The sequence below is a fragment of the Rhinolophus sinicus genome, linkage group LG03 (genome assembly GCF_036562045.2).
Source record: "Rhinolophus sinicus isolate RSC01 linkage group LG03, ASM3656204v1, whole genome shotgun sequence".
Lineage (NCBI taxonomy): Eukaryota > Metazoa > Chordata > Mammalia > Chiroptera > Rhinolophidae > Rhinolophus > Rhinolophus sinicus.
Window position 1 is genome coordinate 195,458,524 of NC_133753.1, and position 123,196 is coordinate 195,581,719.

The 123,196-nt window shown below is 47.4% G+C and overlaps 2 protein-coding genes across 2 annotated transcripts; one reads left to right on the forward strand and one right to left on the reverse strand.

Moving 5' to 3' along the window:
- Positions 1–41,027: 41,027 nt before the first annotated feature.
- On the reverse strand, positions 41,028–62,077 carry SRD5A1 (steroid 5 alpha-reductase 1). Its single transcript, XM_019743374.2, has 5 exons — positions 61,657–62,077; positions 49,744–49,910; positions 46,604–46,705; positions 44,593–44,743; positions 41,028–42,838 (listed from the first exon to the last, which is right to left on the reverse strand). The coding sequence occupies exons 1-5, from the start codon at positions 61,935–61,937 to the stop codon at positions 42,772–42,774; spliced, it is 768 nt and encodes a 255-aa protein (XP_019598933.2). The 5' UTR covers positions 61,938–62,077; the 3' UTR covers positions 41,028–42,771.
- Positions 62,078–62,413: 336 nt separating this feature from the next.
- Positions 62,414–87,828, forward strand: NSUN2 (NOP2/Sun RNA methyltransferase 2). Its single transcript, XM_019743365.2, has 19 exons — positions 62,414–62,652; positions 62,767–62,924; positions 63,495–63,599; positions 66,396–66,501; positions 68,960–69,031; positions 69,860–69,944; positions 71,151–71,343; positions 73,098–73,172; positions 74,316–74,446; positions 77,037–77,110; positions 77,680–77,810; positions 78,196–78,292; positions 80,845–81,005; positions 81,316–81,408; positions 82,181–82,316; positions 83,044–83,124; positions 83,451–83,589; positions 84,800–84,839; positions 86,866–87,828. Exons 1-19 carry the CDS (start codon positions 62,548–62,550, stop codon positions 87,152–87,154), a joined length of 2,271 nt encoding a protein of 756 aa, XP_019598924.2. The 5' UTR covers positions 62,414–62,547; the 3' UTR covers positions 87,155–87,828.
- The last annotated feature ends 35,368 nt before the right edge of the window (positions 87,829–123,196 follow it).

Consider the following 123,196-nt stretch of genomic DNA (forward strand, 5'->3'; position numbering starts at 1 on the left):
CCCTCGGTGCGGGTGGGGAGGGCGCGGTGTCGGGAAGATACGCGACTGGGAGGGGCTGGCGGGGTGGCGGCGACGTGGGCCTTTCTAGGCTAGACTCGGTCGCAGTGAGGGAGTGAGAAAGGCGCGGGGTGTTCCGCCCTCCTCCCGGCTGCGTCCGCGGGCACCACCTTCACCGCCTCGCGCCGGCCGAGGCGTGACTCGCGCGCTGGGGTCCGGGACCCTGTCGGCCACCGGGCATCGCGGCGCGTGCGCGGGAGCGAGAGGCCGCCGCCGCCGCCGCGTTGGAAGTTTCCGCGCAGCCGGGTGGGGGCCTCCGACGCCGTCCGCGACAGAGCCGGCCGGCTGGCCGCCCGCCCGCCTTACGTAAGGGCCGGGCCCGCCGACAGCTCTCCGCCCGCTGCGCTGGGGAAAGACGAGAAGGCCCCAAGCCCCCTGCCGTCCGTCATTACGGGCCCCTGTGCGGCGGTCACGCTGCAGTCGCTCGTGTCCCTCGCGCCCACGTGCTGGCCGGCGTCCTCCCGCAGGGTGCGGTCTCGCGGCCGGCGGTCTGGGCGGCGCTGCCCCGGGCGGGACCTGGAGGTGGCCCGGCAGGACCCTTCTGTGTGCGTCTCCTTACGGAAACCCTTCTGTTTTCTTTTTGAAATGGTTTGCATGCAGAAAGTGAAGTTCAGACTTCCGAGTCCGCTCACGAGTGCGGTTTTCCCGAGAGGCAAACGTGGCGGTGCTGCGTGTGGGAGAAACCGCCGCGCACTTGGTGCCGGGCCTCCTGGCCCTGCTTATTCCAGCGGGCACCGCGTTGGCAGGACCCCACAGAGAACTGCCAGCTGCCTGCTGTTCGAGGTGCTGGTGTCCGGAGGGTGCTGAGCCTGGGTGCAGCCATGGTGTTGCTTGGAATGCAAGGCTGACCACAGCTTGTGGCGTCCAAAGGGAATGCCAGAATGTCCTCATGTAAATCGTGTGCCATGCCAGTCTAGACAGCCTGAAGGGACACCGCAGCCGTCCCTATGCCTGGCCCTCAGAGGGACCTGGTCCTTCCTGGTCTGAGCCTGGAGAATGCACTCCCAGCGCAGGCGACTGCCGGGACCCAGCCAGGCCCCAAGCTGTTCCTTACTCCCCCAGCGCAGGGTGCATTCCTTAGACAGTCTGAGCAAGGCCTCCCGGTGGTGGTGTATTTTAAATGCTCTCTTCTTGTCTGTACCATAGACATGAGGGCACATTGCTAAGCGCTTGACACTTCAAGCATCTGTACCAACATGCAAGTGTGTTTCACATACTAAGGCTTTTTGGCAAATGGTGTTACTTAATAAAAATGAATATTTCAGTTCACACTTTTTTAGTATTTGTACATGCAGAAATTATGACAATGATTAGAACACGTGGATTAAATAAACTACAGGAAATCACAAATAAGTCAAACAGTCGATATTCTGGAAACTTTTGCTTCCAGTCACTTGGGCCAAAATCCTGACAGTCATCTCAGTCTCCCCTCTCTCTCACCAACTTGTTCTTCGCTCCACCTGCAAGAAACAGTCAAAACCTAACAGCTTTCCTTCCCTCTATCCCCCTCCAGCCACCACTAGTTCTAGCCTATTTTAAAACACTGCCTCCTAGCTAATTTCCCACATTCCCGACATTTCATTCTTGACACCACTGGCGTTTTCTCAACACAGCAGCTTGAGTGATCCTTTTAAAAAAAGAAGCAGTACTCATGAAAACTTCAGATCATGTCACTGGTGCTCGAAACCCTCCAGTGCTTTCTGTCTCACTCAGCCCTTCTATGGCCTGCAAATCCCTACACTGTCCAGTCCTCCCTCTTCTGCCACCTCCGGGCCCAGCTCCTCCCCTAACCCAGACTGCACCAACCACAGCACAGCAGGCAAGCTTCCTCCTGGGGCCTTTGTAGGTAGTGCTCCATCACCCGGGCTGCTTCTCCCCCAGGTATCCGCATGGCTCCCCCTCCACACTCCCTGGTCTTAGTGAAGGCTTTCAGGTGGCTCTATTCTAAACTACAAACCCAACCACCAACACTCTCTACTTCCCTTCCCTGCTTTAGTTTCCTCTTAGTGTTTATCTCCATTCGTTTCCTAGAGCCACATAACAAAATAGCATAAACTGAGTGGCTTAAAACAACAGAAATGTAATCTCTCACAGTTCTAGAGCTTAAAAGTCCAAAATGAAGCTGTTGGCATGGCCACGCTGTCTCTAGGGGAGAATCTACTTCCTCTGAGCACCTACTTCCTCTGAGCTTCTGGTGTTGGGGCGATTCTTGCTGTTCTTGACTCCAATCTCTGCCTCCGTCATTGCATGGAGTTCTCCCACGTCTGTGTCTCTTCTCCTTATAAAGACACCAGTCATATTGGATGAGGGCCCACCCTGATGACCTCATCTTAACTTGATTACTTCTGCAAATGCCCTATTTCTAAAAAAGGTTACATTCCACTGGTACCCAGGGTTAGAACTTAATCATATCTTTCGGGGGACACAACCCCTCTCCACCATCTAATATAAATTGTATTTATCTTGTGCATTAGCTGTGTCTCCTCACCCCAATAGAACGTGAGTTCCACAAGGAGAATTTTTATCTGTTCTTTTCCATGGGGTGGGCCAGCTCAAGGACTGTCTGCCACATCGTAGTCCCCAGTGAACACTGCTGGGATGACCAAGGGTTGACTGACTGGTGACCCAAGTGGCCTTGCCAGCTTCCGGGACCTAGTACACAGGTTGTCATAGTTTACTTCTTTTCGACATTTTAAGGTTTTCCCCCCTATGGCTTCATGCTCCATCTTCTCTGTTAGCCTCTAGCTATTCCACTTAGTTCGATTCATCAGCCACCATTCAACTTCTTATAATTAGATCTGGGGTTTTGTTATTTAGTATTTGGTCATCCATCTTTTTATGTAAGTTAGAAGGAATATATTTCTTAACGTAAATCAAGAAGCAATACTGAGAGTGAACTGCAGTCCCTGAGACTCTGGGCGGGGAGGTCTTTCTCATCTATTTTCACAGATGAGCATTGTCCCTCTTTGGCTAAAACCTATCTCTCCCCCTCTCTCCCTCTCTCTCTCTCTATTTCTCTCCTGATAGTAGAGGAGGGGTAATATTAGAGTTTACATTGTGATTTGAGTGGTTTGTTCTCATGAACAAATGGTTTCCAGAGCGCTCTTCCTTGGCCTGTGTGCACCAGAACCAGGTGCTGGCTAGTTAAAGTGCAGATATTTGGGGCTCACCCAATCTACTGAAACTTTCTAGGCACGAGGCCCAGGAGTCTGTATTTAAAGTAAATTCCCTGAGCAATTATTCAACACAGTAAAGTTTGAACACCTCTGCCTAATCCAGGGTTCCCAAACTCAACTGCTCACAGGAACTGAACAGGTAATATAAGAAACTGAAAAGTCAGGGGATATGTGTATTATTCAGCTACTACTGGGTAAGAAACCACCCCAAAGTGAGTGGCTTCAAGTAAGTGTTTACTGTTGCTCACAAGTCTACGAATCAACTGCATGGTTTTGCTGATCTGGTCAGACACAGCCAATCTTGGCTTACAGATCACTTGTATGCTGCCGTCAGCGGGCAGGTGAACTGAAGGTAGATGGTCTAAAATGGCCACACTCTCACGGCTGGCTGGCTGGCTGGCAGCTGGGACATGTATCTCTCATGGTCCAGCCGGCTAGCCCCAGCTTGTTCTCAGGTGCCTGAACAGGGTTTCAAGAAAGCAAGCAGACATGCACGAGGTCAGAATCGGCATGCCTTCACTTTCTCACCATTCTGTGAGCCAAAGCAAGTGACGAGACCTACACAAGATTCAAGGGATGGGGAAACAGCCTTCACCTCTTGATGGAAGGAGCTTCACTCGTATTGCAAGAAGAATGGGATGCTGGGAGTGGAATAATTGGGACACTGGACACACTTATATCTGTGGAGTATATGTAGCCCTTGAAGCCAGAAGAGAAACATGACCAACACTCTGGGGGCTGCGTCCCATGATGGAAAGAAGATGCCCCCAATTGCCTCGCCAAGTAGCAGAACTGGCCACACCAGAACCACCCTCTCCAGACGTCTTGGAATCTGAGGTGATAAACTCCCTTACTAACAGAGGTGTATTCTGGATGGGTTCACTGTCATTTGCTTCAGAAAGCACCATGATAAGGCAACGAATTCAGAAAATGCTAACATACCAGGAAAACCAGACTAGAGGAGTCAGTGGGTTATGTCTAGCTTGTGGATAATCTCTGGTCATTAGGAAACAAAATAACATGATGGAAGAAAAAGGGGGCAGTAGAAGGAGAGAGAGAGAGAGAGAGAGAGAGAGAGAGAGATCCATCCATGCTGTGTCCTAATGGTTCTGTTTCCAGGAAGGGAGGTTTCCTGCAAAGGTAGATGCTGAACTTTCTTGGCAGTGAGTTATTCTGTAAAATAAATGCTCTTGCTTCTGTCTTTAATGATGGAAACTTTCAAATTTATACAACAGTAGAGAAAATGTATATAATGAGCCCCTGCCCACCCGTTCCCCAGCTTCCATAACTCTCAACTCACGCCCACACGCATTCACCAGTATCCTCACCCGTTTCCTCCGTCTCCAGTGATTTTGAAGCTAATCCCAGATAATATGTCATTCATCCATGATTACTTCAGTATGGGTTTCTGAGTGATAAGCACTCTTGTTCTAAAACATAACTATGATATTATCATCAAATTATTAATAATAATGTCAATAAAATCAGATATCTGATCCATTTGAATATCTTATAAATTTTTAATTTGTTTTTTTCAAAAAAAAAGTCTATATTGCTATTGATTGATTTGTATCTTCTAAGGCTTGTAATCTATGGATTCTTCCTAAAAAAAAATTTTTTTTGCTATCTGTTATTGAAGAACATGGTTCCCTAATCCAACAGCCTGGATTTTGCAACCCTCTCCGTGTGGTGTCATTCAACATATTCCCTGTTCTCTCTGTTGTCTGTGCTTTGGTCATTGGACCTAGAGCCTTGATGGAATTCGGGTTGGTCTTTTAAAGGTAGGATGACTGCAGAGGTGGTACCGTGTTCCACCTGGAGGTTCCTGGCACCTGGTGGTCTCTTGGGGTGACATTAGCACCTTGGATGAGTGTTGCCTAAAAGCCTAGGTCCACTGTTTCCGCGGGGCTGAGTCATCACCTCCAAACAGCACAAGATCCCAGGAGTCCCCTCTCATCTCATCTGAGAAGCAGAGGCGCCCTGCACATCGTCAGGTCTGATTTTCCCAATGAGGGTTCTGAGGCTTGCCTGAAACCACAGCCCAGTCAGAATGACTAGACTGGGGGCTGAGCAAAGCACGTCCTGTGAGTTAGATGCCGTACAATAGGAACCCCGTTACGTCACACGGAGCATGGGAGGAATATTCCTGTGGCAGGAATATGTAACAGAACCGGGGAGATGGTCTGCAGGGAACCTGTAAACAGGCAGTCTCCAAATTATGCTTTGACTCTCTTTGTCCAAGGACGCCCCTGTGACCCTGGTGGGCACATGCGGACCTTCACCAGAAGGTGAGCTCTGTGGGAAGGGGGAGGTGTTCAATGGGCTCCACCTTAAAAAAGACAGAAAACAAAAAACTAGGAGAGGAGATGGATACTGTGCTAGTCATTTCACTAGGTCTAGGTATATCAGATTACCGTGTCGTACACCTTAAATATATACCATTCTTATTTTAAGAAAATAAACAAAATTGAATTAAAAAAAAATTCATACATGTTAAAAAAAATCTTTGCTTTTGAGAAAGCAGAAAATATATATTTCAAAATGCTTCAAAATGAGTATTCAAACAATATAGATTAGAGAGTATTAGAAGTTTGTGAACATAAAAAATGGTAACATGAATGTGTGTGAAAAGTCTTATTTTCTGACAATGTAAGATAAATCAAGTGTTATGTATGCATGTTCTCCATTTTAAATGTCTCGGTGATGCATAATAAAAAAATAAATTAGTGGTAAATGTTTGGAAACATATTTTTTATAAAGGGCTCCACCTAGACTTAGAAGAAATGAGGTCATGTCTCCCCAGAGCTTCCTTCCAACTGGCTCCTCACCTTTCCTCATCCTCAAAGGAGGGCTCTGAACACACCTGCAGTGTGGCTTCTAAGGGCCCTCGATTTATGCCTTCATGTATCAATTAATCGTTTCATCGAGAGTAACAGAAAACTTTACTAACAGTAGCTGTGTGTGTTTCCAGGACTGCCTGTAACCAGTTACTACAAACTGAGTGTCTGAAAACAACAAAAATCCACTCGTAATTAAGGAAGCCAGAAGTCCAAGATCACGGCGTCAGCAGGGCCATTCTCCCTCTGAGGGCTTTAGGGGAGGATCCTTCTTGCCTCCTCCGGCTCTGGGTGGCTCCTGGCGTCCCTTGGCTTGTGGCTGCACCACTCCCATCTCTACCTCTGTGTCCACATGGTCTTCTCTCCATGAGTCTCCTTGCGGCCTCTCCTCTTCTTATAATGACACCAGTCATTAGATTTAGGGACCACCCTAAATCTAGGATGATCTCATCTCAAGATCCTTGACCAATGACATCTGCAAAGACCCTATTTCCCAATATTCTGAGGTTCTGTGTAGACATGGATTTGGGGGGGGGGGGACACTATTCAACCCACTGCAGGGGTTATACAAAGCAAAGAGTTACTTTTCTCCCCAAATAAGAAATCAGGAGGTAGAGGGTCCTTACTGTTGTGGTACAGCACCCCAGGATGTCCAAGCTGTCCCATGTGACTCCCCTGGCCTTTGCACTCTGGCAGCCCAGCCCTGGCCACACGTCCACAGTCAAGGGCAGAAGGATGTGGGTGGAGGAGTGTCTACCGCTTGTGATCCTTTTGATCAGGAAAGAAAAGTTTCCAAGAAACCCTCACACCGCACTTCCCCTTCTATCACGCTGACTACGAAGGGTTCTAAAACCACCCCTAACTGCAAGGGAGGCTGAACTACTGAGACCCGGAAAGATCGCAAATGGCGTGGACTAATCACGAGACGTGCTTGTGCTGGGCTTAGGGCCATGCTAAAAACACTGGCGTCTGTTAGCCCAAAGGAGGTGGTGGGAATTACATGGGCCCAGTGTCTACCACCCCCAATCTCTTCTGAATTTGGTCCTATAAGTCGGATTTTGACAAAATCTAGTTTCAGGTCAACATTGACTAAGGTGATCCCACAAAGATGACGTGCCCTGTGCTTTCTCCTCAGGGTGAGCAGCTGGTCCCTTCTCCCATGTGACTCCCGAGCAGGGCACATTGGCAATGTCTAAAGTCATTTTTGATCGCCACCTCTGGGGTAGTTTTTGAGCCCCTGCTGTGGTCAGGCACACAGACGACCAGAATTGTCTCTGCCCCAAGTGCTCTAAGTGTGGAAAACACAGTGACGGGTTTGGTGTGCAGCTTATTGAGGGGTCCAGAGCAAGGGAGCCTAAAGGAGGTGTTGCCCAGAAGAGTTAAACCAACAGAGGGAGGTAGAGAGCAGGCAAAGGAAGGATGTTGTCGGAAGAGGCAAGGTGAAACAACCCTGAGGACAGAAATCTCCTGAGCCGCCTGTGTCCAGGCCCCGTGGGTGGCAACAGAAATCTAAAGTGAAGCGGGCACTGCAGACCACAGCCAGGTGTGGAGAGACCATCTGCCACATGACAGCACTTGGAGGTGCCATTAAAAGATTTACACCCAGGTGTGCTATGGTCTGACCTGTGTTTGAAGAGGCTTTCTCTGCCTTAGCGGATGAAATTGTGTTGGGCATGGTTGAAGGCAGGGATAGAGGTTGGGAGGACATGGCCTGTTTAGAGAAATTGAAAATCAGTCTTGGGCAGAGTATTAGGTTTGGAAAGGCGTATTTAGGAGGAGGTCAGTTAGTTAGGTAGGTAGCTGTAAGACACAGCCTCAAATCTCAGTGGCGTGGCATAGCCATAAGAACAGAATAAGGGTTTATTTCTTATTCACATCCCAGTCCAATGTGGGTTTGCAATGGGGCCTGGGTGTGGGGAGGGAGGGCTCTGGTCCACGCAGTCACACACAGATGCAGGCTCTTTCATTTAGAAGTTCTGCCATTCTCTAGGGCCTTGCAGTCTGCTGCTGGTTCTCTGCAGAGGGGCAACAGGAGACGGAAAACTAGAACAGAGCGTCTTGCAGGAGGCTCAGGGGCCTTGCCAAGGGGTCGCCAACACATACGTTGCACCCACAGCCCAGTGGTCAGAACTCAGGCTCATGGCTCCACACAACATGAGGGAGTCTGGGAAGTGTGGTTGAGCTGAGAGCCCAGAACAAGAAGGAAATGGGTCTGGTTAACACAGCATGACTCCACCACAAAATGCTTGGGAGGTAAAATCCCAGGGGCCCCATAATGGATTCCACGTGGAGGTAGGGGAGGGGGAGGATCTTCCAAGGAGCTTGGGTGGGACGCGGAGCCACCGCCTTAGCGAGGAAGATGGTGGGTCTATTTTCAAAGCAGCACAGAACACTTAGCATTTGCTGCCTATTTTACTGTGTGACCTGCGTTCCATTTATAGGAGAAACATGTATATTTGAGAGGCTTACTCTGCCTTAGCAGATGGAATTGTGATGGACGTGGTTGAAGGTAGGGATGTTATATAAAGGGTTATAATGGGATCTTATATAAATGGATGTAAATCTAAGATGTAAAAAGACAACCTGAACGTGAAACAGGAAAATTCTCGTTTTTCAGTATTTCGTGCTTATCTAGTGAAGGCCCCTTTGCTTCGTTATTTCTTCTTGCTCCCTGGCATTCGCCTTTACAACAAGAAGTGCTTACTGAGTGTTTACTTCACGCCCCAGATCCTCCGCTGGCACTGCCATCCCAGTCACCACCCGCTGCTGGGGTCCGTCCAGCCGCCCAGTCCAGACCCTACTGCCATCACCGGAGGGGTCAGTAAACTATGGCTCTGCACAGGGAAGCACTTCTCGGTGAGTAAACCCAGACTGTCTCATGGAGTTTGCTAAAACGTCCTTGTTTTAGGACTAGAATCAGGGCACACAGCCCATTCTCCAACTCAGATCTGTTTCTTTGGTTAAGAACAGGGACTATGGAGCCAGTTTACTTTGCAATCGCTCTGCCATTCCTGATTGTAAAGCCTGGGACAAGCTGATTAACTTTGATGGCCTCAGTTTCCTTATCTGCAGAATGGGGACAATAGGTGTAACATGAAGATGGAAAGAACTAATACACATAAGTGCTTACCACAGTGACCAGCATAGCACCTATCCTACCTGTGTGTCCATGATATTGTGTCTCTGAGGCTCATAAAGAATGGGGACTTCTCCTTGCATCTGTACCCTCCTGCTTATCTCCTCCGCTAATTAAGGGGAGGACACAGTGGAGGGCACTGCTTCCTGCTTTTCGCTCTTGGTCAGGCTCCAATGCCGGCACTGATGGAATTGATTATCTTACTGCTCCCCAGGTCTCGTGAACTGATGAATTTTTCTATTTCTCTAACAATTCTCTACTCCCAGCCGAATCCTCTGGGTGTCTGTTTTGTTCTGTTGTGCAAACTGGGACATGGAGAGAAGGCTGGAGGCATCTCTATTCCCAATCGCTGCTAAAGCATCCCTCGGGTCGTGAGCTTCTGTTACCTGACATTTAACAACCAGAGCAGACTTGAGAACAGACTCAAGACCCACAGACACGTGTGTCTCTTATCACAGACCAGGGTGAGAGGTAAAGAACTGGAGGATTCTGACCCAATCAGTCAGGATGGAATTTACATTCCCGAGCAGATAACCCTGCTTGCTGCGTGACAAGGTAACTGGGCAGGGGGAAGAATGGAACCAGTCAGGAGCTATGGCAGTTCCACAGGAAGAGATATGGGTGCAGTTCCAGGGTGGTAGGGGGTTAGGGGGACCACTAGGCAGAACCGGCATAGACTTAGCAAGTGGAGTCCTCTGGATGGAGTGGGGAGTGAGGCAAAGGGAAGAGCAAAGGGTCCACCCAGGTTGGTGGCCTGAGTGACTGAGGGAAGTCTCCTTTCCCCAGATGGAACACACTGAGGGGAGCAGGAAGCATCCCTTTTGGAAACATTAGGTTCGAGATGTCCATGGACATCCTGGAGAGATATCCAGGAGGCCGAGGGAGGCACAAGTCCTGTATCTAGAAGAGAAGTTGGTCTGGAAAGGCACGTCTGCCAGTGAACGCTTCCCTGATGGCAGGAAACCTGTGGCACCGGTGAGCCCACCCCGGGGTGGGGTGTGACGAGAGCAGCAGAGCAGGATGAGAACGCTGGTCATTTGTCTTTGTGAATTAGCTGCACGGCAGTTTAAACCTGTTTAAATTTTGCAGTAGATTTCAGACGTGTGTTGTCATTTTTCAAGGCCCTGTTCAATAAAATATTTGGGTAATTACTGCACTCGGGAAACTGGCTCAAGTCCACTGAGGCCTAAAAATAGTGAATTTACAGACCTGTGGATTCTTTTCTCATGACAGCGAGGCCTCGAAGGCCCAGCCAGGCCTCTGGGAGGCACAGGCCCCCCCTAGAGGCTCCAACAGAGGCTGGACACAGACTCGCTGGCAGAGACCTTTCCAGTGGATTCTGTGCAGCCAGAGAAACAGATGTAGGTGGTGACTGGGCTCTCACTTGTCCACTAATCAACTGTTTGTTGAGAAAAAGCACTCCTCATCATGTCGCCTTCCTTCTGAATTTGAGCCATGAAAGGGCAATAGCTGGAGGCCCCCATCACGGAGGAGAGCCACAGCCGAAACAAGACGCCACGGCAGGTGAGAGAAGCTGATGACAATGTGTGTGTGTGACCGAGGGAGTCCCTTTCTGAGTTCTGAGTCAGTAAATGATGTCACAGTGCTTCCTTAACAGATCATGAGTTGTGGAAAAGGCGTGACTTTCTCCAGCAGCAAAGAAATGATGACAAGGAAAAAACACAGGAGAAGGTGTTCTTTACCGCTTTTGTCCCTTCATTTATTTCCTTGAAGGGGAGAAGTGTTCATTTTAGCCATGAAGTGTCTTAGTGCAGCTCAGAAAATGTGGTCCTTCCATGGGAGTTTGAGGGCCTCCACTCCTGACGTGCTGATCTGGCCTCTGGTTTATAATTGCGTTTCCAGAGTTTGGCCTTCCAGGGGGTGGGCTGGGTAAACAAATCCCCCTGCACAGAGGGGCTGAAGAAGGTCTGCTCCTGCCTGCGGGCTGTCCAGGCTGCATTCATCTGTCCTCACACAGATGCTTCAAAGGAGAATGATCCCTCAACGTGGTGCTGGAAGGGGTCTCGGGGTCACCCCCTGGGAGTTGGACACCTACCTGGGTCCTCGGGGAAGGTCCTCACCCCCACAAGCAAAAGGCAAATCCTTCGGAGCAGGTGTTGATGTTCTGGGTAAAAAAAGCTCAGTGGGACCAACAATGTGACGGAACATGGGCCGTCTCGCAGGGTGAGTGAGCTGGCTCTTCTCCACCGACTGTTGTGAAGTCAGTTTGTAAAGGAGGGAAGTGCACTGTGGGAACTTGCTGTTATTTTCATCGCGCCAATACAGCGTTTTTCATTTTGAGTGTCAGGTCATTGTAAGTTTACACACTCAGGTTCCATAATAAGCTCCCTCTGGCTGGGAACAGGGAGAATGCCAACCCTACCCACTCTTGTGTGGCAGAGCTCAGCAAAGACCTGGCTGACAGTTGAGTCCTAGACCAATGTCAGTTGAATAAAAAAACTGACATTCAAAATCCTCCCAACTGGATCTGAACTCCAGACCAGCCCCACTTCCAACCACTCACGGCCTTGCAGAAGCCCAAGGCATCAGAACTTTTTGCTCATGGCCCCTGAGTGAGCCACAGGCTTTCCTGCCTCTGACATGTGTTTCCGTGTGCACCAATTTTCTGGAAGGTTTTTCTCAATGTTGTCTTTGCCTCTCCCAGTGCAACCCAAACCTTCCAGACCCAAATCCAACAAAAACCTTCATCAAGCTATTCTGGCCACATCATCCGAAAGTGATACAATTAGGAGGCAGTGTTCGTACACGTGGATACTAAAAATCTACCTCCGTACGTGGTGAGCAGGGAAAGACAGAAGAAAGAGGCCGGGCGCTCCGGTCTGGTAAATAATGGAGTTTACTAAGGGAAATTTACCTACGAGGCATGTCTGGAGAGACTGCAAGATGAGTTAGATCCCCACACCACTTGGCAGGTGCCAGAGGATGCTATAGGGTAAAGGAGGGGACCAGACGTGGATGCTGCTATGGGAAAGTACATGCTTGACCGGCCAGCACAACAACAGGGAGGGGTGCTGGTTTCTGTCAGAAGGAACATCAGTTACAAGCCGTCTCTAAGGGGGGGTTGTGGAAAGCAACCTCCGTACTCACCCTGGTCTAGTTCGAGGGACAGACAGCGTCATGTCAGGGAACAGTCCTTCCTCCACAGGCAGAGGTTCACTGTCACTGTGAAAATTACCAGAGTGATTTTGAAAATGAATAATGGGCTTCTCTCATTGCCTGGAATTAGGTACTTCTTGCTCTACTTAAATTTTCACTCATTTACTCAGTATCCCAACCAGACTGCCAGTTGTGTCACAGCAGGAGTCTCACCTCCTGGGAATCTGAGCGCTTCCCTGGCCCCAACCCTTGGCCTGCAGGCAGGAGGCGCTCAGTACACATGGGTGCGGCTTGTATTTGACAGCAGGTTTCACTGCTCCTTTGTAATCAGGCAACCCCAGGGGTGGGGTGAGGGGGGGATGTGCCTAATAGCAGTTGGGTATAGATCTTTTAAAAGAACCACAGAAGCCCCAACGTAACCCAAGACAGACACTATTTACTTCCAAGTGCTCTAGACAGCCAAAGGAGGAGTCTGAGGACAGACACGCATTCGAATCTAAATATTTAAGGAGTAACCACTCCACGTCAAGGGTGCCAGGCTCTGAGCCAGCCACCTTCCAGATGACCTCAACTTAGGGAGAGAGAGAGGTTTTGTTCACACTGGTTTGAAAATGTAAGCACTTACTGACTAACAATTAAAAGACTAAAATGGGTCACTTAATTAGGTAATATTCATGAATTCAGCTCAGTTGCTGACATGTTGGATTATCTGGGCAGTAAAACTTTCTAAGAAAATGTCACTGAGAGTGAAAGAAGATACTCAGTTTATTTTGTCTTCATCTTTGGATGAATCAAATAATATTTCTAAAATGTATTTCCATTCCTTTTGAAATGGAATATGTGTTTTTCAATTAGAACACTACGTTTTATCATAAAGTTAGAGTGATCTTGGCTAAGTTTTGTTTTGTTTGTTTGTTTGTTTGTTTGTTTGTTTTCTTTCTTCCCCAGAGAAGCCGGCTCTTTTTAGGACAATGTACTGAGTGTGTTTTAGAAACACAAGTCATAGTACATGTTTTGCACAAGACACACAGCTGTTGGAAGAAGGTGGGAGAAACTTTCACTGTGTTCTTTTACCATGAATTTCTAAGAATCAGTTTGTGAAACGTGACGTGTCTTAGGAAATGCATGCACAAGTGTAATTGTGTTATCAGTTAGTAAAGGCCTGATTACTGATAGACATGTCATGTCTAAATAATGAAATGACAAAGACAAACCATGGGGGTGGTTCTCACATTATTTCAGGACAAGGTAGAAAATTGTTCCAAAAGCATCTTATTTGCAGAATGTCTGATGTAAACAAAACGTGCTCCAGAATTCAAAATATTAAAATAGCTGTGAACAATTATTGCCAACACTGGCACATTATTTATAATCTGCTTGTTAAAGTTTTTAAAAGCTAGACAAGTTTAAATTGAAAATGTGACTGCTTAGGGCCCAGTCTCCTCATCTCTAAAATGTGACGTATAATTTCATGGGAGAAAAAACGTTTATTGTAAATATAAGTCCAACACTAGAAAAGTATCTTCTACATTTGTGATATTTTTATGAGAGAATAATTTTAGGGAAAAACATATATACTGTTTTCATGAACCATAAAACAATAGTTCAATGGGTTAGCACAATTTTTTAAGAAAAATGAACCAAAGTGAACTATTCATAGAATACGTTTTCTGACTTTGTCATGTTTAGAAAGTTTTTACCCAATCAAATATGTATATTTATTTCTACCATCTGCATTAATATTTTGCATTTAAAACTTTAATGCACATTGAATTGATTTTTGTATAAAATGTGAGATAGGAAATCTAATTTATTTTTTCCAAATAATTAGGCATTCAGTCCAATAGATTGTTTCTCTGATTATCAAGACTATGACATACTAAATTCTTATAAACATTTGAGTGTATTTCTAAAGTTTTTTTCTGTTTTGATAATTAGCCTGTCCATTCCACTGTCAAAACAATACTCTTAATTATTAATTTGTAAATTGGCATGTTTGATGCCTGTATTAAATCTACGGAAGAATTAATGTGAGTCTTCCTACCCAAAGAAATGTTATCTCTTCACTTATTCAAGAATTTTATGTCTCGATGTAAAGTTTTACTACTGGCTTCACAGTCACTCTGCACTTTCTTTGAAAGTTTATCGCTAGTATCTTTATGGTTTATTGAAAATAGATAGATGATTTTTTTTAACTTTACTGGTTCTTGCTGCTATGTCAGAAAGATATTGATTTCTGTGTATTGGATTGCTAACCAACCACTCAATTTGAGTTTGTTATTAATTAAAGTAGTTTTAATAAGTTGACTCCCTTGAGTTTTCAAGTAGACAATCAAATTGCCTGTAAAGACAGACAGTGTTGTCTCGTACTTTGCAGTCTGCAGCTTCATGTTTGCTCATCTTATTTCAATGTCTAAAATTTTCATATCAATGATACCCTGCCTCAGGGACTGTAGTCCTTTTCTTGTTCTTGATTTTAATGAGAGTGCCCACAATTTTCAATGCTAGACATACTTTAATGCTGGTTTCCAATAGGTTATTAGATGATTAAGAAAATGACATTCATTTCCTTGTTCTAGAAGCTTTTTAAATTTTAGAAATGAATATTATCAAACGCCTTTTTATATTTATCAAAAAATCATAGAGCCTTTCTCTCTTGACCCATCTATTCATTCAAAAACGATAGAACAGCTTCATTTATGTTAAATCATCCTTACATTCCAGTAATAAAATATACTTTGACGTGGTAGGTTATCACTGGAATAGACTGCCAGACCATGAACATTAATATTTTATTAAAGTGTTTCCATCTGTGAGACTCTTATGTAGTTTAAACAGTGGCATTTGTTCCTTAAAGACTTCATGGTACTGATTTATAAAATCATCTGGCTGCAGCAACATTATTGAAGACAGAATTTTGAAAACTTTTAAAATTTCCAGAGCTCTTTCTTGGTTTATTATTTCTTATCAAATCCATTTCAGTTATGTGCATCTTCCTAGGAAAACATCAGTGTTTTCCGGTGTAAACGTATAGCATAAAGTTGGGTTTCTATCAATTTCTTTTCTCATACTTCTAAGTTGTGTTTGTTTACTGTTGCTTGGTAACTGAGGATTCCTTAAAGTTATATATTAATTCTGAACTGAATACCTGAACAATATAGAATGACCTCTTGGGTTCCATCCTCTTTGTCTCAGATGTGAGTCAGCATTCTTTCAGAAAAACAGAGCTACTATTCGTCTGATGAGAATAAGAGACTTCTCTTGGGAATGAGGGCTTACAGGTGTGAGAGGAGCTAAGGGAATGAAGGTGGGTAAAGGGAGCTGGAGCACCAAAGCCGAGCCACTCACCAGCTCACGGAAACATCAGAGCTCGTGGACAAACAGGAGCTTCCAGGTCTAGCCTCTGAAGTGGCACTACCAGGGGGAAGCCATGGCGAGTCTAGTAAACGTCTGCCCAAGGGAGATGCTGTCCCTGAGTAACAGCCACGTGACCACAACCGAGTGCCTGGTGTGTAACCCACTTAGTGTGGTATTTTGTTACGGCAGCCCAGCCGGCTAAGACCGCATCTAAGGTACTTGTTACTTCCTAATCATCAGATGCCATCTGAATAAGTCCAGGAATATAAGGGGTCAGTGTGATATTTTGTAGGGTATCAGAATAATCAAATGCTCCACAGACTGGATTATGGCAGAGAAGGAAAGTGAACATAATTCTGAGGCAAGATTGTGAAGACATGTTGTTGGCCATGCCAGATGAGAGAAAACTCCTTTGAGCACTAGCAAATTAGAAAAAAAATTAAATTAAAAAACATATATATATATATGAGGTCGGACAGTTAGGTTAGTGAACTCATCCTAGAAAAAGTGCTACATACCTCTTTGCTGAATATCACTATGGTCACCTTAGAAGGACTCCCCTTGGGAAGCTATGCACCGACACCAGCGCCTAGTCCACCCTTCAAAGCAATTTTGGAACTCTTTTTCTGGAATGGCCATCAGAGCTGTCATCATAGTACACTTGATGTCCTGAATGTCATCAAAATGTCTTCCTTTAATATTTCCTTTATCTTCAGAAAGAAAGAAGTCATTGGGGGCCAGATCAGGTGAGTAGGGAGGGTGTTCCAATAGTTATTTGTTTGTAACTGACTCAAAACTCCCTCACAGACAGTGCTGTGTGAGCTGGTGCATTGTCGTGATGCAAGAGCCATGAATTGTTGGCGAAAAGTTCAGGTCGTCTAACTGTTTCATGCAGCTTTTTCAGCACTTCCGTATAGTAAACTTGGGTAACTATTTGTCCAGTTGGTACAAATTCATAATGAATAATCCCTCTGATATCAAAGATTAGCAACATCTTTGCAACAAGTTCGCAAACTTAATTGTCAGATCTTGTGTGTGTGTATCTATCTGTGTATCTATATATCTATATAGCTATATGTCTATATATCTGTACATCTATATATCTACATCTAATATATGATAGTGCTGGTCAAATCAATAGCTACACAGCAAATGCTAGGAGCTGTGTGGATACTTTCCAGTAAAGTTACCATGTCTGGAAGAGCAGCTGCTTTTGGAGTCACCAAGTAATTAAATTTATGGTGTCCATAGTCCCGTTACCTCCCAAGAAGCCCCAGAAGTGAAGTAGGAATGTAATACTCTTGTAGTTTACTCAAAAAGAGTAACCTGCTGGAAGCTTACTGCAGAAATACTAAATGAGCACCACCTCTGTAGCTTTCCAATCTTTGATGATCACACTGATGTCTGCAATCCACCCAGAGGCACGGCATTTTGTCGTTGCTCTTGTTTCTTGTCCTAGGAACAGTTCCAGGACCTTCCACTTGTCACTTCCTTTCACATAAGCACCAGGGACCCAATATGCAGCTCTTCCAGGTGCAGCTGTGTGCGTTCCAATTACCGTCAGGCGCTGGGAAAATATCGGCAAAGTGGCTCCTGGACCTCACTGTGGGACTTGGGCTGAACCCCATTTATTATTTGACCAACGTGGGTCTTCACTTGGTGAAACACAGGGGTGTTATTTCCACAAATTAGCATCAATTCAGAGCCAGTGTCTAGCGAGCCACAAAATCTAAGAATTTGCGTTTCTCCACTGCACTTCCATTCTACTAAATGGATCCTGGAACTTTGGGGGAAGGCTGGGTGGGAGATTTCCAGAATATACTTGTAGCAGAGGCACAGAACCCTCAGTTTTGCAATCATTTGTTTAATAGCTATGTTCCCTTGGACTCTAGCTCCATAAACACAAGGACATGTCTGCTTGGCTCACCCAGAGCCAAGGACAGTGCTGGCACAGAGAGGGCACATGAGTACTTTCTGAATGGATGAACCGGGCTGTGGGAAAGGAACATACACAGCACTGAGCCCAACTCACACACAGGTTTGGAACCAAAGGCCATCAGACTGGTCATAAAGCGTGCCCAGTAGCCAAAGGTGCATCTGTCTTCTGGGGTCCCTCTTGGTGACAGCCTGACAGCACCAGATCTTAGGTGTCCAGCATACTAACTAAATCTTGGCTATCTCTCAAGGTTGTTTGGTCGAAAACAGCTTCTTTCCCCACTATTTACCTCACTGGTTGCCACCTCCGAGTTCACCCATCTCAGCTCCAAGGATGAATCTTGGCTGAACACAGAAAGGATTAGAGAAGCACCGACCCCTCTCTGAGACAGAGTATCAAGTCACGCTTCACACTCATTTGACTCTGGACTCATCCCTCCTACACGTTCATGGGCATCTGATGCCCTAGAGTCTGAGGCTTTGACATAACCTGGGTGGCAGTTTGCTGGCTGGCACCCCTCTTGCCTCCTTCATCTGCCCCACTGGTCCTACCAGCCCTTCCCCACCTCTTGCGAGAGGCCCTTATAACAGAATTCCCTGATACATGCTCTGTAACATATTTTTTAGTTCTTTTACTTTTATTTTGTAAAAGGGTTAGATGATCACAGAAAAGTAACAAAATAGCAGAGAGTTCCCATTTACCTTTCCTGCAATTATCAAGCCAGGAAACTAACTTCACTCAACTTGAGTTCTTGTTGAAATTTCACCGTTTTCCCCCCATGATTGTCCTTTTACTGTCCCAGGATCCCTCATTCCGTTTAGTTGCATTGTCTCCTTAGTCTCCTTCAGTCTATGACAGGTCCTCAGTCTTTCCTTGACTTTCATGACCTTGATATATTTGAAGAATACTAATTAGGTATTTTAGAAAGTCTCTCAACTGTGTCCTGTGAAGTATTTTAACAGGTAATATTGCATCGCCTCATTTCTGGCTTAAAAGTCCTGTTTCCATATCACTTACAGAATAATATCTCAAACTTTCTACCTGGGCATATGGACTCTCAATCGTTTGATCTTGCTGTCATATCATTCTCTTTCTGTCCATGAGAATATCCCAGTTCTGCAGCCGTCCTGGCCATCCATTTATTAATCATCCTGCAGCCATCCATTTATTAGCCCCCTCTAATAAATGTGCTCCAACATCTTTATGCTCACAGCACCTAAAATCCCCTGTGCCCTCCCCCTTTATCTACCATGTGAGCTTCTAATCATTATTCAAGACAGTATTATTCAGGCAAGTAATGCCAGAAGCTACCTCCCCCACGTTTAGCAGCTGAACCTAATAGCAGTTCATTTCGTATTCACTCAAGGTCTCATGCAGATGTCCTTGGTTGGGTGGCTGTCCTAGGAAACTCTCCTCCAAGAGGTAGAAATGTCTTGGGGTACCGCCATCCTTAACAAATGGCCTCTGAGGTCACCGTGGAAGAGAAGAAAAAGGAGAAGTGCACGTGGACGTGTGCTTGTTGGTTTGCTTCTTTGTTGGTTAGTTGGTTTTAACATAGCACAAGGCAACACAGTGTCACATCATTTCCGCCCACATTACGTGGTCAAAACTAATCATGTGGTCACAGCCATATGCAAGAGATTAGGGAAATGTAGTTTCCTGGATCCCAGGAGAAAAATAAAGCAGTTTAATAAAGTTATGGCTTTTCTCTCAGCTGGCCACCATTCTGGTCACCACAAATTGCTTTGTTTTCCTTCCCACATAATACATCTTATTCACCTTCTTTCTATGAGAGAACTCAGACACATCCAGTCGCAGCACCCAGCTCAGACCCCAGGGTCTCTGAGTGGTGCAGGCCTCTCTATGAAGAGTTCCTTTTGGTCTGGTCTTCTATGGTCGGAGATAAGTTATCTGCCATCACACTTTCCTGATTTCCAATGTACAGAGGTGTATCCGGACAGGAGACCTGCGTGAACCCCTTCCATCTGGAGAAAGGGAGAATGCAAGAAGTCTCGCACCCATCACTGGTCAGTAGATCTACTTTATTTCTGCAGGACAGGCCTGGTAATGTTTGCTTGCTCTGGGCAGCGGGGAAATTGATTACACCCTGCATTTGTTCTCTGGGACTCAGTGTTCACGGCCGCATTGGTCATTATTATGCACAGCCATATAACGAGGGAATTTGTGTTGTGTGTTGTCCTCACAACAGTACGGCTTTGGAAGCTCACTTCCTGTTTTGGAAAGCTTGGGGAGTCAAAGATTATTTTGCACGTCTCTAGCAGTCAAAGGATATTTTGATCCAGACTCATGGTATTCTCGGCAACGCAATCATCTCAAAACTGCAGTGACGTCTGATCTATTTGTCTCCAGTCAATTCCGGGTACCCATAACCATACCCCAGGGTGTTTCCTGGACATCATCCTAGAATCGCCTGTGTTTCCTTGCCCCTCACTTCTGTGACTCTTTCTCAACAAAACGGCAGCCTCTTTGAGGCCATTGAACTTGAGTGGGACATCTTACATGCTTACTCATACCTTTACCCTGAGTCATTTTATTTTGCTCAGAAAGTTCGCCAGAACTTTGTCAGCTCAAATTACTTTTTATTCCCATATTTTATTGTTTGGGACTAGAAGCCATTACCTTCTACAACCATACAAGAACCTGGATTTCTGGACTCTCTATTACCTTTTATTTTCTGCTTAGAAAATGGCCAGTTACTTCTCTTCTTGTATCACCTTTCCAGACAGAGATATCTCCGATAACAACACATTTCTAACATTCCATTTTGCAATGACTTCCCTTGTGAGCGCATAGTCATGGGGTCTGCCTTCCAAGTCTCTGTAGGTGACCATTTTGCCAAATGTTCTGTCACAAGAACACAGATGTCCAGCCACCCAGCATGCTATGTTTCTTCCCAACCTCTTGCCCAGTTGCTAAGAAAATGGCCACATGTTTTTATTACAGCAGCAACCCATTACAAGGTACCAGTTTCCATGGTATTAAATGAATCATGCTAGCTGTTGCAAACAACTGCCAAATTTCAGCAGCTCAACAAAATAAGTTTGTTATTTCTCACCCACCCAATGGCCAGTGAGGATTTTCCAGCTCGCGCCCTCTCCTTCAGGCAGTGAGTCAGAGATTTGGGCAGTGATTCCTCCCGTCCTGGGATGCTGCTGTCTCCATGTGGCTCCAAATTTGTCACAGGAGAAAAGACAGAGGATCAGGTGTGCACGACATTTTATGGGCTACCCTGGAAGTGCCATACATCACTTCTGCCCACATTTCATCGGTCAGAACTAGTTTCATGGTCCCACTTGGGTACCAGCGGGCTGGTAAATATCATCATCCTGGCTGCCTGGGAAGGTAAGTAAATGGTTGACAATAGAATTGTCTCTGCCTCAAAGACCAATCTGAAACTTCACCTGATGTCTTTGAATCAGGCATTTCCCCCTCCACTTACACGTGTCTTGTACGTAATGTATATCATAGTATATACCACATTGTATTAAACATTATGTTATTGCCTTGTCAGGTAATGAGTGTCTCAAGATTAAAAACTGTCCTGTATTCATCTCTTCAGCACCTGAGCCTGGCAGTCTGCCTGGCACGGGGCAGGTGCTGAATGAGTTCTTCTCAAGAGAATGTTGAGATGGGAGGGAGGCCAGGCTCAGCACGGACCCGGACAGTCTGTCCCTTCTACAGAGTAGGATGGGGTTTCTCTAGTAGGAAGAGAAAATTTGGGATTTTGGCATTCCCTTGGTAATTTTGCCTTTCCCAATGGATTATTCTTAACACACACACACACACAAAGTTCTCAATAAAGGCTATCATTTATATTTCTTTGAATAATATCTCTTGTCCTGAAGTAAATTGTTACATAGAATAGAAGAAAAAAGCTGGTAAAATATGGGCATCTGACATTCTCAGGACTCACATTGCCATTCAGTACTGGAGGGTGATGTGCCTGGAGTCTGTCCCCTGTCGACTTAGCACTGTGCCACAAGGCGTCTCTATGCAAGGAGCCCGAGATAGAAACCCTTCCTATTCAGGCAGAACCACATCCAATTAACTGGTGGCAATACATAGAAATGTGCAACAATAGCCCATTTGTTTGCTATCAATCTAAGGAACAAACGGCTCTTGATGAGGTTGCAAGAAGAGATTCTGAGCAGCCCTGAGATGTCTCTTGGCTCCTGAGGATGACATGTAAGGGTGGAGAAGAGAGCTTCTCAGGGTCCTGTTCTGTCCTAGAAGATAGAGGAAGCGAAGCTGGCCACCGGGAAGATTGGGCCAAGAGCCGAGAGGAGAGTCGCTGGTGGTGAAGGCAACAATTGTCTCACAGGTAGACATGAAGTGTCTTGAAAAAGACCTTCTAACTTGCCCCAGAGTGCCACCTGAGCAGCCGTAGCCTCATCCCACCAGCCCTTACCTCTCCCTCCCCAGGGCCCTGTTTGCAGAGGGGATTTAGCTGTCCTAGCATGTGACTCTGGGGGACGTGAGTCTGCCTTTGAGAAATCTGTCCAGCAGCTCACAGTGTTCCTGGCCACCCTTAGCAGGAGGACAGCGCCACACCGCCTGTGGAAATCAGAGCTTCAGCAGCTGGAGGCTTGACAGCCTCCGGGATGGGAGCAGGGCCTTGCCACTTCCACAGATGCTGCCACCAGGCTGATCCAATCGCAGGGATGGACAGTCTGTCCAGTGGATAAAACGCCCTCTCTTTTCACTTCTGTTATTTTTTCTTTCATTAATAGACCACTCTTTGGAATAGTTTTAGGTTTAGCAAAAAATTGAGTGGAAAATACAGAGTTCCCTTCCTCTCCCTACACAGCTTCTGTATTTATAACGTCTCCCATTAGAGTGGAACACTTGTGACAGTTGGTGATACAGTTAATAATATAATAAGTAAAATTAAAGTACTATCTAAACAGCTTCTAAATTTAATAATTAAGTTAAAATTGTAAATAATAAATTCAAATAAATAAATAGAGTAAAATAACAAATAATATTATAATAATACATTATTATTAACTAAAGTCCACGGTTTACATTAGGGGTGACTCTTGGTTCTATGCATTCCATGGGTTTGGACAAATGTGTAATGCCATGTAGTCACCATTATAGTGTCATGCATAGTGGTTTCGTTGTCCTAAAAGTCCTCTGTGCTCTGCCTGTTCACTCCCCACCCTGACCCCTGCCAACCACTGATCTATTACTGTCACCATAGTTTGCCCTTTCCAGAATGTCATAGAATTTGGAATTGATAGTGTGCAGGCTCTTCAGATTAGCTTCTTTCACTTCATAACATGCATTTAAGATTCTTCCTTGTCTTTTCTTGGCTTGATTTCTCATTATTTTTTATCTTTGAATAATATTCCATTGTATGAATATACTACAATTTCTTTATCCATTTAGCTATCAGACGACATTTCGGTTGCCTCCAAGTTTTAGCCATTATAAGTAAAGCCACTATAAGCATTCCTGTGCAGGTTTTTGTGTGGACATAAACTTTCAACTCATTTCAACTAGGCAAATAAACACCTAGGTGAACATTGGCTGGATTGTATGGTGAGTATGTTTAGTTTGGAAGAAACTGCCAAACTGTCTTCTAAAATGGCCATACCGTCTTGCGTTCCCACTAACAATAAATGAGAGTGTCTTTGGTTCCACAAAACTCACCAGCATTTAATATTATCACTGTTTTGGAATTTGGCTGTTCTAATACGGTAGTTGTGTCATGGTATCTCATTGTTATTTTAATTTGCAAGTCCCTGCTGACACATGATGGTGAGCATTTTTTCATATCCTTATCATCCAGTTGTTTTATTTTCCCCCATGGGCCTAAGAGAGATATTTCCTAGTCAAAGCGGAAAGAATTGGCTTATCATTGTGGGAGAAAAATGTTTCTAGACCGATTGGGTTAAACATTCCCTTAACACATCTTTCAAAAGTGATGGGGAACAATACTAATGCCAACTAACATTTCCTTTTTAAGATGCTTTCAAATTAGAGCGCACAATGGGAGCTAATAACAATAGGGGATAATTAATGCCTCCACCCCCCTACCCCCCCTCCATCCTAGTTGGGAATGGAGTTTCCTCAGCCTTGTGGAGTTTCTGAGGCCAGATTTTGCTTCTTTGCAAGGGGGGGGGGGGGAAGCAACCAATCCAGATTGTTGAATTCTTTGCAAAGAGTTAGACACTAATTAATTTGAGATATTTCTACAGTCCTTCCTCCCACGTATATTTTAGACCAGACCAGCTAGATTTTAAGAGAGAATGGAAATCATTACTTCATTGAGAAAATCAGCTTGTTTTTAATTTACTGCAACTGAAGAAGTGAAATTCAGTGTCTGCACTCGCTCCAGCCAATTCTCCATAAGCCAATATTTATAAGGATATTAACGTGTATCTATTAAGGACCAGCATATGTGATGCAAAGAGCAGAGAGTGCTGGCTCTCTCCTCACCGTGACGGAAAGACAGGATTAATACACAGACAACAGCAGGGAGAGCAAACATCTGCAGGTAAGAATGCAGCAGCCAGGAGTTTCAATGTCCAGCATGACCAGGATACTGCAGCTGCTGCCATCCCCAGTTTAACATTGACAGTTGGAACTGTGTGCTCGAGGTGCACCTCTGAAGGAGGAACTGATCCTAGGGGTCCTGCGTGACAGTCCGGTGGCTTCACCCCTTGATCCCCAGTGGGAGGCTGCCATGGTCAGGCCCCCAATTCACAGCTTCGATTCTCTTTCTCCGTAAGCATCAGGAAACGGTGAACCTTCAGCTCTCTGAAATGGCTCTTTAAGTCAGTATTTCCAGAAATCCAGGCCAGATGCTTCCTAAATGCACCCAGACGTGGAGAGCTCGGCCATGAGCTCTGCTACGCCTCAGCCTCACCCCGGCCAAGCTCTGAAGAGCATGACTCTATGAAGCGAAATGGGAGGTACAGTGTGTTTTAACATCGTCTCGGGTTTATCTCTGGCCCCAGGACCCTCTGTTTACTATGGTTTTCACTTAGCTCTGAGAATTCCATAAAAATTCTCCAAATATTTCCTCCAAAATACAGAGTTTCAACAATCGCAGTCATTCTTCCTTAGCCAGCTAATTTGTAGACATTAAAGAACCCATTCTTCCAGTGTAATCTGTACAGCAATCTGGTTTCCAGCAGCTTCCTAGAGGACTATAGTTAAGGAGGTACTCCGGCCAAGGCCTGTGGCAGGTTTCTTCTTTTCTCAGGAGGGCTACATGCATAGTCTTCAAGAGCTCTAGAATACCACTTCCCCCCTCACGTGGGGCAGAAACAATGCCTCGTCATGCGTGGATGATGTAAATGCCCAATTCTCAGCTTAATGCTGAGATTTTCCTTCAATGCTCCATGCTCTGGTCTAGTAGGACCTGCCTTGTTTCCCCATGTTAAGATGCCCTTCCCTTTCATTTCCTGGGGGGATAGAGCCGACCATCCTTTGAGAATTCATGTTCTCCCCCAGGGACAGACAGATGTTTAGAAAGACCACTAAGCGGCTGGCCCAGTGGCTCAGGCGGTTGGAGGTCCATGCTCCTAACTCCGAAGGCTGCCGGTTCGATTCCCACATGGACCAGTGGGCTCTCAACCACAAGGTTGCCGGTTCAACTCTCCTTGATCCCTGCAAGGGATGGTGGGCTGCGCCCCCCGCAACTAGCAATGGCAACTGGACCTGGAGCTGAGCTGAGCCCTCCACAACTAAGATTAAAAGGACATCAACTTGACTTGGAAAAAGAGCTGGAAGTACACATTGTTCCCCAATAAAGTCCTGTTCCCCTTAAAACAAAAAAGTCCTGTTCCCCTTCCCTAATAAAATCTTTAAAAAAAAAAGAAAGAAAGAAAGAAAGAAAGAAAGAAAGAAAGAAAGAAAGAAAGAAAGAAAAAAAAAGAAAGAAAAGAAAGAAAGAAAGAAAGACCACTAAATGCTGGAGAATGTTTATATTGCTCCCTTAGATATATACTCATTTTAGGTAAAAATGGACTGCTTTAGGAGAACCAAGGATTGAAGAAGTAACAATGTAATATTTCTATTTGTATTGTATTTGACAGAGATGAGGTTTTTACAAATGAAAGATGAACATTCTGAAATATTACGTTTGAATTCCATTAGTCAGTGGTGATATAAATATGACTTTTCAGTCCTATTTTCATGAAGAAAAAGTAGAGAATGTCATTTAAAAAATAAAACCTGGGAAAGCGGTCTACTTGCAACACTTTGTAAACTGATTCACAGTTGATTGATTAGATTCCATCCCTCTGTGGAAAAGGTCCTAGGAGGTCAGCAACACTGTTCTGCTGACTTAGCAGTTCTATTTATTTTCTTCTGACAAGTCAGCTTTTGAAATGACCTAAAGCTAGTAGGACAATATGACCTGAGTGTCCCACTGCCACTGAGGTTAGAACAAACGGACAGAAGACCGTCGGCTAATGAACGTGGTCTGGTTCACTGTGAGGTAAAGATGACGTCCTGACACCTGGATATTTGTCCTAGCTGTTTTGCAAAGTTTTCTGTCCCTGGTCAGTTGTGGTTTTTCAAAAAAGCAAATCAACATGGTCTTTATAATTGTATTAGTTATCTCTTGCTGCATAACAATAGAATACAAACTTAGAGGTACAAGTAAAACGATGCATATGTGTGTGACCTCAGAGTTTCTGAGGGTGGGGAGTCTGGTCTCGGCTTCACGGGCTCCTCTCTGCATGGTGTCACCAGGCTGCAATCAAGGTCAGCTGGGCTGGCGTCTCATCAGAGGCTGTGCCAGGAAAGGACCTGCTTCCAAGCACGTGAGGGTATTGGCCTCGTGCTGTTCTGGAGGTTGTAGGGCTGAGGGCTTCAGATTCTTGCTGGGTGTCCGCAGACGGCCACTCAGCTCCTTGCTCCATAGGGCAGCTTCCCACGTGGCAACCGGCTTCTTCCAGGCCAGCTGGGGAGCATGTCCTCACAAGATGGATGGTGCCATCTGTGCATAATATTTGCATACCTTCTGGCTCCTTTGCCATAAAGAGAGTCAATTATTAGCCGTATGTGGTAGCTTGACTGGGACACGGGGTACCCAGGTAATTTGATTAAACGAGGTAATTTGGCCTCGTCCAATGTGTTGGAGGTTTAAACAGGACAAAAGCTGGGTGAGAATTCTTGTGCTGTCTGTTTTCCAGCTGGGACATTGGTTTCTCCTGCCCTCAGATTAGAACATATGCTCTTGGCTGTCCTGGTTCTCAGGCCTTTGGACTCGGACTGGGAGTATGCCACCAACTTTCCTGAGTCTCAGCTTCTCAGTGGCAGACGGTGAGGCTTCTCAGCCTCCAGGACTGTGTAAGCCAGTTCCATATATGTATATATCCTAATACAATAGATTGGATAATCCAATCCCAATATCCTATTGGCTATATGCATCCCCTGGATTGGGTCTGTTCCCTGGAGAACCCTGACTGCTCCAGGAGGGCTCACACAAGACTGAATGCAAGCGGTGGGGATCACAGGACCACTGTAGATTCAGTCTGCCACAGTAACCCATCTTACACAGTTAGTAAGTGTTACACTTACATGTAGAAAAATGTCACTTTAAGAGAATAAGACATGTCGGCCTGGTGGCTCTGGTGGGTGGAGCACCGTGCTCCTTACTCTGAGGTCGCGAGTTCGATTCCCACATGGGCCAGTGAGCTGCGCCCTCTACAGCTAAGACTGTGAACAACGGCTCTCCCTGGGCCGCTGTGCTGCCGTGGGCTACCATGTGCTGCCAGGAGCGGCTGGTGGCCAGCGTGAGTGGCCGGCAGTCGGCGAGAGCTGCCATGAGCTGCTGTGAGCTGGCGACCGACTGCCTCAGCCCCAGGGACCGCAAGTCTCCTAATCCCAGCATGGGCCAGGGAGCTGTGTCCTACACAACTAGACTGAGAAACAACGGTGTCGTGCGGGAGACCCTGCTCGCTGCGCCATTTGTCGTGCGGAGCAGCCTGCGGGGTCTCTGGTCCCGCTCCCCACACAAGAACGCAGGATATGGTGAGGCCAAAAAGGAACACCCACGGAGCCATAGGTAGGGGAGTGTCGTGCGGGGAGGCCTGTGGGGTCTCTGCTCCCGCTCCCCATACAAGAACACAGGATATGGTGAGGCCAAAAAGGAACACCCACGGAGCCATAGGTAGGGGAGTCATACCACTACGGTCTCACTGGAGGCTGGGTTCACTGGACGTGCGACCTGCTGTTCGTTTTGTCTGCAACCCACCGACGACTCTCTTTCACTCTCCTCTACTCTCCTCCACTCTCCTCTTCTCCCTTCTCTCTCTCTCTCTAGCGTAGCCACAGCAGTTATATTAGTGGCCAAAGGCTCACTGGTTACAGCTGACGGCCAACTAGCCACAGCTGATGGCCATGCAATCACAGTTGGCCATCTACTACCCGAGCCAGCACCTGTCTATGTGAGGCCGAGAGCCTGGAAACTACTCTCTGGGGCTCCGCCCCCACAGGGAGTCATACCACTATGGTCTCACTGGAGGCTGGGTTCACCAGACTTGCGACCTGCTGTCCGTTTTTCTGCCAACCGACCGACGACTCTCCTCGGCTCTGTTCCTCGACTCTCCTCAGCTCTCCTCGGCTCTCCTCCGTAGCCGCAGCAGTTATATTAGCGGCTAACTGGCTAACTGGCTACAGCTGACGGCCAATCAGCCACAGCTGACGGCCATCTACTACCCGAGCCAGCACCTTTCCCCGTGAGGCCGAGAGCCTGGAAACTACTTTCTGGGGCTCTGTCCCCACAAACGGCTTGAACCGGAGTTGGCAGGGAGGGGGAAGAAGGGGAAAAAATAAAAGAGCACAAGACAAGAAGGTGAAGGTGCCCGTGGACTTAAAAAGGAAACAGTGAGCTAAGACCTTGAGACAGCAGAGTAGCTTTCTCATAACTGAGTGATTTCCATAGTATCTGGGTGAGAGTTGAGAAGACACCATACTGATACCTCCCAGTCATGCAAATGTTATCCCCTAACATGTGTTAAGCATATTCACGAGCCCGTGTCTCCGAACTTTCCAAATATTATTCCACTGACGCTGACGACGGTGCCAGGTGGCAGGGCTATTACGACCTATTCCAGTCACGCACCACTTCGTGATGGGGACATGTGCTGAGAAGTGTGCTGGGCAGTTTCGTCGTGTGCAGACGTCAGCATGCACGTACGCACACCCGGATGGTGCAGCCTAGTCTCCTGGGCTATAAGCCTGCACAGCCTGTTACTGTTCAAAACTAGACGAGATTAAATCAAGCACAAGTGAAGACCGTGTGATTGAGACTCAGCAGACACAAGATGAGTGAGAGTACGCACAGTGTAACAGGGCACACTGTGCTACAGCAAACTTTTATAAGTAGAAAGAACACTCTACAATAATGATAAACAGGATAGGACAGTAAGCACATAAACCAGTAACATAGTCGTTTATTATTGTTGCCAAGTGTCGTGTACTGTACATGGCTGCGTGTGCTGGGCTTCCATACGACTGGCAGCGCATTTGGTCTGTTTACACCAACGTCACCACAAACGCGTGAGTAACACACTGTGCTACAACGTTAGGGCGGCTGTGATGTCACTAGGCGATAGGAATTTTTCAGCTCCATTATAACCTTATGAGGCCACCATCATACACAGGGTCCTTCCTTGATGGAAACCTCACTCTGTGGTACATGACGATATTATCCTTGTTTTGCAAATGAGGAAACAGGCACAGAATTTCGGTGACTTTTTCAAGGTCATGTGAGTAGGAAATGGTGGAGCCAGTGCTTTTGACTGCTCTGTATGTCCATGTCCTCCCACTCTATGCTCAGCTGGGCTTGGAGCCACGAGTGGGTTCCTGTAACAGAGAAGTCTAGAGACGTTCTCTAATGAATGTTAATTCGTGCCCCTGAAACGCAGAATCCCTGCCCAGGTTGGCACATGATGGCAATCAGGACCAGGGATCTGGTGGAAGGAACGGGGTTACATCAGCGCCGGGAGAGAGGCAGTTGGGCCCCAGCAAGGAACAGAGGAAGGTGGTGCGACCCGTGCTACAAGCCGGGATGGCGGCCCAGGTGCCATAGGACACCTGGACATGAAGTGGCTCAGTTAGAAGGAGAGATCACTGTTGTCCGTGTGACAAAAGAACTAGTCAGCGACTTGCAGAACGAAAGCTCCAGCCGATGGCTGAGGCACGACCGCATGGCGTCTTCTCCTGTGACGAATTTGGCTAAAGCCATTGACAGGTGTGGTCTCAGATGACCAGCACACCCGGGTTCTCAAAAAGAAAAAAAAAGAATGGGTTTATCTCTTACGAGTTTATCTCTTGTGAGTTCTCCTTCTCATTGGCATCAGTTTCATTGTCTTCCCCCTTCCCGTCCCCCCACCATGTTCCAAAATACAATTGAATTTCTAAACTACAGATTTAAATGTCTCAATTTTGTGAAAACTTGATTCAGATGAGTTTTTTAGAGCTGAAAGTCCTTTGTCCGATTCCCAACAGTGACTGCAAATCTCAGAGCACGGTTGCAAGCGAGCGTCAGAGGTGGGCTTGATGTGCAGGAGCCGTTCCTGCCGCCAGGCAAGGGGAAGGACACTGCTGCCGGACAGGCCTTCCCCACACGAGCTGACCCATCAGCTGTCCAGCTGTGATGCCAAGAGGACCCTACCAACAGGTCAGGGAGTTGTAGAGATGGGATCAATGGGGCACCGTGGTCCAAACCGCAGTGCCTTGGCACCCGGAGCAGAATCCCCCAGATGCAGCAGCAATGGACGTTGCTGGAGGAGTCTGATAAGGGACTCACCGTGATGAAACCTGTGCACGCTGCCAACACAGAAGGCGACAGGGAAGTGGAGGCCACGCCTGTGTCCCCAAGAGGCTGGCGGTGGGGGAGGGCCTGGAGTAGACACTGGTCAGCATCTGGACAAAGCGGGGCAGGGCTTGGCACCACAATGGCCTGGGTGGAGGTTCAGACACCACTGAGGGTCGGAATCCCCTTACGCGGCCGTGTGCTTTTTCCTGTCACATTTTCCTACCAGCCATGACTTTAGCTACTTATCTGATTCTTGCCTGTCACTATACCTGAGTAGGAGTGTCTCGTGTGCCCTCTGCCCCAGCACCTCTGCCTGTGCTTGGCACACACCCAGTGCTTAGAAAACAGTGCTGAGTGCACCCCAGCCCAGATAAGTGTCCACTGACGAGAACAAGGGCACAATACATTCTCTGTCTCGCTGGGTTTCAGCTTTGGCCAAGACAGTTGGCAGTGTGGTCTTCCCATAGAAAACTGAGCAGGTAGCAGACAGCAGGTGACTGAGGCTGTGCCCAGTAGGTCTCTGAGGGCAGAGTCTGGCTCTCAGGTGGTTTGGGTGAGAAGCAGGTAAAACATGAAGCGAGACAGGGCCAAATGCTACCAGGTCAGGTGGGGTTAAGCCTGAGGGTTCTGAGTAATGATGGAAACAGACCGTCTGGGCTGATGGAAAATCACTTGGGGTTCAAACAAATAAGGCAGCTGGCGATTGTGAGATGACCACTTGTGGAACACTGCCCGACCTCACCCCCTTCATGCTAAGCCGGTCCTTCCATCTGCCCTGCACGTCGTGTAACATTAGGGTATAACCACGAGGCTGAGGTCAGAAAAAGGCCCAACAGGTGACAGAGGACAAGCACCAGAAGCCTGCCCCTTCAAGCCCTGGGGATGGTGAGAGGAGGAAGGAGATACTCTCTGGACCCTGGCGAAGGCGGGGATGGGGCAAGGGTCAGGTGAACCAGGAGAGCAGAGTGTAAAGGGCTATTGGCCACCGCAGAGTACATGGGGCAGAGAAGGCTGGGTGTGGGAAAGCAGAAAGGTTCACAGGACTCCGCAGACACCGAGGGGCCACTCAGAAGGAGCAGAGCTGTGCAGGGTGGCCAGGGCTCCCTGTGCTGGGTGACGAGCTGCGGGCTGGGTGTCTGGATGCATCTGGTTCCCTGAGGACCTCACACCGTGAGGGTGGGCTGTGAATGGGCAGAGTGTGCCACGCGTCACTGGGCTTGACCAGATAGAGAGGCTGGACCCAGGGTCGCCGAGGAGAGGCTGCTGGCCCCAGGAGCAGCAGGGCTCTTTCCGTGTGGGGCAGCCTCATGCCTGGGCGTGGGTGTCAGCACCAGGGTCCCACGCTGAGTCCTAGCTGACAGCTGGTGGCAGTGCTGGTGGGCATCACATGTTCAGGAGGGAGAAACAGTGGGCCCTTCCCAGGGACGCACAAAAAGGCTAGAGGGACTGGAACCAGCGTATGCTACTCGTTCTAAAGTCATGACTTATCTGGCACTCTGGGACTTCATCGTCGCCCAATGATACCCCTGGAGCTCAGCCTTGGTGAAGCGTGTCAGGCTGTGTCCACACTTTGAGAATGGGGTCAAATAACAAAAAAAAGAGGCAGATGTGGGTGGGGTGGGTGGCAAACTGGCCCAGGCAGGTGCTTTAGCTTCTGCCAGTTGTTTCTGCCCAAGATGGCCCTTGACAGGACACCCCCAGGCCACCGTGCACACCCACTAATTAGCTTCCGGGGAAACAGGGTTCCAAGAGTCTTAGGGGTCTGAAAACACAAGCCAGTTGTGTTTGGCCACATACGAAACTTGAATGACCTCTAGGCAGAGGCAACAACAGGCACGCACTTGTCCATCCAGGCTGTCCTCCCAAAAGCCCCAAAATTCGCGAGACCGCTAGGCTATGTTGCCCACCGAGGCTGACACTAAACCGTGGCGCTTTCCTGCTGTGGTTTTGTCATGTCAGTGAGCAGCAAGGCAGGAGCCATTTTTTTCCTTTATAAAGTATGTTGTGAGCCCTGACTACGCCCCAGCTTCCCCACTAGGTCTCCGGTGGACTGCAGTGGGCAGCCCACTGTGGCTGCTGCTCTCCGGCAACCCAGGGCGTGGGGCGAGGCTGTGGAGTGGGGGTAACGTGAGCCATGAAGGCCAGGCCGTCCTCACAGGGGCTCCTTGGCACCCTGCCTCCCGGGCCTGGTCAGCTTGTGTGCAGGGAACACTCAGCAGGTGAAGTCTACTGCTCATGACGGTGCTAGTGTGCTGCTTAGGCAACAACTCAGGAAAATGCAAGAGTTGAACGGCCACGAGATTTCTGTCTGGACGGGGATTTACCCACAGAAAGTGGGAAGAACAGTTGACCCTCTGAACATTGAATGAACTCATCTCCCGGCTGCTCTTATTTTACAATCTTTTCCTCTTAGAAAATCAATGTTCTATGTAAATAATTAGGATATAACCATTTACTGTGTGAACAATGTAACATATTAACAACCAGCCTCCTGCTTTTGCTGAATTCGTATCTGACAGCCTCATGTGCTGTCACTACCATGAGGCACTCTGCACGTGCTGCTCTGGTGGCTCAGGATGATTTGGGGGGAATTCTAAGGCATATGGGAGAAAATAAAATAGGAAATCCTCAGGTCTCTTTCCCTGCGATTTGGAAACGATACATGTTTATAGGATGAGGCCACTTAGCTGTTTTTGTTGTTTGTTTGTTTTTTATGAAAAAAATAGAGCTAAAATTTTGTTAATAAAGATTGCATTATTAGTTAATAATGTTTGCTTTTTCTGGTCAAACCAGTTTTTACTGTGCCTTAGAGAACCTCCACTGTGAGCAAACCTGTAGTTTTTAAAGTGTTTGAAGTAAATGTAACAATATTTGATTAAGGAAAGTAAATAAGTTATGACTTAGGAGAGTTACTGGGAAACTTTTCATAGTTTGGGGACTGCCAAATTAAGGATGGATTTTTATAGATTTCAACGTGTAACATCAGAGAGCTATGAGAAAAAGCTGACTGATACAGAAACCTGGGATCTCCTGGGTTATAAATCATTAAATGTCTGAATCATTACTTGACCAGCAAGTCTCTAGAAAGAACAAAGTAGGACAATTGTGCAGTAATAATTCTTATGTGTGTAATCCATTCTTTGTAGTGCCAAGTGCTGAAAATGGAACTATTTTTATTTATCCAAATCAAAAATTTATTTTCTTTTTAAATACAGCACTTTAAGTCTAAGTTATGTTTCGCCTGCCAACTTGAACTGGAATCTCTTATGGCATTATGGTCTATGGTCAGGGTTGTGATAAACTGTTTTCAAGTCCTGTAGTATCGCATTTGTAATTCAGGATGCCATGCAATAAATACTTTTGAGCTTTGACAATGAAGCAATGCTTTCAGTAAGTTTATATCCAGGGAACATGAATGTTGAGAATTAATTTATAAAATTTGCAATGATGTACTTATTAAATTCGCACTGTGAATGCTCTTCAAAGAACAAGCCAAAAAATTAAGAAATTCAGTCTTTGTTTGTAGTTAAGATTTCCTGTTTTAATAGAAATTCAGCTAAATTCAAACTCAGAGTGAAGAGGTTAGCAAAATGTGAGGATGTTCCTGTGGACGCCAACAGTGTTAGTTTGCTGTTCATGATGAAATGGTGGGAAAAATGTAAGACCATGAATTATTGCCCTTTAATTAGCATTAAATATTTGACAATTCAAAACAAAGGGAAGAGCGAGAGAATGAAAGAATAAAAGAAGGAAAGGAAGGAAGGTGGAAAGGGAGAGAGAGAGAGAGAGAAAGAGAGAGAGAAGAGGCGGAGGGGAGGAAATTGCTAGTTTTCCCAAGTGGCCTGACGTTTTCCATGGCCCCCGTGATGTCTGTGCGAACGTTTCGGTGGCTTTGTATCCTCACCAACACTTAGTATGTCCATGCTTTTAAGTTGGAGCCATTCTATATATGTGTAGTGATATGTTTATGGTTTTCATTGGCATTTTCCTATTTGGCACAGGTACATCCACTTCAGTGAGGTGTCCGTTCCAATCTTTTGCTCATTTAAAAATATAGACTTCAACTTCCACTCCTAAATATTTATCATGTCCACCCCTCCTCCCCAACGCTTTTCTGGTTCAGATCCTCCTTTTCTCTGGGTTCCCTGCCTGTCTCCCTGCCCCTTAACCTGCCTTCTCCCCTCATCTTCTAGTACCACCGGCGACATCATTCACTGTCTCTGTCTCACGTGGTCATTCTCCTGCCCAGACTTCTCCAGGGAGCCCTGAATGACAGGCTCCTTCCATCCTCCTTCAGCTGCCACATGGGAACCTTCTCTACGTGCTTCTCCCATGTCTATCCCAGTCTCTTCCATTCCCTTCTTTCTCCCCCCCCCCCACCAACATGGGACTAAATGCAGTCCCAGGAAGCCGCCTTGATCTTTCACTCCGCTGGCCTCTGCAGGTATGAATGGCCACCACCCAGGTTATTCCCCAAATCTTATAACCTCTGAGCAGACTTGAGGGCCGTCTGTCATTTTCATTCCCCATCACGCAAACAGCATATTGTATTTTCCGCGTACATCTATCTCCACACTAGGCCACAGCTCTACTGAGGACAAGACTGTATTTGGCCTTTTACCCCGCTTGTCTATTTCAGTGCCTGGCCGCAGAGGACGCTCCGTAGATGTACTTTCCTACGTTGGGAGAAGGTGACGCGGGATACAGAACCTATCCTGTTAAACTGCCTCATTCAGTTGGGGGACCTGCCATGGAACCTCAGCAGGGTTCCTGAACTCCTGCCTGAACTCCTGTGCTGCCTTTGATCCGCCCCCCGCCCCGCAAACAACAGCGTTCACAACAATGAGATGCGGAAGACCCTAGGCCCTAAGAACACGGGGCGCTTCAGGTGTCTGCGTGGAGCTCTCCATGGTGCTGGGAGCGGCCCTGTGCTCAGCTCTCTGCTTCCAGACACACCTTCCTCACTGCTCATTCTCTCCTTTCCCCATTTACAAGGCCCTGGCTGCACTTTCTCACAATCTAGACTCCATGGCCCATTTCAGCACCCTTTCTTTAAAATTAAAATTTAAACAATACATAAAACTACAAAGTATAACATAACCACTCAGCACACGTAAATATTAATATTTGAAAAAAAAATTTGCTTCAGATCTTAAAATAAACAAGAGAGAAAGGAGATACCCATCACAGGATGCTGTGGTCGTCTAGAACCCCCCCCCTCCCCACTTCCAGTCTCCTCTCATCGCAAAGACAACCACACTCATGGACTTACGGTACCCGGGCCGTGCTTTTATCCTTTCACTACACATCTCCGTAGATAGCATTGTTCTGTGTCTCCTCTCAAACCACAAACACTGTACTATCCTCCAGGGAACAGTTCTGCTGCTGCTTGCTTCCTTCCTACACCAGAAAGACAAATGGGCCTTCCTATTCTGGTCTGAGCCTCATTTCCACGGTCACCTTCCAGTGAAACTCTGATCCGCTTTTGTGGAGAGAACTGTCTGAAATCATCCAGGTGACAAAAGGATTGGAAAGAGCTTTTCTGGAACGCCCATGAGGGAAATGTGTTTCACGCCCAGGGTGATCCTGTGTTTCTTGGTTCTTGGTCTTTTAAAAATTTTTTTCTAGGATAGTCTTGATTTCACCTTCTATCTCTTCTACCAAATCACCAAATTCTTGTTTTCTAACTTCCTAGATTCATTATTCTTAGATTAATTTTGTACTGACAGCATCCCATTGTTTTACAGGTGTAATAGCATGTTTTTAAAATTAGCTTTATTGAAATATAATGGACAATGAACTGCATATATTTAAAGTATACAACTTGATGCATACAGCCATGAAACCATCACACAACCAAGACAATGAACATCAACCCCAAATGTTTCCTCATGCCTTTTTGTAAACACCCGGGCCCCAGGCAAACACTTCTCTGTACACCATTTGCATACACTTTTGTATCTGGCTGCTTGCAGTCAGCAGAATGATTTTGAGATCGTCATGTTGGTGCTGGTATTTACAGTTTACTCCTCTTCTGGTGCAGACTAGTAAGTATTCTTTGTGTGGATATAATGCGATCTGTTCAGTCATTTGCCTGTTGATGGATGATTGGATTGTTTCTAGTTCATGGCCACTACAAATAAATCTGCTATAAACATTCACGTAAAAGTGTTTGTTTAGACATATGCTCTCACATCTATGAGTAAAGTGTTTGGATCACATAGGAAGTGTGTGTTTAACTTGTTAAGAACGTGTCACAGTGATTTCCAAAATGGTGGTGCCATCGCACATCTCCACCAGCAGTGCGTGAGAGGCCCACGTCCTAGCCACACCTCGGTCATTCTTTTACTTTTTCTTTTTTTAATTTTTACTGGGAAACAACTAAATTTCATCTGTGGAAGTCTTTTTTTTTTTTTTTCTGGAGCACTTTTTCCGGAAAAGATTTTGCTGATTTCCTGTTCGTGTGTGTGTGTGTGTGTTCGTTATCCTGGCTGCTGGCATTTGGGGGAGTGGACTGGGTGAAGGAGGCTACATATCCACCATTCAGTGTGCAGATTGTCACGTAATCAGCCTATTTTTAGACCCAAGACACTCCTCCAGGTCAGGGTAATGGGAGTCCTTTGTCACTCTGCCAGGCTCCCGGTCTCTGTCCCTGCAGTGAGTGCTGTGTGTTGAGGGGAGTGTCCCCTGACTTCTGCCTCTTTGCCAGCTGAGATTCTACTTCTTCAGCTTCTTCTCCAATCCTCCATGCACTTCCCATTGAAATGACCGTGTTTCATGGGGGCCCTACATAAAGAATGAATCATGAAAGAGAAATGCAATCCAAAGTGTTGGTCATTCCTTTTGTCCTTCTGAGAGACGGGCAGTGGTTCTCACGGTGTGACCGCAGTTCCCTGATGACTACAGATGGTAAGCGTCTATGCACGTGCTCCTTGCCCTTCATATGTGTTCTTTGGTGATGCGTCTGTTCAAATCTTTTGCCCATGAAAAATTGTTTTAAAAGATTTGATTATTGAAATTGTGTTCTTTATACATATTTGGATACAAAACCTTTATATGTGATTTGTAAATCTATGTCACTAGTCCATCCCTTCATTGCTGACTCCAGTGCACGATGGCCCAGTTTGTTCACTCACCTGTTGATGCCAACTCCCCCTGACATTATAATTTTAAGCAACATTTCCCTTTAGCTCCTGGAATGGTGTTTTCGCCACAGGCACTCATTTGTATTTCAACAGGTAGATTTTCTTAAGTATCCAGTGATTCTTGGTCACCGTTTCACATTTTTTAAAAAAGCACCAGGATAGCTTGAGTAGGAGCCTGAAGTAGGGGGGGCGGGGGGGGTGTGTGTCCATGGCTCCTGGGCTCCCGTGCAGCAGGACACAGGGAGCTAACCATTGTGTTGGAGGGTCCTTAAAGATCGAAGTGTGGAGAAATGCTTTTTTTTCCCTTTCTAGAATGCCAACATCTAGTTGCTCTAGTTCTCCCCAAGTTCCTCATTTTTATTTATGAGAGCCCTCCCCCACCTCTTCTGCTCCCCCCACCTTTCCTTTCCCTGGGAATGGGTATATAGCTGACTTCTGAGCTTTATGTGTTGTTTGCAGGAGCAGGAATGGAGGGGACCCTGTTATCTGTGCTATGCAGACTTCCAGTTGCCATAGTTTGAGGTGCATATTTCACTTCCCCCTTCTGTCAGCCCTGGCATTTAGGAACTGCCGTCTCAGCAGGGGCTCTCCATCATCACAAGTCCTCTTGTCCCCATTCCTACGTACGCTGTGGTTTGCTGTGATGGTGACTCGCTCTCATTCTCTTTACAGGCCATTCCCTCCTGCACCTCCCAATTCCTCTGCAGTGATTGTAGCAGGGCTCAGGATAGGGAGAAGTAAACACATACGAGGTCAGACAATTAAGTTCGTGAACTCATCTTAGTAAAAGTGCTACACACCTCATTGCTAAATATCACTATGGGCACCTTAGAAGTTCTCCCCTTGGGAAGCTATGCACCAACGTCAGCACCTAGTCCATCCTTCAAAGCAATTTTGGAACTCTTTTTCTGGAATGGCCATCAGAGCTGTCGTCATAGTACACTTGATGTCCTGAATGTCATCAAAATGTCTTCCTTACAATATTTCCTTTATCTTTGGATAAAGAAATAAGTCATTGGGGGCAAGATCAGGTAAGTTGGGAGAGTGTTCCAATACAGTTACTTGTTTACTGGCTCAAAACTCCATCACAGACAGTGTCCTGTGAGCTGGTGCATTGTCGCGATGCAAGAGCCATGAATTGTTGGTGAAAAGTTCAGGTCGTCTAACTTTTTCACGCAGCCTTTTCAGCACTTCGAAATAGTAAACTTGGTTAACTGTTTGTCCAGTTGGTACAAATTCATAATGAATGATCCCTCTGATATAAAAAAGGGTTAGCAACATCACTGCAACAAGTTCACGAACGTAATTATCAGACCTCATATGTCCAGGTAACCCTAAAGAACTGGGAACTTTCAAGTGTACTCCTGAAAAACATGAAAACTATTTTTAGTGTTGCTTTAAAAAACAACAACAGCAACAACAACAAAAAGGAAATCTTTCCAAATCACTACAGGAAGTAAACAAAGGAAGTTGCAAACAAACAAATAATAATAATAGAAAACATGAGACAGAATATTTCAGTATCACAATTAGTATAACTTAAGCTAACTTATTAAATGGCAAAGTCTATTTATGTTGTTGATAAAGACAAAACAGATGACATTTAAAAACTTGGAATGACAGGATAGGCAAAGAAATACCAGATGAATTTACCAACAAAAAACGCAGTATGGCAATATTTTTATCAAAGTAGAATTCAAAGAAAGAAAGAATTCAACAGGAAGATTGTCTTATAATGATAACAGGTACAGACTACATGGTGGAAAGTTTTGCAAAACAGCATTAAAACATAAAGCAAGGTGGTGGCCCGGTGGCTCAGGCGGTTGGAGCTCCGTGCTCCTAACGCTGAAGGCTGCTGGTTCGATTCCCAGATGGGCCAGTGGGCTCTCAACCACAGGGTTACCAGTTCGATTCCTCGAGTCCCTCAAGGGATGGTGGGCAGCGCCCCCTGCAACCAACAACGGCAACTGGACCTGGAGCTGAGCTGCGCCCTCCACAACTAAGATTGAAAGGACAACAGCTTGACTTGGAAAAAATCCTGGAAGTACACACTGTTCCCCAATAAAGTCCTGTACCCCTTCCCCAATAAAAGCTTTAAAAAACAAACAACAACAAAAAATAAAGCAAAAACTATTAGAAATATCAGAAAAATTAGACAGAAGAAAAATAAGCTTGTAGAGAATTTTAACAATGTAATTAATGTTTGAATTAGACTATTGAATAAAGAGCATAAACTTTTTTTTAAAAAAATGGTCTTGTTATTATTGTAAAAGGCTAGAGGCTACAAAGGGAAACTCAAAATCCACAAAAGAGAAATTTCATATAAATGATCTCTATACACACATGTGAAAAAGAAAAAAACCTTTCAATAAAATCCCCAAGTGGTTGAAAAGTTAAAAGCATCATTCCAAACAGAAGTTAGTTTCCCAAAAATATTTAGATCAAAGCAAACCTAAGAAGTACAGCTGGAGACTGTTTAGAATCACAATGATAGGGACATTATTAAACGAAGGAAACGTAGACAGTCTTATTTAGCAGAAACACGCAGCCTTAAAAGCTAAAAATATGTTTCTACGAAGTGCATAAAGCACTCCTTTTAAGCAGTTATGAACACAGGGTCTCCCCCAAATCAGAATAGTGAAAATAAGGTAAAAGGAAATATCATTAAACTAGGAAGGACGAGGAAATCACCATAAAAATGTTAGTTTACAGTAAAATAAAATAAATAAACTTTGAAAATATCTAATGAAAAAATAACCCACTAGATTAGAATGTCAGCATGGACGTTGGCAAACCCTTTCCCATTTCTCATCTGTATGGAGCACATTTGAAAACCTCAAAAGAAGTAGATGATTTTTTTTTTTAAGAAATAATCCCAATGGCTAAAGTAGAAGACAGACCAATAACCATGTAAGAAAATAAAAGAATGCTCAAAATAGTAAACTCACAAAAGGTATTCCTGTTAAAAATCACACAGGAATCCTGATGACCACCTCTATTATCCAATATAGCTCTCAAATTTCTTGCTAATATAAAGAGAAAACAACAACAAAAGGAACAGCTCAAATGTTGTAAAATAAGAACTCAAGATATTTGCAAATGGTATGACTGCAAAGCTAGAGAACCTAAGAATAATAAACGAAAAAAGTTGGAATTTATAACTTCAGGAGCATGGCTGGATATGACAAATGCAGAAACCTCAATAGCTTTGATTGATCCTAGTTATAACCATATTTGGGTACACAGCCTGGTTCACAATAAACGAAATATCAAGTATCTGAAAATAACCTGAACAGAAATGCACGAGATTTACATGAAGAACATTACAGGGCTCTGCTGCAGTAAGAATATTGGATGTTCTGAAACATTAATGCAGGTTTCAGGGCTAACAACGTGACTGTCTGAACTTCCAGAGGAAACAAGTGTCAAAAGAATAACAAATGAAGACTAACAGAAAGGACTGGACTTTTAACAGTAACTTTATTAATCTCCTTAATTAGTATAATTAGTACAACGGCTGATGACAGTTTACTCAGCTAGAAGGAAAGCGAGGGCAGTGACAAGACAGACTGGATCTCTCCCCATGTCAATCACCCACGCAGTGCATGCTGGGAAAGCAGGAGCGGAGCATCAGACTTGGGGCACCGGGCCCACCGGACAGGCCACCGCGCTTCTCCGCCCGCAACATCCCTCTGTGCAGGCGCGCCTTCCGGAACGCGGGGCCCTAATCAGTCAAGGCTGGCCCAGGCTTCCTGAGTTTTCCTGAGATCCAAAATATGTATTGCTCTTTATTGCTCTATTGTTTTAAGCGATCATTTGGCCAGAAAAAGGGCCACAGTGCATTTAAGAACCACATTTCCCTGCAAAAACATTTTGTGAACGTGACGCACAGCTGCACCAAGAAGTCTTCTGCGTAACTGTGACCCCTGAGGGGCTCTAACTGTCCACCGAGAACACAAGGTCTGCGTGGGAACTCGAGGGAGGAGCCCTGCGTGGGAGGCCCGCCCAGAAGGGGCCGACGCCAGGGCGCCTGGGCCTGGGCCGTCGGGGGGGAGCAGTGGGCGACCCCACAGGCCCCACTTCAGGCAGCTCTGGAGGACTCCTGCCCTGAGCCCGTCAGCGGGCGGAAGTGAACGCGGTCTCCCATTTGCACCTCTGCAAACGTGGCACCGCGGAAGCAGCGGGTCCCCGGCCAGGAGAGCCACCAGATCCCCATGCACGGCCTAGACATTCAGCAGCGTTCTACCTGGAGAAGGCTTTCAAGTACCTGGCAGTGAGTGGTGGGTTTACCACTGCCGGTTGTCTCACGGACCTTTCCAGTGCATCTAAAGAAAGAAATTCTGTTTCAAGACATCGTTTTGCAATATTGCGAAGTACTTAAAAAAATGCCTTAAAAAATTCTAGTTCTACTTGGAAAAAAAGGAAGAAAAAGCATCTCAGACCAGAGAATACTGGAGACTGATGGCAAGTGACTGGAGAGTAAGGGTGGGGTGGGGGTGGGGTTGCTGCTGAACTGGGGGTCCCGTTCCTTTTGTGGGGACAAAGGAGTTTGCGCCTTATGAATGCCCAGCGCTCTGCCCTGCCAGTGCAGTCACCTGAGGAGCCAGGCTGGAGCAGCCGCCAGCTGTCTTTCATCCAGGCCTCATCTGGGCCGCCCGTGTCTCCTTTCTCTACCCCGTGTTCTCCGCCTACACAGGATCCAACAGGGACCCATGATTTTCCCTGAGTCCACGGCCACACTGTGGGTACCCCAGGCCTCTCCGACACAGCAGGATGAGAGGGACTTCGGAGATAGATCACACGTCCACGGGGGCAGGGGACATCACCCTTGACCTTGAACCAATTGTTGTAGGGGGTTGTACAAGGGGTAGTGGAAGGTTTTGGACCATGGAGGCCATCAAAGACGGCGCCTGCATTCCGGTCTTGTGCACACTTCACTGTATAGAACCCGAGGTAAGTCCAAAATCCGAGAGATGGAGTGCAGTAATTACCCAGAGTTCCAGAGTCCTGCCCTGCTAGCCATGTGCCACTTCAACCTGCATTGATTAGTTTGTTACTAGATTGCTTGCAAATGTGCTAGAAAAACAATTCCTAGAGCAAACCTTGGAAAAGGTAAAAATTACTGAGAAATAATGCATTTCTATAATCCCTAGAGAAACATCATCTAAAAACTTGAAGTCGAACATAATTCCATTGACAATGGACCTAAAACAAAAATGGAATTATAGTTTTTCTGGACTTTGGATAATCTTCAAACTTCTCAAGGTACCACCTAAAATAAGAAAAAAAGGACATTAAAAAAAGGAAATAATTTTGTCACTTAAACATTTAACAGATGCTAACAAAATGGACAATAGTTTTTTATTACAAAGGAATACAGAGTTTTTAAAAGTAGTAATACAAACTTTGGCATTTCATATACACAGTTTGATTTGGGCTACATCATGAAGAATTAAATATATTTGATTATAAAGCATGATTCACCAGAAGTGACCCATATTATTCATCTTTCTACTGGCAAGGGGAATCACTGACGTGTGATGAAGATGTGACCAGCCTGGGGGAAGCTCTGTCCAGACCCCAGAAGCATGCAGACTGGGGCGTGGGGGTGGTGGCAGGAGAGCTCCTGGTGGCTCTGACAGTTCTCTCCAGTCCCCAGGAGAGAACTACCGTGGAAAGGGCACCAAGTCAGACAGACTTGGGAAAATGCAACACGGGGCCGACCATAATTTGGCCCTGCACTCGAGATAAACAGGTATTTTCCATTTTGATATAAATTATAGCAACAAAGGCACACTTGCTTGTTTTGGGGAACAGGTAGTTGGGAAGGGTGGAAACTAAGTGGATGGAGTAAAACTTTTAAATAATTTGACGAGATGAAGAAACAGGCAGAAAAAAAGGAGTTCCCATAAGCACAAAAGAATGCCAAACAGATTAAAAATCACAACTATAATAGCTATTTGTTAATAGGGCGGAAATATATGACAACAGCACACTGAAAGCAAGTCAGCCAAGTCCTGTTGATTTTAGATTTTGGAGGAGTTTAGCGCTGTCACCCACAGACACAGACACCTAACCGACTGCCCCGTCTATTTTCAGACGCTGTTCTGTATACACGCAGGACATGTAAGGAGAAAAGTGCAGAGAAGCTGGCCAGTGGGCTTAGTGCTTTTCCAGAGCAGCGACGGGCTGCAGACAATATTGTCCAGGGCAGACCGTGTGCACGGATGGCGGCAGTGCAAAGCCTGCTGACGTGCAAATACAGAGTCAGGTGCGGGTGGTTTTCACAGGCCTGCGCGGCCAATCGTCTGAATGTGTCTCCCCAGGTTCACGTTAAAAACCTAAGGCCCAAGCGGGTGGTGTAAGTAGGCAGGGCCTTTGGGAAGTGATGAGATCATGAGGGTGGAGCCCCAGGAGGGGACGGGTGCCCGGATAAAAGGGGCCCAGCGAGCTCCTTGTTCCTTCTACCATGTGAGGACACTGCGAGCAGGGACTTCTGCCACCGAGAAGAGCCTTCACCAGAACTCGAGGATGTTTATGAGCTGCACCCTGATCTCGGGACTCGCAGCCTCTAAACTGTCAGGAACATTTGCTGTTCAGAAGGCCCCCAGGTCATGGTGTTTTTGTTCAAGCAGCCTGAGTGGCCGAAGGCAGCCCGCTGGCGTGCAGGCCACGGACCGCCAGCAAGTTTCTGAGAGCTTCCCCTAGACACTGCCCACTTGGGAGGACGTGCTGGCCTTGCACGCCCCGAATCTCCTGCGGACATTCAACGTGACCTTCGCATCCGGAGTCCAGCAGCGTCAATTCAAAGAGGCTCAGAACAGGTGCTGCCGTGGGCCTGGGGATGCCTGACAGCTGGGTTGTTCCTCAGGTACCCATGTGGTTTCATGCTTGTTTAGCCAGAGTACATGTGAACTGGGATGCAGCCATTCAAGTTAACATTAGCACTTCAAAAATCTAACCTAAAAGTCGGTACAGTCAGGTGAGAGCACAAGCTGAAAGTGCTAAAGGTGTTTTAAAACTTACTGGTGATGCTGCAGTGCTCTGGAGAGCAAAACACAAAAGGTGAAGAGAGCGAAAGCGCCGCCTTGGACAGACCAGGTGGCCAGGCCGTAGCCACACCACTCCACGACTTCTCCGAAGTAGTTGGCCGCACTTACGTATTCAAACAAGCCTCCTAGAGGAAAGCACAGAGTGGCAGTGCCCGGATGACCAAGGGGCCGGATGCTGCCCCAAGAAGCCAGCGACGACCTCCCCGGAGCACAGACCTTCAACTGGGGGAAAACCCCACTTCTACAGAATTGTCATCAATGAAACACATGCAACATTACTCGGTTTGCTATCTTAGATCACAGTTTCTGGTACTAACTACATACCTGAATCAATACCTATCCATTTATCTTAATATAAAGAGCTACAGTTTTCATACACTTTAATATATTGCTTCACTAGTTAATGGGCCAAACTGAGAACCCCTGAGCAAGGACAGAGACCATGGAATAACAATTACTGCACTAGCTTAGGTAAGATGGACCTGCACAGAGCTCTAGACCAAAAATTTAAAAAAAATATTCATTTTCAAGGACAGATTCATTCATTCATTCATTCATTCATTCATTCACTCATTCATTCACTAATCAAACCTTCACAAAAGGTAGATTCATCAGGTCTACATAATGGGCCAGACTGTGGTCCAAGCACTTGGGATGCACCATGGATAAGACACCCTCCGCTCGCCGCCCCCCCCGCCCCCCGCCGCCCATATCTGGAACAGTAAACCAAAGAGTAAAAGTATCCCAGGAAAACCCAGGGTACAGCAGAGGGTGTGGGGTGCTGTGAGGAGCAGGGCAACAGGCCTGGAAGGCCATCAGGGGTGGGGGGAGGTCCTGATCACAGACAGCGGCTGGGCAGGTGAGGTGTGATCCAGGCATGTGGGAGAGCTGGGCGCCCTCCAGGCAGGAGAAGCAAAGGCCCTGAGGCCAGAGAGCAGATCTGCACACTCTGTGAGCCAGCCCCAGGGCGGCGGTTTAAGCAATTTGAGATTCGGAGGATTTTGGTCCTTTGTTCATTGTGTTGCTGTTCGCCTGGTATGGTTTCCCAGCAGCTGCGTGGAAGGGTTCAAACTGATCACAGCTGTGCGTGTTCCAGCTCCACTGAAAGTGTAGTTTCATGTACTGAATTTTTTTATTTTAGAAGCTCTATTGGTTTCTACCTCATATTTGCTTAGTCCTTTTTATAGTCTATCAGTCTTTGACTCATAATTTCAATCCCTTTAAATTTTTTTAAACATTTAAGTATTCACTTTATAATCTGTTTCTATTAACTCTAAGATCTCAGGTCTCTCTCGTTTAGTTGTGCTGTTACTCTTGGTGCCGGATTTCCTCACTGGCTCTGCAACTTTCACTGTGGCTCTTATTCCTTGGCACGTGGTCCGTAGGGCTGAGGCCTGAGCTGAAGGCAGGTCCTTTGGGGACCGGGATGTGTGCTGGCCGAGGCGTGTAGGTACCACCCTCCTGGGACTACACGGTCCTAGTTCACGGCTTGTTCATGAGGTTTGTCAGACCATCTGAGTGGTATGAATTTGGGCTACAAACCAGCTGGCACGCACTCAGATTTTGCCCTCTGACTAATGGCTTCCTTTCCTGACATCGCATGGATACACTTAAAAAGATTTTTTTAAAAATTCACCCAACATTGTTCATTTTCAGAGGGAGGGTCAGTCAAGGTATCTGTTCTACAATGTTGCTGGAAATGAAGTACTGGACACGCCTGCAAACCATGAATTCTTCCTCACATGCTCGTTCCGAACACAAAGTTAACTAGAGTTTCCTTTTTGCTTAATAACCATTCAGTTGGCCCGAACTGGTTCTTTCATCATTCTAATAAAAAAATAATCACAGTGACTGCTTGCAACAGCAGTGACTCACATTGCACACTACAGCTCACCCCCTACACTTTACTTATTAGATCTGGCAAACCTAAAACAAAGGATCGCACGATGCACTTGTAGAATACAGTCTCCATTTTCAGTACATACCCCTCGGTATTTTGTACCCAGTCTCCCCTGGCTTCCTGAGATTCCTTAGGATGTAATCTGAGTGGATGTTTATCAGCATGCCTACCAACCACAGGACAAAACCTGAAGGAAAAAATACACAAGACCATTATGTTCATAAACTACAAAATTTATGAGCCTGCGCCTGAGTGAGCGTCACCACTGTGACCCTGCATATCACCAGGATTAGTGCAACATATTAGCCACAATTGATAGTAAAGATCATTATGATACATACTGTCCTTTATTTAGACAGATAATTCATAAGCCCTGTTCTCAGGTATGCTCAAGACGGCTTGGTTTTTATTAATAAATAAACTGATCCACTCAAAATACTTAGACCTGACGGCCACAACCTATGCTTTTAGCGTGACTGGTATGATTAGAAATATGACTTATGACTTTGGCACACGGCTCCTCAGCCCACAAGACTGACTTATCGTCACAACAACTTCAGGGTGTGAAGCACAATGCCCTCCCCCCGGGAGGAGGGAGAGGGGACAGCTCAGGGTGTGTTCCATTATGACCAGCTGCACGCAGGCCGCTGCAGGGGTGCTGGTCCCCCCCCCCCCTTCTCTGTAGCCTCGGTTGAACATTTCATGCACTTCCGTGGCTTCTCCACCACTGATTCTAGGCTCACTCATTACTCTGCATTCCCAGGTCTGTCCGTTCGCCTCACCTCCCAACAAAACCTCCCACCGCCATTACCCGGTTCTCCCGAGACACCCCATAGCTTCCCAAATGTTTTCCCTCTCATTTGTAGAAGTCTTCAGAGAGTTTTCATCACTTGAAGGAGACTTATTAGTATCCCATCAATTAATTCCAACAAGAAAAGCCAAAACGCCAAAATAGTATTTTATGAAAGAAATAAGTTGATTTGATAAAAAGAGCTGAGACACTTAACAAATGTGAAAAGCAGACAGTGTTTAATGGCGGTGCCCCATTCAACGTCAAAGAGACGTATACTTGGAACAACATTGTTATTAAATACTCTCCAGTTTTCCCAGTGGCATTCTGTATGTTTTCAGTCAGAACAGGGACACGTAAAGCTGGTGTCTGGTGAGGGTTCTGAGATCTGTTCCTTCTGTTTTTACCACTGGAGGCATCTTTCTAAACAGTTCATATCAAGTTTTACAATGTGTTTTATAAGTCACTTATTGGACCCATAACTGTATAGTTAATTTGCTACCTTTTTTGTATTTCACTATGTCCCCTGTAGGTGATGTGGCCTCCAATGTGAGATTCCAGAAAGAACCATGTTTTCAAAATCCATGCTTTATTTTTCTTCTAAGAGACAAGCTCCCTTCACTGCCTAGATTGGCAAGAAAACTATTTGTGCTCATCTAAGCTAAACATTGAATTCCATTTTGGGGATCTTAAAATCTTTGTATAAAATCTTTTAGGTGAATGACTTTACTTCTCTGGAAAACTTTTTGTTAGGATATTATCATCACTATTTGCTTAGCTCTTCATGGTAACTATTGTAAATATAACTAATTATTCATGTAATTTCATGTTTGCTTCCTTAAAAAAACTATAAACTCTATGACACAAATACAACCCAAAGAAAGTAACCTAGTTTGTTTCCTAATTGGCCAGTGTTTTCATTTTTGATTCCTTCTGTTCCATTGCAGAGAAGCCAAGAGGTTCGTATACAATTTATTGGCATCTGAAATTTTATGCCAGCTTCCAAGGCACGTGGCAAAAGTACCCCAACAATTCATCACAGAAACACCTCCTATGAGAATCACAAACACTAAAACCTTTCCTTGTTTTTTAGATGAAAAAGTCCCCTTCCTCGCCCATTTGTGGGGACCAGCGTGGCCAGCCGGTTTAAACCCCTGCTCTGCTACTTACTCAGTTTAGATTCTGCGCCAGCTGCTTAACCCTCTGACCTTGCCTTTCTCCTGCGAAAGGGTCCTTTCTGCCCTTGTCAGGACCTTGGGGAAGCATAAGGCACGTGCACAGCTCCTGGCTGCCGCCAAACCTGTTCTTTCTCCTTCCAATGGTTGGGGCAGAAGAGAATCGGGTAAAGAAGCAGAGAAATCAAGGATTTGGGGGCAGTGTGAAAACTAAATCATTTCATCTAGTGTTTCGGGGAGGCATGGATGTCTGGAGCTGGGGAAAAATCCTGAACAACTTTCTCACCCATCCTTCTGTGAGAGATGAGGAAGCAGATCCCACGCAACGATTCTCAGGTGTGATCAGGGCAACGCCCTGGGAATAAAGTTTTAATTCACAGAAAAAAAATACGACTGAGAAAATGTAAAAGTGTTTTGTTGGCAACCGAGTATCACACAAATGTTCGTTTTCTCTACTATACACGTCGATACAGAGAAAAACCCAAACGAAACGTAAGGCTACTTTACGGAGCCGAGGGCAGAGGGCTGTGGGGCAGCTGGGAAATGTGTGGGACAATTCGATGCCTCTTAGTGCATGGCCATGGGGCAAGTCCCATCTGCATGTGCTTGAATTTCTGAAGATCAGGAGGATCAACTACATAAATACACAGAAGAATTTTCCTTGTAGACAATGGCCCCAAGATCAAGTATTTTTAATGTTCTTGCAAATATTTTTCATGGCTGATGTTTGATTTTCATTTTTGTTCAGAACCTGGTTATAACCAGAACTTGAAAATATAACTTTACGTTGATAAAAATTTCAAATACTTCACAAATGTAAATGTTTACTCAATTTAGTAAGATCATAAACGTCTAATGGCCTTGTGGGAAGATGACCCAATGCAATCCTTTCTCACCTTCCAGAAGAAACTGTAGGAGGTGTGGGACTCTCTTAGACTACATGGCCAGTCGGTGCCCAAGTCTCCTGAATCTTGAGTGGCTGCTCATTCTGTGGGGACCGTGGCTATTTGGGGGCGTGTGTTAAGAACCGGTATTTGTACTTTCAGTGTCTGGGCGGGTGAAGGCGCTGGGCTCCTGTGTCCTCTCCTGCTGCTGGACCGCCCTGGGGCAGCCTGACTCCCGCCAGGCCCCCCGCAGCTAGGGTACAGACCCTCAGAAAGTGTTCTCTCTAGAAGTGTGGGCTTTTTCAAACTGGAAAGGACTGGAACGTGAAAATTGAAGTGACTAGAATGGTGGAGCGTGTCACCAGGACCTCCTCACCTGTTAGGAATCGGGGGTCAGTGACCCAGTCGTCACCATACACCGCATATTGGCTTAAGTATCTGCTTTGCAAGTAGCCATTATAGGTACAGAATGCGAATGCCAGTACACACGCGTATAGTGGCGTCGGCTTTCCTCCTCGGATCAGAAAGGGGAAAATCAAGGACCTTAGGAAACAAGAAGCAGAAACAAATTAAAAACAACAACAATAAAGAATATCATTCCTGGCGGCGGCCGGATGGCTCAGTTGGTTTGAGCGCGCACTCTCAACAACAAGGTTGCCGGTTCAATTCCCACCTGGGATGGTGGGCTGTGCCCCGGGCAACTAAGATTGAAGGACAACGACGTGGAGCTGATGGGTCCTGGGGAAACACACTGTTCCCCAATATTCCTCAATACAATTAAAAAAAAAAGAATACCATTCCTACAATCCTATTTTAAGTGTCTTGGGGTTTTAATCTTGCTTTTGTGTACATAAGTCATCCTCAGTAACACTCACACTTACGTATTTACTATATCCCTTAAAAGCAGAATTTCTAGACAAAGAATTAACCATGTTTCAACAACGTATACCACAGTGCAAAAACCCAGGATTCTCATTACGCAGAACGTGAAACAGACACAGTGAGTTAGAGAAAACTGAAGCTTCGAGAGGCTCGCAGAATCTTCACTACACTAAAACTCATACTCGTTCTAGTCTGACCAGCACAATTTGGGTGACACCATTTTATCGTCCATTAACAAGGCCCCCAGCTACCAGCACAGCAGACACTGCACACACCCCACCGAGGATGGGATTACGACTCAGAACAGTCAGGCCACCTGCTCGAGGCCACAGGGCTGGTGAGTGGCTGAGTGTCCGTGCAAATCGGGGAAGTGGGAGACCATGTTCTTCTGTTACATCACACTGGCTTAGGTCCACGCTACTGAAGGTTTACAGAAAGAAAATTAAGAATGAGAAACTAGAAACTTATGAAGAAAAGATGCAAAATTTTATTTCGTATTAGAGTTTTCTCTTTCAAGTCAGTGCACACCCAGTAATTTACAGAGGTGACATCACTACCTAGCCTACAGACTTTAAGGCGATAATAAGAAACTATTATCAACAACTTTATGCCAATAAATTTGACAAGCTGGATGAAGAAATAGACAAAATGTTTAAAAGACACAGGTGACCAAAACTGACCCAAAAACAAATCAACAGTTTGAACAGCTGTCAATGAAAGAAATTATGCAATTCTAGAAAAAGCAAAGCTAGAGTCAGGGGAGGGGATTAACTGTAAAGAGGCACAGGGATGTCTAAGGGGATACGACTGTTCTGTATCTCGATTGTGATGACGACCCATGTGCAATCATCAAAACTGATCAAACCATAGACTTCAAATGAGTGAATTTTATTTTATGTAAATGACACCTTAAAACAAGGGAGAAACATAAAAGCTTATTATTTGTTTCCATTCTGCCCCTCAACTCCAGGGAGAAAATATAATGAATTACTAGCAGGAATAGTGACAGCATGACAGCACTCACATAACATTGGCTGTACATCAAGGCATTCTCTCCCCACAGCCTCACTCGGCTCCTTGGGAGAACATTCACGTGAGTCAGAAGCAGTCTGCAGGGTTCTCATCCTGTTTAGGCCAGTTCCCCCAAAGAGGACCTCATCCAGGTCTAGGGTGAAGCCCCAGTGGGGTATTAGGCATCCACTTAACCACGACACATGCCATCAGTGAGGCACTTACTCGCCTGGAAGCTGTAGTGTTGGCAAGCCACTGAAAAACAACAGGGGATCTCAGCCACTTCTCTCTGCATCTCACAAACATGGTGCAGGGCGGGGCAGATGGTTGGTACAGTGCGCTGGCATCTGGGATGCAGGCTCACTGCAGAAGCTTGAGCCGAATGCAGAATTCAGTCTCTGTTAGGGGAAGCGCGTGTGGCCTGGACCAAGGTGGGCTGCCTTAAAAACAGGCTGAGATTGTGACTTGTGATGAGGTGCTGTCGTCAAGGTGTTTCTCCCAATCCCTGCTTCTCAGTCAGGGCCCAGGGCTCGAGTTACGCCCAGAGGACATAGTCATCAGCAGAGACAATGGGGTGTCACTCCATTCCTGAGTGTAGACTCTGTAGACTCGAGCAGGCAGCCTCATTTCTGAAGTCAGCCTAGGGGATTCTCCAGCCATGGGGAAGTAGGAAAGGGACCACAGGACGAGAACTTTTAGAGAAAACTTCCCTGGCAGTGAAGGTCTCGAGAAATTTTCCAGGAGGCAAATTGCAGGATAGAGCTGGAGAAGTGTTAGAATTCCGAGTTTGAAGAAATACAGAAAAAAGAACAGGAAATAAGAATTGTGGGAGAGGCGAGGGCTGGACTTGGTTTAGAAAGAGGCCTGATAAACTGTAGAGTACGCAGTTCATAAGCTATTCGGACTGCTGGCCTGAACAAGATCATGCTAAGTCCCACAAAGGGTAATAGGAATGCAGAGTCACAAAGGGGAGGGTTAAATCTAGGGAGCCTGAAATACACGGAGCAGGTACTAAAAGAAAACGGTTTCAGGGAATCTTCTGGGCTCGATGGCACACGTGCCTGAGTTATAGATGAATGAGGTGCTAAAGCAGCAGCTCTGAGGAAGCTCTGCAAACGTGCATCTCCTGGCAGGTACTTCCCTGCAGGACATGAGAGTCATGCACTATGGCAAAATCTTGACAGACATCTCCCAATTCGGTTTCACGTTCAGGGCTGAATTCTGAACGACCAGCAAACACTGGCTGGCACCTTGCAAAGGTGAAACCCAAACCTCTCATGTTTCCCTCACACCCCTTTCCTCCTCTGTCGCTGATGTTCCGTGCCTGTTCTAGCAACAGGAGTCTGGTCAGGTGTCAGCAAACCCAGCCCACCACCTGTTTTTGTAGAGCCTGGGCGCTAACAATGGTTTTTACATTTTTAAATGGTGGGTTGCAGACGGGAAAACATCCAGCCTAAGAAAAAACTTATGAGAGTTTATTTGAGCCAAACGGATGACAATTGCCTGGAAGCAAAGTCTCAACGGATTGAGAAAATGCTCAGCAAAATGGCGGTTTGCAGCTTATTTCAGACGTAGAATCAAAGGAGGAAGGTTACATCAAATCCACTGGTGGTAGATTAAGGGGGTGGGAAAAAGCAAAGTGAGGAAGTCTCTGGGATTGGGTAAAAGTAAATTGGAGAGACAGGCACTTCTTTCACAGAGGTGGGTGCAGGATAGTTACTAGTTCGCTTTTTACAGCACATGGAGGTGGTAATCAGGGGACGAGAATTACAATGAGGAATTTTGTAGTTTCCTGCTCTGGTCTGGAAAAAAGGGGTTATTGACATACCCAGGGTATGTTACCTTATATGCAAAAAGATAACAGACAGGTTCACTTAAAGTAAAGACTGACCCTTGTCAAGGAAGCTACAGGCTAAGGATATGACTTCCCGCCATGGCCCACCTTAATTAGGAACTTTTATGTTCACACCATCCCATGTGGTTATTTTCAGGCTCCTGAGCTTGTCAGGTTTCACATGTGGCCCCTTGTCCCTCCACAAGGTAAAAAGAAATCAAAAGACTATTTCACGACACATGAAAACCATATGAAATTCAAGTTTCAGTGTCCATAAATGGAGTCGTATTGGAACATGGCCTGGTCATCCGTTTACATATTGTCTGGGGGGCACTGAAGGCCCTGTAGACTTACGTGGCTGTGACAGGGCCTGTCCGTGGCAAGCTAAGCCCTCTGCATGGCTGCCGGTGTGGCAAACCGCCGTGCTGCAGTGTTCTGCGTGCCATGCATGGCCTTGCATAACGCATTCCAAATTATCTTCATCTCAGCGATACTGGTTGTGTCAAGACAAGAGCCCTGAACTTGTCATGCTTTGAAGGCACAGTGGAGTTCGGGGAATTTCGTTATTGCATTAGAGGGTGAAGTAATGACACAATAGCTGTGCCAAGGTCAGCATTGCCATCTACGCGCTCATCACAATACCCCCAACTCACAGGACAGCAACGGTCAGAAAAATAAAGAGAACTGAAAACAGAATCTTATCAGGGAATTTCTTTCCAAAAGAAATGCAAATGAGGCCACAACCACAGGCAGTTACCAAGTGGATCATGTATTAGGCAAGCAAGGAAAGCCACACACCATTGGGAAGGAAGTTCATTAGCAGCAGCAGCTAAAGGAGCATGTCCAAGGGACAGAAACTTGTTGAATACGATGAGCCTTTCCTGTGAGAGCGGCTCTTAAAGAAACTGGGACACCAGGGGTTACGCCCAGTCAATTAACGAGGCAGAAGATGGAGTCAGCAGTCTTCCCCGGCTCTTGCTGGGCCCAAGATGTCACCGACACTGCTTACTTGTTTATATGGAGTCAGTGCCAAGGTAGACGTGACTGAGGAATGAGGGTCTCTGAATCGTCTTTGTGGAACCAGAAATAAGAGGATTCCCAAAGAAGTTGCGGAAAGTTGAGTTCAGTACAACCTACAGTAGAATCTGCTAAGTTGTTATAATGGATGGTGGTAAAATGTGTGGGACACAAAAATGGACACATCACAAAATGACAGCTCGTGGAGCTGTAAGGTGTTTGGAGCTACTCCCTGCACCATCAGGCACTTTGCAAAACAATTTCCTGCTGTGCCTGAACCGATCCTGGCAACAGTGAACTTGACATTCCCTCTACAGACTTAACCCTATTTTGAACTCAGAGCTGAGACTAACATTTTTCTTAATGAGAAAAATTGCCCTCAACCACTATTATTGAGTTTTGTAAGGCTCTGGGAATTAGCTTTTGCTGCAGACTTCATGTTTCTTAGTGAATTCAAGCCAAAACTATAAGGGAAAATACCACTTCATGTCTAAAACTCATACTGTGCACAAGTCATTTCAACAACAACTGACATTGTTTGAATCTCCAGAGACGTGAAACAGCTTTCTATGCTGTTAGAGTGGGTGAGGGTTCCATCTTCTCAGAAATTTGCAGTGGAGATAATTTCTAAGCTCAAACTTAGAAATTCAGTTTTTCTGAACCTTGATTTCTACATTTCAAAAACCATTTCACAATAATTGTGGAGTTGCCACCTAATCCTCAATTGGAAGATAGTACTTTACAAAGTAATGAAACTCTAACAGGCAAATATCGAGAAGAATCTAACAGAATTCCACAGATGCCTTTCAAGCAATGGATATGCTAAACTGAAATCATAAACTGGGGCCTGGTAGCAATATTTGGCAGTGCCTACCCGTGTGAAGGCATTCTCCAAGATAAAAGCTCACTGCAGAGCAGCACAAAGAGGTGAACATTCAACGATGGATTTTGGTCAAGGGAATACGAACTGTGAAGCCCAAGTAGGTGAAATGTTACCCCCCACCAAAAGAAGTCCATCCTTCTCACCACACCTGTGCTACAAAAACTGCACTGAAGTATTACATTTTGAAGTTTGTCAATAAAACTTTTGTGCAAATTTGTTTTCTCTTTTGTGGTAAATAGCTATGCAGTATCCCCTATTTTTTCTGTTGGCCCCCAAAGCTTACAGTGGAAACTATCTGGACCTTTCCAAAAAGAGTTTGCCAACCCATGGTCTAGATTAACACAGTACTATTCTGGAAACATCGCTTTGCCTTCTGTAGAAAGTGTTCCTGCTCGAGCCACCAGACGTGGGTTGCAGGCAGCCACTGCGCTCCGGGGACTTTGTGCTCCTGGTGGGATGGATGCTGCATCCATGTCCCCAGCTACGGCATGGAAGGAGCTGTAGTCACTTCCGCTCCAGCGTATGCCCTGGAGGAACCTGGAAAAGGCATTCAGGAAGGACCTCAGGAGAAGACTGACTTCTCTTGGGTCTCGTGGGAATGTCAGAAGTGGTCGTGATCTGCCATTGCCTCAGAAAGGATGACGCAGACCTCTTCTGTTGCTCTCTGATCTCTGCCCTGGAAGTGGACAGCACTGAGTGACCCTGAGGTCCACGGGCCTGGCCACAGACCCAAAAAGGTCAGGGGAGCAGGCCGGCTTGGGCAACGCTGAGCTCCAGGAGGAGGTCTCCTCCCCCACCCTGCTCTGCCCCAAGGCTGAGCATCGCCAGGTGGGCTCTGAGGACACAGGAGCCCAGGTCTTCAGTAGCCAGACGTCCAGATGCAGCGCACCTTCTGGAGGGGAGCGCCCTACTCCCGCCAGGCATCTTTGGGTGCTTTCTCCTCTCGGGTTAGTCCCATTAGCTTTATTTATTTTCCTTGGAAATCCATGCAGCTGTTTTCAGAAAGGTTTCCCTTTGACTTGGGCCAATTAGGAACCAGAATGGGGGAGGAGAGACTGGCTTCTGGGCATGGCTGTTATCTGAGCTTTCATTTAGACCAGAGGAACAGAAGCAGATCAATGATCGCAGTGGAAGCCAGGTAGTTTCTCATGGTGAAGGCTCACCTGGGGACACGGGGCCAGGCTCAGACGTAAGGAACGTGGCATGTCTGCTGGACAGATGTCCACAGCACCTGTCATGACCCAGGGCCGGGGGCCCAGGCTGTCCCAGTTACAGCAGGTCCGAGTATTCAAAAGCCTTTTCTCACAGGTAGTCTCACCCAAACTCACAATCACCCTTCCATCTAGGAACTGTGGGAAATGAGCATTAGCCATCTTTGAGAAAGGGAATTAAGTCAGAAGTTGAAAACCCCTTAAAATGAAAATCACTTGGAGAGTAACTATGAGACACTTGGACTTAAAAATACTTTACTTAGGCAATGTGCTATAAATCCACTTCCTGTGGCCAGTGAGCTGAAGGATACAAACGAGTCAGGTCCCAGGAAGCTCCGAAGCCATTCCATTTTCTGGCTCATCAGAGTGGGGGTGGGACTGAAAACCCACCATTTCCCCACTTTATTTTCTTTCTGTTCCACATAAGGAACCAGATTTGCTTTTCACCAAGTGGTTTCATTCCCTGTGGAAACTTGCACGTCTTCGTGTCTGCACGGCAACGATAAACATGGGACAGGTTTGACGACGGGGTGAGCCGCGGGCGGTCAGCAGCCGGAGTCTCTGTGGACCTTCCCTGGCCAAGGGCAGTCTGCTGCCTGTTTGCTTTGGCTGCGTTCACGAGCTGAGGCTTGGCGTGGAAGTGCTTGGCGTGGAAGTGCTTCTCGCAGTTCCTTATCATACGTTTCCAGTAATTGCTAACCCTGAACAACATGGATGGGTGTGACACGTCAACAAGCCTACGAAACAGATTATTCTATGGAACAGATAAGGGCCTGGAGGCTCAGAGGAACACGGTAGCTTGGGTGATGGAGACCGACACTTGGAAACGATGGGCTCAAAGGCAAGGTCACCTTCCCAGGTGTACCACCCACCACATCTTGAGGACTGGGCGAGAAGTAGGACCGGGGCCAGGCTGGCACTGCCTATCACTCCATGGCATATTAAATACTCATCAGAAGTCCTTTTCATTACATGTAGAAACTAACCCAGAAAAATATTATATTAAGTGACAAAAGTGGGATACAAGATTTTGCATGTGTTTATGTGTGTGTATCCTTACTGCTTAGGAATAAAATGATCAAAAAGTTATTAAGAACAGTGAAAGAGATGGGAATGATAACCCAAAATATTTTCAGTGTTATCTCTAAGTGATGGAATTACATGTGATTTTTATTTTCTTCCCCGAATTTCTGTGCATTTTCTAAGTTTTCTACAACGAGCCTGTAGCTCAACTGCAAGTTTGTTCGCATGTACTGTTGACAAGTATTTTAAATGCTGGTACCTATGACATTCAAAACAGACCAGGTGAACAAGAGGGAGAAATGGGATTTCTGGGGCTGAAGGCCTGACGTTGCTTATTGGAAGGGCTCAGAAAGAATCAGGCAAAATTAATAAACAAGCAAACACACAGTATCTATGGGGAATTTTCTGAATTTTAAGGGGGTAAAATATTGTATAGGCATCCAGGAAGAAAAATGAGTCACCAGAAAAAATAAAAGTCACCAATCTGGCCCACGTGTCCATTCGCAGAGCAGTGGTACGAGGGCTCTGAGCTGTCACCCCACTCTCGTAGCAGTGGATTTCTGCCTGCTTGAAACCATCTCGCTGGTGGACAACCACCGTGCCCACCTACCACAGGTGATCTGCTCAAAGGGGAAAGACTCAGGGAAGGCATGACCTTCAGAGGTCAAAATGCAGCCAACCGCTTGTAATAACTATTCTTGAAACATTTAAAGTCAGATTTCATGTTCCACATCTGCTTAAATCCCACAGTAGACTATAAGAATTATCTCTTGACATGTTTTCCTAACAAACTGGAATAGGTATTAACACCCCAGACTCCTTGCAGTGACAAACAGGGCATTCACCAAGCACAGGATTTCACTCTCAAAATAAAAGCAACCAGACATCATCTCCCAGGACAACCTACAACGTCGCACCCCCACGTTTGGGGACAATACAATATCTAATTTGATGATTTGGGAGTAATTTTGCTAAGAGCAGATTTAATCATTTTTAAATGATTATAACCAAGAATGGTTGTAATTTTAATAACTGACTTTATGACTTTTTCCTCAACAATTTGAGGTCACTGAAATCTACAGCACTTCCTAGATCTGGGGCAGTTCCTTTCACTTGTCCTTCCTTCTGTACAAGACTCTTTTGCAGTGATGACCAAACTGTGCAGACCCCAACAAAGCCACGTACTTAAATACGCACCTTGTGCTTTCAAGGTGAGGTTAGGGTCTCAATGAATATTTCACTGTCAATCTATACTTTTGCATAAAAGTTTTTCTTTCTCAGATTATTTGAATCCACAAAGCAAGGGCCAAGGATTCTGTGTGCCCTTCACCCCCTCCAGGTCTCTGCTGTTTTTTAGGGTTACACATGCCGCCTTTCAAAGTGAGGCTGGGTCAGGATCTGAGGGGCCATTAATAGAACTGCGCATGCGAAACAATGCACATGAAGCCGCTGAGGTTCTCTGGCACCATAACCAGGGGTAATGGCAGAACCAAGAGCCTGCCGGGTCACGCATGTGGCTGAGCACAGACCTTCTGACGGGTGTCAGGAAGAGGAGACCACTTAGGTTTTTAAAAGTCTGTAATCTGGGGGCCATTCCCCCTCCCTCTGCGGCCCCCAACTAAGTCATGGTGAAGACGGTGACACTGAGTGCTCCACTGGGACTTAGTTGTTTGTCAAGGATTAAAAACAGTCCCACAAATGTCCTTCGCCATCCACCAGGAACTGCTCTGAGCCCTGGAGTGTCTTTCCCACAGCGGTCCCGTCTTGCCCTTCATCAGGCCTCCCTGCCCTCCCTGGTCATCTGCCAAAAAGCTCCTGCAGACTCGCCACAATCTGTCTCACTCTCCTTGACTCCTTGGAGCATCCCTTGTCTCCGTACCCCCAGTAGTGAGTACAGTGCAGGTACATGAATCAATCCTTAGTAAACGTCTGCAGGATGAATACAGACACATGTCCAGTTTTCCCCTCTACTGTAAGTAAATACCCCTTCCCACTGACCCTGGGAAGCCCCTGCATCTGGCTTTGGTCCTCTCCTGTCCCTCAAGAGGCTACACCTCACCCAGAGCAGGGCCTGGCCTCCCTCCTCAGAGCTCAGCACAGGGCCTGCAGACACCCGCCAAACACTGGGAGCTGCCAGCCACACGGCCTGCTCAGCATCCCTGGAGCGTGTCCCCTGGCACGTGCTTCTCCTGCGGCCAGCCCCGTTCGGGCTCCTGTCACCTGCAGTGCCCTGACACATGAGGGACTCTATAAATGTCTCCCAGCTCAGCTGCATGGCTTCTAACAAGTGCTAATGCTGCTGGCACTTCTGTTCTCTTCCAAGTGCTCGCTCACTTAGGTCAGATGACCGTTTAATAAATTAGTTGCTTGGGTAGAATGGAAAATGTGTATCTTTTCTATTTGGACAATGTCAGTGTCCCCAAACCACACAGGCTATGTGTACGGTAAGATGTGCGACTTAAAAAACAAACACAATAGCCCAGCAGTTTAAAAAACTACACCTGACCCAGTAAAGCCTCTGGAGCAGTTTCTAAAGCCACTGGTCTAGGCACCGGGGGCTGTCATCCCAGCAATCCCTACTCCGAGGGCCTTGCGTAAAACACCCGAAAGCTGGGTGTACGGGCCTCATCTGTATATGGTGATCTATTCGAGTTCTATCACTCTAGCCGGGACTTCGCCCTTTGGGAGGCTGTATTCATTCTGATTCTTCCATTACAGCGAGCCTAGAAACAAACACGATGCCTTTAGTTCAAAAGCTTCTGCTCCAGGCTTTCAAACAACACGCTGTAAAGTACTCCCTTCCTTTCCAATGCCACATCTTCAAAATTCTTTATCACCACACAAGGCTGCAGCAGCGTGTATGAATGACACACAGAGTATGTATATGGACATACAAAATGGTATCATTTAACGTATATTGAGCATTCAGACTTGCCAATACCTTGCAAGCATTTCACGGAGTGGTCTTTGTTTAATGCCAATCCCACAGGCTGGCACCATCACTGTGCCTGTTTCATAGCTGTGCCTGCAGAGCAGCTTGGTAACTTATCTCAGGTCCCCAGTGATGGGGCTGAGATAACACCTGGCAATCCGACTCCAGAGCTTGCTTTTCGCCACTAGAGAAACAGACAGACACAGGTTCTGGTATATGTATGGAGAAAGGTATATAGAAACGAGGGTTCTACTGATCCTCAAATTGCAGTCATGCTCAAATCCATTGAAAAAGAAAGGGACAACAACTGTGCTTAATGGAACAGTCTCGGCGCGTCGGGAGCACGGGGCTCGGAAGCTTTGTTGAACACTGACTGCCTGTTTGAAGTCCCTGCATAGAAGCAGATGAGGACACACGGCACCCAGGACTTCCGCGTCCCGATAACCGTGCTGAGGAGAGGCTTAGAGACAGGCAGGCAGACACACACAAACCCACTCACGCTTACTTCGTCCTACCTCTCCATGCAGTGGACGTTGTCAGGTGGGCCTCACAATCAGAGCGGTCCAGCAACCTGCCCACACTCGCAGGACAGGTGAACCCAGCTCTCCAGGTTGCAGAGACCATCCTTTGGAACTGTGCAGCCTTGCAACATTTTAATTTCCAGCTTTCGTTCAGCCATTTGGTTTAGCTGTGCAGAAGCCGAAGCCTTATGAGCTGGAGAGACCCCCAACTTACAGGAAGAACTTGACGGTATCAGACACAACCTTTTAATATTCGTCACAAAACCCCAAAAACTTGGAAGCCATCTTTAAGACGTCAGATATGTGCCAAGTCATTGCTTGGAAAGCCAGTCTTGGGCTCCCTGCCGAATGTGGAGGCGAAAGGCCCAGAAGGGACCAATTCCTACCCATGAGGATTGTAAAGGGGGAATCGCCAAGTTCTTTCAGGAAGGCCGCTTTCCAGGCGATCGCCTGGCCAGGAGAAAACAGCCCCACCCACAATAAAGATGCCCAACTGGAAACGGTAGAAAAGGAGCCAGATATGATCGCATAGGTCGTTTACCTTTGGCCAGAGACACCGGCGTTGAACAAAGCCCAGGATTATTATATGGCGAACACTTTCTAGGTCCAAGTTTTACAAACAACACAAAACAAAACAGAACAAAACCCCCCAAACCTTTTCTATTACCCCCTTGTAAATCCTCTAAAGTCTTCCTCACTTTTCCAGACTCATTTCTGTTTATAAGTTAACTCCGTGCGCCAGGGGACAGAGGGAAGCGCCCAGGGTGCAGTGAGAGGCCGCCAGGGACTGGGGGGTGGGGTCCCGCAGGGAGAGGTCCCCGGGGGTGGGAGCACAGAGTGACAGCACCGGGGACAGCAGGGGGAGAGGCGGCGCTGGGGAGGAGGAAGCGGCAAGAAAGAAGGGGCTCCGAGGGAGGGCAGCGGGTGGGGGAGACGCAGGCACAGGGCGCCGCGCCGGGGGGCGCCGGCCGTTACCGTTGCGTGTAGTGGACGATAAACATGGCCAGGAGGATGCGGTTGGGCCAGCAGCGGAGGCGCTCGGCGGCCGTGGCGACGCACACGAGGAGCGGCACGGCCAGCGACGGCAGCTCCTGCACGGCCCAGGCGGTGGGCGCCGTCAGGCTCCAGGCGGAGCGCGGCGACGCGTAGCGCCCGTAGGGCGAGCCGAGCAGCGTGAGCAGCGCGAAGCACAGGAAGCCCAGGGCGCACTGCAGGTAGGCGAGCGCATCCAGCAGGAGCCGCTCGGCCAGCTCCATCGCGGAGGACGGCAGGCGCGCTCCATGGCCCCGCGGCCGCGGCGGGCCACATATAGGGTGGCGGCGAGGGGGCGGGAAGCACGGTTACCTGAGGCAGCGCCGACAGCCGACGCCCCAGCTGCGAGCCGCACACCTGCAGCGGTGCGGAGGCGGCGGGTGCGCCGTTTCCGCGGGTTGGACCAGTCACCGGCGTGCGCGCCGGCGCTCGGGGCGGAGCCGGAGGCGGGTCTGCAGGCGTCCCCGCCCCACCCCCGCCGCCGGAGCCCCGCCTCCGGGCCCGCCGCGCCCTCGGCGCTGTGCGCACGCGCGACTTCGAGCTGTCCGCACTGCTGCCTGAGGTCGCGCGGGAAACGCTGAGACTCGGCGCGGAGACGCTTTTGGGGCTGCTCTGTGGAGCCACTTTCCCACTCAGGCTGTCAGCGGATCCCCTCGCTCGTTGTTTTCGGGCAGGACGGGTGGCGGCGCTTTGGGCTTCCTCCTTGAAGGCGCCGGCAGGCCCGGGCGCCGCGCAGGCGCAGACCCGCCGGGGCCTCGCGCTGCAGCCCGGAAGTGCGCGCGGCCAGCTGTGGCGGCTCGGTGTGTGCGGCCGCTGTGCACGGCCACGTGGGCCATGGGGCGGCGGGCGCGGGGCCGGCGGCTCCAGCAGCAGCAGCAGCGGCAGCGGCCGGAGGGGGCGGCGGACGGCGCCGCGGGCGGCGGGAAGCGCAACGGGGCGGTAAGAGCCTGGACGAAGGCGGGCGGGGGCCCCTCGTGGCGTCTCCTACCCCGAGGCCTGGGGTGGTGAGGGGGCACCTCGGACCCTGGGTAGGTGCCCCTTTTCGTTCCTCAGGGCTGGGAAGGCGGGTACCCCGAGATCGTGAAGGAGAACAAGCTCTTCGAGCGCTACTACCAGGAGCTGAAGATCGTGCCCGAGGGCGAGTGGGACCGGTTCATGGAAGCGCTCAGGGAGCCCCTCCCGGCCACGTTACGAATTACTGGCTACAAAAGGTAGGGAGGGGGCCGTGCCTTCATCTCCTGGGGAGTTGGGGTTCGGATGCCCCAGCTACAGTGTTAAACACGCGGCCTGCTCCCGGAGAAGTGGTGCCTCCGTGCTGGGCGAGACGCGCTGCGTGTCAGCCTGTGGGTCCCGGAGTCGGGAAGCGTCGCGGGAGCGCGGGGCCCAATGGAACAGGTCGGGGGGCCTGGGGAGCGGAGCTAGGAGAAGACATGAAAATGCGAGCGGAGAAAAGGCCGACCCCTGGGTGTTCGTGAGCTGAGGAGGCCTACCCTTTGGAACACATGAGAATTGAAGGCATTCTCGAGTTTTTGTAAAGCTTCTAGTCCTTTCTCTCTTTTTAAATGTTTGTAGTTACATCTTTCCAAGATGAATTGCAAGTAAAAATGGAACTGTAGGACTATTTAGGAGGGAAGGGATGCAGTCGTATTGCATTTAGTTTATCAGCTTTTAGCGATGAAACAACGAGGATTGTTTAAGTTTTGAAGGAGTAAAAAGGCAGCAGTTAAAGAATGTCTTCTCTCCGTGCAAAGATGGTTTGAAACTTGCTTATTTTTTAATAGCCACGCCAAAGAGATTCTCCACTGCTTAAAGAACAAGTATTTCAAGGAATTGGAGGACCTAGAGGTGGATGGTCAGAAAGTTGAAGTCCCACAACCCCTGAGTTGGTAGGTACAACAAGGCTTCGTGCTGTTGGATGTTTCTTTGGGATTTTAACAGCATACTGTATGATTTGGGTTCCTGATACTCAGCTTTTTCCATTATCAGTGACAGCTGCATAATAGTCTTATTGTATAAACATTTATTCAATCAGATTCACTTACCAGGTATGGGATACCCATGAATTTCTCAGCAAGCAAGTAAAGTGGAAACTTACCAAGGTGTCTGATGGTTTTCTGTATTCCTCAAAATGCAGAAATAGATCATATTTTATTCTTAAGCTTTTGATACATAGTGAAATAAAATTCAGGAAAGTGTTTGTGGGGACCCTGTTTTGTAGGAGTATTAAGTATAGGACTTTACAACTTGGGCAGATTTCACTTTTTCCTTTTCATAGACTCAGAACTCTAAGATTAAATTATCCTAAAGTGTTCTTATAAAAGTGTTATTTTGACAGTTGTTTGTAGAGAACACCTAATTGTCATTCTGTTTGTTCTTTTTAATGTCTGGATTGAGGATTTCTCATAGATGTTGTATGTATTTACAGAGGTTGATTTTTCCTTAATGTTTGAGGTGTAAAGGTGTCAGTGGTGGTTTTAATTGATTCTCAAAGACACAATAATTTTCCAAATAGGAGTTTAAAGACTCAGGAACTAAATTTGAATTACATGACTAAAAATGTAGTTCTTTGAGATTATTTTGTTTCATGTTAAAAATCTACAAAGATTTTAAACATTTGTTGGTTTAAAAAAGTTGTTCTTTAAGCTATATAAGAAACATTTTTTTATTCATTTTAACAGTCAGTCAGTTTTATCTGAAAGTTCTTAAGTATATTTTTTCCTAAGATTGATAGCTTACAAAATGTTAATTACTTAGAGTAGAATTTTAGTCTTGTTAGGATAAGTTTACATATTTAGCTGTTAGAAATTCGCTCTAAGGCACATAGGGAAATATTCACTCAAGTTATATCTAGACGGCTTGTGTGGATTTGAAAAATGAAAATTAACCTATTTATAATAAATAATGACGTGCAGAATTCAAATTATTGATGTTGGTGATTTGGCAGGGTGATAACTCACGTGATTGTCTGTCATTACAGACAATTCAGGGTTGCTAGAATTATATAAAATTAGGTGTTTAGCTATTCAACCTGGTAAAGGTTGCAAAGGGAGAGCAGATTTTGTGGAATATTATTGGTGCAAAAGTAATTGTAGTTTTTGCAATTTTTGACCTTTTAAACTGCAGTTACTTTTGCATCAACCTAATAATAACAAATAAAGCCAAATTTGAGGTTACCCTTACCATTTCACCTCTAATGAGTCCAAAGGGAGTATTTAAAACTAAAATCTTTCTTAATTGCCTGGTAAGTGTGATTGTATTTTGTTTTTATACCGGGGGTGCCCCAAAAAATGTATACAAGTGGACACTTTGGTCAGCCTTGCTCAAGCGGTAGTTCACCATAATCAGAAGTGTCTGGACTCTGATGGTAACCACTCTGAGCACCTCTTGTCATTGCAGAAGTCAAGCGTGACTTGTATTCGTCTTTTGTTATCAGTGTATATTAAGTATTACAACTTTAATAGTTTTTTTTTCTTTCTTAAAATGTGTATACATTTTTTTGGCACCCTCTATATTTTTGAAACAGGTTAAATATTGAAGAAGCAACCAGGCATAGGAAATAGAACCAAAGCACTTGGGACATTTGGAGGTTGACTGAACAGATTCAGCCAGTTTAACTTTTGTCACTCGGTAGAGAGAACTTTTCAAATGTATCTCGTCATACCTGTTGAGCAGTGTCTTAAAATCTTAACTCCTGAGGTGGTTTCTGTGAAATAATCATTGAAAGTTTTCAAAGCAGTCAAATGTATCATTTCCACACTTTCTGGTTTCATTTTCATGGCTGTTAACTCAGCTGCAGTTTGACACATGGAAACATTGTGACCTCGCATTGTTAAATTGACCTTATTATAACACCTACGATTTAATAATTGCTACAACTGAAGATTTTATCACCGAGTGCTGTGTTATGCTTAGCTAGGCTTTGGGTTAAGTGAGAATGGCTGTGTGTGTCATATCAGTGTAGTGATCTGTGCAATTGGAGATCAGTGGACTGGAGCAAGCCAGGTTTAAAACAACACGCATTTCCTGATCAGTGACATCGTCATTTATAGCAAGTTGAAATACAGTCACAGAAGTGGCAGAAGATGCTTCATTCTTAGGTCTGTAAAAATAACAACCTAGGAGCTCAAATTAATGCATTGGTAGTTTCCAAGGGTTTTTGACATATAAAACATTTCAGTATGTTATTGAACTGGTTTGTTTTAGAAATAGCGAAAAATGTAGTAAGATTGTAATCAAATATTTGTCATTCTGATACCTACCCTACCACATTATTTTGATTCCATGTGATCTGCACTCGAAGAAATTTGTTATCTTACATCTTTTTTTCAATGACCTCTAAAACACTGTTAACTGACCATCCATAGTGAGGAGCAGAGGAGTATCCACTTTTTCTTTGGATCTTGAGCATTCCTTGTGGTTTTACAGTGATACCATACGTGTGTGTCGCCTGAGACCTCCCAGGCTCCCCTGTTTCTGCCGGGGCCATGATACAGTGCGATCGTGCTCCTTAGGGCCCTGGGACATCCTGAAGGGCTGGCTGACTGGACTGGAGAGGGTCGTGGATGAATAAATAGAACAAAGTCTATGTCTCATTTGGTGTGTGACCTGGGTCAGCAGGAAGTTGTTAAGAGAGCACATTCATGCGTATGACCCATAGATGTCTTTTCTTTCTTTCTGGTCAGGTATCCTGAAGAACTTGCCTGGCACACAAATTTAAGTCGAAAAATCTTGCGAAAGTCTCCGCAGTTGGAAAAGTTTCACCAGTTTCTGGTTAGCGAAACTGAATCTGTAAGTAGAGTTCTTTAGATTTGTTGGTTTGCTTAAAGCGTTAAGTGCACGTTAGTATCGTAGTTATATTTTAACCATACTTGTCACTGGGAGCGATCAAGGAAAGGCACCTTTAAGTGTACATGCCACTTTAATGTGTGGTTATTTATATAGCTCTTCCTTCTTGGGCCGGCTAATGAATTTAATGGAGAATATCATCACAGTTGTCAGCCTGAGTGTTTCTGGCTACTCCTGGGTTTGGGTGGCTACAGACCTGGGGCGCCCACAGCACCCTGCTCCATAGCCTGCCATTCAGGAGACGACCACTTTCTTCTTAGGTGCACAGTGCAGCTGCTTGACCGACCGAGCAAGTCATGTTTTTATGGCTGTTACTTACTTTCCTAACAGGGAGACTTTTAAACTCACTTTTTATCGTTTCTGTTTTTTTCGTGTTTCTGTACTCCACCTTTGCCAAAACAAACAGACAAACAAACGTACATACAAAAAAACACCTAAATGGGGTGGGTTTGGTTCTCCTAAAACAACACCGCCTTCACCTCTGGGTTTCTTCCCGTCCCAGATTCTGGCGTAGAGTGAGCCTTCATCATTATGATCACTGCACTTTTTACCTTTAGCATCAAATTTTTACTAACAACATAGCTGTTTTCTCACATAATACGTGAAGTTTGGCTGTTGTAAGCTTTGCTGTTTCCTTTGTATTCTTTGGAATTTTTAATAGTCTCACATTTAAAATCAGAAGTTCCTACTATTTTCTAATCTCTTTGTAGCCAAGGAAACCTGTGTGTCAACAGATGCTAATTCTTTTTCAGTGTTCTGTACCCACGTGACAGAATTAACGTGCCTCCCATGTTTCCTTCCTGAAGCCACAACCGAGTTAGAAACCTTCCCCTCACCCAGTTCTGACCTCGACCCACAGCTCTTTCTTGCCATGGCGTCCGCCTGTCCATTTAGGTATCCTGGTAAACCTAGCTCCTGTTTGCCTCGCTTTCTAACCCTCTGCCCACCCCTCACCCCATAAGTTAGAAATAAACAGTGAGTACTGCCACATTCCTGGTTCCGTACTTGGACCAATACAGGGAAGGGTTCCCTGACTCAGCTTCAATCGAGATGCAAAGTCAGATAAAAATCAACGGACTGTTAGAGAGCAAGTCAGGTTCACAGAGCAGAGGATTTATGGGGAGTGGAGTGACACACAGCAGGGTACCTTGTGAAGAGCCAGATTTTGGTGGCTTCAAAAGGTGGCGGAGATGGGAGTTCTGTCTCGTAGCATATATCGCAGGGAACCAGTCTAGTTTTTGATGAGAAGTCAACCAGATAAGATACTCTTTGCGTTGTTGAAAGCTGGCTGCAAACCCCCTTCAGGACATATTTATGACTCAGTGCTAACTGCCGGATGTGTGGATCAAGGGCCCGATGTCCCCATCGCAGTCCAATGCTTATGGAAAACTTGGATGAAAACAGAAGACAGGCTTATCAGAAGCACATGTATAACCCAAAGCTTAGAACCAGTGTGCCCAGTGAATCAGTCAGTATTCAGCCTTCACACGCTCTTTGCTGGCCCGAAACCTATCAGATGAAAGTTAGGTGTGAATGTACAGCCTGTGTTTAGGTTCTGACAGTCAGGTGCACAAGTGATGGCTATTCGCGAACCAAGGACCCGGCTGTAATGGAGCGGAAGCCTGGGAGCTGATGTTTTATAGCCATTCCCCCCACCCCACCCCCGTTTACAGAATTCATTCTTCAGGCTGTTACAGTAGCGTTGTGATTGAGGCAAGGGCTGGACTTCATCGAGAACATGTCTAAATCTGAACAGGCAGTTTAGAGATGCCCGGGTCAACTAGCAAAAATCGTGAGAACAGATGATTTACTGAGGGAGGAATTTGAGACGATTTATCTTTGAGAAGGAAAGGGGAGCACTGGTTGATGTCTCCCATCTTTCTGAGGCACTTCTGAGGACTGGAAAGCAGACGTGGGCTGTCTCTACAAACGGGGAACTAAGTAATAGCAGTTGCAGTCTCAGCTGAGGGAACAGCTTGCCAGCGGTGACTTTCCTGTGCCCCTTTCGATTGCTTCCATTGCCTGAGGGGGTTCAGGGGCACTGTGTCTCGGAGATGTGCTCATCTGGCATCCTGAAGGTGGGGAGATGGGAGTATGTGAGCTTAATCTTTTCTTGTGTCAGATTTCTTTTATAAAACAATAGAACTTAGTATTATTCCTGCACATGTAACATCCTGGTGGTAAGTTTGGAATTCATGGCCATCCGTCCTTGGCCGGTGGGGAGTAGCCACCTACTCACTAGTATACAAATCTGTCCCAATGTTTGTGTGGCAGTGCTAACTCTCGTTCCGTGTATGAGTCTGGCCTTTTGCTGTGGCATCTGAAATTGGAAGTTTCCAGTATTGAAATGTCCTGCCTTTTTTAACGTTGCTGCTGATTTTGAAACATTTTGTTTTCTTAGGGGAATATCAGTCGTCAAGAAGCTGTTAGTATGGTCCCACCGCTGTTACTCAACGCCCAGCCTCACCATAAGGTACCGTGTGCGCCGCAGGGAATCGTGCGTGGGCTGCTGTCAGCGGCCCTGCCTCTGTTTGTTGAGACCTTTGTTTCTCAATATAATGAATTCTTCTTTGTTTGTTTTATTATATTATTTCTTTTCTTTTCACTTTGGATAAAGTAGAAAGGGATAGATGGTTCCTTTTAGTTTTTTTTGCATTTTTGTCCTATTTTGACAAGTCACTTAACTATTCTCCCATTTAAAGTTTGTTTTTTAATTTATTTATTTACTACACAGGTTATCTCAAGGGTCTTGACTGACTAAATCCGATTGAAAATTAGAGTGAACACTTGTTATATGCCGAGCTCTGTGCTGTGCTGTTACCGTAAATTGGTTTTTTACCCACACGTCCCTGTGAGGGTGGATGCTGCCACTGTCCCCATGTCTCCAAATGAGGAAATGGAGGCAAAGAAAAGTCGAAGTCACTGGCCCAAGGTCGCAGGGCCGGGCAGTGGCTGAGCTGAGATTTTGAGCCCAGGTAGCTCTGTCCTTGGCAGTATGTTACAGTGCTTCTCACATTTAGTATTTTTTCACTCATCCCTAAACGTGTCACTTTCCCTGGTTTCTAGTGCCACCTGTTCCCATCCTCTGTGGAGAGAGGGGCTTTATCACTGTCATTTGGAGCCTTCTACACAGTGGGATCCTGTCAGTTAAATGCATCACGTTGTCAATTCATTCTATAAAGAAATACATTCAGGGCTTGGAATAGAAATCAAGTACTAGAATGACTCGAATTGTTTTCAATTAAGTGTAGAATGTTTGTGTTCTTCAAATAAACATCAAGTATTTATTGCCGTTTACTAGATCTTAGACATGTGTGCAGCTCCCGGATCTAAGACCGCACAGTTGATTGAAATGCTGCATGCCGACATGAACGTTCCTTTTCCAGGTATGCACTGAACTGGCTCTTTGGAGGAGAGGGACGCTGCTGTGGTGGGCTGGAGACGAGGGAACCGTTAGAACGTTTCCTGAGCCTCTGAAAGGAGAGCTGGACAGTTTGCACGCTGCTGTCATTGGGACCCTAACCAGCACGCACGGGGCAAGGGGCCTTTAGCTAGTGGAGGTTTTGTGTGTTTTCTGTAACAACAAATGGTCTTCATTAAGCTGTAATAGATTGCGGTTTCCGCTTGAATTTTCAGTTGTCACAGTCCACATGGTGGGGTTTTGTTCCTGATTTGATTACTCACTGCCTTGGTGAGAGGCAGCGGAGTATAGTTGTTACGAGCTGAGGTTGGACTCCTGAAGTTCAAATCCCACCACCATTTGCAAGGCGAGTTGGTGACGTTATTAGATATCACGTGTGAAATGAGGCATCAGACCTGAACTTGGGGGATGTCATATAAGATTGCAAAGTGCTCAGAGAATGGCAGCTGTAATAGTATCACTGACGCTCCTTCACGGGGATTATTTTAAAGAAGTGAAAAATACTGTTCATAGTGTTTGTTAGCCGTTTACTAATTTCGTCTAGCTTTATCCCCCCTCCTTCCTTTTGTGTGAGCCAGCCGCTCTAGTTCCGTTTTAGTTGGCATGCTTGTTAACTGTGTTTTTTAAAAGTCCTCTTTTCTGTGATAAATATCCTTGCTAAACGGATTCTTATTTTCTCCAAATTGTTAGTAATGAGCCTCTTATCAGCCATGTTTTACATTTCAAGCTGTTTTAAAAGAGAGAGATTGATCATAACATGTTAATAGGCAATTTACCTTTTTACTGAAGGTGAGACAGGAACCAGGAGAAGAGGGTGGCACCCAGGGAACATCCCGGCAGTGGTCCTTAGCCAGGACAGGAGGTGGCACCCAGGGAACATCCCTGCAGTGTTTCTTAGCCAGGACAGAACGTGGCACCCAGGGAACGTCCCGGCAGAGGTCCTTAGCCAGGACAGGAGGTGGCACCCAGGGAACGTCCCGGCAGTGTTTCTTAGCCAGGACAGAACCTCCCAGCGACTCCTTGTTTTCCAGCACCTACGTCATCCTGCCAAACCTTGTTTGGCTCTGGTTGGGTGGACATCGCTCTCACCTGCCAGCCTAGAGGTTACTTGTGTCAGGAAATTGCCCTCCTGTGCTGCTTTTTCCCTGACACTACAACTTCACGTTTCCAGAGGGATTCGTCATCGCGAATGACGTGGACAACAAGCGCTGCTATCTGCTCGTGCATCAGGCCAAGCGGTTGAGCAGCCCGTGCATCATGGTGGTGAACCACGACGCGGCCAGCATCCCGAGGCTCAGTATAGAGGTGAATGGGAGGAAGGAAGTCCTGTTCTACGATCGCATCCTATGTGACGTCCCTTGCAGGTACCTGATTCTCAAGCAGCCAGAAAGCCCAGAATCCACCAAGGAAATAAGTCACGTACAGACCAATGAGCTGCACACATCCACAGTTACACGTGTGACTCCTGGCGACTAGCATGAAGAGTCGTCAGGGCCTCAGTCAGAGGAGACACTCAGGGTTTCAGTGACACAGCACAGCAAAGCAGAGTGAGGATGCAGAACAGAGGCGCGCTTTGGGTGAATGGTCTAAAAGGAGGGAGAAAGAACAGGCCTGAGGGGAAAAGAGCGTCCTCAGCTCCCAAGTGGTGCGTGGCAGATGCCACTGCCTGGAGGGACTTCCTCACCCCTGTGTTTCTGTTGGCACCAGCGAGTGTGGAGAACACCCTCATAGAATAAGGCACATTGGGTTTTATGGTGTCTTACGTTACCAGCCAATGAAAACAGGACTGCAAATCTTTGAGAAATGCATTTGTTCACATGCCTTTCTTCAAATTTTACACGTATGTTTTAGATTTCTAGAGTTTACCTTTAAAAGAATTTCATGGCATAACTGAAGAACCGAGTTTTTCAAAAAGAAACAAATCAGATGAAAGACGGCTGTTAAGTTGCCATGGCAGTGACGTGGGAGAGTGTCACAAGGCTGTAGTACCTTCTGAACTCGGGAATTTGTGGACACTAGAGTGCAGAAACTGCCACGGAACTTGTTAGCACTAAGTGTGGTACTTACGATACATCAATATTAAATTCATCTTGTTTAAATAAGTGGTGGGTTTCCCGCTAGGGGCAGAACTCAGTCTGAAAATTAGCTGGGAGCACTGAGTGTGGCTGAGTCTTTAAATACCTAGAAGAGTTTTCCTTTGAAGTAAATTTAAAATTGGTCATGAATTATATTCCTTTTTTTCTGGTTTGTAGTTTTCTAATTTTCCTTTGGATCAGCTGTTTCCTACCCCATCTTCTTTCGGTCAGCAGTGTAACTCATCTCATATTGTGGGAATGAGGGGACCTTATGAGCAAGCACTAAGTTGGGAGCTAAGGAAACCCCTGAAATTAGGGGAGAATGTCAACCCACCGCCATACAAGTGAGCGACAGCATTTGAAAATTATCTAACAGGACATTTTTGTCCTGTGCTTTTTCACCTCAAGAATGTGTGACTAGATCAACAAGGAGAATTAAATTTTATAGAGAGAAAGCCAGAGGCACAGGAATTACGCCAGAAAAGCTGGATAGCTAAAATTGGACGTGGACAGAAAGATTAGTGCAGCAAGTCTGTTCTAAAATTTACATGGAAAAAATATCCACTAAATAACACTAGAAAATAAGAATAGTTAACTGCTATATGGGAACTTTTTGGTAAAGAAATTAAATTGGCTTAATTAAATTTGCTGTGGAAAGTCCTTTATGTTTGTCATTATTCATGTACGTGTAAGATCAAAACATCTTAAACACGTTTGTTGTGTCTCTCCTGGGTCTAAAATTTAGCTTTGCTGGTATTTTCCTCAAATGGAAGCAAATTGCCGTCTCTAAACGGTGAATTAGGTTTCCTTTTCAAGTCTCTCCTTACTAAATTCAAAATTGAAGTATCATTAAAAAGTTGAATGCATTAGTATCCCCAGAACAGCAGTAGAAAGTTGATTGTAGTTATTGAGAATTTAGGCTGTTTTCTCATTGGTGTTTATAAAGTAACACCTGTTTTGTAGTTTAGTTTGAATATGACATGTTTGTTCAATGAACCATCTACCTGTGGAGAGTTTAAGTTCTTAAATGTCTTTCTTTCCAGTGGCGATGGCACCATGAGGAAAAACATTGATGTCTGGAGGAAGTGGACCCCCTTACACAGCTTGCAGCTGCATGGGTGAGTGAGGTGTGCGGACCAACAGGCAGGCTGTGGCCAGGAGACGGGGACGCTTCTGGGGGCTGCCCAGCCCAGGTTCCAGGACTGGCATGTTGGCTAAGCACCAGCACTCGTGGCCGCCTTCACCCTTCATGGGAGTTTGTCAAACAAAGTCTGATAAGCATCACTCAGTGTGCACACCACGTTGTGTGTATGCTTCAGTTTGTGTACATATCACAGGTAGTTGTGTTTAGAACCTTTAAGAGTAGCAAACTGAAGATTATAAACATTTCAGATATACGTTTATCAAAAATGCCTTCTATAAAAATTTCCTGTGACACTTCAAACATGTATTTTTCATGAAATGGCCATTTACCTTACTCCCTTACCAGTCTTTCTCCTGTTTTCTCTTTTGTGTTGAATTATTTTGTTTAACATTTTGATATCAAACATTTTTTCTCTTGAAAGAAAACTTGGAAAATTTTTAAAAGGAAAAACAAAATCTTGTAACTCAAAGATAACTTCTGTAATATGTAGTGTATTGTGGTTTTCTGTGCCTAAGAATTTTTATAGTACATGTTTTGAACAGTTTTGATTGTGCATTCTACAGAACTTTGTATTTTTTGTATTTAACATTAAAATTATACATTTTTAAGGGTAGAGCTGTGGATGATCTAAGGGTATGAATGAATATTAACCACTGGTAACTCTAGCGAGAATATTGTTTTTCTTAAATCACTGTTTTTGTGAAACAGGCATTAGGATTAGAATGTCCTAAGGAATACAGATTGTTCATAGAAAAGTCAAATATTTGTCCAAGTATGGAGACTTTTTAATAGTGAAATTCACCTAATATTTTGAATTTTATGCTTTGTTTATTGATATGTTGGGAAAGGTACACAGAACAGTCAAACCATTATTTATATAAATAGATGCTTTTTTTTTTTTCTCCACTTGAAACACCTTATATAGGTTGATTTTAACTTCACTTAAAACTTCACTTTAGGTTTTTGTGTTTTGTTTTTTTACGGGAATGGTTCATTTTACCTGGAATATTTTGTATTTTATTGTAAGTCCATCATAAGAACTTGTAACAAATGTGACGTGATAGGTGCTGATGAGGGACATGCTGTCTCGCTGTGACCGAGTATATCCCACCCTTAGCTTGCAGCTGCGGATTGCAACGCGGGGCGCAGAACAGCTCGTGGAAGGCGGGAGGATGGTGTATTCTACGTGTTCCCTGAACCCCATTGAAGATGAAGCGGTCATAGCATCTTTACTGGAGAAGAGTGAGGGTAAGCCTGCTCGATGAGTCTAGTCCAAGTCCATACTTTTCACACACTTTTTATTGCTGTGGTGTATATTCCTGCGGACCTTTTCCTGGGCATTTGTTTATATGATTAGCCTGTAAACCCTAAAATGAGCTATACCTAATTGAAAACATGCTTACATTATAGATTTGTCACATTTCATGAATCATGAGCCTTGCCCATTTTATTTAAGTGTGAAAGATCACATCTGATGCTTATCCCACTTATTTTTCAAATGTAATTGTGGTAAAATACATAATATTTGCCATCTTAACTGTATTTAAATGTACACTTGAGTAGTGTCAAGTGTGTTCACATTGTTGTGTCGCCAATCTCCAGAGCTCTTCATCTTGCAGAACTGAAATTCTGAACCCTTTAGGTTATTCCCCAGTATCCCCTCCCCACGGTTGTATTCTGTCTCTGCGAGTGTGACCACTCTTGGTGTCTCGTGTGAGTGCGTCGCAGTGTTTGTCGTTTTGTGCCTGGCTCATTTCCCTGGGCTGGAGTTCTCAGGGTTTATCCATGCTGTAGCATGCGTCACCTTCCTCCCCTGGTCAGGTGGAATACTATTCCATTGTGTGTGCGCTCCACATTGTGTGTATCCAGTCGTCTGTCTTGGACGCTTGGCTGCTTCCTCATCTTAGCTCTTGGAACAGTGCTGCCGTGACCGTGGCTGCACACACCACCCTTTGAGGCCCTGCTTTCAGTGCTGGGTGTGTGCCCAGAGGTGGGATTGCTGCCGACAGGACAGTTCTGTGCTTGAAGACCCTCCGTACTGTTTCCCGCAGCAGCTGCTCCACTGTGCGTCCCCACCAGCTGTGTACAAGGCTTCCACGTGCCCACGTCCTTGCCTGTACTTGTTCTTTTCCGTGGTTTGGATAGTGGCCTTCCCAGTGGGTATGAGGTCTTAGAGCACTGCTTTATACTGAGGGATGGGCAGACTCGGAAATATTCTGAAACAGCAGTTCCCATCATGTTCTGATGCAAAATACTCTCATGGTTTCACTGAAGTGATAAGCTTTCCCATCATCTTCTCCTTAAAGCAAACAGTGAGGAATTTCAAACTTCCAGAATAGAACGCTACCAAATGTGCTACACACGTGCGTACGACATTAGTGGAAACATAAATACTGAAACGAGTGTGCATTTCCTGGGACGTACGGTAACCATAGTAGGTTCTCAGTGGTTGATGGGTCGGTGCTGTGGGTCAGGCCTCCCTGGTCACCGTTAGACCTGCAGTGAGGGTGTTGTGTTTGTTTTTGTTGGTCTACAGAAAGGTGTGGTTTCTGAGTGCTGTTCTTTGTGCGGTCCTAATCTCCACATCCTTGGTGCTTTACTTCAAAAGGCAGCCGAAGGGAAGGGCGGGGGCTGATGGAACTCAGTAGTAAATTAAGTCGGGGTGTCCAGCCCGGAACCTATTTTGTTCCTGGGCAGGTGGACTCCGGTGTAGGTTTTGCTATCACAGTCTCCGGTGGCCTGCGGCTGTTTCAGACCACACTGGAGACCTGGCTTCATCGGGCGGTAGACATTTGCTGGGCTGCGTACGGGACAGTTGCTGGCGATTGTGGCTGGACGGGTACAGTCCCCACCTGAAAGTGTCCAGACACTTCGCTCTAGGACGGGCAGTCAGTAAACATTCAGTCTACACCCGCTAGGCCAGCGTTGGCGGCTTCTGACCCAGATGCTGGCGGGAAGGCGCTGTTGAGCGCTGGACGGTGTTAAGACCAGTTTCCATAAACCTGCACTATTATTTAGTCTCGCTTTGAAAAGGAAGCCTTCAGGCCCACTAGTGGGAGGCAGGGCCGTGCTTTTGTCACACGTGTCTACCGCTCGGCGCCCCTTGGCGGTTCTCTGGCCTTGCTTTTGTAGTTGTCCGAGTTTCCCTGGCTTCTGGGGCTTTGTTGGTGGGTCCTCCTCTGAGGCCGTTAAATCTGTATCGGGGTCCATTCATGCGGAGGTTTTCCAGCCCCGCCTCACGGCTCCTTGTAATACTGCTACTGCAGACACAGTGGTTTTCAAACTGCACTGGTACCCGGGTGGGCAGTTTTAGAAAACTAACTTGGGCCTAAAACTGAATGTTTAAAACGTTCCATAGTTCACTTTAGATGTTGCTTTTTGGTCTTAGAATGTTAGAAAGGCCCGAAGACCCGTGTCCTCCAACTGGGTTGTGTCTGGAAACCCAGGAGCGGACCATAGGCTGGGAGCATCCTGGGACTCTGCAGCTTCTTCCTATTTCAACAGCTTTATCGAGCTCTTCTCATTTACATCCTGTAACATGCACTTGTTTGCAGCGTACAATTCAATGATCTTCACTAAATTTACTACGTGGTTGCATAGCCCTCACTAGTCCAGTTTTAGCCCGTTTGCATCACCCCAAGCAGAGCCCCTGCCCATTTGCAGGCATTCCCTGGTAGCACCCCACGCAGGGGTCATTAATGTGCGTTGTGTCTGTGGTTTTGCCCTCCTTGCACATTTCTGTACAGAGAATCATGCAGTCAGTACTATGTGACCTTTTCCATCTGGTTGCTTTAACTGGGAAGAATGTGAAAACTTCTTTTTTTTTTTTGATACATAGGTGCCTTGGAGCTGGCTGACGTGTCTTGTGAACTGCCAGGACTGAAATGGATGCCTGGACTCAGACACTGGAAGGTAACCTTTCTGTGAGGACTGCTCAGAAGGGCAGGTACACCTTAGCGGCTTTCGGAGTCAGCAGGTTGCAAAGCAGCTGGGGTAACTTGGGTAATGCTGTGGTTGGTTATGCAGTTTAGAATCAGTTTCAAAGTTATAGATAATAATAAATGTGTGATTATACATATTTTTCGCTGGCAGTGGAATAGTTTTCCTGCCTTTATTCTCCAATTAGAAATCACCTTTGTTTACTCTCATCCCCATAAGTACATTTGGTTTTAATTGGCTAAGACTCAAGCTTCGTTTCCAGTATGAAACAATTCACTTTACAGTTTTAAACCAGAAACAATCTGAGGCTTGATTTTTCATTTGTTTATTTTTTAACCACGTGGAAAATGCTTTTTTATAAAATGATTGTCCTGTTTGAGTCATAAAAGAGTATCTCATTTTATCTTTGCAAATAGTCTTCCTAGCTTTGGAGGAAGTGGGAGTGGCCATTTGTCAGGTTTGCGAGCTTGTACCCGGGCACCCTGTGATTCTTCTTACGAGTCGAGAGAGCCGGTGGTTTGGATCCCGTCCTTGTTTTGCAGGTCATGACGAAAGACGGACATTGGTTTGCAGAGTGGGAAGAGGTTCCTCACAGCAGACATACGCAGATTCGGCCGACCATGTTCCCACCCAAGGACCCGGAAAAGTTACAGGCCATGCACCTAGAGCGCTGGTGAGTTGGTGGGGCCCTCCATTTGGGGACGATGGGAGGTCAGGCCCTCGGGCATTCCTGGGAGCCTGGGCTGTGCCCGCGGCCAAATGCAGGTGTGTGACCTTTCCAACACCAGCAACTTCTCTGTGCCCGTTAGCTGCTGGCATCGAGCCTTTGTGAATAATGAATGTGGTCAGAACCTAAATGGTGGTGCACTGGGTACTGAATTGACTTTTTACATATTGTGCATTGACTGTTCCGTGAGGGAGGGCTGTGTGGGTATTTCCAACAAGACATGCCTTTCTATCACAGGTCATCTTTAGAGTATTTGTCTTAAAGTTTAATACTAAAAGAATGTGTTTTGGATCAGTTATAAAGTGAGAATTGTGTGGTGTTTTTTTTTCAGTCTTAGAATATTACCACATCATCAAAATACTGGAGGGTTCTTTGTGGCTGTATTAGTGAAAAAGTCTTCAATGCCATGGAATAAACGTGCACCAAAGGTAAACATCTTCCAAAATAACAGCGTGTACCATGTGATCTCTTTGTGCATTTAAGGCAGGAACTGACAGGTCAGTGGAACGTTTTGTGGGGAGTAGAAGATGGCTGAGCCTGAATGTGTGTGGGGGTGGGATTCATTTAAATTTTGAGTTTGCCAAACAAAAAGCAATTTCTTATAAGGGATAGGTAGGTGGAAAAGGCAGACTTTGGGGAACACATTTCTTCTACATCTTAAATTCAATTATTTAATAAAAATGGAAAGGAAAAGACTTAAAGAGCGCTCTGTGTTCAAAATGAGAATGCCACCTCCATTTCCTGACTGCTCTGTGCTCTCACTCCCTGTGGCTGGGTTCAGTTCAGCCTCTTTTAAGTCGACAGAATTCGGCTAAGCTCCAGCCAACCTGTTCTCACCTTGGCCATGAGCGATAATGACAGACTGTCCAGGCCTGGCTGAAAAGGAAACGCCAAGGGCCTGACCCGCCGTAAGCAGCGAAACTGCCTCCTGGGTCCTCGGGTGAGAAAGGGCCACCTTGGGAGTCCTGACACACAGTTGCAGTTTAATGTGCTGTCGTATCTACGAGCGTGATGCTGCTTAGGCTCTGTGTCGGCCTCCGTAATCGCAGGACATGCTCTGTGGTCATAGTCTGAGGGTCTGTATTCCTTTCAGATCCAAGCTTAAAAGAGCACAAGTGATGCTTAGACTGGAGAAACAGTAAGGAAACAGGTTTCTGGGGTCTGGTCGGTCCAGACTAACACTGAGGGAGCCTCACACCGTACACACGGGATGCCCCACAGGGGGCTTAGGCTGGGGTTAGGCTCCAGAGCGTTTCCCTGGCAGGGCAGGCCCCTGGGTTTCTTGACGCTGCTTGGTCCCCAAGTCCCTGGCCTGGCGCAGGAGAGCTGTGCATGCTCCGTGCAGTGTCCCCACTTGGACATTCAACCAGTTTTCTTGAGCCATGTTTAAAAAGGAAACATGGAAAAAGTGAAATCAGTTGTAATAATGTTTTATTTATCCAAGTATATTTAAAGTATTTCCATATAATAAAAATAACATGTTATTAGTAAGGCATTTTATCTGCTGTCATAGTTTTCTAAAAGAGTGTGCACTTTACACTCTAAGATACACCTTACGTCTTATCTACACTGGTCACCTTTGCAGCCGTCATACAGCACATGGCTGGTGCCCTCTGTGCCACACAGCACAGGTCTAGAGCCTGTTACACATATGTGCACATTACATTTACTTGCATTTGGGGCTATGTTGACATTTTGTCATGTAGCTGGTTACGTAGGTGCTTAACCTACGTCAAAGGGTTTTGAAATTTTCCTTCTGCCTGTCTCCTTTGATGTGGTGTCATCTAAATATTATTACTTCTTCCCTTTTCTATTACTCTATTCGGTTCCTATTCATTTCGTTGAGGACATATGTTTCGGTCACCTGTGCGGCACCCAGCTTGGCTCTCCTGGGGCCACACCGATAACAGATTCTTCGTGTTGGGGACCCTGGCAGGTAGCTGAAGTGAAGGCATTAGACGCTGATCTAGAATTGGAGTCAGGGAGAAACACATGGACGTAGGGCTCCTGGTGTTTGGAGGAAGGCAACAGTAGGTCCTTGAGATGGAATAAGGCTTCGTGGAGAAAGGGCCATTTGAGACGCGCTCTGAGAAAGGAAGGCAGTGTTTCCGGAAGCGCAGGTAGGGCAGGAAGGGTGGGCGCCATCCCTGGGTTTGTCAGGAGGTTTGTGGTGGGGTTTCGTTTTTTGCTTTTTTTTACATTTAAATAAATTATTCTCTGGGAGGCAGTGTTGTGTAGTGTTGATAGCTCTGGGCTCTCACCGTATGGCTTGGTGGACTCGGACACAGTTAGCTTGCTGCGCGCATGTGTCTTCACGGGGACTGGCGGTTAGCACTGTTACCGATCTTGTGAGTTGCTAGGACACATGCTTTTAAATAACTTTCATATAAGATTTTTATATAAGATACATATCAACATTTTAATATAAGTAAAACATTTTCCTCATTCTCAAAACCAAATTTATGCCGGTGCTGCAGTTCAGAAGCTCAGGACACAGTAGGCGTTTCCTTGGTCCCTGGAGGTGTCCTCTTCTGGTTTCCAGGCCTCTGCGCCAGGCGCCCTGAGGTTTCACTGCCCTTCCTTATGTTGCATTTGGTCGTGGCCTTGTCTTTCCGGCCCTCCCCCCAGCCCCAATATTTTAGGGATGGCGTTGACTCATTTGTGTCCCTCAGTGTGCCTTAGCAGAGCAGGTGCGAGCAGCGTTTTAAATGAAGACAGGCTGGCATGGTTGGCCTCCACTAGGAAATGGGCTGCCTGTGCTCTTTATGACGTTAACGTGCGGTTGGTTTTAACCTCAAGAAACGGTGTTCGTGAGTTGGTAATATATCTCAAATACTCAGTTTAAAAAATTCTGTTATCTTTTATGTAGAAAGTGTTGTGGAAAACAGCTCAGATGGATTTTGTGAGATCGGTGTTTAGTTCTTTATAGCAGCGTAAAGCAGATTGAGCGTGTGTGTCACGGACTTGTTCCCTGTGACAGCTGCAGGGGGACGCTGCAAAGCCGAGAGCGCCTGTGCACCCCAGCCCTGCGGGGCCCTCAGAGCTGGACAGCAAACCAGTCCCTGGAATGGGCGACGCAGAGACAGCTGAGAGAACTGAGGACTTAGAGAGTAATGGAAATAAGAAAGATGGCGTGTGTGGGTAAGAAACTGGGTTCTGCTTGAGCCCCACGTTCTAGTTCTCCCCGGCGCGCAGACTGACTGGGGTCCCAGAGCCTTCCCTGCTGGGGGTGGGGCTGTCCTCCCACACAGTCAAGGTCAGTGCCGATGAGCTGATGCTGTGCGTGCGTGTTGCCACCTGCAGGTAGAGCCTGGAGGCCAGCAGAGCCTGCGTGTGCAGAAGCCTGAGCTGCACAGCGGGGCGAGGGGAGGGCGGGAAGGGAGAAGGGTGCCGTGGGCAGGGAGCGTTGTTGCCCGGGTCCCAGAGCCCTGACCGCATCCCACCCTCTTAGTCCTCCGCCGTCGAAGAAAATGAAGTTGTTCGGCTTTAAAGAAGACCCGTTTGTGTTCATTCCTGACGACGACCCGTTATTTCCTCCTATCCAGTAAGCCTTAAGTCAACCTTTTAATTGTTCATTTAAAGACGTTTGCTTGGGTTACAGATGTGTAACCAGGTACATTTAACCGTAGTTTTTTATTTAGCTGTATATAGCATTATCTGCCCTTTTTAACTGCATGTTAGAGTGGATGAAACTTTAGAGTGTGTTTACTGAACGCTTTAAGGGGAGCAGTAATGAGAGAAAGCCTGCTGCCCCCAGGTAAAGACGATAGGGACCTGGAAGAACTTGGGCTGTGATCCCGAAGGGAAATTAGTCGTTGAGCTATGACCTCAGAGGCCAAGGCTGCCTGACTGCGTCCGGGGTGGGAAATGAGGGAGAGCAGGTCTGGGTGGGAGGTGGGGAGCCTAGCTGGGCATTTCCAGGCAGGACAGAGAGGACAGGTGCTGAGGGTAAGTGTCGGATTCTCTCCTTGTTCATTACGTTTATGCATGTGTTTACCATCGTGGTCACTTACACTGTCTGGTGGGCAGCTGGTCCTTTGCACACGTGTGTAAGAATCCCTGTTAAAACGTCTCCCAAGCAGTGGTGGTCTTGGGTCCTTGTCGGTGGATAGCAGTTCAGGGAGAGAAGGTGTCTGTTTGTGGAGGGCCTTGGCCTCGACGTGCCACCTGAGGCGGGTTAAGGTTAGAGACGGGCGTCCGCAGCGGAGCTCAAGGGCCCTGCAGTCACCAGCTGTCATCGGGGTGAGAAGGATGCTTAGACACAGTCTGTTGGCCTTGGAGCTCTGCTCTTGTAAACAGCCCTGCCTTGTTTCTAGGAAGTTTTACGCTTTGGACCCTTCCTTCCCGAGGATGAATTTGCTAACTCGAACCACAGAAGGGAAGAAAAGGCAGCTCTACATGGTCTCCAAGGAGCTGAGGAACGTGCTGCTGAACAACAGCGAGAAGATGAAGGTAAGCGGGAGGCGCACGTGCGGCGGCTGTGTCACGAGGGCGGCTGCCCAGGTTCCCCATGGCGGGGCTGGGCCTCCGCCGCTCCCTGTGTCTGTGATGGCGTGGCTGTCACGGCCTGCACCCCTTCTGTGCCGGTGTCGCCCGCACTGTGTGTCACAGGAGGAAGGTGCAGAGGGTCTGAAGTGGCTCCTGTGGCCTTTGCTGTTACTTGTTCCCATGTTCTGCAGAGTTTGCCGGCTTGAGGCCTGTTTTCATTTGCTTTACTGTTTTTCCAACTCCGGTTGCCCTTTGCCTGTGTCATTTATGGCATTACAGCCCCAAGTGTGGGCTGCAGGTCCCAAGGTCAGCGTGTTTTCAGAGCAGTCCGAGGACGTCCGTTGCCTTTTCTCACTCACTGGTCTCGCATGTCCACTGGGGGGGTCCAGGGTGACGGCATCCTTGCTCCTGATGGCCCGTGGACGTGCTTACGTCTTCCTGTGTTTTTGGGGTTTCCTGGTTTCCGTCTCTTGTGGTGGTTCATTAGTATAAGCCACATAAACCAGAGCCATCGGAGAGGATTAGTCGGGCCGTGAAAACCCCTGGGAGCCCCGCTTTTAGTCAGAAGACTGCAGAGTTTTCCTTCTTTGCAGTAGCTACGAAAAACTGCCTCCGTGTGGTGGAGGGATTATTTTACTCGATTACCCTGATTTATTTCTGTGTGTGTTTCATTCTGTTTTCTCACTTACAGGTTATTAACACTGGGATAAAAGTCTGGTGTCGGAATAACGGCGGGGAAGAGTTTGATTGTGCTTTCCGGTTAGCACAGGAGGTGACTTGGGGACTAGATGTGGTGGCACAGACCATGAGCAAGTGGGACGCAGTCAGCGCCAGTCAGTGTTTCTGAGCCAGTCTGACGGGTCTAGGTGCCTCAGCCGCGCTGGTGCTTACCCCCCTTGGAGTGGTTGAGCTCCCCAAGGGTGGGTTGCCTGCTCTGGGGGACTTTTGCCTATGTATTACAGATTGGATGCAGGCGCAGTGGTGAGGGGCCAGGCAGAAATGGCCCTGGGAGAGGTCCCGAGGGCACCGACTGCTCACTTTATACTGGGAAGGGGGTAATCACTTCCATTCATAATGGTGACCTCTTTGTTCCCACAGGGAATATATACGTTGTATCCGTTCATTAATTCAAGAATCATTACTGTATCATTGGAAGATGTTAAAATTCTATTAACCCAGGAAAATCCATTTTTTAGAAAACTTAGCAATGAGACGTATAGCCAAGCCAAGGACATGGGTAAGCAGTTTGACTTGCTGAGAGGTTAACTTGTCCTTGTAAGGACAGTGCAGAGGGTGGTCCCTTCTGTTGTGTCTTTCTCGATCTTACATTCAGTGCCCTGACTGTCAGTTTCCAGAGGGCTTTGTGGAAACATGTCTCAGTGTGCTGGGGTTACCCGACTTCCCCAGGCCCTGCTGGGGGCCCTGTGCCACCCAGCCACCTGCCGTGGTCTGCAGGGATTGGGGCCTGGCCAGCTCACCAGCCAGCACTCCAGGCCATCTGCCCGCCACCAGACGGCGGCCAGGAAAAGGCCCCACGTGGAAGCAGAAGAAAGGGAGCCTTGGGTTTGTCTTCATGAGGCTGAGACCACCCCCCAGCACAGGCTACCGGCTTGGTTTGGCATTTTAATCAGTCCCATTGACGGAGAAGGTGCCGTCCTGCCAGCAGTTGCCACAGCTTCACTAGGCAGCCCAGTGGGTTCTGGTCACACCGGCAATTTTGTATTTCAGAAACCTCCCCTTCTGCTCACTCCAGTGCTCTTTTCACCTAAGAGCACAAGAGTTCCACCGATGAGTCTTGTTTTTCTTTTCACTCTTGTTTATTTTTGTTGTTCAGTATTTCTGGCTCATGTTGATGAAAACTGAACAAATCCGTTATTGCAGTTTTATGACCTCAGGTCCTATGCTTAAAGCTAGAGGCCTCAAGAACCTGAAATAGGCTGTGTTGAGTCCGTCTCATGTTGTCTCCACAGGTGTAACCACAGTTTAAAGTAGATTATTTTAAAGGGTAAAAGAACCGTTTGTACTTATTTTTCTTTTTCAGTCCGACATTTAGATGATTACAGTATACATTTTGACATTTTTAATGTGTTGTTTCATGCGGTTTCTGGGAGCCGGGGCAATTATTTAACATTGACGTTTGAGACTTAACCACTAGCTTGTCCCTGCCCCCCTGCATCTGACAGAGCCTTGCCGAGTAGCTTCCGCTGAGCTCTGGTGGTCTGACTGGCCCTCTTCCCCACTGTCCCCAACCAGTGTCTTGACTGCGCCACCTGGCTCAGCTGGCTGGTGGAGTTGTGTGTTTAGAAAGTCCTTTCTCCAGGAGATCCTGCAGACCAAGAGTGTAGATTATTTGTGTTCTGTTGCCGTGATTCTGGGCACATGGACGTGCTCACCAAAGGAGTCCGCTGACTGGAAAGCTCAGAAATGCTGGTCTGTTTCTCTTGCAGCCAAAGGGAGCATTGTCCTGAAGTACGAGCCGGACCCTGGGTAAGTGACGCAAGCAGCATGTGTGCTGGCGCATGTGGGGGCGGGAGTAGGACAGCAGGTGACTGAGGGCGGGACAGGGCCGAGTGGTGTACCCTGTCGGGTGTGCATTGGAGCAGACGAGGTGAACTGGGCAGTGAAGGGACGGGAGCGGCAGTGATGGCTTTGGGTGTTTGCGCTGAGCTGTTGTCGTCTCCTAAAACACGAGGGAAGAACTAAGGAAGTGAAAATGCTGGAATAGTCATCAGATCGGCCTGGGTAGGCAGCTAGGTAGAAGCTTGGGAATTGAGAAAGGAAGTTCCAGGTACGGGCATTTGGGATTTGTGAGTGGCTACATCCTGTTTAAAGCGCTGCGGCCAATGTGGTAACTGAGGAAGACGATGTGGGAAAAGAAGGATCTGCCGGGTCTTGCCCTTCAGAGAAGTCAGTAAAAGTGGGAGCAGCATGGGAGGTGGGAGACAAAGCAGGAGAGAATATTGCAGAAGCCAAGGGGAAAGCATTCTGGAAACCCAGCTGGGAGAGAAGACAGTGCCCCAGGTGGAGGGTCCAGGAAGGCACCTGGCAAAGGCCAGGTGCTGGGGGTCGGAGTGGAGAGCTGGTGCAGATGACGCTTTTGAGATGTTTGCTGTGAAACGATGTGTGGGGCCTTCCCGGGTGAGTGTTTGGGTCAAGAGAAGGTTTGAAGTGGGAGGTGCTGCTTCTGTACTGACAGGAGGACCAGGGCAACGGGAGAGGCCGTCAGGGTCTCAGGAATGCGGGTGGGTTTACACATCACTTGGGCAGACCTAGAATGGTTTTTCTCTCGGGTTTAAGTAACAGTACTGTGGATTGCTGTAGAAAACTTTAGGACATTTTAAAACGTGGATTTGCTTTTGCCGATACAAACACTAGTTTCCGGTGGTTAAAGTACACTGGTGAAAAGACAGCTTCAGGAGTTATTACATTGAAAAGAGAGAAAATGGGAGTTGGGGAAATTCTTGTGTTTTTCTCTCGGGTTTTGTTTTTGTTTTTAATCCACTTACTGTCCATGCTTTACCTTAGGGAAAGCACTATGGAAAGGTACTGCTGTGTTTCCCTCTCTTTTTAGTAGTTTATTTCTCTTGGTTCAGGCCCTTCCATTATCTCTTCCTGTTTGTTATTTAAAAATGTAATTAAGCCTTTACTCTGTGTTTGTCCCGTCCTTAGCCGCTGGTGCCTCACGTCAAGTAGGTTTGGGACACGTGGTTAATGAAACAGGGCCTGTAGGAACCTGAAAACTAGACCAGAGTCACATTTCACGTTTGACAGAAGTCAAACAGCTTCACACGTAGCAAATAGTGGTCACGCGTAGTACATGGTACGCGGCACCGAGTAATATAGTCAGTCAGTGCCGTCTTGCTTGAGGAACGGGGAGTTGATGCGCCCTGCGAGCAGGCAGGCACTTCTGTAAGGTGGGACCGAGCAGAGTGGAGGAGGCCGGGTGCTTTGGACCCAGATGACACTCTGTGCTGGAAACAGTGGGGCATGGTGTTTCCCGGGGGGGAGGGGGTCGTATCCTTACGTGAGTGGGTAACCGAGAAGAAGTAGAGTCCCTGAGACCAAACTGGGGAGCACTGAGTCGCAAAAGGATGGGCGGCCCCGGGTCCCAGTCCTGGCATTCCAGCCTGCTGGCTGTTACTTGGGGCTGAGGTACCTGGCCTCCAGGGAGCCTGTCTGTTCTTCTGTAGAATAGACAGCAGACTGTGAGGGGCAGTGAAGTAACGGGACCGAGATGTCTGGTGGTCGGGATGAGGCGTCACAGATGGGGCTTCGTGTATGAGAAGAGTCAGTGTAGAAATGCTCACGTTGGACGTGTTGTGGGAAATCTTGGAGCTCTTAGCAGAAAAACGGGCCAACCTGAGGGTGCTGATAACACTCAGAAAACCTCCCTGGGATCACAGACTAAAGTGCCTTTCGGGGGTTTAAGGGTAGATTCTTTCGGAGAGACTGCATAACTTCAGATGCAGTGTTGAGGATTTCCCCTACTTACACGGAGCCGTTTTGCTTGTAGGAAACCAGATACCCTGCAGTGTCCCATTGTGTTATGCGGATGGCGGGGAAAGGCCTCAATTCGAACTTTCGTGCCCAAGAATGAGCGGCTTCATTATCTCCGGATGATGGGGCTAGAGGTGTTGGCCGAGAAGAAGAAAGACGATACCGTTCTGCCAAATGAGGGTGCGGCTGGCTCTGCGCCCCCGGAGGAGGAGGACGAGGGCAGTGCCGAGCAGGCTGCAGAGCCAGCTGCCAGTCCAGATGCCAGCACAGGCAGCAGCCCAGCGGGGGCCGCCCCGCCCCGGTGAGCAGACCCAGGCAGGCCCTGGGGCGGGACTCTGCACAGGCCCTGCCGTGGGGCGCACCCACACCCCGAACGCCTGACCCGAGAAGACCGGAGACTGGCAGAGTAATGGAAGCATCCACGAGGGATCTCGGTACTGCTTTCATACGGAGCGGAAGAATAGGATTGTTCTAGCGTGTTAGGAGTCGCTCATTTCCTTTGTTCTTTGGTGAAGCCGGGGCCGGTGTGCCTGGTGTAGGCAGTGGACTTTCACAGTTGAAGTCTTACTTCCATCAAGAAATGCAGCTGCCCTTGCAGAAAGTTTCAGGTCCCTTCTGTTACGCCTACATTGGTGTTAAAGTCCAGTTTCTCTTTTCATTATTATTTATAGAAAGAATCTATATCTCCTTATGAGTCCTCGGGAAACTGTACGGGCAGCTTAATAATCGCGTGTTAAGTTGCACATTAGCGGTGCGACCTTCGTATGCAGTGGGGTTAACATCTGAGGTCTCAGGTGGCTTCTGTGCCTTTGTAATAAAGGGTAAAAGAAACGTCAGTGTAAGACAAACTGTATTGTGACTCGTGCACTCATGAGGGTTTTATGTGCTTTTATTGAATGGAGTGCTTTGCAATTTTAATGTTTAAATAGGGTTTGGGATCCTTGGAACACTTAAGTAAAGAGTTACTAATGATACTGTATATGTGTGTCTGACTTGTTTCATCTTCGTGAGGCAGAGGAACAAACTTATTTTGGGTAAATGGAAATGTTGGAATTAAAGCATTCTTAGCTAGTAAAAGGAATATTAATGTGAAGTCGGCCCTTGAGGAACATGAGTGGTTTGGTTTCAAAGCCTCTTCCTGTGTGTTCACCTCTTGTCCTCCAGAGGGCGGTACTACGGCCGCAGCTGCAGAGACAGACGGGCGGGTACAGGTTAGGCGAGCAGCTTGTGAGTCTCCGGGACTGAATGGGCCCGCAGGCACTGGCTAGAGCACCTGCAGGGGGCATCGAACAGCAGGAGCTGTATGACCTCTTCAGTCAGTCACTTAGTACCTGCTGCGTGCGGGCAGGGCTCGGGGCGGGACACAGCTCATGAAGACAGGCGATTCCAGGGTTTCAAAAGAAAGTATAGAATGGTGGACCTTTGTGTCCCTGTCACCTAGCTTTCACATTTATTAGCACAATCTTATTAATACATCTCCTCATTTCCCTACCACACCTGTTTACTATTTTGAAATAAATCACATCCGATAACATCTTAAGATGAGGACCCTTTTTAAAAAATAGCCTCAATAACTTCACACCAAAACCTAACAATTCCTTAATGTTAAATAACTTACGTGAAATATGTACACACTGAAAACTATAAGACGTGGATGCAGTATATTGAAGACAAAAAAATGGAAAGCTATTCCATGCTCGTAGGTAGGAGGAATTAATACAGTTAAAATGTCCATGCAGCCCAGCGTGAGCTACAGAGTCAGTGTAATCCCTATCAAAATTTCAATGGCACTTTTCACAGCAAGAGAAGAAACAATCCTAAATTTGTATGAAACCACAAAGACTCCTAGTAGCCAAAGTAATCCTGAAAAAAAGAATAAACCTGGAGGCATCGTATCTCCTGATTTCAAACTATATTTTCTTAGAAAGCTGTAGTAATCAAAACAGTATGCTGTTGGCATAAAAACAGACACATAGATCAATAGTACAGAACGGAGAGCCCAGTAATAAATCCAGGAATAAACCCAGACCTATATGGTCAATTTTCAACAAAGGAGCCAAGAATATACAGTGGGAAAGGACAGTCTCTAACAGTGTTGGGAAAACGACAGCCACATACAAAAGAATGAAACAAACTTTATCTTACACCACACAAATCAACTGAAAATGGATTAAAGACTTCACTGTAAGACCTGATAGTAAAACAAAAGCAAAAATAAGCAGGTGGTACCGCATCAAACTCAAAAACTGTTTAGCAAAGGAAACTAACAAAAGGAAAAGGCAACCTATGGGATGGGAGAAAATGTTTGCAAACCACATGTCTGATAAGGAATTGATACCTAAAATATACAGGGAACTCACAACTGAAGAGCGGAAAAATTGGGCAAAGGACCCAAATAGACATTTTTCCAAAGAAGACATATAGATGGCCAGCAGGTCACGAAAAGGTGCCCAGGCTCACTAATCAGGGAAATGCACATCAACCACAGTGAGAGCACCTCACAGCTGTCAGGATGGCTGTTAAAAGATACATGCTCTGCAGGCTGTGGAGACCAGGAGCCCTTGTGCACTGCTGCTGGGAATGTGAATGGTACGGCCACTGGGGAAAACTGGAGGTTCCTCAGAAAGTTAACTACAATATGAGTCATCACTCCCACTTCTGGTACGTAGCCAAAGGGAACAAAACCAGTATCTTGAGTAGACAGCTTCACCCTCGTGTTCATAGCAGCATTGTTTACAGTAACCAAGGCCTGGGAGCAACCCAAGGATCTGTAGATAGACAGACAAGATGTGATAGATACACACAGAGGGATATTAATTGGCTGTAAAAAAAAAAAAAAAAAGGAAGGTAGTCCTGCCATTGTGACAACATGGATGGACCTTGAGGGTGTTATGCTCAGTGAGAGAAGTCTGAGAGATACGATGTTTCCCCGGAAATAAGACCAAGCCGGACCATCAGCTCTAATGCGTCTTTTGGAGCAAAAATTATATAAGACCCGGTCTCAAATTAATTCTTGCTCCAAAAGATGCAGAGCTGATGGTCCGGCTACATCTTATTTTCGGGGAAACACAGCATGGGATCACTTACCTGTGGAATCAGAAAAAAGAAGGAAACAGGTCAAACACAGAGGAGTTCTTAGTTCTCGAGTTTCCTTCCAGGACTTCTGTAAAGTGGTATCTCTGGTCCCACTTGGAGATTGTTTCGTCTGAACTCCGTGTGGTTCTGATGTGTGGGTCCAGGTTGGGAGACCTTCGGTCTAACTAAGTGACCTTAGCTCATCTATAATGACAAATTATAACCCTTGGTGTTTTCTTTGCAGTAAAGGTGGCTAACGTTTGTTTAGTTGAGGTGCTTTAGAAACGTTATTTGGAGTAGTTGCAATAAAGTATCAGCACGGATAAATCGTCAGGACCAGACAGTGCATGGCAGAGCCAAGGCTGAAATCCAGGTAGGTCCACACTGCAGCCCAATCAATTACCATGGACTCATTTGGACAGCAGAACACACTGTTTTACACAGATCTCTGACATGTAAGCAAGCCAAGGCTTGGGTGATAGACATCTAGCAGGACAATGCCTGAGCACTGCAAACGATATTTAAGTGATGTACTGTCATTGACTGGTGTCAGTCAGGGTCTGATGAGGAGAAACCACACCTTCGGACAGGAAAATGTAATAGAAGTAATGACTCGAATGGGGTGGGGGTGGAAAGTGACTGGCTAGTGAAAAGTAGAGAATGCTGCAGAACTTAGGAATGACAGAAAAACAGCTGCTACCCATGGCTGAGACAGCACGTCCAGAGGAATCCCCTCGATCTGTTGGGAAGGATGTGAGCCCAGCTCACTGTGTGGCAGGCGTCTGAGGATGCTGACCTTGGGAACCCACCCTCTAGCCCGCTGGGGTAATCTCTATGGAGAGGTATTTCAACAGAGGCCGTCTGCAGCGAGAGCTTTGAGGGGACACGGGGAGATGGGGGCCGCTGTGTGCCGCTGGCCACCATACTCTGCAGGGGCCTGGCCCCGTGAACGGGCAGTTGGGCAGCCTGGGGACCCGGGACAACAGAACCAACCGCAAAACCGTGTTTTCCTGCAACGTCTGTCTGGTGCCCTTTACTGACGAGGCATAACATGGTCCCCGTTGGCGAAAGGTATCTTGGGCTCAGATCTGTTTTGGCAGAGCAGGTAGTAACGGATGAACGTGGAGCCATGGGACAGCAAATTGGGAACTGGCGTGTGACTCAGTCCATCCCAAAACCTCATGGAGGGGGGTCATGGTTACCCCCACTCACAAGAAAACTGAAGCAAACTAAGGAAGCAGGCATCACAGAGTCACTGACAAAGCCAGGATTCTAATTTAAAAACGTCTTGACAGAGAGTAGCCGAGCCTGGACTTCGGTGGTGAGTGGGGGTTGCAACAGTCACTTTTTAGGCTTCATTTTCATGCCTTTAACAGCTTTTCAAAATTGCCAGAAATGAGCAAACTCCAGAGGGACAAATGTGAAATTTGAGTGTATGTTTTCATCTTAAAATTAAGGCTATTGAAAGCCTCTGAACTTTTTTGTCAATTGTAAATGTAGGAACTTTTCTTAAAGTGGAGGATAATTAGGAGGGTCTGTCTGGGTTGAGATGGATTGAATCCATGCATCTCATTTCACTGCCTCCCACGCCCCAGTAATAAAACAGTAATGACATTTTAACGAAAGTAACAGAGGGGTGGGGAGTACAGAAGCAGTACGATTTTGGAAGTGGCAAGGCCAGTGGACAGGTGGTAATAATAGAACCGAGAGTGAAACCCTAAACCAGGGTCGAACAGCCCAGGAGTCCACTGCTACACAGAGTCCTCAAAAGGCTCAGATCTGGCTCAGCGGGGTTGGCTATGGCAGTTTGAGAAGCAGCTGATCCCTCGAGCTCCGTCATCTGTGCTGCCAGACAGTGGGCTCTGGGCACCGAGGGCCTGGATGCCACACGGCGGCTTGACTTGGCCAAAGGGACTAGGACTGCACACGTGGCCCTTCCCTTGGCCCCCACAATGCTTGGGGCAGCCAGACCGCGGTCTCCAGTAGGACCTTATTGGAGGACGCTCCTCTGGGGAGCGTCCAGCTCCAGAGAAAAGACCTAAAGAGAGAGGCCTCGTGCTCCTGAGAAATGGTCACTTGCATCTCCCTGAGAGGTGACGAGTCGCCCTGGCAGTGCTGCCAACTCCTTGTAGCCCCTCGCTTATAATAGGAAGGCAAAGATTGCCAGAAACCTGAACGCATTGAACACAGGGATCAAAGCAAACAGGAGAACGCAGCTAGAAAGGCGCACAGACTACACCGGGAAAAGGAAACTTCATAAAAATCCCTTTTATTAAACACAAGCCGGACAGTGATGGTATATAGCTAAGCCTATATGCTGGGGCAGTTTTAAAAACTGTTCTGAATATGAACAGTTACACTGCAAGTTTTTTCCTCCAATTTTACCAACGTTTTGGCAAGGGGCTTCGCTTCAAAATGTGGGCATTGCAGAAGAAAAGAGCTTTGGCCAAAGAAATGTGTCTTGCCCATAACAGGGCACCTCTGAAGTAGACCCACCCGTCAGGAAATGGTTGCCTCATTACAGGTGGGCGATAAGGGAGACACGTTTTTCACTTGAAGCCCACTGTTCCCCTATGAACCTTGAGATACCTACTGAGAAGACAAATTCCTGAAGGAAAAAAAAGAGGCAACCCTCCATCCCTCTGACCCAGCAAGCCCCCTGCCTAGACTTGGCAGACGTGCGAAATGGTAAGTCCACAGAGTCATTGGATGCAACGCTGTTTATTACAGCAGAAAACTGGAAAGACCCTCGATGTCCAGGCCTGGGGCGCTGGGGGACATGAGGGACAGCCACACAGTGGACAGTGCCACAGTCAGAAGGGCTGCAGGAGCTCGCTCGGGGCTGGAATCCAGGGATGGCCAAGAACAGAGTAAGAAAGGCAAGCTGCAAACAAGTGTGTTTACTCCGCAGTTTGTGTGAGCAGGAAGAAACGCGGAGACATGTGCAAGTGCTTTTGAATTAGCGTAAGATAACGGGGAATACAGAAGACATCACCAGTGTTGGTTGCCTTGGGGGAGGGGCTCTAGGTGGGCAGAGGCCAAGGTCAGGATAGAGATTTTGGATATTAAGCCATGAGTGCGCTGGATTCCACAAAGCGTAAGTGATGGGGAAAGGTTACATGCACGTGTGAGTCCACAGGGCGAAACTTAGTGGGTGCCCATGACCTCTGGATCAGACCTGTTTGACATGAGTGAGCACAGACCCGTCCTCGGACCCTTTCTCAGGAAATGGCTGCCTGGCTGCCCTGCCCTTGCTCATGGACAGCTTGGTGTGGAGGGTGGGTGCCCGGCCTCAGGAGGCAACTGGTCACATTGAATCCTGGGTGTGCGCCCTCCAAAACGACCCCCAGCACTGGTATTCAGGCCCTTGGGGCGTGTGTGTACATGTGTGTTTGTGTGTACTGGACCTGGTGACTCACTTCCAATGCATAGAAGGAGGCACACGTATTTCTAAGGTTCTGGAAGACGGCGACTTACTCCTTGCTGGCACTCTTCCTGGGCCAGGCGGCCCGACCATCCCTGGGTTTGATGGTTCGCGAGGGGGACTCAGATTGTATTTGGCCTCACAGCCTGAGTCATTACAGTGCAAGGATCACACACTCGGAAAAGGTGCACAGGTGACATCCAGAGGAAACAGGCTTGACCTGCCAAGAGTCCTCACCCGGGGGATTCTCACGGGACGCACTTGATTCATCCAGCGAGTTGTGACACCTATGAAGAGTCCACCAGGGAAATTCATTAGACTCAGCGCCCAGGGTTTTTCCTGGGGGTGGTCACATTGGCACCCTCTGTGATTCCAGACTTCCACGAGGAAAGCGGGTACTCAGTATGTTGTTTGCATCAACAGTTTAGCACAACGAGACTTCCTTATCAGTTAGGGTGGGGAGAATATTCCAGAATGTTTTCAGCTTTGCACTCAGGCCTGCTATGCTAACTCTTGCCTGCACACCTGTGTGCCCTGGCTGAGTCACTGATGAAGTGAGTGCCAGGTTAGAGAAGCCAGAGGCTGAGGCCTCTCAGTGATTTCAGGCGGAGCTCATGAAGCATCTACCTGGCGGGTGGTCCCCCCCATCGTCGCCTTACCAACATGGCTGAGCACCTGCTGACACAGGCTACAAGGTGGGCGTCCTGTGAGGAGGAGGAAGCAGGAGGAAGGTCTCCCAGGGATTTGCCCAATGGCAGCGTTCGGTGTTTCTGCCTCCGGGGACGGCACTAGAGAGACGACAGACGCTCCCCCTGCAGTCCTGCGGGGGTGTAGGTAAAGCATACGCCCTTACCTGGCACAGTGAATGTGGCACCAAAACATGAAAACAGTAACGGGAAAATTCAGATCAGAATCTTCCTGGCGGGTGGAGTTATGTAGACCTCCTTCCCGGCCTGGGGCACCCCACTCCCACCCACGCAGGGAGTGAACCAAATTCTCTAGAAGGGTGAGTGTCAGGGAGACAGGCTGTTTCATGGGAAAGGTTTTAGACGTTTGGGAACCCCTGGAGCTCTGCGTTGGGAAGGCCGACTGGGGTGTGGGGAGCGGGTAGGGTGGGTCTCAGACCGCCTCTCTTGCTTTGCCATCGGAAGGGGCGGAGTGGGACGCGAGCGTCCGGGGCAAACGCCCCCAAGTTTCTGCGAAATGGGGGTCTGGGCATGCTGCTGGGGGTTGCTACCAGTAACTGACAGCCACAGCCGCTGCCTTGCCCCTCCAGTCTGCACGCATGTGCAGTTGTAACCGGTGCGGCTTTGAAACCCGCGTCTCTGGGAACCAACACCCGGAGCTGCAGAAGGAGGCGTAACCGCGCAGGGAACGTGCGGCCGGACCCCTCCCGCCGCGGCCCCACTTTCCGGAGCCGGCCTGTCCCCGCGGGTCCCCGCAACTGCGGGCCTGGCTTTCCCGGGCTGGCGGCGCTCATGCACTCCGCGGATGAGACAGCAGGGGGCAGATGCGAGCTCCGTCCGGGTGGCCCGGGTTAGAGGAGGGGCCGTGCGCCCAGGTGCCTTGGGCGGCCCCTTGGAGAGGCGGGGAGGTGCCAGGTGAGGCAGGAGCGGGTTGGTTCCCTATGCATGGGAGGCGGAAGTGCATTCTGCGGCATCTTCCGTGATGACCCCGGCAGCCCCGGCACCCGGGAAGGTGAGGTCCGCAGGGGTGGTGGGGACGGCAAAAACCCTAGTCTTGGAGCCCACGCAGGTACATGGACTTTCCACATTCCCCTACGGAGCTAACTCCTGCAGGGTAGGGCCCTGCCACAGGCCGCACGACGCCCTGGTGTACCTTGAATAGCAGAAATCAAACAAACCCGCAGGGTGTTGATGGTTCTGAATAAAGCCTGCCCTCCCCCCACTTCCTGCCTGCCTTCCCAGTTTCATCTTTGCCTGGTGGGAGCAGAGCCAGGGAGAATCACTAAAGATGCTTCTCTCCAAGGCCAGTCTCCCCTGCCCTGGATCAGAGTGGCCAGCTCCCCAGGTGGGTGGTGGTTTTGCCTTCCCTTAACTGGAGTTGGGGGGCTGTGCCCACTCTCTGAGTCTTGGGCCCCCAGAACTTACAGTGGAGAGCAGGTCAGTGGATCTGTTCGAGATCACAGACCAGGTTAGAGAATATGCCTCTTTGATTTAAAGGTATTAGAAAATGAATTGTCCCCCCGGGATAGGTAACGAATGACTCCATTTTATAAAGAAGGAAAGAAAAGCGTGCCAGCAAATCTGCCACCTACCAAGGTTAGGTGACAGGTGGGCTGGATGCCACTGAGCTGCCAAAGACAGTACTAATGCTCAGTATCCTGAAGCTTCAGCGGCCACGGCCCCTCCATTCTCAAGCCCCTGCCCTACACCCAGCACTAGTAGCTGGCCTGGTGCCCAGGTGTCTTCCGCTGGGTCCTCCCCAAGGGCTGTGTGTAGGTGGCACCGTGTGGCCCCTCCTGTTTGAGCTCTTAGTCCTGTATTGTTAAGAGTCTCACTCTCCCAGGGAAACCCACAGCCAGGATGAGCTTTCTCAAGAACTCCAGTGTTGTTTGTTTGTTTGTTTGTTTGTTTGTTTTTATCCCCCTGAAAAAGAATTGGCAAGGAAAAGCATTTCTCTTTGCTCTCTGGAATTGTATCTGTATCTCAAAATTCCTGCTGAAGCCCACAGTCTAAGGCGTTGCATTATTTTACAATCAATTGAAAAGCTGTATGTGAAGCTTATAAAGTGGAAGCCACAGTTCAGCTCTTCTCTTGGTTCCCCAGAGACTCCAGACATGGATGGTGCGGGGCTGGGGAGAATTCAGAGACAGACTGTGGTTTCCCTGTGGCCTGAGCTCACAGAGCCACATGGCCAGCTGGCCATGTGACATCAGGTGATAACAGTTGCCCAACAGGTCTCTGTCTCTCACTGCTAAAACAAGGGGGCTGTACATATTGACCTTTGATCTCCCTTCCAGCTCAGAAGACAAGTAATTCTATGGGTGGACATTAAACAACCTAACTGCTGTAGTTACATTTAATACAGTGTGTGTGTGTGTGTGTGTGTGTGTGTGTGTGTGTGTGTGTAGGGGAGATTTAAAGTCAGCTGCTTTTTACAATCTTGAAGTGGGGAAGGCTTTTAAAAATATGACCCCAAACCCAGAAACATGAAAGGAAAGATTCATAAATGCTGCTACAGAAAAAAATCTGTATGGAAAAAAAAAAAAAACAAACCTATAAAATAGTCAAGACAAAAGACACATTGAAAGGCCTGCAAAATGAAACGGCTACGTTCTCTGATAAATACAGTGCCTCCAAATCAAAAAGAAAAAGAGCAACAAACAAGAGAAATAGGGAAAAGATGCAAATGGTAACAGCCAATAAACATGAGAAGTACACTTACTCTCACCAGAGGACACGAGTGTAAGCAGTGACATACAACTTGTCTTTTTCCCAGTCGCACTGTATTGGCGAGGCTCCTTCACACTGCTAATGGGGCCACATGGATTCCACTCTGGGTGGCAGCTTCCAGAGTGTAATTGTCAAATTTAAAGTGCCCACATCCCTTCACTTGGGAATTATACTTCCAGGAACTTAGCCAACAAATATTTTGGTGAGTGTGAAAGGATGTGCCTGCAAAGTTGGTCACCTCAGCATAGTAAGAACAGAGGCTTGGAAACCTCTGGCTAATAGGAAATTGATGAAATAGATCATCCTGTTTCCATAATGGAATAGTACTATGCTGTTGCTAAAAGAATACGGTAGTTTCATATTTACTGACGTGATTCTCCAATATGTGTTGGTAAGTGCAAAACAGTGGGTGCAGAATGGCCCAGATCGCCTGCCAGCTTTAGACGTTTGCACTTTAGACATGGATACCTCTGGAAGGCTAGATACCCATGGAACTTGTGCAGTGCTTGTCTCCAGGGAGGAGACGGGGTGTCTAGGGGGCAGGAATTGGAGGGGAATGCACTGCATACTGTGTACATGGATTGCTTGTTAAAAAAATAGAACAATTTAAAACTAATAATGTTGCTATGGACTGAATGTTTATGTCCTCCCAGAATTAATATGTTGAAACTTTAATCCTCAACATGATGGTCTTTGGAATGGGGTCTTTGGGAGGCGATGCAGTCAGGAGGGTGGAGCCCCCATGATGGGATTAGTGCCCTTAGAAAGAGACTGGAGAATGCTTGCTTCCTCTCTGTCATGTGAAAACACAGCAGGAAGGCGGACGTCTTCAAGTCAGGAAGAGAGCCCTCACCAGAAATCAACTATGCTGATACCTGATCTTGAACTGTGAGAAATAAATGTCTGTTGTTTAGCTGCCCTGTCTATGATCTTCTGTAGAGCAACCCAAGCTAAGATAAAAGTTAACTCCTGTGACAAACCATTTCATGTGACATGTAAGGAAAGGCGGCATGTGGGAGGTGGACATAGCTTTTGCCCCTGCTTTGGAACAGATCCCTCCTTCAGCTGAGCCTCCGATGAAGGAATTGGCTTGGGGTTCAAAAAAAAAAAAACATCTTCAAACTCTACAACAACCACTCAGGCAGTTGGATGTTCATGTGGAAAATGAGACTCATTCTGGTTTCCTATGCCACACGCCGAGTGCCTGCTTCTGAGTCCAACGTTGGGTGGAATGGCTATGTGTACTGTTGTACTGGTTCCTTGCCCCTTGGAGGGACATTGAATGCATATGGCAAGTTCCTGTAGCGTGTGCAGTTATCATGCTATCCTGTGGTTCGTCAGCCTCCTGGCTGCCTGAGTCTGGCATGGGATGGGTTGTCTGGACAACCACAGGCATCAAGCTCATCTGTGGGCCCTGCCCACTGAGGCCGCAGACTGGGAACAGCCCAGCAGTGACACAAAATAAAGTAGGATGGAAGCTATTGCAGATTCATTAGAACCATAGGACCCGGAGCCACAGCCCTGCCCTCACTGGCTGACCTGCTGCCCAAATCCACGGTGCCCATTAACCTCACTGTGATGATGGACATTGGCTGTTGTGCCAGGTCCCTCCTTGTGCCAGGACTGGCATGCGGTATGGGTGAGGGAGACCTTCCTGTTTTGTAAAAGAAAACTTGGTTCTTTCTTCTGAGGACGAGCACATGCTGACATTCCAGCAGCTTCCCAAGCAAGCCCACAAAGAGTGCTCTTTTTGGAAGTAAGAGTGGTGTTTTGAGAAGTACTTTCAGACCTGGGAATGCTTTGAACAGAGAGTTCGCTCAGTGCCCCGTCTCCCTATGGCGGCATCCTGGTGACAGGAGACAACTTGGAGAGCCATGTAACCTCAGCCTTTTTCCCCCTAGCCCCTCCACTGCTGTGTGCCTTTGGGATCATTGCCATGGGGCGTCACCCTCAGACCAGCCTTCCTGACAGTAGCGAAGCTGTCACCCAGGTGAGACACAGGCACACACACTCCAGGTGTTTTGCTGTACTGCACTCCTAGATCAGCTTTGGAAGGCGTGCGGCATTTTCCCAAAGGAACAATGGGATAACAATGGATGGTACAACATGATTGGGAGTCACCCGTTGTACCAAGGCATCCAATAAATCATCGCCAAAACTAAACAGATGTCATGAAAATGGAAATGTGACAACTCTAAACTTCTTTAATCATGGGAGAGACTATCAATCTCTGCCGAGACAGAGCTCACTTCGCCCTCCTCATCATTTATATAATAGGTGGGAAAGTGGCATTCTGGATAGAGAAGGGCACTCATGCAAAGTCACAGACCTGGGACAGTGGGCAGGAGCGTGAGACATACATGCACGTCTCCTGCTCCAGACACAGAGCCGTTTCCACGCGGCACCTGGCTTCCAAGTGAAAGTGTGCTGTGCTCAAATGCAGGGGGCCCAGCCTCCTTAGACCGTCCTCCTTCCCGCCCTTCCTTCCCTCCACAACTTACATGCCCAGCATGTCATATGGTGACGTGTGATCAGGATGGCTGGTGAGAAGGCAGGCAGAGCTCTGCCCCGTGGAGTTTGCCACTCAGTAGACATCTTTACTATGCCTCTCACATGGCTCACCCAATTTCTGAGATAGAAACCCATCTGTCTTCTGTTGGGTGCTATGTGGAGAAAGAGGCCGTCTCCATCCTTGTCCAGACCTTGGCACTTCTGCCTTGGCACTTTTGCTTTTTTTTTTTTTTAATTTTATTGGGGAATATTGGGGAACACTGTGTTTCTCCAGGGCCCATCAGCTCCAAGTCGTTGTCCTTCAGTCTAGTTGTAGAGGGCGCAGCTCAGCTCCAAGTCCAGTCGCTGTTTTCAATCTTTAGTTGCAGGGGGCAAAACCCACCATCCCATGCGGGAATTGAACCGGCAACCTTGTTGTTGAGAGCTCGTGCTCTAACCAACTGAGCCATCCAGTTGCCCTTCCGGAAGTTCAGTGGCAGCTCATTGTCTTCAATCTAGTTGTGGAGGGCGCAGCTCACTGGCCCATGTGAAAATTGAACCGGCAACCCTGTTGTTCAGAGCTCGCGCTCTAACCAACTGAGCCATCCGGCCGCCCCGGCACTTGTGCCCTTTTTCTTTGTTCCCACGGCTAAGGCCTTTCTTTCTTAACATCTTGACTCTCCCCAGTATGTTTACGTCTTCCAGAAGTGTGGAACCCCCAAACTGGAAGTGTTTTCCACAAAGACCTGAGCGGACCTGGTAGGAGAGGAAGAAACTGAGTGCTCATGTTGATTCATTTCAGTTCTATCAACATATTGGTTTCTCAGGCACTTCTCTGTGCCACGCAATGTGCCAGGGGCTGGGGTGTAAAGACACACAGACCCTCCCCCTGTTCTCCGAGCACTCTGCCAAGGGGGGCTTCCAGTGGAACTGGCCGATCTCTGTGTCAGGTGGTGGCAGCAGCAAGGTGGGAGAACCAGGGCTCCCAGCCCAACATGGGGTTCAGATGTGTGTGAGGTAAGGATTCACATGCTAAGTGTCCTCTGTACAACAGCAGTCCTCTACCCCCTTTGATCTCAGCTTTGCTTTTTCATTTTGGATATGTTATTATCAAAATAACAGTTTTTATATGTTACTCTTTTGTCTCTTGACCAATCAATTTAATTTAATTTTAATTTTTTATTATAAAATATTACAAACATTCAAAAGTGGGGAGAACAGTACAAGGAACCCTCCTCATGTAAGTATCACCCAACTCCAACAAGTAACGTTGGGCTGATCCTGTAATGTCTACACTGACCCTTCCCCCTGACACACACACACACACACGCAAACACACCCCTACCTGCTCCGGATTATTTTAAAGCCAACCCAAGACATTCATTTCATTCATAAATTTCTAGGACAAAAATAGATGCATTTTCTCTTAACACTCCATGATATGACTTTGTCACCTAAAAAGTGTAAGACACAGAGCTGAATCCTGTTGTGCTCCAGTTAAAAAAAAAAAAGGCCAGAATCTCAGCAGCTGTAAGGACACGTCACGCTGCTACTGTGCGTTCCCAGGAGACCATCAGCTCCATGAGGGCCTGTCAGCCTGTGCACAACTGGCTGTGTCTCTGCAGCCTGCGCTGGGGAGGCTTGGCACATCCTCCCCGACTGACTGGGGACGTCCTGACATAAGCCATTTCCTCCCATTTGCACGAAGCCCCTGTCTTGCCAGGCTGCATACACACCCCCTGCAAGGCTCTACTTTCTGCTCTAATAAGCTGCATATTGCTTCCAGGCAGCAGCACGAATCCTAATTTTTATCTTATTACGATTATTCCTGAAATGATGATCCAGCGGAGTGGCTGTCCCCTGGCTGCCCATTTGAGTCACCTCAGCAGCTCTGAGAACACCAGGGGCCCCAGACTGCAGAGTCACATGACCCGTCTGGGCCCCTCGGAAAGGTACAGGCTCATTTTTATCCCTTCCGTGTTCCACAGTGAAACCTTCTCTTTCCCAGGAGGCTGTATAAGCCATGCAGAGAACTCAGGGGGCACTCCTGGGCTCCCCTGGTTATTGTAGGTTGGACCAGATTTAGGGGGACGTCTTACAGACACAGGCAGGTGTCGGAGGCGAATTCCAGGATGACCCCCGAGGTTCCCATCGCCTGGTGTGCGTGCCCTTTAGAATCCCCTCCCTGGACGGCAGGCAGAACCTGTGACTGTGATGTCACGCTCCTGAGTAGGTTACACCCATCCTCTGTCTCCTCAGGCCATGTTGGCCTGGACAGTAAAATCCAGGCTTCTGGTGACAGCTCAGTGATGGCTGGAAGGGGTCTGGGTCCTGGTCCTTCCACTTCCAGCTCCTCCTTCTGACTTCCAAAGATCGCATTCCTCCAGCTGCCACCTCGTCACCGCACCATAGCCTCCCTCCCCACTGCTCTCGTGGATGCCAAGGTCGGTCCCAGCTGTTGTGTCCTCCCAGAATGTCCTCGTTCCCTTCTTCCCACTGGGAAATGCTGAGGATTAACTGCACATCGTCACAATTAATAACACTTACTGTTTCAGAGTGAACTTTTGCTGAATGTTCTTGATGCAACCGGTACTTGGCTAGAAATTTCCTTCTCAAATATTTGACATCTTTCTATTACGTCCCTGTTTATAAATGACAAAGTAAGGCTTGGGGAGGTTTAGTCACTTGCCTAAAGGGACTGCACTGGATTCAAAGGACTACAGACCTGGGCAGTGTGGACTTCCGGGGACACTGAGGCAGGAGCAGGTCGTCACAGAGACAGAGACAGGAGCCCAGAGGAGAGGCTGCAGCTGAACTTCCAGGTCCTGCCTGTGTGCCAGCCTCTTCTCCCTCACACTGGAGCTAAGATGAGCGAGCTCTGTCATAGCAAAAGTGCCTTAAATACAGTCAGCTGTGTAAATGTCTCATCCTGTAGTTTGCGTTTCTTTTTCTTTGCATAAGAAATTCCTATGCATTTCCAACAGGCAAGGGGGAAAAAACCATAAAAGCGAACTAAAACAATTCCTACTGTCCACACAAAGCAATTAACGTGATCGTTTGTTGCTTACCCATGCAACTTTTTTCTCTATCTAAATATTTCAAGAAATATTATGATCAGCACCTACTATTTTGTGAGCTGCATGAGCACAAGGTCCCTCACATCTTTGTAGAGCTTTCTTTTGGCGGCCACGTCGACCTCATTGAAGAAGTGAACTGTAGTCTACTCAGCCTCCTGCTGTCCACTGCCTGTGTTGCTTATTCTGTGATCAGCACAATGGTTCCCACACAGAAATAAGTCAGCAGTTGACAAATACTCACTGGTTGGTGGATTGACAGACTGGCCCATTCAAAAGATGAAGACCTGTGAGACTGCTTCATGGAAAGGAGAGTTCAGGTTCTTATGTGCCAGCTTTTCTAACACTGGCTGAAGATTAGACTCACTTAGGGGGCTTTTAATAAATACAAAGGCTGGGCCTAACCCCGGAGATTCTAATTTAATTGGCCTGGGTGTGCCTCTCATAGGCATTAAGGAAAACCACCCCACCCCCTCAAAAAACAAACAAACAACAAAAAACTCCAGGTGATTCTACTTTTAAGCCAGGGTTAAAAAACACTGAAATAGGCAGTTTATAAAACAGGTACTTGAATACATCATGATAATTTATAAAATTCCCCTCTTGCTTCTTTTTGAACCCTTCCCATCTTGCTTTCTGAGATGGCCAGGTTAACTTGAGTAAGCCAATCAGTGGAGGCAGAAAAGTAATTTATTTGAGAGGCCTGTTCTTTGCTCATGTTATGAGCCAGGAATGACCTTGAAACCCAAAATAAAGCAGGATAGTGCAAGAAAACCAAATCACAGGCTCATCTTACTTATGAAGACAAAATATTAGCAAACGGAACGCCAGAGTGTATAGAAGTGACAATGGCTTAGGAACTGCCTACGAGTGTAAGGAAATCTGCAAATTGTCATTGTTTGGAAAAAGAAAACCACGTCAGTAGATGTAGAAAAGGCATCTGCTAAAACCATTCATGATGAGAAATAAAAGCTTTCTTATTAAACCAGGACAAGCAGTAAATGTTCTTAGTCTGATACAGGGTCCCTGACAATAGCAAACCGAATCATTCTAATGATGCTACATTGGAAGCATTACTTTACAAATCAGCAACAGTCCCAGGGTGCCCCAGATCGCTAAGCTGCTTTTGACATTACATACAAAAGAGATATGATCGAAGTGAGGGAAATTTGTCTTAATTGCAGATGACATGATTATCTACAATGATAACACAAAAATCTATAAATTAGTAGAAAAACAGGTGCTTAGCAAGGTGGCTGGATACAAAAGTGATATACAGAAGTTAATATCCAAAAATGTATAATAGACAAAAATCTGTAAGTTACTTTGGAACAAATCTAAGAAATCAAATGTAAACCACATACACAGAAAACCAGTACACACAAAGATATTAAAGAAGGACCAAATACATGGATGGATAGCCTCTGTTTATGAATAGGGAAACTTAATGGTATAAAAATACAAGTTCTCTCCAAATAGACCTCTAGATTTAATGCAACTCCCATCAAAATTACAACAGGATTTTCATGAAATTGACGCCTGAATTCTAACATGTGTAGGGAAAAATCAAAAGACTGAGAATATTCCTGAATATTCTAAAGAACAAGTGGGAGGAGGATTTGTCTGTAGTAATTAAGACAATGTGATGATGAGCTATGGATAAGAAATCAACCAATGGGCGGCACAGAAACTCGGAAACCGAACCACAGCTACGTGGCCAATTGATAAATGACAGGTGAGATGGGAATCATTGGTTGAAGGGGAGGCTGTTCAGTAAATGGAACTGGAAAAGCTGGCTTTCCGTTCCTCATAGAGAAGAAAGTAAATGGGGTCCCTATCTCAGACCATACACAAAAGTCAACTCTATGTTGAGCAAAAATAGAAACAAAACTGAAATTTTTAGGAGAAAATATAGATTATTTTCTTTCTGACTTTGACATAAGAAAAGCTTTCTTAAACAATACACAAAAAGCTTGCACTATAAAACACTGATGAATTTGGCAAGCTTGAAAAAAAAAGAAGGAATTCACAGCACATGTAACTAACATAGACTATATAAAGCAAAGTTATACAAAGTAATACGAAAAAGACAACTGAATTTTTAAAAAATGGATAAAGGACATGAACGGGTATTTTGAAGAAGAGACAATACATAGGGCCAATGAACTATGAGGAGACGATAAACCTTAGTAGACATCAGGAACCTGCCAGTCACACAGTGATACACCGTTGCACACCCGTGTTTGATCAGCAAAATCATGAAGTCTGACAGAGCCGAGTATTGGAGAGGAAGTGAATCAAAAGTATATTATCCATTGCTGGTGGAAGCATAAAGAGTTATAACTATTTTTGAAATCAGTTTGTAAATCTGAACATTAGCACGCCCTACAACCTGGCAAGCCCATTCCTAGGTGCATAGCTAAGAGAAACTCTTGCAGATGCACAGAGGAAATATTGAACAAGGATGCTTATAGCAGTGCTGTTTCTAATGGCAAAACCTGGCAACACCCCAAATACCTATATAGATGGGAATCTGTTCACACAACAGGCGACCACATAGCGGTGAAAAGGAATGAGCTACAAGAAACGTGGATGCCTTGTAGTAACCGAATGCTGGGTGAAAGCAAGTCACAAAAGACTTCAGCTAATATGAGAACCTTTTCATATAGTTTTAAAAAACACACAGCTAAACAAAATATGTTCAGGCCTACATATGTATGTCATAGTATATTTTTTTTAAAAAGCAAAGAAATGATGAAATCCAAATTCAAGATAGTAGTTGCCTCTGGGGAAAGAGGCAAAATGATAATGGGAAAAGAGTGCACATGAAGGTGTTATCGGCAACGTTCTCATCCTTGGGTTGGCTGGTGAGTTCAAGGTCATTCATTAAAGAACACAGACAGATACATATACTAACAAAGAGGCCGTGCATGGACCAGTGCTGGTACCGGAACCTGAATCTAGGATTACGCAGAGACCCCAATCTTGTGCATCTGAGGTCCAATTTTTTTTTTTTTAAAGAGAAAAAGGGGAAAGAAAAACCTTAGCTTAGTTGAACTATCACATGCCAAGAAGCCTAGGAATACATGAACCGTTCATAAACCTTGTGGGTTGGCCTCAGTTTCCAAATCTATCTTCCAAGAGGGACATACATTCTTGATTCAAGGGGTATATTGTGAAAGACTGAAAGATCTTGAAATATGATGCTACAAAGTCTTTCAGACAATCTTGATTACCTCCATCCTGAGCAAATACACCATTTATTTTTTTCCTGTGCTGTTCTAGAACGTAGAGTCTGCACGGAGACACCATGCAGCTGTCAACAGCTTCCTTGAAACTGTTTTGGTTTTGTCTTTCTGGCAAAGGAAGTAGCATTGTGTTCCCAAGATCTTGTAGACGAGGCTCAGAGTCCCTGCTCTGTAAACACCCACTCTTTGAAGAAGTCCCTGCGGACAAGGAAAGAACTTCCTTCCCAGACATTAAACTGTCCCTTGCCTGTTCCTGCCCTTGAATGACATGCTCTGACCCTCTGTTTGAGGTGACTGGCTTTTCTTGTCAAGTAAACACCAACCGCTTGGCATTAGGAGGTCTTTTCCACAGGATGCTATTAACCCAGTTCATATTCAGGTATGCATTTATCTTGTGTTTCGCTCTAACTTCTATTCTATATTGAAGTTATTTATAATAATTCTCCATTATTAAAGCAACTTGTTCCTACGCAAATACCAAGCAAACAATTTTATGTTGCTCAAAGAGAGAAGCTGGCAGAAAATATTGTCGTAATGAACCAACTAAACAGACTCAGTGAGGTGTTTTTATGAGTAGCCTTCAGCACGTGTGTTGCAATTGGACAGTTTCAAATTCACAGACCCCGTCAGTGATCTGGCTTCTCTCTGCTCCAGCACACAACGTTCGTGATGCTTAGTGGCATCTCTCAAAAGAGATTCAAAGTGATAAAAAAAGTACTGTGTTTTTGCGAAGAAGAGGCACAGCTTATTAGTATTAATAAGCTTGTTTGAAGATGGACAGGTGGTGAGCTACGAGTGCAGTTGCAACAACCCTTATTAGTCGTTTGTCCCACTTGTTGCTGAACATCTGATCATCCTAAACTTTAGGAGCTTAAGGCAAAAGCAGTGCCTTCGTTATTGTTTTACTCATATTAGTGGCCCTCGTCCTCCTCCTTTAGAGGTTGACTGGACTCAACTGGGCAGTTCTTGGGGTTTCTTATAAGATTGCTCTCAGGTGGCAATTGGAACGGGCATCACCTCAAAGGTGTCCCCACTCACACAGCCGGTGGTCGATGCTGGTTGTTAGCTCACACCTCAGTTGGGCACTAGCCAGAACATGCCATGAGGCCTCCCCATGTGGCCTGGACTTCCTACAAGCATGGCTGCTGGGTAACACCAAGCTGCAGGGTACAGGAAGCAGGAGCTTCCTCTTTCTCAAGGCCTGGGCTTGAAATCTGGTACTCGGGTCACGCTGTGGCTCCATCGATGGGAACACAGAAGGGAGGGACATGGGGCCTCCAGTGAAGGAGGCGTTTCCACAGGGGCTTAAGATGCAGAGGGCTTCCAAGTCGGCAGTGAAGGGACCCCTTCTAGCGGCTGAGTAACTGGAATGCTGCATGGTGTTTGGGGGTGGGGAGCACGAGCAAGGCAGCCAAAGGCTCTGGTTTGATCTCTTCAGAGAGGTGAGGGCTTCGTTCACTCCCTCACTCAGGGACGATCTGGTGAATATGCTGGGCTCTGTGCCAGGCGCTAGAAACAGCAGTGATGGAACACAGAGCTGGTCCAGGTGGCCCTCAGCTGCTTAGAGTCTAGCATGTGAGAAGACGGTTATCCTTGTTCCCAGCAGGTGAGTTAGATTGTGCCTGTGAGACTGCCCAGCAGTGAGGCGTCCAGAGCTGGCAGGGGGGTGACTTTCCGGGGAGGTCCTGGGAGTCTTTACTGAGGCTCAGCCTGGAGGGCAGTTGGCTGTGGCCCTGAAGCTCCCTCCTGCAGCCGCGTCCTAGTCAGCTTCTCTCCCGGCAGCATCATCCCATGTTCGAAGGTCAGAGGCTCCCAGACTGACATGAAAAACCAGGACACTACCGAGCAATGAAGCATCCAGGTGGTCATTTAGCTCAATGAGCCAAACAGAAGGTAACAGCGAAGCCCTGATTCATTCAGTGTGACAGGTGAGAGGCAGGAGAGGCCGGGCCCCCAGGGCTCCACTTGCTCCCCAATGGCACCAGGTGGGGCAGGTGGGTCAGCACAGACCTGGAAAATCCTCTTGGTGCTGAGGAGGCTCAAACCCATGGCTCCTGCCTCCTTATGGCCCTGGGGGCCAGGGGCAGAGAGAGGGAGAGCTAGGAGAGGAAAAGCGTGGAGTGGGAATGGGGCAAATGCTTCAGCCAGACCCACAGTAAGGAGGTGAATGGAGACGCCAGGGCTAAGAATGCACATATGTGTGTGAGCCTGTCTGGCTTAGGAGCCTCAGTCCTGACTGCGATTCCCTCCAGAAAACCTGGAGGCACGTGTGTCATGCAGGGTCTCATGTGGGGTCTCAGCTCCCACTCCCCACATAAAAATGCAGGATATGGTGAGGCCAGAAAGGAACACCCACGGAGCCATAGGTAGGGGAGTCATATCACTATATTCTCGCTGGCGGCTGGGTTGGAGACACAGGAAGCAGGAGCCACATTATCTGCAACCTGCCATCCACTTCTCTCTGCCACCCAACCTCACTTACTAACTGCAATCCGAGCTTGCTGGCTCAGCCACCATCCTCTTGCTAGCATAGCCTCATCCCCCATTTGCTGCTAGTGTAGCCTCAGCAGTTATATTAGTGGCCAATGGCTCACTGGTTACAGCTGACGGCCAACTAGTCACAGTTGATGGCCATTTACTACCCGAATGAGCACCTTTCCACGTGAGGGCGAGAGCCTGGAAACTGCACTCCTGGCTGTGTCAGCATAATGTGCTAGCCACTAAGTCTGGTGTGGAGGCAGCTCCCCACGGCCCACCGGGCAAAGCCTTGCAGCCTCCTGTGGTCTGGCCTGCAAGACCGCACGTAGAACCAGAGCCTACAGCTGGATTCCTCAGCCACCAAAGTGAGGTTGGAGGGGTGGAGTGGGAGGGAAGGAGCCTGGCTCCAGGCCCACGTGGCAGCACACCCCCCCTACCTCAGGCAGACCAGACCCAGGGTCCCCCCGGCACCCCTGCCCCCAGGAGACGTACTTGCTTCCCCTCCAAGTCCTGCCTCCTACCCTTCTCTGGGAGGTGTGCTCCAGAGCCCTCTGTGGATTTTATTAATCGATTTCCCACCTCCCCACCCCCCAAACCTCCCCCAGCATCTTTCCACCACCAGTGTGACTACAACTTACTGTCAGTCCTAAGAAGGCAAACTGAAACCTTCTTTCTCTCCATCCACCTGAGAATGTTGCCTGTAGCCACTGCCCAGCCTTCCCAGCCCTGTTCACTGCCCAGCCCGGGAGCCTGGCCTCCCTCCTTCGTGTTCGGGGCAGACGATGCTGCCTCGCCAGGGCTCCTCCCCACCTTCCTTACCAATGGAAACCCAGTTTTAGCTGAGGCAACACCATGTCCCTTGAAAAAATGAATGTCCTCAGTGCTCTGTGCAGCTAAGGTGGGAGGGACGCTGGCCAGCCCATGCGCAGCCCCAGCCCATGGAGAAGCAAAAAGGCCAGCTGGGTTCCTCCCCCAGGGCTTCCAGAATTTGAGGGGGAGGGAGGGGAAGCTGAGCTCTCAGCTGTCAGGTTCTCCAGCCCAAGGGCCTCCTAGCAACATCCCTGTCCATTCATCACAGGAGGCCCCAATCACGGAGGGAGGGTGACAGGGTCCCTGCAGGGGTTTGGTGACCGTTCAGGTTTCCCCTCTCTAATTTGTTGCTGTCTTGGACAGTCTGAACGACCACAAGACTCCCAGGGACACTGGGCTTTCGAAGGCTTTGCTGGGAGAAAACCTGCCAGTGAGTTCCAGCGTCGTTGCTCTTTAGAGCTTTAAGAGCTGGCCATGCTGTAGGAAGGCCATTCTCTGTCCTTTCTGCCAAGAATGCCACAGGCTCTTTTAGAAAAACAGCTCATCTTGGCCAGAGCCCTGGCGTCTAGACAGCAGGCTTGCCAAGACCCAGGGCCTGCATCAACTAAATGTGGGAGATAGCAGACGGGTTTGGGTCACGGAACAGCTCTCGGTGCTGACTCACCCCAAACCCTCCAGGCCAGACTGGGTGCCCTGGAGGGCTGCCTCCTCTCTGGGGAATGACACCCTCCATCCGTGTCTGCGAGACACCTGACCATACTGCAGAGCTCAGACTCCCCACATTACCAGGGAGCCTCTGGATGCCGTGGCTTGTTTTGGGTTCAGCCAGGGTGGGTGGTCGCAGGAGACCCCAGGCCTGAAGGCTGGCTCCCTAAGGAAGGGACAAGAGTGGGAAATGGTCATTCTGTGTCGTCAGGAGACTCAGCCGCAGAGGAGGCAAGTGTGGGTGCTGGGGGCTGGGACCTCGTCCACTCCCCGGTTCCCCCATGGCTGTACTGTGCTCAGTCAGGGCCTCACCTGACACCCCCCACCCCCCAGGACATGCCTCCTCCCTCTCAGAAGGCCCCAGTGGGACATTGCAGGCAGCTTCCTTATGGCCCAAAGGGACGTGGGGGAGGGAACCCCATCCCCCTTCCTGGGCTGGCCTGTCCCTAAGGGCACCCACAATGCCCCAGCAAGCCAAGACGCAGCCCACCAGGATGAGAGCAGCAGCAGGTTAGGGATGCGAGGCCTCCTGGTTGTCATCCAGGGGCCGCGCTTTGGGGGAGAGTCGTACCACAGCTGAGTCACAGCTGGGACAGGATGGGCCTCGGCCACACGGTGTGTCCCTGCTGTGGGGACTGCCGACCGTGCTGGGTGCCAGGTACTCAGCAGGCACACGCGGTCCAGGTTAGTGTTTCCGTTTCCTTCTGATAAACACCCAGAAGTGGGATTGCTGGATCACATGGCAGTTCTACTTTTAGCTTTTTGAAGACCATACTATTTTCCAGGGTGTTTACACCAATTTACCTTCCCACCAGCAGTGCACGAGGGTCCCATTTCTCCACATGCTCGTTTGCATCCTTTCTTGCATCTCACTGTTCTCTGTTTTCATTTGTCACACAAATGAACTAGGTGGGGGGTGGCCTGCCAGCAAGGCCTCGAGTAGACGCCGGGTGCTGGCCCCTCTTCCTAGACCTGTGGGCATAAAACAAGTGAGATGGACCAGGGCGTCTGCTTGTGTTGCCTGCTGTGTCCCGTCCGGCCCCTTGAAGATAGCGATTACTTCAGGGCCCTTCCACTCCGCCACCATCCGAGAGGGGTGGGACAGAACTAGTGAGAGAACATCAAAGAAAGCTGTTTGCTCAGGAAGAGACATTTTTCCCTTGACTGACTAAGCTTTGTTCACAGCTGCAATAGAAAAGGAAGATTTACAAGTTGGAAAATGTTTGGGGAAAATTCCCTGCCCGCTCCAAGTGTCCAGTTTCCTCTACTTTCCTCTGCAGCCGTTTTGTAAAATGTCTTCAGAGAGGGCCTGCCCTGACCTTGGCGGAGACGTTTTATTCGCACTCAGCATATTTCAAAGGCTTGACAGATGTAAATGCTTTGCGATAACTTTTTTTATTTATTGCATTCTTAGCAGAAATAAGTTTCTAAAGATCTGTGTCCGTGACCTTCAGCGCACAGCTGAGAAGGCTGGGGTGGAAGCTGGGATGGCTCGTGCCAAGTCAGAAAGCAAACAGTGACACGGCTGAAACTTGGGCTCTGCCCCTGTCAGGCTCATAAATCTATCTGCCACTGCCCAAGTGCTTCCTGCCAAGTCTGGAAAACATCTCAGACTAATGGGAGAGGCCTGGAGATACGTACATTAAATGCTTGTAGGTGAGGACGAATTTCTTCTCTCGCTCCAGCTTTCAAAATGCTTCAAAGCCATTCTCTCGTCATTACCGTCCGGCAGCTTCACTGCTGAGTGCATTCTGGCTGTGGGCTAACGCAGTCTCCCGCTCCAGCGCGCTTTCTCCCCTCCCACTGTGCACCCACCATTATGTACTCGGGGGCCCACGAGGCTGACAGGGCCCAGTGGGAAGGCAGGAGGGTTGATGTAAGCGCAGGCCAAAGTCTTGTGACTGAGATGCCACACCCATAGCCCAGGGGGATTCTTCTTGTCGCCTGTGTCCAGTGTGTCACAACATTCTGCCAATGCTTCCGCTGACATGACTTTTTAAAATATCTTTATGGAGATATAATTCACATACCAAGCAAATTTACCATTTCAAGTGTAAAATTCAATAATTTTGGTATATTCGGATATATGCAACCACAGTCAATTTTAGCACGTCATCACCTTAAAAACGAAGCCTGTACCCTTTGGCTGTCACCTTCCTGCCCCCCAACCCACCCTGAACATCACCCTGAATCTATGTTTGTCTCTATAGAGTTCCCTATTCTGGACATTTCGTATAAATGGAATCATACAACATCTGTCCTTTTGCAACTGCTTCTTTCATTTAGCATAATGTTTTCAAGGTTCCTCTGAGGTGTAGCATGTGTCAGAACTTGTTCCTTCGTAGGACCAGGTAATACCATTTGTGAACATCTCACATTCTGTGTATCCATTCATTGCTTGATGGACACCTGGGTTGTTTCTGCCTTTTGGCTGTTGTGAATTGTGCTGCTGTGGACTCTCGCACACGCATTGTGGTGTGGACATATGCTTTCATTTCTCTTGGGCATGTACGTAAGAGTGGAATCGCTGGGTCATTGGGTGACTCCATGTTTTTCAGCATTTAAGGAACTCCCAGACGGTTTCCTGAAGTGGCGGCACCAGTTTGCATTCCCACCAGCAGGGTACGAGGGCTCCAGTTTCCCCATGAAGTGACTTGTAATTACATCAAAGACTTGTTCCCGTGGCCAGCATCTGAGCCATGGTCCTCAGTCCCTGCCATAGTGACTTTGCCATCCTCACCTCAGCATCCTCCCTGCGGCCCCTGCTGCTCCAGGAGGCCCTCCCACAGCAGAGCTGCCCCCCCACCCCCACCCTGGGTAAGTGGCAACCGGCCAGTCATGGTCTAGGCCACAGACTAGATCCAAAACCCAGGCCAAGACCCTGCCAAGGTCACCCCAAATCTGCTCTTCCCAGCTAACTTTTTCTCTAACATGAACCTTCACCTCGAGCCCACCCTCAAGGTCACTGTGTGATGCCTGCTGGGAGATCCTAGCCCCAGGACAAGATATTCCTACCATCCCAGAAGCCCCTTTCTTCCTTCTCCCTGTCTCAACACACCTTCCCCCAAAGTAAGCTCTCTCCTTGCTTCTAACATGGGAGCTGAGCCGTGACTACATGCAGTGTGTAGCCTTTACATTATTTCTTCTGTTCCCTCTGCCCTTGGCCCCTAACTTGGCCGATGGAGGTGTCCACCCTCTTCTATGATGATCAAAGGCCAGTCCCCACTCTGTCCCAGTTCACACCATCCCTCGTCTGTGAGACTTCGCAAAACTACCCACCAGTGATCCCTCTCCCCTCTGAATTTCTACTGCACTTATTTCTACCCCACCATTGTGCTGTTAATTACGTGCCCTCTAATATTATTGCACAAAGTCACATGGAGCTGCGATAGTTTGGGTCTCCTGTGTACCATGGCGACCCCCTTGCAGATCGAGACTCTCCCATGGAAACTTTTCTCCTGTCACAGTGACAAAACTGAATATAATAATCTTCAAGGAATATTTATTAGCTGGATTTCACCATGTTACATCAAAACGAGCTAAACGTTTTTATGGAAGAGCTCCACATAGAGCACTTCAGATACTAGTAAACAAACAGACCACTGGCTGTTAACTGATTTGGAAGAACCACCATGGTTGGCACCGGCCTGGTCTATCGGCGTGGAGGGGGCTCAGATCCCAGGTGAGCCCCCCCAGACACACGTCAGCTGGGGCTGAGGCCCAGCTCGATGTCGGGCTTGGCCCCGGTCAGACAGCCGGGAGCCTCAGCTCACTGCCCACTCCCCTGCAGGAGCTCAGGACACCTGCTAGGCCCCTCCCAGGATGAGGAAGCAGCTGGTCTGGCCTGGCTCACGCACCCCCACCCCCACCTCACTAACCTCCTGTGCCCCAGCAACTCACCTTCTCGTGAGTCCCCAAACACACCACAGGGTTCCCCTCTCTGGCCTCTGCCCACTGTGCCTCCTGCCTGCAGAGCCCCTGTTCCTTCTGTCATCAGAGTCACCTCTTCAGAGAGACCGTCTCAGAACAGCCTGGCTGTCATGTCCCCTCTCCCCAGGTGTGCCTGTGCTCACTGCTGTCTAATCTTTCTCTTGTTTGCTCACTTACCTCCCACATCCCGAAGGGAAGCCCCTCCCTGGGACCCGAGCCTTGGCCCGTGCCTGGTCCCTGTGTCCTGCTCTCCATCGTACCCACAGAGCCTCCAGCACCTGCAGATGGCAGGGTCACATACGCTTGTGGGACAAATAATCGATTCTGTGAAAGCAGCCAACCACACACTGCAGTGATTTGACTTCTTGGCCGGAAGAGGAAGTGGAGCAGAAAAGTCCATGAGGGCCAAGGGGGGGCTCCTAGCCACAGCTCACGTTCACTGACACCCCAGATGCCAAGCATTGCTTTAGGCACTTTACACGGATTAGATGATTTAATATGAACAGTAGCCTCTGCAGAACTCATCTCAGCCTCCTTTGACAAATAAGGAAGCTAAGGCACAGAGAGGTCTAGACACTTCAGTAGGTCGCACAGCAAGTGGTGGTGAAGCCAGTCTCAAAGCCTAGCTGTCTGCCTTGCCATGCCCCCTCCCCCCAACTTCACCTGCTTCCTTGTACACGAACTCAATCAAAGCATAACAAATAGAAAGGACTCACGAAGCCGTCCCCGGTCTCCATTTTATTCCCAGCCAGCGCTGTCGGCCTTGGTCGGCATCCAGCTCTGCATCCACAGTGCACTTCCATGTCATTGTTGGTTAAAAATGGAAGTTCTGCGGTTGGGTTAGAAGGAAGCCGAGGCTGGCAGACACTGCTTGTCTGGTACCCTCTCCTTGCTGTCCGGGGAGAGTGAGGCTCCTGCACCACCGGCCCCCGGTCCCCAGGCTGCACGTGAGACGAGACCAGTGGCTGCTGTAAATGCCCAGATTGCCCGGGCCCAGGGCCGACGTTGCCCTGAGATCCACGCGGTTTTAGGTTGCCCGTTGCCCTGCTGTGTGTGGTGGCTCTGTGCAGAGGCCCCGAGAGGTGTGGGGACTGAGAGATTAGAGGCCTGGATGCCTGCCTCTGGAGGCACAGGTGCATCCTGGGAGCAGAGGCCCTGGAGGTTGAGTGGGAGGCGATGGTGGGCCGCGGCCCCAGGTGGCGTCTGTACCGCGTGTGCTGGGGGAGCACTGGACAGGAGTTAGGACGAGGGACCCATCCGGCTGGGAAAATGCCTTACCCCACGTTCTCCATCTGTACAATGGCCAGTGTTGGCACCGTACCTTAGAGCCACCTGGGAGCTTTTAAACATATACTCCCCCCACCCCCCCCCAGAGAACTCACTTCATGGGCCTGGGCAAGGCCTGGGCAGCAGCATTTCAAAGGCTCCCTTGGGCAGCCAGGGTCGTGCTGGTGAGCCTCAGGGTTCCTCCAAGTCCACAGTTAGACACTTGTAAATTTTCTATCTGGGAAAACAGGCTCTCCGAATCACTGATCTTGTCGGGCAAGGGAGAAACACCAATAAACTTATGTATTCCACAAATATTTGTGTGCAGAGCCCTGCGCTGGGTGCTGGTGGAGGGAAGGAAGAGGTGTCAGCTGTTTACCTTAGGCCACTTCAGGGTTGTTGACTCATCTGCCCTCCACAGCCCTGGCAGGGGAGCACCTGTCCCCCACATCACCTCCCCAGGGAACGTGTCCCCGGCCAGAGAGCAGGAAATCACTCCGTTCTAGTCCTGAGTGGGCCCCCGGCAGGAACCACTGTGACAGCAGCCTCAGAATCCCGGGCAGGTCTCTGCTCCTCCCACAGTTACAGTTCAGTCTAAAAAAGGTTATTCCGGAAGAGTCACTGCATGTCTGCAGGGAGGGGTGTACGTCTTCCTGGACTCCAAGTCCCCCAGGTCCGGTGACCTGAGTGACCCTCTTCCTGCAGGAAGGATGGCCTGGGAGGGGGGAGGGGAAGGGAGCACAGCAGGCCTCACAGGGTCCCTGTGGGGACAGCTGGCCCCTCAAACAGCAGGAGCCACAGGGAGGGGCTGTGCTCTGAGCAGCCTCCCCCTCCAAGTCTGAAAGAGGAGGTGGTGTGTTTCTGTACCCCTCCCCATACCAGGGGGCCAGTGGGGCTCCCAGCAGGATCTGCACAGCTTGCTGACATCCCGGTGGGACTGCAGCCCCCCCCACCCGATCAGATGCTCAGTGCTGCAAATGTCAGGCTTTCCAGCAAAACACCCCCCACCCCTGTCCCTCTCCCTCACACCTTGGGGCCCACAAATTCTGCTTCACTGACAGAGGCCCCAAAGCTACAAAGCGCCTTTCCCTCAAAATCCCGAACCTTCCTTCCAGGGCCAGGCCAGGTCTCTCACCTGGTTGACCCTGAGACACCTGGGGAGAGCCCAGCCTCTCTTCTGACCCGGGTTCTGGGGTGGAGCCTGGGAAAGCCCATGGGGTCACCGAGGGAAGACAGGCCACACTGCTCCCTCACAGGACATCAGTCCTTAAAATGTGCCCCTTCCACCAGTGTGGGGGCCCTGTGCTGACCTCCTGCAGCTGAGGGTTTGCTCTGTGCCGTGCGCTGGATCAGCCCCGTGCCTGGTGGGAGTGCTATGAGCATGTGCGGTGGGGGGTGTTGTGTGGGTGGCGGGACGGGAAAGACTGTTTTGGATCTCACCTTCCTCTGGAGAACAACAAACAAATCACATGCATTGTTCATAGCAGCCGTTGTTTGTAACAGACAAACAGGGGAAACAACCATCAATGGACAAATGGATAAATAAATCCTGGTTTATCCACACAATGGAATATTACTCAGCCATGAGAAGGAAGGATATCCCAGTGAAATGCAGATGAACCTTGAAAACATGGTGCTGAGTGAAAGAAGCCAGACAGAAGGTCACGTGCCGAATGGCTCCATTTACATGAAATGTCCGGAACAGGGCAGCTACTGCGATGGAGAGTAGGTTAGTGGTAGCCTAGGGCTGGGGAGTTGGGGGAATGGTGGGCTGAGGCATGGAGGACACAGGGTTTCCTTTTGAGGTGATGGAAATGTTCTGAAATTGATTGCAATGATGGTTGCCTTTATCTGTGAATATACCAAAACCCACCAAATTGTACAGTGTAAATGGGTGGATTGTACGGAGTGAGAATTACATCTCAATAAATGTTAAAAGAAAAACAAAATAAGGACCTTCCTGGGCATGCCAGAGTGGTGTGCACAGCCTCACATGTTGCAGGCCTCTGTCTGCACCACCAACACCACCGACCCCAGAGCTTCTCCCAGGGCACAGAAAATGAGGACACCTGTTTGGCCATCCCGCTGAGTCCCGTTGGCCTCCTGAACTGGGAGGTGGGGGTGAGCCTGACTGGGCCTTGGCCCCAGCAAGGGCAGGGCTGAGACTCTCGGAGCTCTGGCAGCTTTACTTCACTCACTTGATGAACCATCCATTCAAACCTAGTTCAGGGCCACCTCGGGCCAGGCCGCAGGCACCTGACTTGTGCCAGGATCTTGTGGCAAAGCTTAGTTTCCGGAAGCCCGTTGCACAACTCAATCCACCAGTCCCCAGGCATTCTCTGAGAGCCCCAGTCTGGTGCACGAGGTCTTGAGGGGAACATGCAAAAAAATAGACACCAATAACACTCCTCATCCCTAAAATTAAGTTGGAGAGCTTGGTCTCAGGGGCACACACTGAACAATTAGATTAAAGAACAATTAGACGCAGCCACATAAAGGAAATAGAAGTTACAACTGAGCCAATGATAAATGAGCATCATATAAACTCCCGACAATTTACAAAGCAGCAGGTAACTCAGTAACTAACTTAATGTAACCAAATGGACAAAATCCTGGGAAGAAGGATGTGGGTGTGGGGGGAGGTGGGAGCCCTAGGACAAAGGGTCGTGCCCGAGCCTGGCAGCTCTGACAAGGCCAGCCCCCCTCTTGCTCCCTGGCTCTGGGGAGCAGTGCTGAGCGAGGCAGAGACATGTCGGAAGCATGTTTCGCCCAACATTCAGAATTATGGGGAAGAAAAGGAAGCTTTTGAAAGAAAAAAAGTGTATTCTCCAAATGAGAGAGAAAGGGAATTACAGGGTGAGCTCTAATCTAGATGGGTATTTTTGCACAGGTCCTGCCTGTGTGGCTGCCTCCTGTTCTATTTGTGGTGCAGAAGTGCCGTCTTATGTTTTAGGCTGGGGGTTGGAAGGCGCGTGTCCTCCTGTGGGCGGGTCCCTCTGCAGCAAATACAGCCACCGCAGGGCTCTGGGCAGTGTGCTCTCCGGGGTCACCCTCCCAGTGGAAGTGGAGCCTGCAGAGCCAGGTCCCCCTGGGGGGCACGTCTGCCCCTCCCCACCCTGGGGACAGAATTTGACTCCACTGCAGTTGGACTATTTCACATACCTCTCAGTGGCTTGTGGAGTCCAGGCCTGGGTCAGCTTTGAGAACAGTAATTAGCCCCTCCCAGAATCACCCACACGTTGGCACATGCCATTCAAAGCTGCCATCCTCAGAAAAGGGGATGACGCAAAGTGTCTCCGTCCTCATTCCTGGGCCCTGTCTCGCTCTAATTAAAACTTTCTCTTTCTAGTTAACCCTCGCCAGACGTTACAGCACCTGCAAGTCAGGCAGAGCAGAGCTGAGCATGGGGCTGGATTCTGGCCGGCAGGTGGGGACAGACTGTGGCCCTGAGAATGACGAACACTATTTACAGGTTCCAAGAGTGAGGAATTGGGCATATATTTTTGGGCTGCGCTACTCAACCCACTAGTATGTATACGGTTTTTTCTCTTCATGTTCCAAGGTACTGCCTAGTTCTTAGATGCCTCACAGTCCTGTATGTGGAGATGTTTTCTACTCTAAGGCACCATGTTTAGAAGTAACAGGGCCCCCATTGCTGGCCCCAGGCTTATAACAGGTTACACGAGGACCCTGGGCTCTGAATTTAACTTCATGTGCCGTCAAACACCCTTCTGTAAAATGGGGCCTCTAGGTTGTATTTTCCTTGTCATGAAGAATCCTTTCACTGTTAGAACTCATTGGAATAGACTGCTTTTAGAATGTTCTATGTGATGGGAAGGAAACCTGTTGGAACCGGCTCTGTGCTGAGGAGTCAGCCTGGGCAGACGGAACCACATGAAATGACAGGGTCATTTCCAGTGATCTTGGAGGCCCTTTCCAGGTCATTTGTTAAATAAATAATCGGAGATTAGAAGTCAGAGCTCTTGTTTCCAGTGCTAACTTGCTGCAGTAAATTTTAGCAAGCTGCAAGCTATCATTTACCCAAAGCAGCATCCACTCCCATGTGGCGGAAGGTCAGATGCTGAGGCTCCAGATGACAGGAGAGTGGAGAACGGAGTAGACAGCGTTGCATGGCGTTGTGTGTTGTTTCAGAAATTAATTGTGTTGTATGAACACGCAAGACCATAAAATGTAGAAACGAGACTAAAGAGAGAAGCAAACCCTTGAAACAATGAGAACAAGATTACAGGAATCAGGGGTGTGTGTGTGTGTGTGTGTGTGTGTGTGTGTGCAAAGAATTGAGTACAAATAGGTATTGTCAAATGCAAAATGATCTGTATTATTTAAAAGGAGTAAACTCTGAAATGTTGTAGCTGCAAATATTCTTTGGAGTCAGAGATTTACATTTGTTTCAGGATTGACTTAATGCAGTGTTTTGGCGACACAGGAAACTAATTGAACCTATTGAGGTAAAATCAGATTAGAAAAATCAATTATGCTTTAAACGTTCATTTCCTCCCTCCAAACCTGGCATAGTACTGCCCACTAATTCCACCTCGAAGCCTTGCCTATGGAGACAATAGGAGCAGATAGTTCTAAAAGGTCATTGAGAAATCAAAAACTTTGCAGATGTAGGAAAAAAAAAGGCAGACGTTGTTCCCTGTGGGAAAGTTTATTCATGTTGTTTAGAACTATTTGATTGGATTTAACCTTCAAATTATTTATTAGAAAAACTTTCATGACTCAAAAAATATTTTAACACATGCTCTGGGATAAGTTTAAACAAACAAACAAACAAACAAACTAACAAGTCTCATTTTCAAGACTCATCGTATCCTGACCCACAGTTATACACGATCCGCACGGAAGGCTGAACAGGTGACTTTAGCTCCATTTTTGCAAACAGACTGCATCCATCTACGTCAGCATGGCTACCATTTCCCTGTGTGTAAGTAAAAATAACCTGTTTCCATTAACATGTAGCACTTATTCTGGAATGGAAATTAAACTTTTTAAGACAAACACTTTGGTGACAGACAATGCAAGCTCACAAGCATGCATTTTGTGTAGTTCTGACCAGCCCTTATCCTGGGGACACAGAGACCACACCTTGAATTCCTAGTGGTAGGGTCCAGGTCCAATCCTGTTGACTCTTTCACTTTTGCCTTAAGAAAACTATGTGTCTGGACACAGACTACCTGAGCCACTGCAGCCAACTCTCCCACCCAGCTGGGGTTAGTTAGATACACTCTGGGGAGAGTGTGTGACTGGACACTCATCCATGTCCATCGCCCAAGAGACACTTGTAGCCAGCACCCTATTGATAGTGGATCTTCCATGCCTTCGACTGGAGGGAAGGATGCATTCAGCTGGGATGGAATAAACAACCTGAAGTAGACCCTAACAGCCAACCCAAGTGGCCAACTTGACGGTCCAGATCAATCTCCGTGTTATTTCCAAAATCATGTGTTGAGTATAAGCTCCATGCAGGCACAGGGCTTCACGATTCCCACTTATTGCCTGTCTTGTCCCAGGGACCCCTTAGCAGGAGGTATTAACTTCTTAAGTTTGCTGTGGAAAGTGGAAACTGAGGGTGTTGGAGGCCAGGTTCCTGATCCACATGTGGTAAGAGGCAGAGGGAGATCAAGGCTGTTTGATTTCAAAGTCTGTATCTACTCAATACGAAATCATCACAGTTGCAGGTTTTAAATGAAAAATGTGCTCTTGATTGGGGAACAACTTCAAACAGTGACACACGGGTGGAGAAATTTCTCTGATAAACACTTTAAAATAAAAACGGAAAGCCAACTTATACACTAGTGTGAAAAGTTAGCTGAAGTACCTTTTAAATAATTGAGCTTAGGGATGTGAAACTGGTCACTTTGCAGAATTACTACCCTATAACAGTTTTCCAGAGAAGTATTTCTGTAAATCAGTATTAGTTTAGACAGCCATGTTGTGCAAAACGCGCAATTTCAATTATGTTGAGAAACTTTTAATGGGAGTTTTTGGCGAACACATTTACAAATCTTTCTAATGCAAATGTAAGCTGAAGAAGAAATCTAAGAGACACTGGTGGTTAATTAGATTTGGTTCAGTTACATTTTCATTGACTTTTATAGAGAATACCCATGACATGCTTTAAACCACAAATAAATCAAAGCACAAAAGGTCAGAGGGCATCGTGTGACACAAAGTTGCCCACAATGACCACAGAGGGTAATGCTTCTGGAAAACCAAGAGAATGCCGACAAATGCTGAACGTAGACCATCCAAGGATGCAACAAGCGTCCCGTGGATAGACATTTCTTGGTTTTAAAGTCTTGCTTTTCAGAGTCATCGTGTTTCCCAAAAGGACAGTGCCTCCAGATTATTTGACTTGTGCATTCACTCCCTTCCAGCAGTCAACATTTCTTTCTACTTATTTACGGTGCATGCAATTTCCCCCCTCTCCTTTGGAGGCCCACAGACGAGGAGAACTTTGGAAAGAGTATTCACCAAAGTCTCAGTCTGAATTGTGATAGTCTGAAACTTCACAGAAGCCCACAACCTTCCATGGTCACAATGGTGACAGCCTTCAAGAAATAAAATCACATCAGTTGTGGAGGCAGGCAGGAATGAAACCAGGCACCTCAGGTTACAGCAGCTCTATTTTAGCTCCATTAGTGTCATTACCAGTGATGGCCCGAGATCTACAAAGTGATTGCATGTTTACCAAGGAGGACAGCCATTTAATTTGCCTCCAGTAGAGAAATGGGGAAGCAACAGAGTGAATCCACAGTGGGAAGCAGCGCAGGTATTTACTCCCTCACCACGCACTGCCTTACTGACCCATGAGGTTGACTGTGGGGGCCGAGTGCCCCGGTTCACTCTGCCATGTGTCTAGCCCTGTTATGACCTGTAGATCCCTTTGGATACCCTTTGGATACACCCTGTTCAAATACTCTGCCTTGATTATGTGTCTTTGGCCAGCACAGTGGGCCTTGTGTTTCTTCTGCAACAAAGCTAACTAACATTGTGTAACCTTCCCGCATGTCAACTGTGTTTGGCCTTCCAAGTTCGTTGGCCGCATCTGTCAGTTCAGGTGGGACTGAGTGCTATTCAGGACTACGTAAATTGGAGGCTGCTGAAATCAGAAGGACAAGGTAGAACATAGCATAAGGCCGAGGAACAGAGCTGTGTACTAGTTAAATGTCTTAGCAGGGAAAACAAAGACTGATTGTGATCTAAGGCTGAGGTCTAAGTGCCAATCAGGAGTGAAAACTCTGCCCTTTGCACCAATTTGCTTTAGACACATAACGGCTCAGTTTGGGTGTTTTCCAGCCAGATTGAAAGAGCTGTAGCTCCACTAACTCAGCAGTGGGCATGTGCTTGGGTGTGGGCCGTGGGAATTGCCAAATGGTCCATGGGCAAACCAGCAAGTGCCAGCAAGACACAGGCCTGGGCTTAGTTCCTCCAGTTGACTTTGGAAAGGCCACCCACGCTCTCTGGGCTTGTTTCCTCCTCTTGTAGAGTGTATGATTTTTGAGTAAGTGGCCTCTAAGAGTCAGTGGGTCTACCCTCCTCTGAGTTAGCAAGCTAGTTCTGCCCTTCCAGAAAGCAAATTCCATTAACAGGTTGTATGCCGTTAGGCGGGTTCAGATAAGACACTGGAATATAATTCTTAGGTGAGGGGCCAGCTCCACGCGCCGTTAGGCTGTGCGGTTGGACTGCGTCCTGCCTCCTGAAATCAGATCTATAGACAGGCTCCCTGCAGGTGAGAAGTGTCAGAGACCTTCTCCCCTCCTCCTCTCTCACAGTCCTCCTTCCAGGGCCTCCTCAACACCCCCCATTTCTACACCTGTCCTTCTTTCCTCTTCCCATACATAGCTCCAACCTGACTTACTCCGTGAAACCTTCCCCAGTTATCAGCTAGGTAGCCTGTGTTTGCACAACTCCACCCTACCTGCCCTGCCATTCAGCATTTACGGGTCTTTGGTCTCAACTTTGGTCTCAACTTGTTGCTGGTTCCTGTGTGTGTTTCTTATGAGTTCCTCCAGGGAAAGAGACGTGTCTCACAGTCTGCATGCCCTAAATCCGACTGAGCGGAGGGGTGGTCAGCACGTTTGGTTGATTGACGTGAAGTAGGGGATTGGAGACAGCAAGCCAGCATGTGATTACAAGGGAATTGTATTTCAACCAGTGTATAGTTGTTCAGTCTGAGCTGTCATCCAAGGATGTTCTAATCAAAGCAGGTGCGAATATACATTTCTCGATAAAATAAAGATGACATGTAAAGATCATATGACAAATTTTGGTTTCCCAAGCACTTTTCCTCACATGTAGGTCAATTCTCATACCAACTTGGGAAGAGTTTTACAGCCAAGGGAACTGAGGCTCAAGCAGGTGTGGTGGGCATCTGGCTTTCTAGCCTCGGTCTTTTTCACTAGTC

Coding starts and splice junctions, on each gene's coding strand:
- SRD5A1 (XM_019743374.2), bottom strand. CDS start 61,937: ATGGAGCTGGCCGAGCGGCTCCTGCTGGATGCGCTCGCCTACCTGCAG. Junction 49,911..61,656: donor ATCGTCCACTACACGCAACG/GTAACGGCCGGC, acceptor TTGTTTCCTAAG/GTCCTTGATTTTCCCCTTTC. Junction 42,839..44,592: donor AGAGCACTGCAGCATCACCA/GTAAGTTTTAAA, acceptor TTCTTATTTTAG/GTGGTACCTTGAGAAGTTTG.
- NSUN2 (XM_019743365.2), top strand. CDS start 62,548: ATGGGGCGGCGGGCGCGGGGCCGGCGGCTCCAGCAGCAGCAGCAGCGG. Junction 77,111..77,679: donor CTGGACTCAGACACTGGAAG/GTAACCTTTCTG, acceptor CTTGTTTTGCAG/GTCATGACGAAAGACGGACA. Junction 81,006..81,315: donor AAGAAAGATGGCGTGTGTGG/GTAAGAAACTGG, acceptor CCACCCTCTTAG/TCCTCCGCCGTCGAAGAAAA.